The sequence below is a fragment of the Rhopalosiphum padi genome, chromosome 3, assembly GCF_020882245.1.
Source record: "Rhopalosiphum padi isolate XX-2018 chromosome 3, ASM2088224v1, whole genome shotgun sequence".
Taxonomy (NCBI): domain Eukaryota; kingdom Metazoa; phylum Arthropoda; class Insecta; order Hemiptera; family Aphididae; genus Rhopalosiphum; species Rhopalosiphum padi.
Genome location: NC_083599.1, coordinates 70,573,498 through 70,717,676, shown reverse-complemented (window position 1 = coordinate 70,717,676; position 144,179 = coordinate 70,573,498). Strand labels below are relative to the sequence as shown.

At 30.0% G+C, this 144,179-nt stretch overlaps 4 protein-coding genes, 2 long non-coding RNA genes and 1 pseudogene across 10 annotated transcripts; 4 read left to right on the top strand and 3 right to left on the bottom strand.

Annotated features, from left to right (window-relative positions):
• Positions 1–4,451: 4,451 nt before the first annotated feature.
• LOC132924274 (uncharacterized) lies at positions 4,452–37,136 on the top strand. The gene is made up of 5 exons (XM_060988478.1): positions 4,452–5,184; positions 14,126–15,319; positions 16,276–19,394; positions 30,320–30,770; positions 30,850–37,136. The coding sequence occupies exons 1-5, from the start codon at positions 5,113–5,115 to the stop codon at positions 32,230–32,232; spliced, it is 6,219 nt and encodes a 2,072-aa protein (XP_060844461.1). The 5' UTR covers positions 4,452–5,112; the 3' UTR covers positions 32,233–37,136.
• Positions 8,226–10,588, top strand: LOC132923880 (putative nuclease HARBI1; annotated as a pseudogene).
• Positions 37,137–43,525: 6,389 nt separating the features above from the next.
• LOC132924447 (uncharacterized) lies at positions 43,526–62,462 on the bottom strand. 2 transcript variants are annotated; one of them, XM_060988774.1, is made up of 7 exons: positions 61,804–62,462; positions 46,515–48,747; positions 46,108–46,223; positions 45,819–45,968; positions 44,869–45,193; positions 44,255–44,683; positions 43,526–43,945 (listed from the first exon to the last, which is right to left on the bottom strand). In XM_060988774.1, the coding sequence occupies exons 1-7, from the start codon at positions 62,065–62,067 to the stop codon at positions 43,848–43,850; spliced, it is 3,615 nt and encodes a 1,204-aa protein (XP_060844757.1). In that variant the 5' UTR covers positions 62,068–62,462; the 3' UTR covers positions 43,526–43,847. The 2 variants fall into 2 exon arrangements, with proteins under 2 accessions (XP_060844757.1, XP_060844756.1); XM_060988773.1 differs by having other exon boundaries at positions 46,515–48,750; positions 61,804–62,461.
• A 23,907-nt stretch (positions 62,463–86,369) lies between these two features.
• On the top strand, positions 86,370–113,416 carry LOC132926419 (uncharacterized). Its single transcript, XM_060990776.1, has 7 exons — positions 86,370–86,977; positions 98,100–98,300; positions 99,347–99,580; positions 103,060–103,644; positions 109,104–109,757; positions 110,428–110,783; positions 112,797–113,416. Exons 2-6 carry the CDS (start codon positions 98,232–98,234, stop codon positions 110,746–110,748), a joined length of 1,863 nt encoding a protein of 620 aa, XP_060846759.1. The 5' UTR covers positions 86,370–86,977; positions 98,100–98,231; the 3' UTR covers positions 110,749–110,783; positions 112,797–113,416.
• Positions 113,417–115,014: 1,598 nt separating this feature from the next.
• Positions 115,015–116,985, top strand: LOC132926421 (uncharacterized). Its single transcript, XR_009661438.1, has 3 exons — positions 115,015–115,630; positions 115,714–115,948; positions 116,858–116,985. It is a non-coding gene; the product is annotated as an uncharacterized LOC132926421 (long non-coding RNA).
• LOC132926420 (uncharacterized) lies at positions 115,655–119,219 on the bottom strand. 2 transcript variants are annotated; one of them, XR_009661437.1, is made up of 3 exons: positions 117,793–119,219; positions 116,125–116,932; positions 115,655–116,035 (listed from the first exon to the last, which is right to left on the bottom strand). It is a non-coding gene; the product is annotated as an uncharacterized LOC132926420 (long non-coding RNA). The 2 variants fall into 2 exon arrangements; XR_009661436.1 differs by having other exon boundaries at positions 115,655–116,932.
• A 2,233-nt stretch (positions 119,220–121,452) lies between these two features.
• Positions 121,453–141,286, bottom strand: LOC132926589 (uncharacterized). 3 transcript variants are annotated; one of them, XM_060990959.1, is made up of 12 exons: positions 140,799–141,286; positions 136,965–137,522; positions 136,222–136,445; positions 135,042–135,344; positions 134,828–134,932; positions 132,978–133,241; positions 131,310–131,688; positions 125,995–126,377; positions 124,451–125,318; positions 124,104–124,361; positions 122,986–123,990; positions 121,453–122,919 (listed from the first exon to the last, which is right to left on the bottom strand). In XM_060990959.1, the coding sequence occupies exons 2-11, from the start codon at positions 137,206–137,208 to the stop codon at positions 123,902–123,904; spliced, it is 3,117 nt and encodes a 1,038-aa protein (XP_060846942.1). In that variant the 5' UTR covers positions 137,209–137,522; positions 140,799–141,286; the 3' UTR covers positions 121,453–122,919; positions 122,986–123,901. The 3 variants fall into 3 exon arrangements, with proteins under 3 accessions (XP_060846942.1, XP_060846940.1, XP_060846941.1); XM_060990957.1 differs by having other exon boundaries at positions 121,454–122,919; positions 136,222–136,451; XM_060990958.1 differs by lacking the exon at positions 140,799–141,286 and adding an exon at positions 138,799–138,922 and having other exon boundaries at positions 121,454–122,919; positions 136,222–136,451.
• Positions 141,287–144,179: the final 2,893 nt, after the last annotated feature.

Here is a 144,179-nt window from a genome sequence, read left to right as displayed (position 1 = left end):
TAGTACTTAAACTTTAGACTACTAACTATTTTAAACACAATCAACACAATCTCAATATAATTGTATTTCTTATCTATTAGAAAATAATAAAGTAACTTTCTTAAAATATTCAAATTCTATTAAATCACATTCCTTTCAGATGCGGCAATTCATCGACTAAAAGCAGTCGTATGGTGATATTTTTATAATTTATATTACATTTTGAGTTTGTATACGTTTTGTATAAATGTTTTATTGAATATTATTTTCTTGCACTAATTAGTTTTTAATTCAATAAATACGTAACTGTAGAGTATATTAGTAATGATTAGATCCGATCTTCAAACAATGGTGCTAAATAATCATTTTAGAGCATTATCATTGTTAAAAATAAAGTAGTTAAGGTATTACATATATATAGGTATATATTATTATTAAAAATAATATTATAATTATCTTGTTAAAAATCTATGTTTAGAATAGTTGTATATTTTTACTTTAGTTTTAATTAAAAGACGCAACACGAACAATTAATATAAATTGAATAGTGCTGTATTTATTTACTATGTAATTCAATTATAATTTATAATACAGTAAATATCATATTGGTTGAGTACTAAATTATATTGTAGATTCTATCATAATATTTTTATAATATATTTATATATTATATTCATGTCGTAGGTACCTATTACATTTTATGATGTTTCAATATTTGTATATTCTATTTTCTATAATATTATATTGGTACATATATATTTAAGTTAGTAGTTAAAATTAAATTAATTGTTATATTTTGGGCGTGGTAACGGTAAGTTTGATGGATCATTAAATAATAATCATTAATTAATAAATGTTCCCGGTTGATTACTAAGTTGATTTCCACAAATCACAAAATGTGCGGAACTGCGGAAATAATCCATCACCGACACAACGCTATCTCTGAGGCTTCACACGTCCTCTGAAAAGAAATCAAACAATTTTTTTTAATTTTTGCATTAATTTCTTCACTTTTACAATAAATTTAATAAACCACGTTGAGTAATAAAAAAAATAGATCACCATCACCCATAATCTTCAATGAAATATAAGCCATCATCACTTACAAATAAAAAAAAAAACAGGTTTCTTTATATATTAATTTCTATATTCTATAAAACGTTGAACATTTTTACACACTAATTATTTTTGAAAGCAATCTAAGTTTTTGAATAATTAAAAAAATATATTAGTTATACAATTAAATAATCTGATGCAGTCAAAATATTTTATAAGGAAGGTTCATTTATCTTTCATAGGTATTTAAAATTACCATTATAAACGTATTCATATAAATAATATATAGATGTATAATAATGGTTTGTCGAAATTGTGCACTTGTAGAGTTGTAGCTGTAACTACTAAATTACATAGTTTATTGGTTGGATCAATACAATATTTAATTTATAATTTTTTAATTAATATTGATATATACATAATATATATACACATATTATATACGTATATTTTATTGATATTGTCAGTGTTTGAGAAGTAAATAAAACATCACATATAATACATATATATCCCAATATCACATTATACGAGTTGAGCCTTGTGCGCTAGTGCGCTACTGTGTTAATAATACATATTTTATTTATTCTTTTCTCAAAATACATGTTCACCATTAAAAACGTTTAAAAAAAAAAAATAAGAAATCCAAATAATATCTGTTGTGCCGTGTGCAGATGAAGTATTCGTTCCCGGGTGGTTAGGTTATCGTTCTAGAACATTCTTTAAAAGCATTGTACGGTGGATTTGTGTGACAACAGAGGGCTTACTATATACATACATATTATATATATAAGTATATAGCTATGCTATATATATATATATATATATATAACTATATAAGTATATAGCTATGTATATAAATTGACGGAATTCAGCTGTTTGTTGCCCTGTAGAATAACCTTTTAAATTATATTCGAGGGTGCGAGTTCACGAACAAATATTCATCGAGCGGCCGTCTATCGTAGACAATTCTTTACAAACATTGTACCGTAATGAGTGTGAAGACAGTGGGGGATATTATGTATTATACATCGATATTTCGAATGGAATTTGGTGTTCACCTGGTTCACAGTATTTTTGTTCAATATTCGTTCTAGAATATTCTTTACGTTGTACAGCGAGTGATTGGCTACGGCTACTGTCCACCGAATATTAAACATAATAATCGAAACAACACATCAGACAATTCTTTTAGAATCTAATACGTTATCAAGTTATTAACTGGTTCAATTAATTATTTAAAGAAAATTGATAATGCTATGTAATGAGTAGTGTCTAATGAATCATTATAGTAATGGTATTGTAATATAATTTTATATGTGATTAGTGATTACTAATTAAATTAAATATTCTGATATTTTCTTGTTTACTACAAAACATTGTTTTACATTTGTCCGCATAATGTTAATAATCATATGAAAATGTTAAATCTAAACGTATAAGCAGTAAGCACTGAATATAATACGTAATCAAAAATATGTATATTATATATTTCGGTAATTTATTAAAGTATTAACAACTGTATAATATCCTCATCGTCGTATACGAGCTTTTGATTTTAACAGGTCAAAGATATGTACTGTACATTGTACGATGTATATGTAGCTTATTTTTGCTGTAAAATTATTAGCAGTTATTTTCATTGATATCTTTTGAATATAAAGATTCTATTAAATGATGTTTACTTTTTGATCTAACGATTAAGGATAAAGAAAAAACTCTATTTTTTTTAAATTAAGATTATATAGTTTATAAATTATTTTTTGTATGACATAATAATATGAATGATGAAATAAATCTTTACAATTTTTTAATATAATAAATACTATAGTTGTAGCTTATCGCGACTTTGAATTAATTTTGGTATCTATTATGTCTGTAAATAGTAGTTTCATTATTTCTTGAATTACTAATAGAATAATAATATAATTGATTTCTCCGTAGCAACAGTTTACAAAATAATGAAAAAACCGTCTACGTGATAGCGAACGGAATTAATTTAAGATCAACCAAAGTGCGGAATGTCGTATTTTGTGAAAACGACTATAGATAAGGTTTTTACATTTTCAGTGAATTATGTTTACGTGATACCTTATTTTGATTTAGTAAACTTTTATAAGTTAAGATTTAATTCAGTTTTTGTTAATATTTTTGAATTTTATGATGATATTTTATATTATAATTATATTTTTATACTGGAAAAGTTAGTATGATAGGTACCAGTAGTGTGGAATTGTTGGTATAATACCAGTATTGATTTAATTAATCAACATAATATAATCTTTTGATGCAATAATGTTGCGTAATCGACTAGATCCATTTTTTTTGTGATACGCCACATGAATAGGAACAACGTTCGTTCCATTCAGCGTCATTCGATATTATTATGAGAACGCTAACTCGCATCTCGCATGTGTTATCTCGTTATACTTATACACACTTAAACCATAGTAAATCTACGATCTCACCTTTATTAAATTTAAAGATAAAATTATTTTTTTTAGGATTTTATTATATTTATGTTTTAAAAGGAGTTAATTATATGTATAAACAATATTACAATTAAAAAAAAACGGTTTCCCGGGCGATTGTAAACTCTCCCGGGTCTACTCAAATACTGCTAATTTCATTTAAAAAACGTTGTTGTGGGCTATAATTATACAAATAAAATAAATCAAATATACATTTAAATTTAATTTTAAAAAAGCCAATCATATAATTACATAAAATATAGCCTTTAGCTATAATATAGCAATATCATTTAAAATAACCTGGGAGAGTTTACTGTTTACCACCGCCCATAATATTAATAACTAATATTATGTTTTGTTAATCAACCGTTCGTTCTAGAATATTCTTCGATAATATTGTTAGATAATGTATATTGATGGTAGAGGTATGGTATATCGACATAAACGTTTATTATGGTTTCATGGATTGTATTCAATACTTCTTTTGTGGCAGTTGCGATTGCTTTAGAATATTTTACGACAATTTTGTAGGTAGGCTTTACGGTTGGCCTTCTAAGCACAGATCGCATCAATAATATTACAACGATGAGGCGCCATGTTTGTTTGTTCGTTTGGTATAGTGACAGGTCACGTATAGTATATATTATATATACAGGGCGATCCATTTAACGTAAGACATTCGTTGTTTTAAAAACTCAACGTTTTTGAAAATATATTTTTCATATAATCTCTCGTGGTAAAATAATTTATAATTTTTAAATACCTATTGTTTTGTAATGGATTAAAATTATGTACTAGAAATATTTTCAAAAACGTTAATGTTGTTTTTCAAAATAATGAGTGATTTACGTAAAATTTATCACTCCGTATAAAACGAAAATAAAACACCAATTCTAAAAAATTCTACTGAAACCTTTACCAGGAATGGGCGAGTGTGGCGGAGCGGCGGTGTGGGTACTTATAAAAATAATAACGTATCGATTTTGAACTATAGTTCTGCGCACGGGAGAATCAAAATAATGGATGGTCCCGCGCAGCCATCGCTACATCGATCGCCGTTCCAACAGGTACCTAGTACCTTGTGGTGTGCCGGTGTGCGTGTATCGGCGGTGTACCCGAACGACGACTGTGGCTACTGTTGGTACTGTTGGTAGTAGTGCGCGTGAAGGTGATGGTAAAAACTAAAAAGCGCGCGTGGTTTGTGCGTTTGAGTAAAATAGTGTCGGAGGACGGCGAGCGGGTCGGTGGCAAGAGGGAACGCCGTTGGCCGGGCGGCCGTGCAAACGCGTATTGCTGGGGCGTTGGCGACAACGTCGGCTCAGCGTTATCTCGTCCGTATTTTAATCCAACCGTTGCCCACACTGTCGATCGATGGACACGAGCCGAGCGACGCGCTTGCGTTGCCGGTGCCATTTTTTACCGAACCCGTCCCGGGGCCCCGGGCACACATTCGTCGCATTCGTCTTATTGTACGTACAGGTGGCGCACGTGCGCACTGTCGTCCGCGACTGGTCGTTGTAGCTGTTGATCACTAGCCGCCATTATCCGCCGTACACCATCATAGTATTATACACTCTACGCGACTAAATCCGCAAACACGGGTATCCAAATGTCAGCGTCCGATGTGACGTCCGAGGACGAGGACCCGGACGGCTATCGTCGTTCTCTTCCCAAATATTCGGTGAGCAAAAAATACCGTAAAAATTATCACATAATGTTATAAAATTATATTGCTGATTATTACTTGAGTTTGTCATTATTTTCGGATCGCATCCAATTGGTTGAGTTTACCGCTTAATAACAGCTTCCGTACACAATATAGTACTTTAATATTTTATATTATAGACCTCGTTATAATAATGTCCGGTTATCTATTGTCATTAAAATTCATTCGGAGCGGTGAAACATAATTGCGTTTTTAGGATTTTAGGGGATATTATGAAAAATGTGGTAAAATCGATTTCAAGTAGACTTGACGTAAAATTCAAATCTGTTTTCAGAATTATTATCGCTGTATTATATCAATCGGTACTTTGGAAATAGGACACATCTATAATATTATGTTGCACGAGTGTTAGACTAAAACAGAAGATTGCCGCTTTTAATTCCCTTGGCGATTAGTTTTTAAGGTTTATCAATGATAACCTTTGGTACGCTAAACAATCATTCAAATTTAGTTTGATTATACTTTTAACTAAACAATTATACTTAATAATCTATTCAATAAATAGATAGGTTTAGCCAAAGTTCACATTGGTATTGTTATATAATAAGTTCTTTAAACATTATGTAACACTATTTTCTACTATATTTTATGTATCCTGATGTTGATCTAATGTATTATTTTGAAACTAATAGATAAGAATTAAAGAAATAATTATTTACCATTTTTTTTCTTGTAACTTTTAACTGACTACCTACATACTAGTGTTTCTTTTAATTATAATTAAACAATTAATACCTAAACATATTTAAAATTTTTAAAAGGATTCATCTATTTTTGAAATACTAACTCACTGTACACATTATCATTGCTGGTATATTACCAAGAGATCATATTTGAACTGCAAAGTTACAAAAAAGTTTGTTACGTTACATTTTTTAGATGTCCATGGCAATGCTAACACCTGGTTGTGCGATGTTACAACTGCGAGGTTATAATGTAGTTTCAATAGGTTATCGCGTACTATCTTCAATAGGAACATGATACGAGCAAACATAACTTTGTATTAAAATAGACTTATTTTTTTAAACATCTGAATATTCACAGCTAATATTTTTCATGGAAGTTTATTTTAAGTTTAAGTTTAACTTATATTAATAATGGTATAGGTATATTATATAAACAATGAATTCTCTAAATACCGGACATTCTTTGTACCTGATATTTTGTCCGCTATTCAAAGGGTTAAGTTTGTAGAAAGTTTGGAGTTTGTTCACAAAAAAAACATTCACTGTTTGGAGGTGTTTGTTAAGGGAGGTTTCAATATATATATTTATTAAAAGAAAAAAACAAATTATAAATTATATTCTAAAATAAATCTTTTTAAGTAATAAAAAATAATAATAATAACAACAGTTTATTAGAATAATAATATAATAGTTTAAAATTATCAACATTTTAAATAGCAGAATAAAATAATACTTCTGAGCAAAATTTAATCTTAATCTCACATAAATAAATAATCAAATCAACTTAACATACCTAATATTAATAATAATAATAATAATAAAATGATTTACATAGATACAAAACTGTGACACCAAATAATATAAATTAGTAAATAAAAAATAAAAGCTACCTACAGTAGGTAATTTATTCATATAAATGTACAGTTTGATTCATATTATCAAAACTATACAAATTTATGTAATACTAACAATTTTTTAGGATACAATACTAGTATTTGTTTATAGCAAAATAAAAAATAGATACAACTTTACTGTGAAAAATTGAATCCTACATTATTAAAATTAATCAAATCAAATAAACTTATAATAATCATCAAAATTGTAGTGATGATAAAAATAATAACAGCATTATAGTATTAATAATATGTAAATATTAGTAATTAAATAAATAATAGTTATGTATATGTTAGTACATATAATAATATATTAATAGTGTTCAAATAAATGCTCGGACAAATGTAAATAGATCATAGACATAATTATTGTTTTATTTTATAAAAAGCTACTATATAAATAATATTGTTTGGAATAAATTGAATTAAAACACTATAAACCAATAGCTACTGTTAATTTAAAAATATATATATTTTATTAATTATATTATTACAAGTTAATATAACATTAATCCCTAAGCATTCAAGTTTCTTGGCATAATTTATAATTTATAATAAATAAATTAATAATTTTTATTACATTAATTACTGAATTGTTTACTTTTTATTTATATTATTGGCCACCGTATCGCTCATTGACTTCAAAGTTCGAACTATTAATATTCAATAGACAATAATCTGTGTACAGGATGATTCTTTTATCATTAAAACTCATTATTTAAAAAAGTTTTGTTTTTTTCAATTTTTTTGTTTCATGCTTTTCTAAAACTATATAACATTTTTATTTTTTTCACCCTTATATTTAATAGTGAAATCACTATCAACTTTTGATTTTCAAATGGCAACCTATGTATAAAATGTTATAAAAAAGTTATTTTTTTTTTTATGAATTTTAACGTTAAAATTATTACTTTTATTTAACCGTTAGTGAGTTATAGCTGCATAGATTATCACAGCTGTGAGGCTTTGGTAACTACTAGTACAAAGTTCATCAGTGTGACGATAGTCGATAACGAGTTTAATACATATGAAAATAATATGTACCCCTTATAATTATCTATTACCCATGTAACTACTAGTCTTCAGAAACAAGAAGTCTTATAAAACCCGGAATCCACCTAAAAAGCTATCTTGCTAAAAAATTAACGAAAAATTATAATTTGTACGTTAAAATTCATAAAAAAAATAGCTGTACTAATTTAGTACATTTAAAATATATTAAGTTGCCATTTGAAAATCAAAAGTTGATATTGGTTTCGCTATTAAATAAAAAAGTGAAAAAAATAAAAATCTCATACAGTTTGAAAACAGCATGAAACAAAATATTTTGAAAAATAAAATGAAAAAAAGTCAATCCTTGACGAAACAATGAGTGTTTAATGATAAAAGAATCACCCTGTAAATATATATACAAGCAATGATGTGATATATTAGTACATGGCAGTGACTCTTTAACACCTATATGATTACAGGCAGCGGCGATAAGATTAAAAATTGCCTAAATATTCCTCTTAAAATAATAGTTAATAAGAGCTGCGTTAATTTTAAATGGTATAACTTGTGGAAAATATGATACTTTACAATTTTAAGAAAATATTGTTCTTAATAGAATATATCAATAGATTAGTTTAACTATTAAAAGAATAGTTAAATAGTTTTTAATTATCTATGGCTCATAAAACTTGAATGATAAAATATTTTTCTCGCTATTCATAGATTTTAAACTTTATACCTAAGTGAATTAGAATAAAAATAGTTATTTAATTATAATAATAAAAGCTGAATATTCAGTCGCTATTTGTATTTAACTTTATTAAAACCTAACCAAAACCAGTTAATCAGTTAATGCATTCAAAAATTATAATATTGCAGGCTACCTTTTTTTTATTTTTTTTATATCTTACACTGTAAATAAAATAATATTTTATGTATTTATATTGTATATAGTTTTTTTTTATTAAATAATATATATATATAAAGCGAGAGAGAGAGAGAGAGAGATATTTATTATTTTTTTATAATATAATATATTCATATTATTTATATGTATGAAGCAGGTTTTAATTAAATTATAAAAAAGATTTAATTTTTTGATTATAATACAATATAATATTGTTGTATTAGTGTTTATGATATAAATTATGTTTGTTTCAAAAGGATTATTAAGCTGTAAAAACTTGGCTAATAAATTTTTTGAAAATATTATACAAGGAAAGTTGAAAACTCGATAGAGGAATTATTAACCCTAATGTTATAATTTGCTTTTTGATTGGTATAAATGTTGGTAAAGGAAACATAATCAACAAATAATTTAACAAAAATTTTATTTAAGCATTTTTAATAAGAAATATTTTAAATACTCATATCTTGCTTAAATATTAAAGTATCAAGAAAAAAAGCTTACAACTAGGCCTTTAACTTTTATAATAGATAAATTTGTAGTAAATATTTAATTCAGTATCACTAATTATCAATATTATTCACTGATACATTATATATTATTTATTAATGTCATTATATTAAATTTCAATTACAAGAGTAATTTTTCAGTAGTTCATTCTACTACAAGATAATGATCAAAGAAATGAAATGATGTTCCATATAATAGACTACAAACAAAAAAAGATGCTATTGTAGATCCATTCATGATTTATGACAACTTATTTATAAACAATTTCAGATTACCTAAAAATGTTACCAGGTTTTTAATTGATATGTTGGCACCGTATATAAAAATTCAAAGTCGTTCATCTGCAGTTAGTTTGGATAATAAGGTATAATAATGTGATACAAGCATTTCTATGTTATTATGTCACTCATAACTTTGTCTATACATTTATAAAAGTCTCAATTTTTCCTTTTTTATAATATAGGTCTTATTAGCTCTTAATTTTTTTTGGTACGGGATCATATCAATCTCCATTTGGTAATGATCGTTTTACTTCAGTATCCCAGCCCACTGTATCAAAATTGTGTTTACACTTAATCATTCTGAAATTTTTAATAAGTGGATTTAATTCCCATCCAGCATACAAGAATTAACTGAAGATTTTTTATTTATTTATTAATTTTAAATTAAAAAATATTATTTAAATAAACAACTATTTTCAGTTTTTATAGAAAAACTAAGTACCCCAGAAATATAGGCTGCATTGATTGTACACATGTAGTCATCGTATCACTTCCTGCAAATTTTAACCTGAATGAAAATCAATATACAAAACACATATATGTCAATCGTAAAGGCTATCACTACATTAATGTTTAAATTGTAAATAATTGAATGCATTTACATTATTAAAAATATATAATATTATTTAATTATGTATACCAAATTTGGATTTGTGATTATTGGATTATTTGCTACGAGTACATAATATGACACACATGATACATATTTGGAATAATATTAATGTATTACCATTTCTTAAAGAATTACTTGCACGCAATTACAATGATTTTTATTTATAGGTAGTAGGTATCCAATAATATTATCACTCATTTAATTAATAATACAAACAAAAGATTTTTTTAATTTTTATCAATTTAGGAGATTCAGGTACCCTTTGCGCCAGTGGTTGCTAACTCCAATAACTAATCCTAATAATGACGCTGAAGAATACTGTAACACTGCACAAAATGGCATGTATATTGTAGAAGTATAATAGAATGTTGTGATGGGGTTTTAAAACAACGTTTTAGGTTTGTTAGCTCATTTAATTTGTAGTTTATTTACTATGCAAAAATAATTATTTTCATTAGGTGTTAAATAAAAGATAAAACGTTGCACTACAAGCCAGAAAAAAGTACTGTAATAATAAATGCATCTGTAGTACTTCATAATATATGTGTGTCATTTAAAGTTCCTGAAATTAATGAAGAAATCGGTGATTTTAATATAGGCATGTGATTTACCATGTAGTATCAGATTTTTATCATCAAAATAGAGATCTAATATTAGGAAGGCACCAAAGAGACAAAATTGTTAGATTCTTTCAAAATCATTATTAAATTAATATAATAGTATATAATATAGATTGTTAAATCAATTTGAAAAGATTAAAGTAAGTATTTTACAATAGTTTGTAATTATAAAACAAGAAAACTCAAAATTAAATTAAACATTTAACACAGTAATATAATATCATGTAAATAAACACTTATTTCACTCAATATCACACTTTTTGTTTCTTTTTAACTTTAAATCGATTGATATAACATTCAGTCTATTAGTTACTTATAAGTTAATAACATATTATAGATAATAAACATAATTATAAGGAGTAATATAACAGTACCTGTATATATAAATTATGAAGTAAATAAAAATAGCTATAAAATTATTTAAAAAAAAGTATATTAGTATTAAGTATATAGAGGTACATCTTAAAAACATTTAACATTTAGATTTAAATTGTAAAAACATTAATTTTAACTTTAAATTGATTAATATTACATTTAGTCTATTAGTTACATATAAATTAATAACATATTGTGTTATATAAGTATTTAACATTATACAGTTTTAAATAAGTAGCAATAGCTATAAGATAATGAAAAAAAAAACTCAATAAATAACCTAATCCTAACCCAATCATTTAATTATCATTCATTTCATATTTATTTCATTTAATATCATATTATTTTGTTCCATTATTTTTAATTTTTACTATAATAGTCAGACTTAAGTTTTATTTTTGTAACAGCCACATCTTTTTTATCAACTAATATAAGATTTTTTTGATCCATCATTTTTAATTTCTTATTATAATAATCAGTTTTACGTTCTATTTTTCTATTGGCTCCATCTGCTAGGTATTGAACTGCTGTATTATTATTCATTATTATTAATCTACATGGTTACATATTATACTTATATAATATGATAATTTTATGTGAAGTTATTGAAATATCAGATAAATAAACAGTGAACTATAAATTATATAAGTGCCAATTTTTGTAGTTGTTAAAATCTAACTTTTGATATTTATCTTATTTTTGTTCAACTTCTACAGTAATCACATGCTGATAAGGTTCTACATCAAATTGTTGTTCAATAGTATTAACTTCTGTTATTACAAAATACAAATATTATTTCAAATTGATTTTGGTTATTTATATGTGCAGAATATTTTATCTAATAGTTACTTACATCTCACATCATTGTCAACATAATCACAATGTAATTGTTCATTGTCATCTGCAAATCCAAATTCGAAAAGTAAAATAAGTAAAAGTATTTAAAGTCTTTGGGTAAACAATCTAGAAAACAATTATTTTGAGTAGTTAGGTAATAAAATTATATTTTTATTTAATACTATGTTAATGTATGTTTACAATAGAACTGTTAATTATAATTGATACAAACTATATTAGTTTAATACTATTATTTTATTAGCATAAAATGTATTATTATAATTCAGTATTTTGTGAAAAGAGATTAATATCTGATAATTAATTAAATTAATAATACAATAACTAACCTCCAGTTTCATTACATATTATCATGTTATTTTCCTTGGCAACAACACCATCAAATGAAAATGTTACTTCTGATTCTGAACTAAGACAATGACCATTCGTAAAATCTTTTATGAAAACTTAAGAATATTGTAGACCTACAATATTTTGAGATACATATAAGACTCTATTATAAGATTTATATTCTAACTGTGAGCGAACCAATGAGTAATATAATAATTTAAAAGAAGTCTCATACAAAGTCTACATGTCCGTTTTAATAAACCTATAGTTTCAGAAAAGTTATTTTTCTTGTGAAGTCAATATGGTTAGTAAATAATAATTTTCAGTCAAAATAAATAAATAAATATTTAAATCATCCACCCAGGCCATAGCCACGAGGGAGGGAGGGGGCATATTGCCGCCCCCCCCTACAACTCTATTTATTAATAGGTAATTTAAATCATAGTTAACTATAATATGTGATTTTTTTTACAAAAAAATTAAATATTTAAATATTTATTTAAATTTAAGGATAAATTATTTTTAATACACAAATCTTGGTTATTATTTAAATCGATTTTTAAATTGTCTGTGTCTTTTAAATTCTTCTTGAATTTTTCTCTTAAAAATGTTTGCATCGTTAGCGAATAACAAAATATTAGAATTAGTAATGATGACTTTAGGTAGATCATTTATTAAAATGGAAAAAAGAAGCTTCTTGTGGAACTCCTGAAATTCAGATATTTTTATATTAAACGATTAGTTTACGGTTTAATAAAAATGAACTAAATTAAGTCAACAGAAGATAATATTAAATCCATAATGTTATACAATTAATAAGTCGTGATCAATTTTATTAAAAGATTTTTCCATATCCGTATATACCTATTTATTATATATATATTATGTATAACTATTTAACTTAATAGTATTCATATAGTTATCCCTAATATTTAATACTGTTAATATGATAAAAACTTATTAACACCATTCCACGAAAGTTATTTATATGAAATGTTCTGTTTATTTAAATAAAATCTAATTAAATAATAAATGTTATGAAGTTTTATCGTAATTTACAACACAAGTTGATATGTCATAAACTCATAAGCATTATTACAATTATAATACGTTATATTAGGAATTACTTATATAATATTATGATCAAGTGTTTCGGGATCTTGTATTCAATTTTAAAAATTTTGACCCAGCGAATAATTGTTTTATCGACATTTATAGAAAAAAAAACTAAAAACCAATGTTCATCTTAAATTAACAAAACGATAAAACAAAAAACTACATAATTTGTATTTAAACATTTTATAATGTTCTTAAGAATAATAACACAATTATGAATTAATTAAAAATATATTTTAGTATACAACATTTTTTATTTAAATATTTTTAAGTTTATTTTAAAATATAGCAAACTAAATTAAATTGTGTATAATATGTATTATTAATATTGGTAAAATATCAAACAATTATAAAAATGATATTTACTATTAAGTATTGTACTACATTATACACGCATAGATGATAATTTATCTTTTAACCGTTTTATATTTGACCAGTAACATTTATTTTATTGAGTTTAATTAAATGAATAAAATCTTGGCAAATTCGTTCTAAATTATATTTTTAATAGATCTAATCCGATAAATATATAAATTACTGATGGTTATTATTACTGATGGTTGTGCAACCATTTTAACAATAATTACTATTTAGGCAACTAGGCTGCTCGTTCACTCGTACTCTCTATTTTGTATTGAGAAATATAACTAACATCTTAATGATATTTGTTTTTAATAAATTGGTTTTTTTTTTTTAATTTTTTTTATAATAAAATAGAAATACGACGTCGTAGACTACGACGACTACGACGACGACGACGACGACGACGACGACGACGACGACGACGACGACGAGGACGACAAGGACGACGAGGAAGACGAGGACGACGACAAGGACGACGAGGAAGACGAGGACGAGGACGACGACGACGAGGACGACAAGGACGACGAGGAAGACGAGGACGACGACGACGACGACGACGACGACGACGACGACGACAAGGACGACGAGGAAGACGAGGACGACACCAACAACTTGGCATCTCTTCGACGTCGAAAAATTAGGCAGCCTTCTAGAAATCGCGTTGTAAGAATGTCAACTGTAGAATCTGGAACGTCACCACCACACGAATCATCACCGTTACGTAAACCAAAAAATCAAACCCCACCACTATCACACAAACAGAAACATCAATCACCACAGTCATTGCATGAATCTTCATTTTTGAATGCCGCGATGGCTGACTCAGGAACCGTTGACGTAGAAGCTGAAAAAAACAAAAAACTTTTGGAATGGGAGCTATCAGCGTTGGAAGCGGACGACTTGCGGTCGCATGCCTGGTACCATGGCCAACAGGTAGATCGCACCGAGGCTGAGAGGCTCTTACGCCAGTGCGTTGCTGAAGAGTACAGTTTTGCTACTACTACTACAATCACAGGGAATACTAATAATAATGATACGATTATTTCTCCAAACCATGCTACTGCCACTATCTCTAAAATATCTTCAACTTTACGACATGATGTTGAAAAAGGTACCAGTGACTCGGATGGGATGGAAGATATCAGCAGTGAGAGCAGCGACACGGATTTTGTCTTCGATGACTTCATTGACGATCTGGTAGACGAACAAGGCGTGGTACCTAATTCGTCGATGGCTACGTCCACCGCGATGGCTGCAGAATTACTATTGCAACAGCGTCGCCGCATTGATGGTGCGTTACGGAAGTTAATACCCAAGCGACCGAACCGACCTCGGCGGCACTTCTACTGTTTCTTAGTTCGAGACAGTCTAAATGTTCGGCCACCGGGCCGATACGTTGTGTCATGTTTGCGGGTTGATAAGTTTGAAGACTTCGAGACTAGGGATAAATACAAAACCGATGAGCAACGTCGTAAGTTTTGCAGACAACTACAACGACGGCAGCGAAGACAGAATCGACATCCGGTATTGCATTTTGTTGTGAATGAGGTGAGTAGCACATGTTAAATTTAACATATTATTTAGTAATTTCTTTCTTATTATTGTTTTGAATCTGATTTAAAATTCGGAAGACCGTAGAATGGTTTGAAAATTACCACATTTTAAAAACGAGCTAATAGTTTTATTTAATCTACATTTTTTTCCATAAAGATAATTCAACAGTAATTGATTTCCCTGTTTTAATTGATTGAAATTATAATAAAAAATATATTGATATCTTTTAATTCAAGTAATAAAATAAAAACAATCGTGTAATAGGATGTGTACTCTTGTCATTAGATTTTTGAATTATTTCACACAATTGGACTAATTATATCATCGAATTTAAATAAATAAATTATGTACCCAATAAAAAATTTTAGCTAATAGAAATAGAATAACTAGATTTTATTAAGAATATTAGACATGACACAAAATTAAAAGTAAACCAAAATAATACATTTTCAGTATAATAAAAATAGATCTGTCTTGGGAACTTTTGTTATGCAGTTTAATAATCGCATTCTACTCAAAAATAAAATTTAAAAACTACTAACATTTTTATTGATACTTGAAATTAAATTGTTAATTAAACTTTAGGTACAAGACAATTTAATCAATAGGTACGAAATGTACGAGATTTAATAAGCAAGTTTTTTAAAAAAGAAAATAATATAATTTTATAAAAAAAAGATTTCGTTGTAAAAGTTTGATGTTAAAGATTTTGTTTGATCTTAAAAATTGATTAAAAAAATTATATTTAATGTTATTCATTTTCTTAACTAACTGAAATATTGAGAATGTGGAATTCAATTAATCCAATTTGAAATGTTTTTATTTGTGTCGACCATATTAATAAATTATAATATAATATACCGAGTAAAATATTTCAAGCTTAATAAGTATTAATATACATATTTTACTGTTGTATATGAATAGTTTTGTTGTTTATTCTAAAATTATAGATAATCATGCAACCCGGAACAGTATATGAACGATCGCAGTTTACTTTTGGGGAAACTTTACCTTCATTGTCTTCCGCTATTTCTACTGCAGGAGTAAACAGTAACGTTGGGCTTAACGAACAACAGCAATATCAGCCGGGATTTGATAGTGTACCCGATCTGATCAGGTACTATGTTGGTGGTGCTGATGACAATGCCGTATTGTCATACGGCGGTGGAAACGATGGAACTGGTAGTGGTAGTATGACGCTTGCTCGGACCCCACAAACTGAAGTACGAATTAGGTATCCATGTAACCGGCGTCGTCCTTTGATGGACAACTTGATGGTTGAAGTTTCAACTCGAAATATTCTACCGGGAACGATGGAAAATTCTCGATTGGTGGTGCGACAACGTTGCAGTGCTTCAACTGCGACTCATGCCCATACTGAAGGATTACGGGTATTATCTTCTTCTCCTGGTGGGTCAACAGAAGCATTAACGTCATCTCAAAATATAAACCATCGACGCAATACACCGTCTCCACCGCCTCATACTTCAAAATGGATGCGAGTACAGTCTTCGTCTAGGTCATCAGTTCGAAAAACTCCTTCAGCGACCGTAACTTCCGCAATGGTTACGTCATCGGAGCCTACTCCAGCAGCAAGACCAGTTAATCAATCTCAGTCACAATCATTACCTTCTTGCTCACGATCGTCAACCCCACCAGTTACATCGGGTCCCTCGGTATCAACTCTACCCCGTCTGTCAAAATCACCGCAAGATCCTATAAAAACTTTCCCGAGTCGTTTTAAATCTGGAAACGCATCAACATCAATTAAAACTCTACCACGTCAATCAAAATCATCTTTTCCACTTCCATCAACCTCCAGATCATCATCGCTAACATCTAAACGCACTTCATCTTCCGAATCAAAATCAATATCGGACCAATTACGACGCACCCCATCATCTTCAAGTACGTCATCGAGAAATACCCAAAATTTGACGATCTCTGATTTATTATCTTCGCCATCATCTTCCACTAACTCGCCAAGACGTACGCGGAGGTCAGTTGCTGATTACTTAAACAGTAGATTAATGGGGCCACCGTTCAGCATTTTTAGTATTACTGCGATGGGCACGAATGACGGTGTACCTTCGCCGGCCGTTAATATAGATGCCCCTGGAACATCATCGGCTGATAGAGATAGGTTCAATGAGCATGCTGTTGATTTGTTTTCACTACCCTTCGAAAGAGCTGTGATGTCGTCATTTGTACGCATACGAGTACGCAATGGATATCGCAGTATGTTAAATAGGGCAACACGGCCTTCATATTCAAGTCAACACAGGAGACCTCCGAATACGAATAGTCCAGATAGCCATCAACGTGGGTCGTCAGCAAGCCATCGGAATCGACCTGGAAGACGCCAAGCTCCTAGTCATAACTCAAGTATACAGAGTTCTTCAGAAAACGATGATGACGACGAAGAACAAGAGCAACTGAAATCCTCGTCATCATCTGATGCGTCTTCTGTTTCAACATCTACGTTAAAGAATGAAGAGATTGAACGAAATAGAGGTAAACGCAAGCAGTTTGTAGATGGCAAAATAACAAAGAATGAAACTTCTGATGAGGAGGGTCGAGAGGTTGAGAATCAGACGGATTGTGTGGAGGGAGATACAGAGACAGATCAAATGTCAAGCGATGAACAGACAACTCCACATCCAGATTGTAACATAAATAACTCATCATCAGAAACATCTGAAAATGAAAATTTTCAGAAATGCCGCACTCGTTGGACTAACACAATGCGTCAAGGGTTAGTTGATATGCAGGAACATTCGCATTCAGATCATCATAATCAACAACTGACTCAAATTACGGGGACACGGAATCGTGATCCCCGACAACGAGGTTCGCGGCAAATACATCAGACGCCAACTGAAGACCAAGAGGTCGATAATGTGGGTACAAGAATAGATTCCAGATTATCGACGAGCACAGACCGGTCAGCTACTTTAGACCCAGCTGTTCTACATCAAAATCGTGCCATTCGTAGCTCCATTAGATCATCAAATAATAATCTATCCGAAAACATGATTAGGCAATGGGTAGGTTTACAAAGAGTTTCAAACCAAAGTAATAACCCCAATGTATCAGTAGTTTATAATGGAGGCCAAATACCTTTGGTCGCAATTTTGCCACGTATTCGGCGACAACGGTGGGAACGGCGGCAAAGCAATAGAAATGTGGTCGCGTCGGGGGACTTTCACTTGCCGGTGGGAGATCAACTTTCACCGGCGAGAGAGTTCCTCAGAGGACACGTGTCTCCATTGGGAGAAACTCAACTGCTAGTGCAGAAGAATATGAATTATCCTCAAATGAATCCGGAGATAGCTGGTCACAACATCGTCAACCAAGAGGGTGGCGTCGCTCCCGTAGCCAGAGCCGGCCAATTGAACACTACTACGACATCCGAGAACATTACCGCCGAGTGCAGTATCGACATATCTGGTCTAGAAATAGGTACTTGTTCTGTTGGTGTCGGTAGTATTGGAAGCAAGCTGCCTTGCGATTACGTAAACATCGATCCTCGCATCGACGACCATAACAACTTAGTTAATAAAAATGACACCCAGCATCAGAACATCAATTTTCTTGAAAAGATCCATCACAGAAAAAAACACCAAGTCATCAAACAACAGAGCAATAATAACTACAATAGTCTTGTTGATAATAACACCGAAACAGCCGTCGATTATGAAAATATAATTTCTCACAACACTGACAATACTACTGATTTCAATTACGAAAATATAGGTCAAAGCGGTGATGAAAATCAGCAAAAACTAATTAATGATTTTAACGGGGATAGTACTGCAGTTGCCAATGCGTTGCGGGCCGTTCACCTGGCGATAATTGGTGATCCCGATGACACCAGTAGAACAACAGTAGGTACCGGCAAACTAGCAGCCGCCTTGTGTCATGCTGATGGTCAGGCTACTGTACTACCATATCGAATGAATTTTACTGAGAGTGAACAAGCTGGACCACTTTTGAGTACATGTCCGCTCCAACTTTTGGGTCAACCTGGACCAGCCGGACGTCGAGCTCGTCTAGATGTCATAGAAAGGTATGATATTTTTAAGATCATATGTATTTAAAGTAGTTATATTCTATAGTTTTTAAGGTAGGAGGGTATTTTATTAATTAATCATACTTAATACGTGTAAAGTAAATTTAGAGTAATGGGTGTGCATACATACTTCTTTTACGACCCGTAAAAGTACTCACAAGCGTATGCGCATGTTAAAACAATGACAATATGACTGAAAATCTAATTTTTTCAGAACAAAATAGTACTTAGACTAGATACTTTTTAAGTAGGGTGGCCCTGTTTCTTCAAAACCTTAGGGTTGATTCAGATCACTTGGATATTGATTTGCTGGGTATTTTTCAAAATATGAATTTCTATTTTCTAGTTACATTGATAATATTTAAGTGAAAAATTTATATTTTAAAAACCACCTAATAAATTGTTGATAAGATTTTACTGAATTAAAATTCCTTATTTGCAATTTATTTATAAGCTGCTATGAGAGCCCTCTGTGCAAAAACCAATCACATAGACTTCCGCATAGTTATTACCTTGTAACACGAGAAGTTATAAACTAGATCCTCACGCTTTCTCAGAGATATCTCTCGGATGCCAAACGCCAGGTTGAGTGATGTTATAAATGGGATGTTAAAATGGGATGTCTATAGGACTTCGCAAAAATCTTCATATTCAACTTCTTTTGGATGTATATTTACATCTTTTAATAATTAATAAACAAAACTTAAACTTCTATGTATCATCAAAAATATATAATTATAAACTCTCTTATGTGTTTAATTAACCGGCTATATTTACTTCACATAGACTTCTCTGAGAAAGTACAGACTTTTATTATTATTTTTAAAATATTAACACTGCAACTACTTTAAGTAGTTTGCAAATTGCAATTGATGTTGATTAGTAGTTAGCATAAGTGCAACTAGGGGGGATATGGGGCTTAGCCCCCCAAACTTACTTCTATTCCCACCTAAAATAATATATTACCTTTGATATAATGCTAAGGTGGGGCCATAGATAAGAATATACTCTCCTAAGATCTAGTGGTAGTGTTACTATTGGTAGCAAAAAAACAGCTTTAAGATCAATCCTAATAATTCTATAATACTTTTATAGAAATTGTTTATATATAAATATAATTTGTTTATATTGCTGGTAATAGTATTTACAATTAGGGAAATTATAATTATTTTTGAATGTATACCTAGATATTGTGGAAAGGAAGCCATAGTGCAATAGAGTGGTGAAAATAACATGTAAAAAAAATTTCAAATTTTCTTTTTTAGTTGTTGAGGAACCACAATGTTTGAACAATAATATTCTAATATTTATCCTTTATATTAGTAATTGTTATTTTATCATTATGTAGGAAATAAGAAATGTAATTAAAAATTGTTAAAACAATAAACTTTTATTTGTTATAACAAAAATAAATATTTATACTTGATAACATAATATACACATAAATAATTAAAAAAAAATAAATATTAATGTCAATGAGGCAACTTCCTTTGCATAAAAACACAAAAATGTATTTGTATTCAATTTATATTAAAAGTACATATTAATCATTTATAATAATAATAATAATAATGATAATGATAATAATATAATAATAATAATGAGGTTACCTATGTGTGTAATACTAATGAGGCAACTGCCTTTGTATCAGATAAAGATATAAAAATGCATTGTAATGTTTTAAATTTATTAAATTTATAAAAAAAAAATTTGATACAGATATAAGGTCGACATAAAATGAGTCTACAACACTAGATAAAATTGGTGTCTCAAACATTATATTTAAATTGTTGTATTTTATAACTTTTAGAAAAATGGAGCCATCTTGGCGTTTACCAATTTTTTGAATTTGTACAATTTCGTTGTTAATTAAATAAAATATTCACTACGAATATTATTTCTACTGACAACAAATTTATCAAGTATAACTTGCTCATATAAAGTTACTGTAGGATCTCTGTGGTATAGTGGGTCATAGTCTATTTCATTTTTCAGTATAGGATAATTTGGGGCAGTTTTAATTTGAACGTTTTGAAATTCAATTACTCTATTGTATACATCTTGTAGGATACCTGGCATTTTTAACAGTTTTTTTGACTATTTGTAAACAGTTTTCATATTTAAATGCACTAAACTTGTCAAGAGGACCATGTTGAAGTGCAAAGTCAGACAAATTAATTAATCCATGTACATTATATGTAACATATTCATAACCGTATAAGGTAGGATATTGAGAGACAAATGAAATAAGTAAATTTTTGGCTATAGTATAATGTGTGATATACAAATCATTACTTATTAAAATTTTTATGGCACAATGAAATAACATAAAATGTTGAAAAAATGGTTTTGCTAATCTTCCTTTTAATACAATTAAAGATGTATACAAAAGAAAAGTCCTGAATTCTGTAGCTTTAAAAAATTCTAATTCATCCAAACTTCGAGGTAATCTATTAAACTCTGAAGGAAAGAATGGTTTCATGTCAATCAGTTGTGAAGAAATATCAGACACTATTTCAGCACTTTTAAACCTTATAGGTTTTTTTCCTTTTACCCAAAAAGTAAGTAAACGTTTCATGACCCCAAGACAGACACAATGCATATAGTCTAGAACAACAGTTGATACTATATTTAACATGAATGCCTTTGCTGGAACATCACAAATTATTTGTCTTATAACAAAATTGTAAATTTTACCATTTAAACATAAGCCATTAGAAATAATACTTTTCATTTCAGTAATAAAAGAGTCTAAATATTCAAAAATTGATTCTGGTTTTTTAAATCTAGCATAATATATTCCAACCGGCATAACATATTTTGATAATATTGGAATATTTACTATTGAAATTAAAATTGGCCATAAATTTGATTTAGAGCTTCTGGAAATTGGCTATCTATCAATATTTACTCTCAATTGTATGTCTGTAGTATCTTTAAGTTGTTTGACATGTGCAAGTAAAATAGGTGTAATCATAAACTCTATACCAATATGAATATATGTACCTGGAGGAGCATTTATTATTGAGTGACTTTTTGGGGTTTGAAATAGGGATCTTACATCTTTTGACAAATTAAGTCCTTCAGATCTAAGAATTTCCAAAAGTTTATTTACACAGTTATGTGAAATATGATAGTCACAAATTAATTGCCGCAATTTATCCTTAAGAGTAATATATTCAGAACTAATAGGTTAAATTGGAGAATTGGTTAAGCATACTGCAGTTAATTCATGGGAATGATTCAAATTGTCTAGTAAACTGGGATACATTGTAGTTTGAGTAGTTTGAGCAGTTAATGGGTTACACACATTTGTAGAATACTGATCTTGTGACACATTAAAATACTCACAGTTAGTAGTTTGGTTCAGAAGACTTGATTTATTATTAAAATTTAAGTTAACTGTTTTCTTATCAGCTTCAAGACATCGCTTGAAATTTTTTTTTGACATAGCATGAAAAGGTTTTCTTTTTTTCAACTATAACAGAAAATTTAATCTATAAATTTAAATATTACTCAAACAAAAGATAAATTTTACAATCGCTCAAAAAAAGTTATAGCAGGTCAATATTATATTTTAAGTAGGTAGGTCCTATATATAATTTTTTACTGAATATTATCTTAAAAATATTTTAGTTGTATAAAAACTGTATACATATACTAAACTATACAAATTAATATTAATTAAATAATTATAAGTTTACAGTATTATATACTTTTAACGATAAGACTTACTCGTATTGGAAAAATTATAATTTATTTTGATTTTGTTGATCTCTAACAAATCGCTGTGAGCCATGACGAAACCAGTCTTTAACATGCAACTCAAAATCAATATCTGATGAATTAAATTTTTCCCTTGATAAGTCTAGAACATAAATAAACAAATAAAAATAGGAACTTGACACAAGTTATCAAAAGCAATATTTAGAATATGTACCTTTCATGATACTCATAAACAAAATATTTTCAAGTCTGAAGTTATTACGAAACCCTGTACACGAACATTTAGAAGACAGCTCGTTACTAAATATTCTTTGCAACACACGTTTAATAAAATTCTTGACATCAGTACCTCCTATTCTAGTAATAAAAGTTGTCTGAAAAATTGTAATTTCCATGTCTTTAATAGGACTTTACTTAAAATAATGTATGCGTTAGTAAATAATAAAGTAGGTAAACAAAACAATTTTTTTTACTTTTAACATATTGACCAACATAAATGAGATGCAAATTGATAAAACAAAATTAAAAATATTTAATATTATTACCACATTGAGTTTAAAATCTGGTTCATTTGTTATACGAATGTCTAAATCTTTCAAAGAGTCAATGTCTTTCAAAGGGAATATAGATAAAAATGCATTATCTATAGTATAATTATTATTATTCTGGGTACCAGACATATTTTTTATTGTTTGTTCTAGACGGTCCATTCTTCCATCCGGTCGCTTAAAATATGCATTTGTTTCAATACCTTGTTCGTAAATAAGTTTTAATATGTTTGTCTGATCAGTATCTGTAATAAAAATATAATTTATTTTTAAATACTTATACTATTTACTAAATGTAATGATAAAAGTAAAATTAGTACATGTATTTTTTAAATTTAAATATAACAGTTAATACAGGGCATAAATACATAGAAAAAAAAACCACCTTAAAATTAAAACATAACCACAACTTACCAATATTAACAGAAAAATTGTTAGCATCATTTCTAAGTATAGCTGAGGTAGTTAATATTGGACGAGGTGTTGAAAATTGTGAAATTGGTACTGTGTTTGTGTTTTCAGAATAGTTAGGAAATCCAGACTGATAATCATTTACATTTTGTTCGTTCATATTTAGTAATGTGTTCATTGCTGCTAAACAATGTTTTAAAACAAGTTTATTTGTAGTTGCACAATAGATAAATGTGTTAATTAATTATAGTGATATAAATAATTTTTAATGATAATACTTACATAACATATAAGCGCCACTGCTAGGCATTTGTTCTGAGGTTGCAGGAGAAATGTTGAACTCTGATCAATGTCATACAAAATATTTTGATTGATATTTGATGAAGTAGAAGCTAAAGTTTTGGTTTCACATGGTTTTGAATATTTATTATTATTTTTGACTAAAAATAAAAAATTAAACTGATTTAAGTAATAACAATATCACGCACGACCCTTCTATATGATTGTATATTTAATAATACCCTCTATAAACTATAATGTTCTGTATTAGCACAGAATAATATAATACAATACAGGGGTAATTTTAAATATAAAAATACAGTTAAAAATTGTTTGGCATGTTGGATATTTAATTTTAAAACAATTTATCATTAATTTATACAAATGGGTAATTAAAAATAGATAGATATATAGTTACTAGCAGAAGACATGGATCCCAATGATATATTTGAATTTGATTCAATGCTGAAATTTTAAGACACTTCTGGAATATCAATAATTGAGCTAGTTGTTACACTTTTTGTTTTGTCATGTTTTTTCATAACTTTTATTGGTACATCATCATTACTGCTATCTACAAATATGTTGGATGAATAAGAAATAAATTACAAGAAATATTATTAATGTTATTGTTCAACTTTTAATTTTTAATACCAAACTAATTGTTGTTGAATTATTATATTTATTACAGTAATCTTATAACTTAGAATAGTAAATAGTTCTTATATAATTGTAACAAAAATAAGGAGTTATTAATTAATAATTTAAAAACTTGATTTTTATTTATTCTAAGCTGAGCTATGAATATATTTATTTTCAAATATACATTTAATATAGCTTTAGTATTTACACTACTAATAAATGAATATACATAGAATATAGATTAGATTCTACACATTTTTATTTATTTGTTTATTTTAAATTTGTTATTATTTTTTTTTTTTGGCAACAAAGCATTGTTACATATTGGCAAATTTTTTATATGACATGTGTTTACTTATCTCTATAAGGCAATGCTTGTAGTGTACCTAGGTGATGAGTACTTAAGAAGTAATATATTTACAATTAAAAACTTAATATGTAAATAATGTGTACACTAGTTCATTATATTAAATTGAACAATTAAAAAATTATATATTTTAATAAAAATAACCTATTAATAATTGGGTTCAGTATTACCCTATATTTATTTATTAACAAATATGTAAATAACAAAATATAAATTTAATAATATTTCATATTTTCTTTTAAGTTATAACTTATAACTAATAAATAATATTTTAATTAAATACATTAATAACTAATTAAATAAATAAGATTCTTACCACTATCAACAATATTATTGTCACTATTACTGAAAAGTTGTTTTCTTGATGAAAAGTTAGGTTTGTAACTTTTACAACCACGGTTCGATTCATAAGCCGACAGGAATATTTCTCTTTCTTTTTTTACAGCATTATCATAATTATCTATGTAAAATCAAAATGTATTATTGTATTAATTATGTTTGTTTACATATAATATGTAGCATAATATTATAATAGGTATATTTTTCTATTTTTTAACTATCTATGCTACAGATATGTAGTAGCAACAAATATCTACAGTTATCTACACATATTTTTTTTAAACAAACACATTTTGTGTTTATGCTAAGATTTTGGAAATAAAAATATTGAATATAATATTAAAAATTATAAATATTATATGCTAAGTATTATAGAAACTAACATCACATAAGTACGTACTGAAAAACATTTTTAAATACATTAAAAGAGCCATTTTATTCATTAAAAATTTTCTATTTTATTAAAAAAAAAAACCTTGTGTTACTTCACAGTATGTACAAAAATAGAAGATAAAAACAGTAATTTGTATATTGAGGTAAACAAATATATAATTTTTATAATTTTATATCAAGTACATTTCATGAAAAGAACATTTTCACATTTTTACCAATTGGAGGCATTATATTAGTATACATACCTATACATTTTGTTACAATTGTACATACCTACCAATTTCTAAATAAATTAAATATTACCTTAATTTAAAATAAATTAGTTCTTTGGTGCATTTTATCAAGGGAGAATATTAACAAATACCAATCACTTCACTATACATAGAAACTAAGGGCTAAGATATTATTTATATTATATTTAAGCTTAATTTTTATACATACCAAAACATAATCCTTCCACTAAATTTACTGGATACAATGACCAGTTACTGGATGGCTCTATAGCGTTAGATAACATAGCGGTTGTGACTGCTTTCTAGGCCATTTACAGTACACTATATTATTGTCTTGACGACTAATCCAATTATTAGGAATGACTGAATAGGTATTTTCTTCTTCAAAATAACCCACAAACCACTGGAAATAATAATTACAAACGAGACCAAATAATGGTATAGAAATTACAATGAATAAGTACCAACATTATTATTAATAATTCTAATTTGTATATATTATAATATGTAATTGTAATATAATAAAAGATTGGTAAAGTGGTTAACACTCTCAACTGGTGTATATTTCAAGTTTCTACGACTAGGAATTTTTAATTAGGTATAACAAAATTCTAAAATTATTTGTTTGTAAATAATCGATACCTATTTTACACGTGAATATTTTTACGTGATTTTGTAAAAATTTAAACTTTAGAGTTAAGATAAATTTTTTTTTTAATTTGCCAACGCTCAACTTTTTTTTATAATTATTGTAAGCCAAACTAATTGAAAATCTTGTATTCAATTTTCAATTCTAAGCTACTTAAATAAAATTGTTTATACATTTTTAACTACAAAATATTTAAATATTCATGATTTTGACGAATTTTTGTCAATATTTGAACTTCGTACGCTTATAAAAAAAAATTTTAACCAACCATTTTTGACTTTTTTTAACCACAATAAGAAAAACTTATAAGAAACCTTGTATTAAATTTTCAAGTTAGTTTGGGCACCCAAAATTTTTTTTGTCGACATTTCAAAAAATAAATACTTAAAAAAATTGAAAATTTCAGTTGTTTACAAAAAAAGCTCAAAAAAGCCAGTATATTTTGCAAATTTAACCGTATAACTCTAGTATAAACATTTGGTGAAAATTTAAAGTTTTTATGGTGATTCGTTTTTTAGTTACAATAATATGAAAAGAAATCGATTTTGTCAAAAACTGGTTTTGCGTGAAAATTCCCGTTTGTCGTCATTTTTTTGAGTGTTTTAAATATTTTTTTTTATAATATAAAATACCAAACATAACTATGTTTATTGGCTATTACAATATTACAAACTATAGGTGTATAAATCCTATGTTGTATTCTATATTTTCTTATTTTGAACATTAAAAATGTAGGTATAAACATTAAATACATATATTGAAATTATAATGAAACAAATTGTAACTATTTATCTTAATAAATAAAACATAATATTGACCTTTACTTAAAAATGAGCCAGACCAATTCTGCAGTAAAATATATTATAATAATATTATTTGCTTAGTATACTTACTGTTCTTTGTGAAGAGTCCATAGTAATAATAGGTAATAATACTATATAAGCAGTAGCTCGGGCTACTGACACAATGACACCATCTCAGGATTTCAAGCCTCAGCTATCGAGTTGATTTAAAATTAATTTAAATGAACAAAGTATATGCGAATAAATATTAAATACAGTCAGCAATATTACGATTTACGGCATGGATTACAGCTCACAAAGTAAAAATAATGTCAAATCACTGCAGATTAAAACAAAATATCACAACACACGGGACGCGGTCGTCGATCATGAATGACAAATCCTAATTCCGAATTTTAATAATCACATAATCACCAATATTCAACTATTTTATAAAAATAGCATTATACGTAGTGTAATAATAAATCAATAAACTTCACATAGTACTATAGTAGTCTATTTAACGTCCAAATGTGATGTTTAGTATAAATATGTACAACTAATAGACGTATATGTGATATTAATCAGTAGATGTTCTGTTTATATACGCTACATAATATTTTTTAAGTAATATAAATAAATATTAAAATATGTAACAATAAAACTTCCCGTTGATGTTACAATTTGATATCCGTAAGACATTATATTTTTGTAACGTCAAGATAATATTGTATTAAATAACTATAGGAAGTAACAAATAAACAACAATTAGATATGCATTTTTTGCAGTCACGTGGATGTTTGTAAAAGGAATTTTCATTTCTGCTATGTCACATAGATATTCCTATTTTAGTTGACTTATTACAATGCATGAAAGTTAAAATCTTGGAATTGCACAGAGGGAGGGGCTGGTTTGAAGTTACTTCAGCACTCTACAAGTGAAATAATCGGTTTTTTACAAATTTTTTTTCACCAATATTCGTACAATATTAGCATAAATTTAAACGACTCTTTTTGGAATTTGCACAACCATTACTTTCGAATTATTTATAAAAAAAAAATCATGAGGGGTAAATAAATATTTGATGTTACTTGATAATTATTATTCATCTTTTTATTTACTCCTGCAAAACAAAAATGATATTTTATTATAGAAGTTGTAACGAATTGGTGTTAAACAAAGAAAAAAAACGTTAATTTAAATTTTAATTAGGTATGTTTAATTGGTACGGGTAATAATTAAATATTATTTATTGTATAATATGTCGTACTTCTATTTTTATTATTTATTATGTTTTTACTGATCAGATAAATTTGATGCCAAACGAAATGATTGTTGACACGTGTGAACATTAGGCATATACAATGATACTAATAATTAATACCTAAAAATAAAAATGTATATAATTAAAGTTTAAACAAATTTTTTCAATGTTAAAAATCATCTCAAGAACATTTTTTCAGTGCATTTTTTAAAAAAAATTCTGTTATGAGTGTATTAAATCGTTTTTTTAAAGAATTTTTCTGGTTTTTTAGAGCATTAAAATCTCTTTCCTAATAATTATATTATATCAAATAAATAAATAAAAAAAATATAGAAAGAATAGTTTAAATTTTTAAGTTTTGTGAACTATGAGGTATGCAATTATTATTGGAACACGTGCTTTATACATAAAATCATATGGATTAAAATGTACACATAATAGGTACATTAATATTATATTAGTATCATATTATTTAAATCTTTATGTTAGTTGAATTACTTTTATGATGATGTAAGTAGTTTACTTTAGTTAAAAATATAATAAAAATCTTCACACCATCGTTATATCCTTAACTGGTACAGAGTTTGTATTGAGATCATCATACAATTCCTGGTTGTTTGTATCATATTTTGCTTAAGATTTTAATGGCCAATATAATGTCCATGGATGTAACTAGGATTTATTAGTTACAGGGGCTAGAGTCTTAGAAAACCAAAGTTCAAAATAATTTGAGGCTAAAAAGTAAAACCTTATAGGTGAGCTAAATACAAATACAGGGGGGCTAAGCCCCACTATATCCCCCTAGTTACGCTGATGGTTATGTCTAAGTTTTGATTTTCCCTGGTGAAATGATATAACGCCAAGAACTTCAAAGACTATTGTTACACAGATGAAAATTAGAGGCATGTCACATATATTACTAGGAAATTTACTTGCAATTTTACTACTACACTGATCATTTTCTAATATTTGGTTAAAAAGCTCTTTCGTGATTTTTTTATAAATAGTTTGCAAATAAGGGTCGTGAAAATTCCAAAAGTAGTCATACAATATTCATACTAATTAGGTAGTGAAAGTTTTTTTAGTTAAATTGGGGAAGGAGGGAGTGTAATGTACGTGTAAGTGGTTCACCACCAATACTTGCTACAATATTCAAATATCATTTAGCTCCTTAATTGTACAGTAGTTAATATTTAGTTAATATTACTTAATGTATTATGTATTAACTGGGGAAAATAATATGGCGGCTGCCTGCAAACTTAATGTTGTATGTGGCGTCGTCATTTAGGTTTGCTTGTCTCCAGTACCTGGTTGCAATGACAGTAATAGTGACGCCATGTCTGCTATTAATTGGCAGCGATATCAATGACAAAGAAAATCCAGCAGATGTGAATCTTGAGTGGAGTTTGGAAGATGAATACGAATACCGGCGTCGGCGGTTCTATTACCGATGTGCTGGTTTCAGTAGTTGGCTTGTCTCCGATAACGATTCCACATCGGACGATGACGACGACAGTTATAAATTAACAGCAAACTCAGATTTTGATTCTGGTTATTCATTACCACCAAGGGAAGAATGGGCTGTTGAAAAGCGTCACTGGTTGGATCTACTGACTAGGCATAGAGCAGCTGCCCTGGATAAGTGGATTCGTACGGCAGCTGATGCCAAACAGGCAGTGGGTGATGTGTATGGTTATCGGGCTCTGATGTCTGCGCTATGTTCTGACAGGGTAATCGATGTAATTTAAATATAAAATATTTTGATTAGATATATATAATATTATAAGTTTCCACTAATTATTTTTATATACATTTAAGATCCAGGCACTACAAGATGCATGGGCAACTCTTCGTCGTGTACATACTGCCACAGCCGTGGCATTTGAATCCCGGCTTCGACCCGAGTTTCTGGGACGCGGTGAAAAGAATTTAATGACAATGTTGGGCAAACCAGGCATTAACAACGTCGATGACAATGATGTGAATGAGCTACTACAACTTCCACCAAACGCAACAATACCTGATGCAACATCATTGGCCGTTCTTTACGAACATTTGTATACGGACAATATTTCAGATGCTGGTAGTGTGAACTCTACTGCCGTCAGCTCAAACGATATTGGCAGTAAGAAGGAAAAAGACCCTAGACTATCGTCGTTTTTTACTTCACCATTGTTATTGTCACCGTCACCATGGCTATCTCTTAAAAGTGGTATAAGTGGGGGACTAGGATCATCGATGGGGTCTGACTACGGTCTAAGTGCACTTAATTTTCTATGTATCCAATACTCTGATTGGGTGCAGCAAAGTTACGGTGATGATGATTCTATATTACCGTTAATAAAATCACCAGTATTACAGCTAGACCGGTTCCGCAGTAATTTCCGTGCACTATTACGTCAATATAGCGGAGGTGGCTTTGGTGATTATGACGACGGCGATGTAAGGTTTAACTATGTATCCAGTTACAAAGATGTAGACCTCCAAAGAGAAGAAAATACTTCCTACCACGAGGAATTCAATTACAATCGAAACGATGAATTTGCATACGAACGACAATATGAAGACAATGTGGAAGAGTATGGCACAGGTGGTGATGATAATGATGACTGCGGCGATGACGATGACGATGACGATGATGCTACAGTTATCTGCTGCAATAATGGAAGTTCTATTTCGGTGATGAAAAACAATGCAGTTGATACTAGTTATGGAGACACACTCGTTGCAGCTAAGACAGAAAATCAACGACAAACAACAACAAAAAATGAGAAATTCTTTAATCATAAAAAAGATCAAGAAGAAGACAATCTATATGATCGCTGGATCGAGGATGCGAGTGTTTATGGTCGAGGCCCTGCGCCGTTGAATATCGTGTTCTGTACCGAGCTTCATGTCCGTCTCTTTTGGCCCCCCACGCTTTTCCTTCAAGACATTAATGACAATGAAGATGTCATTGATCATAAATCGGCAATACCCGCCTATGCGTTAGGTACAACCTACGTGGCTACCGTAACAGCCGCTTTCGATGATAAAGACAAATTTACCAACCATGTGCCACCGCCATTGACCCTTAATCATGAAATAACGGCACAACTAGATCAAGCTGCCCAGGACATGCGTCTCAGGTACAAAGCCATGGATGATTTTTTAGATAGAGCGTGTGCCTATTCAACGTCTGCCACTAAAATAGCCTACTAAGATAATAACGACGGTGGGAAAACAACAACAGCATTATCCGCTATCACAGTGTACTTAAATGAATATGTAGACCAGAAAATATCTAACATTGGAAAGGTAAAGTTGTGCTGAACTTTGTTGGAGTAACAAATTATATATCAAAATTATTTTTTATGTATATAAAATCTAGGTATGTTTTATAGAAATGTAAGTTCGTTGTACAATTACCTACTTCATTTATAGTATTGTATCATTGGCGAGTACCTGCTATAATATTTATGGATTTGATTAGTTAGTTAAGTTTATAATTAGGTATAATGTTATACGTGAGTCGTGAGTGTACTCATTATTGTGGAATATTCTAATTAAACTGCCCAGTGGCTGGGGGTAGTAAGAATTCCAGCCACGGTGATGAGCACGACCGGTCGTAAGAGGCGACTACATGAGCTCCTGCGCGTGTCAAATATCATCCTGGTAGTGGCGATTACATGCTAAGAAGTTCACAGCTACTAGGTATGAGACACGTGTAGCTAGGTTATATAAGGCAGTTGACAGTATATTTTGTTCCATTTGTTGTTCACAGTATGATTAATTTATACATTTTCATTTTTTTTTTTTTTTGAAAGACCGCTCCTAATATTCCGATTGTTATGCAAGTGTATATGTATTCAGAGTAATTTTTTTTTATACAAGTTTCAATTATTTACTTTTTTCTAATCAATATAGTTCATGCAAAGCACAAGATGATCACAGAAATTTGATTGATTTTCTTATGAATTTTATTACTAAAACTAAATAATTTCAACCATTGTGTAATTAGTGTCAAATAACGTTTTAATGACTCAGAAAAAATACATTAACTTTCGATACACGATATTTATTAATAATCAAGCTTAAGTTTCAAATTATTGATTAATAACATAATTTACTAAAAATAGTCATTCGTAATAAATATTCAATTAACCATGTGCAGGACTTAGTGCGGTTAAATAAGTATGTTTAAGTTAAAATTAGACATGTTTATGTTACAATTAATACATTTATCATCAAATCGTTTTCCCGACACCTACTAAAAAACCAGATACTCATAAACAGCCATTATAAGTTATGTTAACTAAGATTTAATATAAATATCTATTATAAATACTTGCATAGCATTTATTTATTTATTTTTATTTTAATAAGAGACAACGGACTGCTATTGTAAATAATTTAAGATTTTAATGATATAGAACTTTTAGATGATTATTATTCTTCATTGTTTTGCTTGCTCGTTCGATGTAGGTTAAAATTTATCAAGTTTCTAATTTTTAAATTTATATATACTTTTTTAATTGATAAGTTATATACTACGATTTAATACTTTAATTACAAAGAAAGATAAGCCGCAGTTTTTACCCGAAAATGTACTTGCCAACTCACACGTTTTACTAAGTAATTTTAATTTTTTTTTTTTATTATTATTATAAATTGTTCAGGGCTTAAGAGTTGTTAGTTTGTCTATCATACATTGTAGAATAATTGTTTGTGCATTTTATACCAGGTTAAATTGGTAGCTATTTTAAAATTAAAATTTAAACTATGTATATTTATAAGCTTACACAATTTTAAGAATATTTATTTTCTAACTGCACGTGCACATAAAAATAGATAATTTATATTATTTTAATTAAATTAAGATATAAGTTTAAATTTCAGTTTAACTACATAGGCAACATTTATTACAATATTTTAATTTAGAAAAAAAATTACAATTTGACAAATATTGATTAAGTATGAATTTTCAAAAAACTTTAATTAAATGTTTAAATTATGTTATGCATCACTAGAGAGGTTAATAAATATGTATGTGTATATTAAACATTTTCGTTCAAGTAAGACAACATTAGCTACATAAAAAAATGCCAAGCATAGTGAACTATCTTTATAGCTTCAGGTTTTTCGGTGTATATACCTCACTCGATAGTTTAAAGATAAATTTAATTATATTAATAATAGTATATAGTATATATTAGTATAAAATACAACGAGTTGTTGTAAAATGCGTGATTGAATAAATGACTTACTTAATTTAGTTTGCTCGAGTCGAGGTTTTTGTTTTTTCATTTTTATTTTTCAGTGTACATACATTTGGTCGTTAGTTACTTGTTTACTACTACATTTGTATTTGTACACGCCCGCTCGATAGTTTAAATATATGATTAAGTATAATTATAATTGTATATACTTTATAGTAATTGAATATACAACGATTCTTCGGAAAAGTTAAAAAAAATAAACAATGAATTATTATTCTACGCTCGAGTTGAGGTTTTTGTTTTTTCATTTTTATTTTTCAGTGTACATGCATTTGGTCGTTGGTTACTTCAACCGTTGCGTGTATACGCCCGCTCGATAGTTTAAAGATAGGTATAAGTATAATTATAATTTTATATAATATATAGGTAGTATACAATGGTTTGTTGGAAAAACCATGGGGAAAATATTTGAATTAATTTAGTTCTCGAGTTGAGGTTTTCTTTTTTCATTTTTATTTTTCAGTGTGCATGCACTTGGTTGTTGGTAACTTCAACCGTTGCATGTATACGCCCACTCGATAGTTTAAAGATAGATGTAAGTATAATTATAATTTTATATAGTATAAAGTATACAATGGTTTGTTGGAAAAACCATGGGGAAAATGTTTAAATTAATTTAGTTCTCGAGTTGAGGTTTTGTTTTTTCATTTTTATTTTTCAGTGTATATGTACTTGGTTGTTGGTAACTTCAACCGTTGCATGTATACGCCCACTCGATAGTTTAAAGATAGATGTAAGTATAATTATAATTTTATATAATATATAGGTAGTATACAATGGTTTGTTGGAAAAACCATGGGGAAAATGTTTAAATTAATTTAGTTCTCGAGTTGAGGTTTTGTTTTTTCATTTTTATTTTTCAGTTTACATGCACTTGGTCGTTGGTTACTTCAACCGTTAAGTAGCGTGGTAGGTTCTTTAATTTAGTTTTTATTTTAATTTAAATTTAATACACATGAACTAAAGTTAAATTGTTGATATTATTGCTAATATTTTTTTCATAGTCGTCACCAATATTACAATTTATTACATCAGTCCGCTTATGCATTATTTCTCTTATAAAATTTAATTTAACACTATTGTAGGATTAGAATAATAATAATAATAAAAGCTATTGTACCATTCACCGTTGAATAATTAATATTATAATATTATAATGAATAATTGTCGAGCGCTAAGTATTTTTAAGTTATTATAATATTATGTATATCATATTTTTACTCTTAAGTTTTAGTCCTTTAGTTTAATCTTAATTTTAATTTAATTTATATTATACTTTATAATAATTAACTATGATTAAATTGTTAATAATGCCAATACCATTATTATTCAATTTTAGCGGTATCGCCAATGTTACAATTGATCCATCAGCCTATTATATTTATCTTGTAAAATTGCATTTAATACTACTATTATATTGTATTATTCATCATTGAATTAATGATATCATATTATTATTTGTCGTACATTTAAAAAAATAATTGTTACATCTATTTTTAAGTTACTATGTTTATCATATTTTTTTGTCTACAGTTTAAAAATGTAGCCAAGTTTTTCGTTACAGCTTAAATTGAATGTCCCGGGTAGATAGAATACATATGTACCTGAATACAATTTTTTTCATATATTTATTTTACATTTCCTCCGTACAACGCATATGTTTAAATCTATAAATCCTTGCTTAGATTGATTTCAATTTTAATTTTATTCATATTAAATTTATTAATAAGTAACTATATATAGTTAAATTATTGATAAAGCTATTTTTCTTATTATTTGATTGTATTTGTAATTATATTATTATATGGACCAATTAAATCTTCGCTCATTCATTGTGTTCACCCTATTACTGACACTTATAAGTATAACATTCATATAATTACCTAATTAATTAATTTCAAACAACCTTCCATGAATACGTTGTAAGTTCTGGTAATTCGATATCGATCCTTATCTCGTTTTATAGCCATATTAATTTTTTGTTTTGTTTTAGTACACAAAACGACTATTTCGTGTCCTTGGTATTTATAAAGGCTCGAAGATAGAAGATATCATTTTTATTTTATCAATAATAAAATACTAATATTAGTTACCTATATGATAATAATAATAATATTTTTTTTTAAATTATTTATTCAAGAGTCATTACATTGAATTATGTTTCATTCACAAAATATTATTAAGTTATTTCAATTGGTACTGATACTATCTATGCTGGCTAATTTATTTTATGAGTTCCTAAAATTACATTGGTGAAAATTTTCATTCTAGATTTGACAATTAAACATTAAAAATAATTATTTTCAATTAAATTACCAGGTCAAAAAAGTATATAACCTTGTAAAAGTAACAAATAAAAGTACAAATTATATAATAGACACCCGAGTTATGTATGGTATATTAACAAACTGCCTATTTATTAAATGTACTGGTATTTTTTTTTCTATATTTTATTATATTATAATATTTTACTTTTACTTTTTTTATTATTATTATAGCTTAAGTTGTGTAAAAGCGTGCAGCTCAAATATTTGTGTTTAAATGTCTAAAAACATAACATATAAAATTGTTATTGTAAAAATTGTATTATGTATTACTTGTAACGCATCAGTTGAATCAATGAGTTAATTAACCATACTTTATAACATTTACCTTGCAGTAATTGATTATTTTATTTTTTTCAAAACAAATAATTATTATCCGTGAGTCTTGTGTATTATCCATTATAAATGATTTCAATGTATTTTTCATATACTTTGTGATTCTTGATGATTTTTTATTTTATTTTAATTATTTCTGCACTTGTAATTTTATTCGAATTAATAAATAATAAAATAATACATTAAAGTTTAGCTGTAATTCTATTTCTTACTCGTCATTATTCCTTTAATATTTACCTATTACAACTACCCTTTATAACAAAATTAGTTCACGTCCAGTACTTGAATTGAAAAGGAGTAGTACCTACATCGTTTTAAATAAACTTTTGGTACACATTTCTAATTTCAAAAAAAGAACATTATTGATAGGTATCTCATTTTGTATGGTTAAGCAACTTGAATGGCTATTTGGTTAGAACTTTTATAATGATGAGTGACTTATCAAATAAAAAATAATCAAGGTACTTAATTTTTAATTACTTTAAAATTATAGAAAATAGTCGATAGGAATAACTATTACAAGTGAATAAGTGATTGACAAAAAAATGTGTGATTAAAGTAGTCTTTACTCTTTATCACTATGATTAAGTACTAATATCAAAGAGACTGTTTACAGTACCATTACTCAGGCTGAAACACCGTCTTTGTTCATAATCGTTTTTCGTATATTATATCATTGAAATCAAATTAAAATTATTAAAATTAAAAGTAATTGTAAAACTGCAAAAATTTAATTTTTTTTTGTTAAAATTCTTTTTGAGTAGCAATTTATTTTATTTTTAGTTGTGACTGTTTTAACGTCCGCATCAAACAGCCAATAATAGTATCAAAGTCAACAAACATCACCACTGCTTTTCCTTTCATAATACATCATAATATATACTATATATAGTCATTCGGTAGTTCGATTCACCGTATAGTCACCCATACACTGTAAAATACATTTAATTAACCTGTAGTAATTTAACACCAAATTAGTGTAATACCTCTAACATAATCGTGAAATTTAATCTAGCCCAAGAATTATATTATTTGTGATAAAAAATACACATCTAGGCAACCTGATTCAAATTTGATTAAAATTGGTATTATATTTTAGAGCAATTAGAAGTAAAAAATGTTTCTAGTACTTTTCAAATTTCTCGACTAATTATACAAAAAAAAAAAAATTAAATTAAAATAAATAAATAAATTTAAATTAAATTAAAAAAAGGTGGGCAAGTGGATATCACACTGCTGTATAGTAGAGATGGAGATGAGTAAGTTACTATATATAATGGATGAGTTAAATTTGAATGTAATGACAGGTATCATTGTATATGAAAAACGATTCTGAACGGAGATGATTTGTCAGTCTAGAATAATTAGTAGGATATATTATATTATTACCTATATTTAAATTGTAATACGTACGTATATCGTTAATTTATTCGATTTCGTAAAAAAAAAAGAAATTTCATACGCACATAAATTTTTTTCTATATTGACGCTGGAGTTTTTTTTTACTGCTATTTGAAGAAAAAATTACGGAGAATTTTGTGTTGAGTTTTTAACCTTAGATAAAAATCACAAAAATTTTATGAATTTTCAACTTCAAAATTCCTTGCAAATTTTCGCGATTTTGACATATTTTGTAAACATTTGAACTTTTAATGTTTGTAAACAAAAATTGTGACTAACGATTTTTGATTTTTTTTTATACAACAAGAACAACTTATAATAAACCTTGTATTAAATTTTAAAGAATTTTTTGGAAAGCCAAATTTTTTTTATCGGCATTTCAAGAAAAAAAATTTAGAAAAATCAAAAATTTCAATAACCTATAAATAGTATAAAAAAATTCTAAATATTTATAATCGTAAATAGATAACGCTAATATAAACATTTGGTAAAAATGTCAAGTATTTATAATGATTCGTTTTTGAATTACAGCAAAATCAAAAAATCGATTTTGTCGAAAAGTGGTTATTGGTAAAAGTTCCTGTTTTTCCGTTACTTTTTCAGAGTTTTTCCTGACGCTTTTGAAAACTACTGGAAATTTTTTTCCCTTTGACCCCACAAAATATCAACTAGATTCAATTTTCTTTTCAAAGAGGGACTGAAGTCAAAAATCAAAGCATTATTATTTATTACTATTCCAAAAGTGATGACACACAAAAATAAAAATAAAAACACACATCATTGTAAAATCAATACATTCATCACTCTGTTCAGAATTTAAAATATAAAAAAATATTATATTTAACGATTGAAATCGTTGTGTTAATCTAGACACTTTTTCACGTAAAACATACACCGTTGTTCCGACTTCGGCTCTATGACGTCACACATATTTTCAAAATATTTTCTCATTGAATAATAATTAGTTTAAGTGTGAGACCCACATCATATTTCTCAGATAATAACATACTTTAAATCTAAGTAAATTTGCTTTTAGCGTTGTGAGCTGTGACGTCCTTTAATTTAATTCAAGGAGTTTTTATTTATCTACTATGGTTTACTTGTCCACCTGTCATTTTATGTGATTAATTAAATTTTTATGCCATCGATTAAAATATCTATGTTTCTTTATATCAATTAAATGAATAACAGATTTTTATTTTTTCGATTCAAAATCAAAAGTAAATAATATTAAATTTTTTCTTCATTTCGTGTCAACGTAATTAGTGAGGAGAATGTGAGGACTAATTTCAGCGGCACAACGAATAATATGGAATATGAACTTACCGTAAATAAAAAGTGGAAATATCGTTTGTAGAACGAATAAAATTAAACTTGAATCAGGTTTCCTAGGTGTGTGTTTGTTATAACAAATAATAGATATAATTCTTGGGGCCCAAATTGGGCTAGATTAAATTGCACGATTATGTTAGAGGTATTACGCTGATTCGGTGTTAAATTTCTACAGGTTAATTAAATGTACTATACAGTATATATAGGTGACCTAAGGAATAACGCCATGTTAAAATAACTTAAAATATAATATGTACAAAAAATAATAATTAATTGCTAATGCGCAATGCGCGACTACACGGTTAATCGAACCATCGAATGACTTTATAGTATATACTACATAGTACATAATATAATATAATAATGAATTTGTACGATAACAGAGAAAATGATTGTGACGAAAACCAGGCAAGGTGATGATTTACATTTACAGTCGTTTCAACCCGGTGGTCGATTCGTACAATATTACTTTTTACTATTATATTATAATAACACAAATATAAAAATATTTACAATACAATTATTGTACATCGGTATTCAACATAATATCATTGATTATTATTATGAATCTAATCGTTCGAGAAAAATTATGATTTGCATATTGTAGTATATACAGTATACACGTTGTTCAACTATACTCAGGTCTTTTACTGGTATACAAGTTATACGTATAACTGTATAAGCAACATTGATATTATAAAAATACTTAGATTGCTAACAGTGAAGCGATGTTCTGCCATTTTATCCAAGGCTAGAAGTATTATACTATTATCTGAATATCTGAATTATTAGTTATTACAGTATTATTTTACGAGTCATGTGTGTCAAACACGATGTAGATCTAGATCTGTAGAGAAGATAAGATAATACTGCTTCCGAATCTTTCAATGGTACGATATTGACACAAAAAATTACGGCAGTTTGGTAGTTCAGAGTTTATCAGTTGAGTACGCGACCAAATGCACGAAGGCCGACTTTTATATGAGTCGTAAAGGAGGTATATTAATTATTATCCTTCAAATGTAAACAAATGTTGGCATGCAACAATTTGCATGCCAACATAATAAATTTTATGTATACCTATATATTATTAAAACAAACCGATGTTTTGGAAATTTTGAATCTTGTACCAATTATTATGTATAAAGTGTAATAATATTAGGTACATGGGCAAGTAGCCATATTGTACAAATTTATTTATTTAAATAAAATGTGTATTTATTGTATGATATTTATACGTTCAAAAAAAGTTACTGTACGCTATTAAATAAAAACAACTAAATTGATTTTATACACAATATTTACAAAGCAACAATACTCGATGCTGTAGTCAAAATAACTGCATCGACAACCTTTAAGTTTCGTTATTTTATATTAAAACTGATGATGAATTCTTTGACAAAATTAAATATTAAAAATGTATTAACTATAACAAAAAAAAGTTTAAAATATAATTTTAAAAATTAATCACTATTTATTAAATCATAAAAAATTATTATAATAATGTATATAATGTCATTGATTGTAATTACAACAATAATCACTACACTGCAATTTGTAGTATGATCGCGACAATCATAGTCAGTTATAACCAAAAATAAAACAAAATATTATTACGAATAATCTCGATGGTAAAATTTTTAGGTATACGTTATTACTCTATTAGTATCGTTACTTATCGGCAGTCAATTTTGCGCAACATGTTTTCTATATAAGAGTGCGCAATCTATAATCTATAATAATACGTATTATTTGTAGCTTAAGTATTTATTTTAAATTATAAAATATAATAATATAATGTATAGTTAATATGACAATTTAATATAATATATAATACAAAATTATATTTATTAAACCAAGGTGAGCTTTTTTAATACACTGCAGGGGTTAGCACTTTCGAATAACCAAGTTGGCAACCGTAGACGAAGAACTTTTAGTTTTTTCATATTTATCTAGAAAGGATGTAGAACAAAATGCTAGTAATCTATCACTATTCACTATGTTTCATAAATTAAGAACTAAGAAGCTATGTTTAGATAAATACGAGTAAATATACATTTTCAGTGAAGTAATCAGTATAAAAATAATAATTTCATTTTTACGAGATTGTGTCTGCGGGCTTATAATATAACAAAACCGCTAATTATATGGCATTGAGTCACAAAGGTCAAACTGTACCCGTGTAGGAACATATGAACTTAGTCCGTCAACATTTATCGCTAAGTATTTTCTTTACTTGTATATTACGATTTACGATTTACGATGTCGATGACAATGAAAAATTATTTTTTCTGATTGTTATTCAATTATTTATTTCAAAATATTCCATTATTATTATGAACAATTTTGAAATTTTGCCTTACCAACTAAAATCCCTAGCTACGCTACTGTCTCTCATTAAAAAAAAAATGAATTTCGTGAAAATGTAAAAAAAATTTTACGTCTAAAGAACGATAAGTATAAATGCATTAAGAGATGGAACAGTTTTAACTGAAAGCACATAATATATTAACTATTGTAACAGTGTTTATAACGCCTGTTTAGAATAATAGAATATAGAATAAAATAATGGTCAAATTCCGCTTTAAGTAAATTTAAGATTTAACGTGGATTACACTTAAAAACATTGAGCATGATTTTAATTGAGTTAATATTTAAGCTACTATTAAATTTATCAAAAATATTATTCAAAATAACAATTATTTAACTAATGGAGTTTATTTGATTGATGAATTTACAATGTTTAAAGAATGTGTAAGACATAATGAAAATATTCAATCCTTTAAAAATATCAGGAATGTGAATTTTTATTTTTAAATCAGTGTTGACGATGGCTTTTTTTCAAATTTCAAAATAACAGTAGAGTTTTTAATGAAAGAATTTTCTCAAATATGAATAACTAATGAATTGATAAAAAGAATAAAATTGAAATAATAACATTAAAAGTAACGTTGATAGTGACATTTTTTAAGGAAACCTGTACAGAATTCAATGACTTCTTAATAGAAAATCAAATATCAATCACCACCAAAAGAGATTCATTCTTCTAATAAATATTATAATACATTATAAATATTATCAACCCATTAGTTTTGTAAGTTTAAATTATGTAAGGAATGCATATTTTATAAAGTTGAATGTGATATTTATTATTTTATTAAGTGTTTCTTTCTTATTGGCTAGGTATTGCCCCCCCCCCCAAAAAAAAAAAAAAAGACAATTATAAACAAAATTATTGTTTATTTTATTTTATTAAAACAGTTTAAAAATGTTATGTTTATACTTTAATAAGTACTTATGCCTATACTGTTGGAATATTTTTCAAATATATGTTAAAATATTGATGTATAGAAATACCTGAATGAAAAATTATTATCATTTAAAAAAAATCAGTTATTTATTGTGGAAGGGGGATGTAAGAGATATAAAAAGGTAAATTCAGAAACATTTTGTTAAAATTAACTCACCCTTCATCCAAATAAAGGTTGTCTTATAGTTTAATTCAAGATACATAAAGAAATGTCTAGCGTTATCGATATGACATCATTCGGAATAGACATTCTTTTTAGTCCCGTATTTTGAATTTTGAAATCTAACAACCCTAATTGAAACCTCTCCAATCTTTGAGTATACTAGAATTTTGTTGTTTTACTCCATACATTATAATTTATAATGAATGTAGGTAGTTAGTAAAAATATATAATATTAATAATATTATGACGTATACATAATAGTATATCAGCGTTTTGTAAGCACGCGTGGAGCTAGTAAGGCAGTAGTACATACGTTCGATAAATATAAAATTCTACACTCAGAAGTAAATAATGATATTATGGACACTAGTCATGAGGCGAATTCGTGTATATTACGTTAATATCAAATATTATTTAAACGTTTATAATACGAAATACGCTGGGAAAACATTACAATAATAGTGTGTAGGAAACCTACTACAATAGTGTATACAAAATAAATGAAAATGTAAAAAAAAAGAGTATACAATATAATATAAGTAATAGGTATAACATAAATTATAAAAAATAATAATAATTAATAAATAAAAACGGTCACTCGACAATGCCGTTATTGTGTGCAGGCGTCCTGTACAGGTGTTGTCTTCGATGAATCATCATGTCCACCATCCTATCTTTTGAGATGTCATCCATCAGACTAGTGGTGCATCCAATCCGTGTAGTACACCGTTGGTAGCCGGGACGTTGCGAACCAACACCTGAGCGGCACCACCGTTCAGCCGTATCCTGCCTAAAATTGATATAATAATAATGAATGTGGATAATAAATTAAATGTTATTTTTTAAAATATATCAAGTTTATTTTAGATTTGAAAATGTATGGTACATTTTTTGGAAATTATGATAAAACTTATCAGATAATTATAAAATTATAGATTCTATATTATTATGTTTATATTGTTTATAAAACTATAAATTATTTAAGTAATCGAATTAAACATTAAATTCTTTACTCGGTACAATATTCGAAGTGGCATTCAAAATTGTATCTAATTGACATGTTTTAACATTTAAACTTTTAAAATAAAATTAAACTCACCTGAGTCTTTGTACACTGTCAACTGATAGAAACGAGATTTTTCACCATCATTAGGTGAAAATGTTAAATTTCCATCATCTCCGCCACCGTTGAATTCTTCAGCTGCACCTTCGTCGTCGTCCTCTGTTGCTGTTGTAGAATCGCCGCCTTCTGGAAGCCGATAGGCAGTGTCCCTGACCTGGTAAAATCTCAATCCGGCCGTGTACATGGGAGGGTCACCTGGTCCTGCCAACACCACGTGGCTGAGCACAAACCGATCAGCTAACCGCCGACGATTTCGTTTTTTGAACCTACTGCTGGTGTCATCGTTAAGCATCCAATCGATTATTGAACCACTACTGCTGCTGCTGCTGCTGCTATAATTTCCAGAACCACGGCGTATGCGGAACGCTTCATCTACAGGCGCAAACACTGTCACAGTTCTTGAACCTGTATTGCATATTGTAGTCAAAACTTAGAAAAAAATATAATAGGTTGGTATATTATAATATCGGTAGAGGTACTGTTAAAATGTACTTTCCAGAGATGTAGGTACTGCATTATAAATGTGTTCTCGTCAATAATCTGTATGTACCAAAATACATTTTACAGCAGTCATATTAAAAATACATTACCAGTTAGTAGCGATCGGACGTTAGGCGAACAGTGCTCATCCACGGCTCGCAAGAAGACGTTGTACCGCCGCTGCCGGTCGGCTCTCATGGTGGCGAGTACGTCGCCAACCGGCAATGGGAACAATACGCGGTCAACTGCATGTCCTATAGCCATGATCTGTTGTTGATTGCCTCCTCCTGTGCCTCCATTTGACGACAATATCATGTCCCTACGCTGTTGAGTGGGCCCACTGCTCCCGTCATCGGAAGTAGAACCATCGTTAGCCGCTGCAGTCGCCGTCGGATTAACGTCGTCTAACACTCGGGCACCATTGATGGTAAGCACCTGAAAGACAATAGTTAAAATATAACGGTTAGGATACTAACTCTAATAAATATATTGCAGTTATATCGAATTAAAATAAAGTTTTAGGGTCCCATTTTATGAAAAGTATCTATAATATAATGGAATAATAAAATTGTTACTAATATAATTGTTCAATTAAGGCAGCTCTTTCACTCTTTGTGTCGATTAATTTACATCAGAAATTCAGAAATATACCTACCTATTTTTGTCTACTGTAACAAGAAATTATAATATTGTCTGATAACAATTTTAAAAATAGATTTAAATCTAAATGTAAAGTTATTTTACAAATAAGTAATAATAGTAGTTATTTTAAGTTATTTTATAAGTTTTATTTTTTTTTAAGTTCTATCTACTTTTTTCTTAATTATTTAAATTATAATTCGTTGATCAACCTTCATGGGATATAAAAAAAAATTACATACTTTTATCTAAAACAATATGTTCTCATACTGATCTTGGCACTTTATTCCATGTACCTACGTGCGAAAGTTATGGCTCGTATACGTGTACCCTTCATATTATCTATATTGAGCTTCTTTGAAATTGACAATTTGAAACCCCCTGTATTAATATTATTTATACATTTATAATGTATAATTACTTCGATATCATTCCATCGGTTGTCGTATAGTTGTCGGGCGTACAAATTTGCACGGAGCTGTGTGCCTGCCAAACTAACGCCGGTCATTTCGTCTCCTGCCATCAAGTCAGACACTTTGAATGCTCCGGGCACAACATGGTGCAATAAAAGCTTTTGAGAAAAAAAAATTAAATTATTTATATAATATTAATAATTATATTGTTACATTACTAATACAGTGTGATGGATGAGTGATAACAAAGTTACCTATAATAGTTATTAATAAGACAAGTATAATAAATATAATTACCCCTATCAGCAAACGTGGGTTTTCGCGGAACTTGTCTTCGGCACGATCTGGACCACCCAACTGCACTAATAGTGCTCTGAACGCCTTGTCCGTTGGTACAAACACAGTAAACGGACCTATTTGGTAAAAAAAAAATTATAATAGTTTGTTACGACTATAGTAGATTGTAGATGTGAGAATAACAGGTGAGGGGTAATTATATAACTATACATTCAAGTAAGTATTGAGCTTGGCGTAAAGAAACTTTTTTTAGATGTACTGGTAACTATGAAAATTAAAAATATTCAGGTGTCAAATACCTGAAATATTGTAAAGGAGTAAAAAAATAATGTATTTTTTTCTTAGGTACATGAGTACAAAGTAAGTTTGAGAACTTATATGGAGTAGGTTAAATATATTATATTAACCTGTCTCTTCGAGCACAGCATCCACACCGGCTTGTCGCATGTATTTGGCCATAGCGTAATATCCACGGCGACGGAGAGCACCACTGAACATGCCTTCTTTCCCGGCCTTGTTGTTGTTTTTGTTGAAGTATGGCAAAGTCGAATTTACCGGCGGTGACGTGTAAGACGTCGACGTGGTAACTGTCGGCGGTGTGTAAAACTGTTGCTGTTGCTGTTGTTGTCGTTGTTGTTGTTGTTGTTGTTGTTGATGGTGGTGTTGGTGGTACTTGTTATGTTGCTTCTGCTGTTGCTGTCCGACGGTCGTTTCGACGGCTACAGATTCGGTCGGTACGGCGGTGGGAAGGAAAAAGTTTTGGTATTGGTGCTGATGTAGTGCGGTAGTAGTTGTTTGGGGAGCAACCGTGGGAAAATACGAAGGCGGCGGCGGTTCGCGGCGCTTATTATTGGCGCTGATGCCGTTACCGCCGGTCGGCTGCAACGTCGACTGTGGCAGTACGGTGGACGGGAACGAGGGGACGTATGCTGGGAGCGGGGTCGAGGCCGTGGTGCTGGCCACCGCCGCGCTGTCCGGTGCGCTAGTCTTGGACGACGACGAAGATGGCGGGCCGACCGACGGCAGCCGGAGTTCGCCCCGGTTCAGCCTGTCCACCAGCTGCTGGAGCTGTTCATCGTCGGCTGCCGCAGATGTACCGACCACGTCAGCCGGTGCGTCGCTGCCGTCGGACGGGACGCCGCTTACATGTTGCTTTTTTTCGATGCCGCGCACGCGTACGGTGCCGTCCGGCCGCTCCTCCAGGATGACGAACGTCACCGGTTTCTTTTTGCCGCCGGTCGGCAGGGCCTGTTGCGCTATGCCACCGGCCGGGAACGCCGCGCCGTTATCGACCGTCGCCGCGGCCGTCGCGTCACCACCACCCTTGGCGGCCAAACCGCCGTCGACGCCACCGGCGCGTATAATCTCGTACTGTGCGACGCCGGGCGGCAACACTTGCCGGGCCAGCTGTTCGAGTTGCTGCTGTTCGCTAACCGTCCAGGGCTGCATTGGAGCCGCGCCCATAACGGAGACGGCCGGCGGTGCGACGGTCTGTGGAGCGGCCGTGGGCTGCGGTTTTTGTCGGACGACGACGGTTTTGACGATCGTGTTCCTGCCACCTCCGGCCGCGTTGACGGCACCGCCGACGTTCGGCGACGCGGCGCCCGCGAAAATCGTACTCGTCTCTATCTGTTGCTGTAACCGATTTCGAGACTGAGACGATCCGGAACCGCCGCCGATCTTCACGTACTGCAAGTGGTCGTTGGACGCAGATCCGGCGACGTGCTGTGTCAACCGATGATGGTCAGCACCTCCACCGGGAGAAGTGAGTATCGTGTAATTTCCACCGTTACCGGCACCCACGACGGCCGTCAACTGCTGGCGGATCTGCTGTTCGATGTCTGCGTCCAACCCACCGCCACCTCTGTGGTCGTCGTTTTCGCCGTCCCCGTTATTGACAGCCGCGGATACCAGAGCCGGTTGTTGCGGTTGCGGGTAATACTGCGGTTGCGGTTGCTGCGGCTTAGTGCTCAGCGGTATGTACTGCTGGCTGACGTGCCGCTGCGGAATATTGGACGTCGTAGAAACTTGCACTGCCGGCGGAGGCGTCGTGACGAATATTTGCTGCTGCTGTGGATGATGGTGATTGTGGTGTTGGTGGTGTTGTTGTACTGTGGGGCCGGCCGACGTTGTAGAATAGTATTGCTGGTGTTGTTGGTGGTTCTGGTTGTACTGATGGCCGTGCGGAATGGTCGTCACTGGTGCGGGCGGAGGCGATAAGGACGGTTGCTGCTGTCTGTTGTGGTTGTTGTACGGCTGCGGTGGCCAACTCGCGCCGCCCCCACCACCGATGGACCTCTGTTTGCTGTGACGGTCGTCGTCCAGATTGTCCGCGACTGCGTTGTGGTCATCGGCCACACCGTTGATCTGCAACAGTTGCTGCAGTTGGTCGACAGTAGAGTCCTGATGCTGTTCGGTACTGTCATCGCTGCCGTCCGCCGGTATGATGGTCGGTGTGGATGACGGTGCTGTCGATGATGCACCCGATGCGGTCCACCACTGCTGTGGCTGGTTGTGCCGACGGATATCGTCCAGTATGTGAGTCTGCTGGACGGCCGAAAGCTTGTGCGGCGGCTGCTGTACGTAGTAGTCGTCGTCATCGACTTGCACAGACGACGGCCCGTTGGCGATTTCACGTTGCTGCTTTAAAAACAAAATAGACAAATTAAACAAAAATAATAATAAACACAATAATATTCGTATTAACGTTTAACACCGCAGTGACGGTAATTATTTTACTAATACCACGATAAAGGTGTAGTCAATTCGCATCAATTTTTATCCTAAATATTTACACCATGTGTGTAATTTGCACCAAAATTAAAATCGATTATTATAAGATAGATAATATAGACATACTATAGAAAGAATAATTGTACACGTTTCGATAGTTGAGTATAATATATTGAGATATAAGAAGCTCAAAACACATAATGACAAAGTATTCCGTTTATAGATTCTGAGTGATTATTTCACTTACCTATAATATTAAGTATTTACACTGTTATACGGTACGTCAATTGACTTAAAAAGTATACTAGAAAGAAAACGGAAAGATTGAAGGTTAGGTTAGTAATTTGATCGACACAATAAATTGATATACATAAATACATAATATAATATATAATACATTATATTTTATACGCAAATATAATAATACTGTGTTATAACGCGATGTAACTCAATTACGACAGATAATTGGATGTTAAATTTCGATATGATTACCACATAAGTGGCGGGTAGTTAAGCATTCCGAGAAACTATTTTTGACTTTCAAGTCGGTCGAGTCTAATTATCAAGTTATTAGCTATATAAATTTCCTTTACAAGATGATATTGTTTATATTCGAATAGTTCAAATAGTTTATAACTTCAACTAGGTATCGATTAATATTCAATAATGCTCATCAGTAATATATACTTATTTTGGTACAAATAAGTAATAACTAATTCCCGTGTACAATGAGAATACGAAGATTGGCTTTTATTTGTTTCAGATGGCGAACTATAGAACACATACGCCACATACTTATAATAAGAATAAAGAATTTAAAAAAAACTTTTCACGATTAATTTATTATGAAAAAATAATTAAATATTTTATAAACTATTGGTTTATAATTTATATTACATTACATTTAGCGGTAATCTCTTTGTTATTATATATATATTTATACATAATGCATTGACTTAATAGACTAAGAATAAAATCACTACACACGTCACACACATTACATTTATAGCATTGATAATCAGATAATATTTAACCGATATTACACACGAGTACAACCATACGTAACACTAAGTACTGTCTAGTCTCTGGTGTCTACTACTATAATATAAACATATACTAAAGATTTCAAGTATAATATTTTCTCAACATTTACGATAAGATTAATTCATATTTTTATAATACATTATTATTATGTAGTTAATGTTTATTTTTATTTTTTAAATAAAAAGACCACACGTTTAATGTTTAATCATTATCTCTTAATAACAATAATTTATTTGTGTTTAGAATATTATTCATGATTGCTGTATTGATGCATCCTGTAACTTCTAAATTACTATTCAATATCGCTGCCTAATATATTATTTTATATTGTTACAAAATGTAATGTGATAAATATGTATCTTGATAAAAAAAATGTATATAAATCAATAAAATAAATCGTATTTATAGAAAAAGTAGACTTCATCAAAATAAGGCAATCTTCTACATACAAATAATGTAAGCTCCTACGATAATTAGTGTTGATGGTTAATTTTGACACTAGATAATGTTAGTTCATACTTCATACACACAATAATATTATGATTGTATTAAATAAAAGAAAATTATGTAAAAAATAATTTCTATAAGAATAAGACCAACATATTAATTTTTTTTTTTTAAATATCAATTGTAACTATGTTACATTATTAAAAACAACAGCTCAAATTACTATGATTATCAAAAAAATTTGTATATTTATTGTTATCATGACTAAAAATAAATAGTTTCAAAAGAAAAATAATTTTAAAAATATCAAAACAACAAAAATAATTATAATGTTCAATTAAAACTTTTAATTTTCATCTTATTGATTTGTTGCTTACTTTAAAATATTTAGATGTCTTTAATATTATGTTTAATAAAGTAAGCAAATGTCGAGTATTATACACAAAATAAAAATTTGAATTATATTAAATTATTTAGTCTAAATAACGTAACTCACTGTAATATATTCAAAAATGTATTTCTAAAGTCAAATTTGATAAATTGATATCTAAATTGTTTTAAAAGTCATTAATAGGATCTAATAAAAAGAAGACTAATACATAATCTAAAACTATTTTTAAATCAATACGTGTTATTTGATCGATCAACCAGTACGATTAGTATAATAGTATCGATTAGTACGTGAAAATGAAATAGGTCTTTTTATCATGACAACAGGCTGGTTCGAAACTTTTTTATCAAGTACTTTTTATAGTTAGTAATAGATTAATAATATTTCAGAAATGTTAATTATTACACTAACTGCGCTAGTACCTATATATATATAGAATATTACCATACGGCGTAGAGTGAAAATGTGTTAGAACAAATTGTTTGATTATACTAGTATGTAGCAATCAAAACTAGCAAATATTAAATAGAAATAGATCGCATAACTGTAATGAACCATTATTTTATTCGTATTATATAATAAAGCATCAAAATGTAATGCCTATATAAAACCCCTTAAAAATGTTTATTGTTACACACTGTTGACTTCTACACAATGTAAAATTCATTCATGCCAGTCCATCTACTTATTTGAAAGCGTATAAATTGCTATATAAACAAAAATACATTATATAATAATATTTATTGATCAATTGATAGATCATCGCATTCAGGAAATATTTCTGAGCTCAATTTACTTTATTCATTTTTTTTAAAATAAATGTTTTGATTTAAATGTCATTCTATGACATATTAGATATAAGTATATAAAAAGAATGTATTATACATAAACATACGTATGAATATAAATTTATATATTTGGTCTTGTGAGTTGTGTTCACGTGAAAAATGTGTAGATCATTGCTAAAGATTACAATTGTATAACGTTAAGTTTTAACACATTGTTAAAATTCTAAATTCTTCAAAAAATCTGAGAATCTGCACTGTGGTACTTATAGCAGATTACGAATTTCATGTATTCCTTCAAGTAGGTACTACAGTGTATTACAAGACGTGTTAAATTTGAACTCAAAGATTAATTGTTGTGTATGAAAAACGATTCTGAGGTGGTCTGTCAGCCTATAATTTTAAGGATATTTAATACATATTTAATATTAAACTATTCGTCATATGCGATGAGTTAAAGTAAATTTTACTTAAAAGTTACCACTTAAAATTAATCTAAATATTTTGAAAATATAATTGTTTATAATTAGTTATAAAATAACTATACGTAATAGTAAAAACTAAAAAGTTACAAGTCCCAATAATATACAAATAATACGTTAATTAAATGGTTATTTTTAAAAATATCCCTTTTCGTAAATAATCAAAATTAAAATGTAAACGAAAATTGTTTAGGTACCTATTATCAATATTATTTAATAACGGAAAAAAAATTTTTGAGGAGTTATGTATTCGATTTCTAGCTTTTTAACAGAGCATTAATATTATAATATGCGTTTATAGAAAAAAAAAAAACGTAAATAGTTGAGAGTTTCAAACGTTTATAAATAATTTAATAAGATTTAAAATATTATAATTATTTTTAGTAATTTTAGGTGTATACGGTTTTTAATTTTTGAATAATAGTCGCAAAATAACAAAATCAATTTATATTTTATTATTTTAATTGTGTAACATAAAAATTCTCGTTTTTCCTTAATTTGTTTTTGTTTTTCTCGTTTATTAAAAAAACCACACAGATATTTTTACTTTTGACTTACTAAAATACCAATTTTCTATTTAAAAGTCAAAGGTGATGTCAGGCACAAATATAAATTATATCAGTTTAAGTGCACTATCTGTAGAATTTAAAATATTGTATTGAAATAAAAATGTTCACCAAAGTGTCAATTTAAATAAGATTTTAATACGAACAAACTAACCCTATTTTTATGAATATATTATCCGGAATAAGTATAACATCACAACCAATTTAAAATTTAAATTGTTTTACAAAATAATAAATCATACTAAATTCCATATTTTAATAAAAATAATGCTGAAATGGTCTTAGAATAGACTATGATAGGTTAACTCAATACAAAATAAAACTTACAAGAGGTCCTATCTCGTTATTGCCTTCGTTTGTAAGATATGGCCGATCTTACATTTTCATTACAGACGGTATCTCAGTATCTCACTTAAAATACCATATTATTGACTATTTCTTAATAGTATTATGTATTATGATAGGATCGTAAAGAAAAGCAGTTGCAAGCGGAAAATATAAAATAAGGCTATAGCCTTGGTTGAAAAATCCATAGACCTTTATACATAGTATAAGGTTTTAGAAAAATCAAATTGTCATCTGTTGGATACACTTCGCTCAATCAACTTATTACTTATATTTCTTTCCACTGCGTATCCGTTTGTACCGCAAGCATTGGCAACACTGCGCGCTGCAGTGTCTGTATCAAACAGATGCCGCCATGCCGGTAAACAAAAAAGTTCTTTCAAAGCTTTCTTAGAAAAATAAAAAACATTGAAAAATAATGTCATCGTCCAGCCACCGTTGTGCCCGTTAGTCGTTACATTAAAACAAAACACTTTTTTTTTTTCATTACGTATTGCGTTTACGCATTTTACAATAAAATTATTAATTTCATATTTTATGAAAATTGTCGCGTCCGCGAGTGTGCGTGTTTTCGTAGTCCAGCCGCCGTGTGCCAAAATCTTATTTTTCACATATTACTTTTAGGCATTTGCTATTATTAATTTCATTATACCTTACACAGTTTGTTGTATTCGCGAGATTTCTTTACGCATTTTACTATTATTAATTTCATTGTATCATTAAATTTGTCGCATCCGCGAATGCGCGTCGCGAATGTGCGTGATATCCGACGTCCAACCGACGTTGTGCCCGCGTGACATAAAAAAACCGATTTTGTTATATATTGCTTTTACGCACATTATTGTTATTATTTCCATTATCTCATTAAAATGTGTTGAATTCGCGAGTTGCGTGTGACTTGCGTCGTCCAGTCGCCGTCGTCGCATTCTGGGAGTGCACATTGTTCCTGTGTCCAGGTCAGACATATTATTATTTATTATGAAGTTCTAATTACTTGGATTTAAAAATTACTATTGTCTATTACTTATATTGTTGTATTAGTATTAATTTATATGGTTTATCTCCCCCCTTGTTTTATAATATTTACAGTTAATTAATTAATAATTTAATATGTAATATACATTATACGTATTGATATAATGTAATTTGATATTATTTTATTTATTATTTGATGTATGTTGATATTATATAGTACAATTTTATTATTATATATGCCTTACATCTTATATTCTGAAAGCTCTCCGTAAAATATCATCAACTACTGCGTTTATATGCAGCAGTTAATGCGAATTAACTCAATGCGCATTAAATTAATTCCGAATTCGCATTAGAAAACGGGTTTATATGCACCTAAAATGTCAAGATTAGATGTTGAATAAAATTATAAGTTAATGCGAATGTTTTTTAGTCCATGCTTTATACTTTGGATTCCATGACCAAAATAATTATAATTTGACATTTTTAAATTCCCGCTAAAATATTAATTCGCATTGAAGTGTTTACATGCATTTCTTAATCCCGGAATAAAAGTTAATTCGATTTGACGAATCGAATTAAATAATAAATGTGCATCAGCTTAATGCGAATTAAAAATGCGTTTATATGCACCTAACTCTCGGACTAACACAATGCACATTAACTGCTGCATATAAACGTAGTAAGTGGAGCTCTCGATCAACATCATCATAAAAAAAAATTTTTGTGTGCAATATTATTTTAATTATTCCGAAAATTTGTTAGTGATATCAATAAAATATGTATTAAAACCCGATGAATGGTTTTCTCCTGCAATACACAATATTTTACTAACACCATAATAGACGTGCCGCATCTTGTTAATATCTATGCTTATTAATAATTTATTAATTTTTCGTTTGATTGTTAGGAACAAATTATAAGTATAATTATTAAACAAACAATAACTATTATATTATATACTACAAGTGCTTATTGTTGTCTAACATCTATTCTAAACGTATCTTTAAATTTAATAGTTCATAGATTTTCTAATATTTTTAGTTAATTGTTTAGAAGTTTTTAACTTCTATGCAGGTAAGTATATAGGTATATAGATAGGTATTCGATACTCGTAAACATCACACACGTGGAAGTAATTTTGTTGTGCTACGCCGTGTGCCGTGTGCGTCGTAAACATTATACGTCTCGAATAAATTATATTCTTACAAAAGTGGGATGCGTGCGTGCAGTCGTTTTGGAAAAGAGTATCATCACTTTTTCTTTTTTACACACCCACGCGAATTACACGCACGTATTATTATAAGATTTTTTTCATTTGCCTATAAAAAAACTAAGTACATATATAAATATATATATTTATACATTAAATTAAAAATGTGTGTGAAAGGGAAATTTCTCGTGCGACGACCGTGGGACCATCGTCTTAATAAATAATAATACAGCGTTATATACGACGACGAACCGACACAACGGTGCGATCTTTATCCGCCGCCGGATGACAATTATTACTACTCCTAATACTGTTACTCTTATAATACTACTACTGAAGTAAACACGACCACTCCTACTACACCGTGATGATAATACGGCACGACAATGAAGAGAGAGTAGCTTTTTCTCACCGACGGAGGTCCTCTTTTTTTTTTCTTTTTTTTTTGGTTTCCGTCGAATTTATCTCACGCCAGACTGTATTACGTATAGGTCCAACGAATGCACACACCTATATCACGTATCCGATATACCTAGACGTAATTTTTTTCGGTTTTTCAACTAAACATCATGTGCTATAGACTACAGTACATTATGATGACACGTTCACCATCACCACCACCACCACTGCCACCCCGTTTAATGATCGTTTCCTTGACATCTTACACGCGCAAGCAGCAGTTGTAAGTAAATATCGTATGTATACTTCACAGAAAAAAATTCCCGTCGTCACCGTTACGACCGATTTCGTATCGACAATATTAAAGACTGTCAACTAAAAATCATCTGTAAAATATTTTTGATATGTGTGTGTTTTATTATTACGCCACTGCATTTTACTTTTCATACCTGGGTACCTAATAATGAGTTCGATCCGTCGCATACGTATATAATATATATATATATTAATTTTTTGTATGTACATAAATTGTACACGCATGCTATTTATGTTTATATATATTTATAAAATAACAATAGTTTAAAATACAATTGACATTCCGCGTACACACACACACACACACACACTCACACACACACACACATACACACAAATATAATGTACCATTACTGCGCAGTTATACGTGTGCCACATCGTCCGTCGTATATAGACTATCCATCTACATCGCAAACGTGCAATAATGATACAAGTGTAGTAAACGGGTAAGGGGGTGGAGAGAGGTTATCATCTACCACTTGTTGGTATAGGTACCTTTATAAAATATTATAATACAAGACATATCAAAATGAGAATGAATACGTCTCATTGTAATGGTCTGTACTCTCTAAATACATACCTATAATATTATTATGTACAATATATAATATGTATAATAACCAATTTGTAGATATATTATTATACATCAATTAATAAGTTATATCTGCAGCAGCATCCAACACCATATAATAACATTATCTATTTTCGATTAATGTGTGTTTTGTATGTATTTTCTCACATGAATAATAAAAACACACGGAAATTATATTTTATTATTATTCCTATGAATTAATAATATTCGGTTTTAAAACAGTATAATAAATTGTAAGTGCGATCGTTATTAACAAAATAAATATTTGTGTTGCTTCAGTAAGTAGGGATAATGATTACCTATTTTCTATGAAAATCGTTGAACATAATGAAAATTGGGGAATTTTTCACGAAATCAGTCTGACTCGCCAAAAACTTAAGTAAAAGATCCATTGTAGATTTGTAGCCTAATGAATAGTCACTCTAACAAACGGCGTGTCCAAACTTCAAGTAAAATGACAAAAACGTCTGATGCGACGTCCGGATAATGGTTAGAGTCGAATATAATATTATGATACAATATATCATATTATTGTTGTACATTTGTACGTCATATTTATACAATAACAATATCGCTAATACCGAAGACGTCTTCCGATTACAAAAAAAAAACTTCAATTAAACTCGTCATAATAACGTCTGCAGTAAGAACTATTGGAAATCGTTTGTTGAGTATTTTCTTTGTGTAATGTCCGTTTAATATAAGATATATAATTACGGTAACGTTTAAACGGTTTTAAATCTTAAGGATGTACTCGCTTTCTTATACCGATAGGTAGTTTGAGTTAGAAAGCCTTGATATATCTTACATATATATATATCTATATCTTGATGCTCTCTAGTTTGAGTACCTACCTATTTTATTCATCGCAATAAAAAAAAAACGATAATTATCCCGCGGCTTAAAAACCGTCTTAACTTCACCGTAATGTAAACGTAATATGATATTGTCATAATATTATTGTTTGTTGTCGTAGTTATGGCTCGTGGCGGGCGCGTGCCCACGCTCACGTCCGATTTTAATTACGGCGCGGCCGTGCGCCAGTGATTATTAATCATTTCGGGCAAATTATCGCCGCCGTCGACGACGACGACAGACAAGACAGCCGTCATATTTTTAACACGGCGTGCGATCGCTAATTACTCGGATGTCATCGTTATCGCCGTCGTCATCGTAAACCGTCGACCGCGGTCGTGTACACTATACACTATCATATCGCTATTATAAGTAAATTACCGGTCCATTCGATACGATGACGGCTAATCATCGTTACAAAGAGATGAGGGCGTTTCGTCCGAGCGCATATTGTTTTTAATCACATCATCTGGGCCAACGTTAAGACCGAGACCACCGCCCATGAATTATAATATTATACTAATAACAATAGTAGGATATTATTTAGTGTGTCGGTTAAGGATCGCAGAACACCATAAGCGCAACGTTGACTAAAAATGTGGGCGCATCAACTACGTGCGAATTAGGGAAAGTGATACGACACTATTGCGCCCCACAAAATATAGGCGTCGGTCCTTTTTATAATTTGCCTTCTTATTTTTAAAGTTTCAGGACTACAAAAGTAAATTATTCGATTTGTTGAATATATTACAGCGGACCCCGCTTATTGCTTAAACTGTATTATACACATATACACATACTTTATATTAATTACCCGGTTATTATATTATAGCTTATAGGTTAAAGGTTTTGAAAATGTAATGTCTTTGTATTATACATATTGGAAGAATACAAATGTTTATTTTGTCATATAACAATATTTTGAAGTAGTGTATTAGAACATTTTTAAAAGGACAACATCCATATATATATTTCATGGAACACAATCGTGTATAAAGTCTTAAATTAAAGTCGTGTTGATGCACACAGCCTCATATAGGTACATTATTGTACTATTGTTTTAACTGTTGTTGGAACTTTTTAATTAGTTATTAGTTTTAATCACGCTTTAATGATTCTATTTAAAAAATAAACCAGCGAATACTGAATAATTACCATAGTGAGCCGTATCTGGTTATAATAATAATTGTGTAATAATAAATTAAAATGTAGTATAATATTATATTCTAATACAATATATATTATAATTATATATTTGCTTTATATATATTTAAGCGGTTACGAGCCATCTGTTTCGATTTTTAAAACAGAGAAGTCCATAAAGTGTGTTGAATCCGTCCCTACACCGAATTCTAGTGGTTTTTCGTAATGATTCGACTGTCACAAATTTTCGGAGAAAAAAAATAATATACGCGGCGATTGGAAGTTGGACAAACGACATCGAAATCATTTAATAACACCATATTAAAACTGTTCGCCAATTTTATATATCTGTTGACCCAAAACAATGATAATTTTTCATTACTACCAATACTATTACTACCCACCTGACGGTCATCGGAAATAGGTTGATTCGTGATGGCGACTAAAACGCCGCAGTACCTATAGTTGTTGCCTGTCAAATTGCTGTTATTACAAATTGTAAAATGTCTATTAAAATGCACTTCCGAGTGTGACTGCGGAATGATGGAATGAAATTATATTGCCGATCGTATGACGACGAACAATTGTTTTTGAAGAACAGTGTTTAATTATAGATTTCTCGACCGTACGAAAATATTGTTTACACCTAAATATATATTATTATAAACACATAGGTTTTTTTTTATCTGCGATTTTTCGCCGTAAGTGTGCATCGGAAAAAAAACATAATTCATAAATTAAAATTTTCCTTTTTACTTTTCACGCGGGTCGGCCGAACTGAAAATAAAAAAATAAAACTACAGTGTCCGCGTGCATCGCAATCGCGAAACGACGCCGCCGCCGCGTGAAGAACGGGAGAAAGACACTGTCGCTATATACGTCATTATGTTTCCGCATTATAGCGTGCACATATAGGCGTTTAGTGAGAGTAGAGCGCGTATACGTGTAAGTGTAATAACAATGATCATAACACGCGGCGAGTGAGAGCGATTATTGACATCAGCGCATCAGCCGCAAGCGACCATGCGAGCAGAGCGATGCGCAACGCGGCAATAATATCATAATATTATAATGGTATACCGCGCGATATCTGCGGGTAAATTATTATAATATATCGACGACCATTATATTACACGGTACGAATCGTGGTCGCGGTTGGAGCTCGATACCGGAAATCGTCGATAGCCCGTGATCACCACCGGGCCGCGCATCCGGAAAATTTACCAAAATCATATAATATCGGCGGTGGCGGAGGCCGCAGTCAGTCGATACGCGTCGCGATATCGCATTCATCGCTCTGCACGCTCGCACGCGCACACATGACGGTGTCATTATAACTCTCACCCGCGACGTTTCGCCTGCCCCCGCCCTACCGTGGACCGCCATCCCGTCCGACTATGTCAGCCGTACGTCGTCGTCGTCGCTACTTGTATGATCAATATGGAACTGTTTGAAATTCAAATGGAAAATTTGCTTTCTCACTGATAATATATTATAATTTGAGTTATTTTACTTACCGATAACAAAATAATATGCAAGTTTAGATAGCTAGCAGACTTACACAAATATATTTTTAAGATAGGTAATTCACACGAAACCATCACACCATATGATTTTATATTAATATTCCACGCGTTTTATGACATGAGATGTATATATTATTATACTAACTCGCTTAGTTCGTCTCGCCTTTTCTTTAGAAAAAAAAATATAAACACAATATATTACGTGAAATTATTAAAATATTACACTGAAAAACTGGTAGATTGAAATAATCTATTCGAAGTCTGAAAATAGGATAAATGCATAGCTGAAACAGTAACTGGAAAGTTTTGGAAACTTTGCGAACAAAACCGTAGAAAATTCGATATAGTAACGTCGAAAACGTGGATTTCTTTAAAAAGTTTTTTTTTGTTATTATATATATAATTATTATATACACCAATAAATAACATATAATGTATGGAATACAAAACTTCGTTATCATAATAACTATCTACACTACGTTTAAAATTTAAACATTGCTTTGTTGGTATATGGCGGTCAGTTTTACTATACTTATGGTTTTATAGCATGATATTTTACGAAGTAGGTTTTTATTAATATCTGTGAAACGTGCGAATCTCTAACCGCGGGGGCCTGTGGAAATCGGAAAAAGTTGACGAAAAATATCGAAAAGTATCTTTCACTATTCGAATGCACACATTATAGTGGACATACTGCTAAAAAATAAATGTTTGTTTTAATGACAACACATAATATTACGTCTTTCACCCGAAACGAGTTATAGTTGTGATCTTTCTCTTCTTTCGCTGACGAAACTACGAAAGGCCACTGCCAAGGTCTCTCTGATGATTGTTGTGCAATTATTATTGTTAAAGTTATTATTTATTATTAATACCATCTACCCTTCCTTAAATGCATTTGACGTTTTCACAACGATCAACGACGGCTGACGATTTTCCGATGACACGTATATTGTTGATAATGGAAATAAGACTCCTAACGTTCGTGAATATTCACGTTCTCATCAAATAAATACTATTCATCACCAATGTAGTCGTCATACGCAATTTTTCTCATACTTGTCATCATCATCAGCCGTGGTGTGCGTGCTGTTGCTGTCGCGTTTGCATTTAAGAGCGTTACCCATTGCGAATATTTCGTGACGTTGCAAATGTCGACGATGTAATTGTGTTGGATCACACGATCCGCAACGACATCGCAACAAAGAAAATTCGACAAATTCGAATAATAACACGGTTCGTCCTACATATTTTATTATACTTATTATAAATACGCACAGATATAGTAGTATACGAGGGAAGAAAGGAAGTTCAGTGATCCAATGCTATATGTACAGTATTAATTGATACAACGCAGTCGTAAGTACGTCGTACGTGTTTTAATTTTATGACCTGTATATTATTATAATATGCGACTACGAATGGACGGAATACGTCGTGTAGGTAGTAGACGTGTGACTTTTAAAGCGTTTTGCCTATGATTTATTTATCAAAAATAACATCATTGAATTCGAATTTTTTCTGCCGGTGCACGCACATATGACAATAAATCATATTATACCAATACCATATACGATTGAAAGGGTTTATCTACTTATATTGTAGTTGCGATATCAACGATCAGAATGATTTGTAATTTCGAAAAAATTAATATGACGCAGACTTTTTTTTTTTTACAATCTATTTTTGATTTGCACACTAAATTATTGTTAACGATTTCTGAAATCTGGGCGGCCAACAAATCGAAAAATTCACAAAACATTTCCGTTTGAATGTACGAATGCGATTCTTGCTCGTATTCGCCGCCGTCGGCGCAGACTCGTATAAATACGCGTATAATATGTAGTACTATTTACAAAATTGTGAGCGACGCGTTATCACTTACCCAATAGCGCGCGGCAAATGACGGCTGGTGCGGTTGTTGGCGGTCTCCCGACTTCGCGGCGGTCTTGTCGTCCACAGTCGGCGATATCTGCAAAGTGGTCTTGATGATGGCCGTCGGAGACGGTTTCGTCGTTATGGCCGACGCGCCTGTAACGGCGGCGCAGACGACGGCCGCCAGCGCGACGACGGTCGCCATCGCCCGCGTCGTCCTGTTCGTCATCCGCGGCCGCCGGCACCGCGGTCCTGCGGCTGCGGCGATGGCCATCGCGGGACTGCGCGCGTTTATTGATCTTGTTCTCGTCAGGTTAGAGCTGATGCGACACGTACGTCGTGTTGCGGCGACGAGAACGATAAACGATAAACGTCGGCTCGCAGAAAAATATGATAATGTGGAGAGGATCGGCAGTGACGTCGGGTGGTCTGCAGAGCGACTGCGAAAATATAGTGACGACCGCTGTGCGGGCGACTTGTGACAAGACCGACCGATGTGACGCGCGTATGTTATTGGACCGTGAAAAATCGAGAGGCGGCGGCGCCGGTCATCGCGCGATAATATGTACTAAGTGTGTGTGTGTGTGTGTCTTCGGTGCTGCTGGTGCGGCCGGTTACTCCGCGTTACGGTCGTATACTACCGAATGTCGGCGGTGTCGGGACGAAGAAAGCGACCGCGGCGGCGATCGAGATTCCTCCTCCGCGGTGTGGTGGCGGCGGCGGCGGTGGTTATCGCGCGTATATACCTACCTAATGTTATACGAGAGAAATGTGTAGTAATATTATTATTATCGCCGTCATCGTCATCATCCGCGCCACACGACAACGGATGTACGCGCGAAAACGGATATCATAATATAATGTTATTATTATATATATATTATCTTATGATATTGTGACCACCGCCGTCGAAATTCCCACCATCTATAGTCGGCGGCGGTCGTCGCGATCTTTCTCTCACTCGCGGTATTTTTTTTTCCCGGAAATTTCTCTGTCCGCTAATAATATCGCGTTAATGGCTGCTGCTGCACGCGGCTGTCACGTGTGGTTATTATATATATATACATATAGGTAGGACTGCAGGTAAGTAAAAACCGATATTCGATAAATAAAAAAGACTTTATCCGTTAATAAAAATCCATATTTCCATCGAAAACGAAGACGCTGCGCAGATGCACTTGCAGTTTACTCATATATAGTATAGGTACGCAGCGGTATATTATGAAGATACTCTATATTATTATCTATATAGACACTAGAAAACTCACTACATATACAGACGTATTATGATTATTATAACTTTATGTTTAAAATTCTATTAAAATTTGAACTATTTTTGCGATTTTATGAACGATAATTTTTCACGATTTCTATTTATAAAATATTCAATTTTAGCCTAACATTCGTAGAAACCGAATACGAGGTTAATTACATTATATGTTGTTCTAATTATGAATAAATAAATAATCGGGTGTAATATAGCAGAAATTGATGGGTGTTGGACACTCGTCTCGCTTCGGCGGTTTAAGCATTTAGCGCGTGATAGATGTAGGCGTGCTGCATAAATGCATAATAATTAATAATTATTATAAAATAGATACAAGTCTAAAACTACTAAATTATTTGTAAAAGTTTCGTATTTTTCTATAATATGCTCTCTCGCTTCATATAGCACACAAAACTTGAAATTCATTTTACAACCTGACTTACTAGTTTAATAATTACAATTTTAGAAAAAAGTGTATATTTCTTAATTGGTATGCATATTATTATTTAAATTATTAAATATTTTCAAAAAATAAAATGTACTCGCTTCTCTTATTAACTGTATATTTTATTCACAAATATTTAACGTAGGTTGTTTTTATTATAAAAATTTGGTCAAATTATTAAACTACTAAGTTTTTTTAATAAACAGGTATTACAAAATGTTTTGAAAACCCTATATGAATTTATTATAGCCAGACGCCCAGACAGCAAGCAGCATACCTACGTCACGAAAAGTCACGACTCACGACGACCGGACGACGTATTATTATTTTTATAAAATCAATTTTCCACCGTATAATTTTTAGTATAATAGATATTATAACAAACATTTTAACGTTATATACGAATATAGATTTTGTTATTCCATTTATACGTATAACTGACGATTAATAGGTTATTATTTATTCTAGTTTTGTTTTCATATTTGTTATGCGCATATTTTATTGATGTTTGCTTCTATATAACTTAAGAGCTCAGGACTAGTTAGGTAGGTAATGAAAGTACATTTTTAAGCAATAAAACGTAAATCATTGTGTTATAAAAATGTTTCAGAACGTCGCAAGGTTTACTATAATGTGTACTTATTAATAGGTTAGATTTAAAAATTAGACAAAAAAATTATTGAAACGAAAAACACGTTTAAAAGAATGTATAATATTTATAAACTATGAGGTTAACCTGTATTTTTTATTTATTTACCTATGTCAATTGCTTATGCTGAAACTTTCAAGTTTCGTTAAAAAAATCTAAAGACAATAATAAAATCACCCCGAATTTAAATTGTAAGTATTAGCATTTATACAAGTCTTACCATTTAAGACATAAAATTATAGATTTCTTCAAAATGAAAGTTATAGATGTGTTACATCATATTTACAGTTAATATGATATTAAAACCTTAATTATTTCCAAGATAAGTTTTTTGTATAACTTTCAATAATCATTCTAAGTTCTAACATTTATTTTATTATAATTAGGTAACTATTATCCTTTATATTAATGATTCGTTACAACTAAAGTTTACAATACTCTACTCTAACTCTATCTCGTAGATTTTCGAGGAAGGAACAAACATTCTTAAAATATTTTAAAATTAAATCAAATAGTTATATGAATCACCATAGTATCCAAGTTTTATACCTGTAAATTGAGAGAAAGCTATGATAAAATATTGTTTGCATAAAAAAAATAATTTTGTCAAAAACTATATATATATAGCTTTGCGTAAATTAAATATTTTTGTGTTCTCTCTGTTTTTCATTAGTTTGACGATAAAAAAGTACTTATCGGGAATTCACAACTTATTTGGTACTAAAAACTAAATACCATTGCAAAACCAAGGTATTACTCCCTCCACTCAGAATCTCAAAATAAAAACCACTGAATGTGCCAAATTTTTAAATATTTCTATGAGTTTCAATACACCAATCGTCACAGTGAGATATTTATTTTGTAATGTACATTATTAATTATTTATTTATTATTTATAAGTGTATAAGGAAAACTGCAGTGGTAGAAATGATTTAATTAAGCGTGCAAGTTATTAGATATGGATTATTAACTGTAGGCGCCACGCGTAGAATCGTTCTAATGATCTATGATCATAGTGTGATTTCTTTATTTATTCTAAATGAAACAAGACGAACGTAAATATAATAGGTAACTAGTCATAGTTCCGGATAAACTAATGCAAAATAAATGAAAAATTACTATTCATACTGCAGGATTTAACTTTTATTATTGCTTTCAAATTTATTTCATAAAAACATAATATACCACTATTCTGAGTCGAGACACACAGCTAGAGTTGTCTTTATTCTGATAGCTGATGGTTCTTTAATAGTATCGTTTTAGTCCGTGTTTTTTTAGTTAGCAGCTTTCAATAAACATAATGACCAATGAAGACATCTCATGTATTATTCTGGTTTTCACTCGTTTCAAATAGATGTTTCTCCATCTACGTATCCTAATAATATCCTATTATAGGTATACAAAATGCCCGTGAGTGAAGAAACTATATTTTAAAATTTGGAAAAAACGATTCGACTACTAGTTAACGTACCGAGTACTCGAATATAATAACTACGATCGTGGTGTCGTTATTATTTTATACCGCGTGCGTGTACTGGAGTTCAGCTGTTGATTGATTCTTTAAAACCGCGATCGACCTCCTATTAGAGGTCAGGTTTGAAATCCTATTTTCTCATAATTTGTTTTTAATAAAAAATTCTGTCACGAACATAAAATGTGCCATCCGACATCTATTGACCCCCCCTCCACCCTCACACCCTATCAACGAGGCAGTGGCCGGGGAACCGTAAAATATAATACCTGTATAGTAATATTATTATAACATTTATAACAGTGTCTAACGAAATAATAACAGCAGCTATTAATTATATATAGTGTTAATCAAATTATACTATCTATACCTACCTATATCTACCTACCTACAAAACCATCATATTATTGCTATTATTATACATTATTATTACCATTAATCGTTGTGCGTGCACGTGTTGCCCATGTACTCGATATTATTATGATTTATAGATTTATAAATCACTGAAGCAGTTATTGCGTCTCGCGTTTGCGCGCTGTCGTGCGCGTATCGGGAAATCGGAAGGGAACTTCAACGCTAACACCGCCGCCGGCGCTGTAGCAGACAATGCACAATAATATTATTATTCTATTAAATAGGTGGCACGACCGAGACTGTGTATACGCTTCGAGTCGCACATAAGATAATTTGTTTATTATTAGGTACCGTGTGCTCGCCGCACAAAACGATATTATTATCGTTGTGCCGCGGGTAGGTACTAATCTACGACGACGGTGGCGTCGCATTCGAACGCCGCAATTACCGGTCGGTAGACACCTGCACAGTAATAATAATATTGTAATGATTATTATGATTATTATTATTATTATACTGTAACGACCGACGACATTCGCGATCGTTCGACGCCGCCCGACCACCGCAGTCTGTCGGATGTCCGAGCTGTTGCTGCTGCTGCGGCGGCGGCGGCGATTCGCGATTTCACTTTTCTGCGCTATAGGTCGTATCCGTTCCATGCTAAGAATTATTTTTTCTCACGCGCGCGCATTTCCGCCGGGCCTTCGCTTCCTCGCCGCTGTTACATTTTACACTATACCCGTGTTTATTATAATGTAAAATATTTGAAAAAAAAATACCACGTCCATCATCGCCGTCGTATTTCCACCGGGTGAGCGCGATTCTATGCAATTTATTCACGCGCGTATGTGGTGTATCCGTGAGAATGCCGAGAATCCGCGTAAACAATATACCATACATAATATACCTAATATATTATAATAATACACCTATCCAATGTAGGATGAACCGTGTGTATTCAACCGGTGGTGGCCGTTTTCACTTTTTTGTTTTTACCAACAATAATAGATAATAATACGTAACGATGTGTATATTTATATCATGACTGTAATCGTTTGACTCGTTTACACTATATACTCACGCATAAAATTTAGCACCTAAAAGTGAGCACATTTAGTTGCGGGAACGCGATACCTACAAGACGTTGGTATATATTATACAAAGTTACCAAATGATAATACGTCAATAACGAGTAACGGAGTAAGTAATAAAATTAGTACATCGAACAGAAAATTAGGACTGACGTTTGTTAATAATATAAATTGTGTGAAATTGTGTATACGGATTTATACATATGACATTATAGTAATATACTAATATAATATAGTATATAATAAGGGCTCAGTTGTATATCATTTATTATTACAATATTACGACAAATCACGCTTGACTTAAGACATTCTTTATATTAATTGATATACTTTACTATGGGTAAAGTATAATAATAATATTGTTATTATTATTATTATATTTTGTTACCGAATTTATAAATAAATTAATTTGCGTTAATATCTACTATTATTAAGTTAAGTTGAAACTTGTACTCGCATTATTTTGTTACCTTGCTAAAATGTTTTATAAAACCCGTTTATTTCTATAAATAAACATTTCAAAAGTTCGTTTCACTTTTATATCTATTTATCATTATTATTATAGTTTTTTTTTTTTTATCGATTTTTTTATGAATAAATTTAGTATCGTTGACTGGGTCATTTGCTTTACATATATATGATATTTAAAAAATATATTTATATAATATAGTATATATTTAGGATATTAACCTTGTTAATATATTATATATCATTATTTATTAATATTATTATTCGTGGAAAAATATTTTTCTTATTTCGCCAAAAATGTTTAAATTTAATAACCGGATAATAATTTAATACTTCGATAATGTTTTACAGTTTTACTGAATCTTATTGGGGACAAGACGTATAGGATCTGTTAATAATCTACCTAATCAAGTTTACTGCTTTCAAATGTCAACATTTTATGTAATATATAGAGCCGTTAAAAATGATAAAACAAAAACATTTATTTAATATATTTGGGGAAAGTATCTTCGGTTTCTTTGCATGTTACACTAGTAAGACTTAAATTACGTGTTGAGCCGATAGTGTTGTTAGAAACTGTTTTTTTCGATTTACCTAATATCTTTTTCATATACCTAGTCACGACATGTCGTTCCACTTTTTGGGATGATCACATGATGGATCTAAATTCATGTAATTATCATGCCAAAGCATTATAAAACCTATATATATCTAATAGTGATTAAGTAGAATATTATATAAATCATTTTTTAAGTACTAAATCTATATTATACATAATATACGGTATACATGTGGCGCATGTGCCAAGTTAATTAACTTTTATTTTTATTTTTTTATTTAATATTAAAGCATACGCAATCTGTACCATCAATCGATATGAGCATATATGTGATGATTTAATACAAATGTAATGCATAATTGGAATAAGAGCTACCCATTAGTGACATTTGATCGAGAGTTGTTTAGTTAACTATCTAAATTCATATATTATAATTTATAATACATATAATTCATATTATATGTATATATATTATATATACTGTTATAAAGTATATATACTCTTTTCCTTAGTTAGTTTCTTAACAAGTCATGGCAGCAGTTCCTTTTTAGACGATGCCTGGGGTTTCTAAGTAAGGTTTGGGTTGATAGGTTTTTATGAGTAGATTTTAATTAATAAAAAATAAAACTAGACACGACATGTTTTAGAATGTTAGAAATACCAAAAATATAATATAGAAGAGTTTAAACATTTAGATTCAGCCATCATATATCCAAAGACATGCCCGTTTAATGTCTAACCCCCAAATTATAAAAATAAACAGAAAGTATCTAATAAATAAGATTCAAAACTACTAAAGTGAAAGTTAAATAGAAGTAGAAGAAGAAACTTACCCGAGATATAATATACGTACTTTTTGATTTCTATGATAGTATTTAGTGTATTACACTATTTTACTCATAGAGTTATAGTAGTTAGTTACTACCAGACATTACTTGTCTAAATTAGTATACTTTAACTTTCAATTAATTTATTGTAATATAAGAAACATTTTAAATACATTTTTAACAACATATTAAAACAGAATAACTTTCTGAATCAATAACATTCGTTATTAATTTTAAAAAAAACCGAACAAAACGTTTTGCAACACGTGTAATATTTTTCATTGAACTTCGTGGGTAAATGTTACGATTTCTCACATTATTATATAAGATTAATAGGATATTACAACCACCTGCGTTGTTTTCTTTTTACAAACAGACCACAAATCAAAATCGCGTTCATCAGTTTTAATTTAATGTTGTCAGCTTTAATTTTAATTAATATTAACACCGGAGCAATACCCGTAAATAATTAAATAAGTAAATAAATATATTTTTCTAAAAATTCCAAATTTGATTGATTGATGATTGCTTGTAGATAGAGAGTAATAAACTTAAACTTAACTTTAATTTCAATTTTAATTATTATTTTACATGTATACATGTATACATTTAAAAGGACTTCTGAAGGTTTTATAAAGCGCATTTCAATTTTAATTTTTAAATCAAATACTCATAACGAAAAAAGTAACATATAGGTACGCACTGGGCGAGACTGCAAAAAGACATCCGTAGTCAACATGTTAAAACCCTGATGATGCGTGTATATTTTAATACAATAGAACAATTATAATATTCACCAAGTATGTAAGTAGATAGAAAATATAAATTTAAAATATAGACTTATACTTTTAAGCAATAAAATAATAACTAGGCACTTAAAAAAATATTTAAGAATAGAATAAAATTGTTACCAAACAATGAATCAAGTAAATAAAATATTGACAATAATCAAAACTATTTATGTACCTCTTACAATCATTTTCGAATATATCTGTGGTAGAAATGTATTGTAACGACGGAACTATAACAGTTATGCGTTAGGTCTTAGGTAACATGAACAATCGATAGTTAACCGAAATCTTGTGGTCCGGAAGAAAGTCATAAAATTATGTGTAGAAAATACGATTTAAACAATATATTGGTTAGCGTGACTAAAATTATGTATTTTATGTAGGTATATCTTATACGATCTAAATATATAGGTATATGAATATTTGAATAATGATAGGCAATTTTCAAACCGGAAGGGTAAAGTCCGTATTATAAAACACATCATAGTTATATATTGAATAGATTTTTTTTTAAATTGTTATAATTTACAAAACATAAACGTAAAACGTTGTCGTTACAAATTAAGTAGTATTGTTTTACTATAAGTACATTTAATATATTTATTTTATATGTCATCTACGTTTTACTCCTCCTTTATAATTAATAGTTATAAATGGTTTATGAAATTAAATATATATTTATATAAATTATAATGTATTAAAGTCAAAATGAAAATAATAGATAGGTATAAAATATATTTTATATAGATAGTCATATAGTTTAATATAAATGATTAGTGCTATTTATGTTTGAGCTCTAATATAATTAGTTAGGAATATTATGTAATAGTTTTAACGCTATATAATTTATTGTTTTCTGTGCATAAAACATAAATGTGTATAAATTATATGATATACATTTTCAATTTTAAATAGCAGATGAGTATAAATCTATTTTTTTACTATAATTGATTATAAACTAAAATACGTTATCATATTATACAGAATAACTCATAAAATCCTATAGAATTGAATAGTATTTTAAATATACGTTACGCGATTACTTAGATTGTAGTAAGTTGTTCATTAAACTATTATATCATGTTTTTACATATTTATACTATGATACCATGTTTTATTAATCAAAAACAATTTTTAAATGTGGGCTAGCGCTAGACAAATTTTATTTTTTGGGATTACGGAAAAAACTGGATGGTAGCAAATTTGTAGCAATATTTTTGTTGCCGACATATTACAAAAACAAGTAAGTAACATCATCTGAAAATGGCGTTGTAAATTTAGCAAATAGGAAGTAAAACTTTTATATTTATTTCAAAGTAAAATAGTATTTGTAGTTTTTTTAAAAGTCGGTACAAGTAAATTATCTTCCGTGATTCTGAGAAAAATGAACGGAATAGAGAATTCTAATAATAGCATAGCTAAATTAAGCATATCTGTAGAATATTGATGTATAAATGTTATAGGTTCTTGCATAATAAGTGTCATCGTGGCCAGGTGCCCCCTTGTCAGTTATACGGTTTGTCAATTGTCACTATTAATACATTTGAAAATATCTAATAATTAATTATGAAAAGAATAAATTAGCCTTAGTATGCAATTGTTTAAGATTCAAAAAACTATAATAAATAAAAATAAAAAACTAATATTTATAAGTTTAGTATATAGGTCATCTTCAATTGTTAAAATTTCATTGCGTATATTACGTATATTTTCCTATTACAGGTGCGGTATACCAAAACAATAATATTAAATTTTCTTATAGCATTTTCAACCATATTAAAAAAAAATAACTTTTTTAATTTGTAATTGTTCTCATATTTATAATGTAAGTACATAATATTTATTATGCGTATTGTAATTTATATACCCTACTATTTGCATGCTGATACATAAACCTATAACGTACAAGTGTATTATTAAAAATGTTATTAGTAGATTAAAAAAAAAAACTCATGTAATATACCTACATTTCTAAACCAGTATAAATTTTAATTCATTTGAGAATTAACATTTAAAAATTTCATTCACCATAATATAGGCTAGTCAGAATACTAGCTAGAATTCTCCAATTTATTAGTGACTGTTATTAAAATGTTATTTATATTTCTTTTAATGGATATTTTATAATTATTTAAATTTACACTAAAGTCTTTTAAATAAACAGAAAAACATGTTTAGATACTTTAAGGGGCCTCGCTACTGCCGTCAATTTGAGCTCAAAAGACGTTAAGTTTTGTCAAAATTAAAGTTAGTTTAGGATGTCCGATTTTGTTTCTGAAAAAAAATCTGAACTCAGCAGAAAATTGTCTGTAGATCGTATGGCAGACCTTGTAAAAATTAAATCTTATATTCTAATAAAGTGGTAATAAAAACATGAAAATATGCATTTTTTGATTTTTCAAATCATAATATTAAATTTAAAACCGGAAAGTTTCGTACGATTTACAGACATTTTTTTGCTGAATTTAAATATTTTTTAAGGGGCCTCACTACGGTTATTATTTAAGGGACAACATTTAGGAAATTCATAATCTCGTCTTAGCCACCCAAGATCTATATGTGTTGGTTGTAAATGATTATTAGTGTAAGTCAATGCGAATACAAGCTGGAGTCACCGACGGTTTTTACTCTCGTACGCGCATGCAAATGTCAATAACTCATAGATAGCAATTCACTATACGAATTTTACGACAATTTACTTATTGATTTGAGAACATTAAAGATAATTAACGTTATCTGATCTTAATTCTGAAAACAGATAAATGTAGATCCAGGGGCGAATTGGTGAATTTTTAGTTTCTCAATTATATAACTAAATTAATAATAATTACATTTTTAAAACATAAAGATATTTTAATTCAAATTAATCATTTTTAAGTAAGAAAATACACCTTAATAACTAACTATAAGTTCTCTAAAAAGCAATTTATTCTTGTTTTTCAATAGTTCAATTACTTGGTTAGAATCTAAATACTCTAAATATCTTTGTTCGAAGCCATAAACATTATAAAAGCTTCTAATTTATCTTTGTTCATAATATTTCTCAAGCGAGATTTGATTCTTTTAAAATTGAAAACGAGCGTTCGCAAGCCATACCTACCCAGGTAACAATTTTTTAATTATAGAGGATGATAAATATGTTATAATTTTGATTTAACAGTCGATATTTAATTTTAAATGGATGGCTTCTTATTCAACACTTCACGTCCTTGTTGTTTATCTTACCATAACATAAACTTAGCTGTATAGTGTTTATTTCTAATTAAAAAAAATATATATATTTCCATGGCAATAATTAAATATTTAAAAATTAATATTTTGTAGTTCACTATTTAATAAATAATTATTATTATAAATTTATTTAATACGTATTAGTTAAGTGATAACTATTAAATATATTAGCTCATAGTTTTGATTATAATAATCAATTTATTTTATCTTATCACAATATTAAAAATACCTGGTAATCAATAAATGAGGCCACTTTTTCAACCAAAATATTGTTAGTAATTCAACAAATTCTCTTTAAACTGATAAAACTAACATTTTTAATTAATTTAATTAATTTTAATTAACTAATTTGATTTTTTTTTAAAACAGCCAATTATATCTCTTTTTAAATTTCCATTATTTTTAATAAATCATTTATTTTAGGTAAATATCTATCTAGCTATAAAATTTTAGCACAGTTTAAATCTGTTGACCGCAAAAAATGTGGTATTTACTCTGTGGAAGTTGCTCTTACTTTAACTGTTTCTAAATTATTAGAGAAATGCATTAAAACAAAATTTTGTTTCATGGTCCTTTAATATCTTTTCTAAATAAACATAATTTTTTTTTCACCAAAACAATTTGGTTTTAGCGTTAAAATGTCTACTACAAATCCCTTAATTAAATCTATTAATTTTATTCATAGCAATTTGGATAAAACAATTTAAAGTTCTTTGACATTTTCTAGATTTAAAAATAGCTTTTGACTCTGTTGACAACGAGTATTTTACAAGCCATAATCCTGCACCAAGTACCGTTTTCTGGACAACTCACCCCCACCACCACCCAACATGCATCCCACTTAGTTGAGATCCTAACGAAGCCAGGAATATGATTATCTAAGTCGTAGTGCAACATTTTGATTTTTAATTAATTATAAAACGATTCGTCTCTACCGCGGTAGTGCATACAAGACGTACCCGTGACGTATCGTACGTAAAAAAAAATAACTAGTCGGGGGGACTGCCGGTAGAAGTGAAAACTTCTTTAGGCACGTTGGGCACCCCGTAAGAAAGCATTTGCGGGTGAGGAAAAAAGTATGAAATCGCGACACCGCCACCGCCACCGAGAGTACATGTATATATATACTGTGGTATATACTGTTATACTTAAGTGTGAGCGTGTATGTGTATATATACTAGAACAATCTCACTTCGTTTTTAAAAATTTTGTAATTCTTAGGAAATAATGTACCACGAATTGTTTTATTTATCAATATAAAATACTATACATAATTATTTCAGTTATTTTACATAAAAGGAAAAAAAATTACATGTCAAAATTATTACAAATATGCTTTACAAAAATGAGTTAAAGTACACTCAGAAAAATCAATTTCCATCCATTATTTCACCAACTCTTGCACCATCATCACTGCCAGCATCATCGCCAATTTCTAAAACTGATACAATCGGTTTATGGTAGCTAAAGTATGATACAAACAATTTTGATTCGAATTTATTCAAATATCTTGTAAAGACCGCATCAATAGTAGTTATGTATCTTGTTGTGCTAAGATTGCGATCATTTGACATGTTCAAACCAAATTCATTTTTGAAAAATTCCAATAATGGTAGATTTTTATCGTCTGCAAAGTTTATATTGAAATCCCCACTCAAAATCATTGGCAAACCATCGAAACTTTTTCCAATTTTTGGTGAAGCAATGCAGATGCGCCATGAGAATAAATAAATAAATTTTCATAAAAGAAGTCTCGTATAGCACGCAATGAATTATTAGGAGAAATGTAAACGGCAACCATAATGATGAATTGATTATCGCCGCAGTGGCAACGACTTAATTACACATAAGCTGCGCGCGCAGCTTTGATACACTAATGTATATACCACAGTACATATATATACTGGCGGTGGCGGTGGCGGTGTCGCGAGATCATACTTTTTTCCTCGCTCCGTTGTTTCTTATTAGTCGACTTCGTTAATATTCATAGTCTCTTAAATATTGCGATCGTCTTCGTGATCATTGAGGTCTTTGTTGGTCGATTGTTGTATGTTGCGATGAACAGTCAGTTTCATTGTACAATATATATATATATATTTTATACTTATTAAAAAATGAAATTTTCAACAATTTTGTCTAATCATAGATAAATGCCAAAATGCATTCCCTACTTATCAGAGTACCTAACTAAGCGAGGCATATGATTATCTAAGTCGTAGTATAAAGTTTTGATTTTTAATGAATTTTAAACCGATTTGTATCTACCGGCATAGTGCATATTACGTCCACCCGTGACGTATGTTATTAAAATATAAAATGAATAAATTAATTTAAAATCAAATAATTGTGTACCATTAGATTACACACATCCCCAGCTACCATCCCTGCTAGTTTCATTCATAAAAAATTAAAAATCTCGTAGTCCATTAGCGGAGGGTGGAGTATGACAGAGTGCCGGATAATTACGTGGTATTTTATACAAATTTAAAGCTCAATTTCAATATTATTGGTCGAAAAGCATAAGACATTAAATTGATCCCCGTAGCGAACTACGTAAGTTGTATAATTTTGATTTGTCGAAAACGTATTATTTAGGTTTTTTAAAAACATCGTATACGTCAAATGGTTTTTAAAAAGTAAAAGATTTAAATCATAACTTTTTGGAAAAATGACAATCTGATTATAGTGTAGAATCCATCGTAGAATAAATCGACGTATATTATACCCGATAGAAAATTTAGTTGGGTTTCCGTGGGTACCACAAAAGTACCTTATTTCTTTTTTTCACGTACGTATAATATACACGAAAAAAATCCCCGTCTCTCTATCGGTATATATTATTTTTAATAATCAGTTTCTCAAGTTGCCTATAGCAAACCCCTTAAACTACGTCTCCTTTGCCTAGGTAATTTGTATTTTTTTAAGTACAGTCGTCACTCGTCACTATATAGACGGGGCGACATACACTGCGGCATACACTATATAAAATTCAATACACTATATAAACTATAAAGTAAATGTATATTAGAGTACTTACTACTTACGTACAGCACTTTCAAAGCCACCGCCATTACAAGGATGTATCAAACGATGATTTATTCTCCGTAAAAAACACACGACCACCGTAATTAACTATTCGGAAGATTACGCGCGGGATTCATTTTCCATAATAAATACGTGGCAATACGGCACTTATTTATAAAAAAGACTGTCCAAATAATCGTTCTCATAAACTACGTAGGTATACATACCTATTTTTTATTAGTTTACTCCAATTAATGCCCTGGGCATTCTGGTCCAACATTCCAGGAATTCGCAGACCGCCTTGTACTTGGGCAAATCTTGAAACAAAATTAAAAATATATTAAATTATTTAAAATTTATCTTGGTTACCACACACAAAACGCTAGATAGGTACAACAAAAAGAATTGAGTTTTGCAACAAAACATAATGATTAATTTCATACAAATTGATTTTAAATGAAAAAAAAATTGAGAACAACGCTTGACTAATAAGGCACAATGATGTAATACATTAATACATTATATTATTATAATATGATACGTATATAAAGTCTATATATAACGTTACATACGAGTTCCAATAGAAAAATCTATTTTGGCAACATTGAATTTCGGTTTGATTTGATGATTGACTTATTTTTTAAATGTTACCCAAATGTTTCCAAAGCTAAATGGAAAAAAAAATACATAATATAGAAGAACATAAGTTATTAACGTATAATATTTTATTACTACCAAAAAAAAAAAATATATATATATAATAATATAAACTATAGGCTGCTCTATAATATATTATATTATAATGGTTATAGATTATACGTGTGCCAGTCTTTCAAAAAATGTCATATCCAGGGCGATTTTAAGTTCCACCTGATGTAAACAGGTAAAAATAAGATCTCTGGTAAATTCTACCAGGGAAAATATCCAAGTAAAAATGGATTTGCAAATTTCGCCCAGAAAAAATAAATATTTTTATTAATTTTACATGACATGTGGTAATTATTTAATTAATGTGTGAAATATATATTTATTTAAATATACTTATAATGATTATACTATGTTAGATTCATATTATTATTAATATAAATAATATGATACGTTCACACATTAAAATATAATCGGTCCTGGAGGCCGACGAAATTCATATAAGCTTGCTCCTGTTGCTAGTTGAGGCATATACCGGACGGTAATGCCAATCCTACAGCAACCATTGCAAACATCGAACGCTGACGATCAATATCTGTACTCACTAAGGGTTTGCTCCTAGTAAATACACAATACAGTGGATACACAGGTTCGCTTCCCATATACTCATAACATTGATGAGTGGTTGTACTTACAAGTCTAGAGCTTGCTCCTAGTTGAAGAACAATACGACCACTGCACACTGCACAGGTTATCAAGTAAAACCACAGTTATCAACATTCGGAGAAGAACTACGACTATCCTGAAGAAACCACCGTCAGAACAGAATCAGCAAAACACGTGGGGCCAGAAAAATACTATAAGATTCACCATACCAAAAATACAACCAACATCACGCTATCCCTATCAACTGCGGAAATCCAGTGAACAACGTCTTAATACGTTAACGTCAACCATTATACAAATTCCGTAAGTCATTTATTATAACCATCTATGAGTTCTCCACCTAAAATATTGTGATCCCACAAAAAATTACTTGTAAAATTCGAAAGAATTATTTTAAAAGAGATACGATAGTATGATCAAAAAGAATAAATGTAACCGATAAATTGTTATTATTATAATATATATAATTATTTTTACCATAATAAAAGCAGCTAATATTTTATCAATCAAATGGAATTTTGTTACAATACTAAATATTTTATACATAATATATTAATTTAAATTGTTTAAATAAAATGGAGAATTCGCACTGCTGTATTGTACAGGTTTTAAATGTACCTATAGGTATAGGATATACATTGTCATTGAATAGGTCACTGTAATTATATAATAGATATAAATAATATTATCGTATTAAATTTAACTAAAATTAGAAATTTAGAAATATTGCATGCAATGCGAAGATGATGTTTTCTTCTATTACTATACTATATATTATACTATGTATAGGTATATAGATATATTGAACTATTTTTTAGCTAAAACGTGTATATTATTAATTAATATACCTAATTTTAGACAAGTATATTAAAATGTATTATAATATTATTTTAAATGTAATTTTTCGTGATATAAAATTGAGAACAATTTTTTTTTATAATTATTAATTACCTACTATACCCACTAAAATATATATATTTTTAACTATTTTAAACGCATTCAAAAAACTATATATTTGTGCAAACGGATCACCCTCATGAGGCGATACCACAAGGAAAAAAAAATATTTACAGGTATTCGTTCAAAAGATTGATTTTTAATATTCATAAAAATATTTAGGTTTGGAATATGAAACTAAAAATGTATGCTGTCTTTGAGAAAAGTAAGAAACTTAAAAGATAATTAAGAATATAATATATAATTGTTTTTAGAAATGTTATTTTGTCATGACAGTAGTAAAAGTTATGTTAAAAGAACATTTGTAAAAATAAAAAAAAAAAAATAATCACTCTGTACGTCTGAACAGAACATTGTAAATAACGCGTTATAATAATAATGTTAAAAACAAATAACCTAAACAAAATTAACAATAATATATATGTATAGTGTATAGGTAATTCTGATTAATAATATAATAAATCGATAAAATACGAGTATATGTAGTGTAAGTGTGTACCTAATGGCTGTTCAGACGTGGGCTGGTGAAAAAAGGCACGGGATACTAAATAATTTAAAGGGAAAATTTTGGGCAAATTTAAAATATTTTATTTTGTTATAAAAACATAAAAATCGTAAACAGTACTAACAAATATTCAATCATAATAGTACAACATTACATAAAAAATTTTCCTAAAATTCTAGTTGAATCAAAAAAAAGGTAAAAATAAATTGATGGTCTGTGATTACACATTCGGATATTATATTTAATTTATTTAATTACCTTAAAAATATCATAAATGATAAATCTGATTTTAACAATTGCCATATTGTAGATACATGACTAAATAAAAATAGAAAGATATAAGTCCAATACTCATATTGCAGTTAATAGTTATACATTTTTATGTTAACCTCCCGTACAATAATTATAATAATATTAATAAAAATAATGCAAGCATTAGTTTAGTAGTACTATACAATATATTATTTCCTTAGTAAAAGTACAATATGAAATCCATTTTCTTTCAACAATGTCATTATTTTATTTAAATAAATGTTTCTTGGATCAAACCTAACTTTGGAATTATTTGCAATAATTGATTGAATAGGATGATGCTCTAAAGATTTTAATTTAGCTACTGTGTTATAATTTTTATTTGGAAGTGCAATATTACAAAAGCATCAAAATGTGCTTCAAAATCAACTTTAATATTTTTATGTTCTTCCAATTTGTACACATATTGAATATTGATTCAGAATAAGGACCACCTATTGTATTAATCAATGTGTTTGAAGTTGACAATAAGGGAAAGAGTGTAACAGATTCTAAAGATTGTAAACAATTCCTCATCACCTCTTTCTTTTCCAACTTCAGTGACTTGTTCATTATCTTCATTCATTCCTTCAGATGTGCATAGTATTTAATGAAATAATGCAATAGGTTCTAAATTTGTAACAAATGTCTTATACATTTTTTTCCTTCCCGTTGATTTTAATAATTTATAAGAACTTATCATGATTAACATTTTTATAATTAGATAAGCATTGTACCTATTACAAAATGCAATGCCAACTGGTGATATATATGAATCAAACACTATTTTTTTATTTTTTTTTTGTCATTTGCAACTAATTGTAATAACTTGTTTTCTTTAATTTTTCTATTTTGGCTACCAATATCTATTCAATTTATTTTTAATCTTCCTCATATTTTAGCAATAAATTGTGTGAAATAATCTAATTTTAAAATCAATGCATTGAAAATAAAGTACCAAATTTACAGGAACACACACACGTAGAATACATATAGAATGTACTAGTGTGCTATGTGTTCAATGTTGTACGTAAAAACTAAAAGAATCAATTAAATTTTGTTTTAATATTAAACATAATATGGTTTATTGAATTACTAGTTTGTTACACCTAATAAATTGATCTATTATGTTTTTTTTAAGAAAAGAATAAAAAAAATAAATAAAAACGAATATACATTTACTTGAGAATAAAAAGTAAATTGTGCAACCGGCGATCATACTTATTCTGTGCGTTTTGTTTAAGAAATAAAAGGTCAAAACTTAAAAGTAGCATACTGCGTCTGCGAAGACACATAGACGCCCACGCCATGGACTATAAGTAAAGTAACCCGTCGACTGTCTACGGGTCGTTCCTTATCTATGTTTTTTACAATACAAGGCACGCGGCGATGTTCGACGACGGAGGATATAAATAATAATTATTATTATAATGACAGGTAGAATGTTTATTATACGGGCTAATGAAATATAGACTAAAAACAAATATAATAATCGCTAATCGTTATTGTCGTCAATGACGTGACCAAAAGCAGAACTAATTACCACAAACTTAAATATTTTTATTTTTCTTATTTAAAAAAATCTCCCCATCATTTATTATTATATTATTATAATGATTTGTAGATTAGTATTAAGGAAGTTTTTTTTTACTGATAATTACATAACATAATTTACCTATTACTACAATAATTTTATTACGCTAACAACGTTACAGTTGATTTAAAAAAAATTAGTTTTTGTTTTAGCATGTAAGAAGTACCTTTAATGGTTTTAATACCTAACATAATAATAATTGTTTAATTATTCAATTACACAAATAAATGATTTTAAAACTTTATTTTGGTACATTATTAAACAGCTTATAAACTTGTGCGGGTTTACATTACATTAATTATTGTATTAAATAATAAATTAATAAAGTAAATACTTAAGGGGCCTCGCTACTGCCGTCAATTTGAGCTCAAAGGATGTTAAGTTTTGACAAAATTAAAGTTAGTTTAAGATGTCCGATTTTGATACTGATAAAAATTTGAACTCGACAGAAAATTGTCTATAGATCGTATGGAATACTCTGTAAAAATTAAAACTTATATTCTAATGAAGTGGTAATAAAAACTTGAAAATAGAAATTTTTTTATATCATAATATTAAATTTAAAATAAAAATAAAAATCGTAATGTTTTGTACAATCTACAGACATTTTCTGCTGAGTTTAAATATTTTTTCAGAATTAAGATCAGACAACGTTAACTAACTTTAAACTTTTTAAGTGGTCGAATTTAGGCAATATTCGATTAAAAAACTACCCCTTTTAACATCTACTCTATCTGGTTATTAACCTATTTCTTTATTGGCTATTTTAAAATAAATATTATTTATGATTTTTATACTTATTTTATAAATAATTGAGCTACCTACAACTATATCAAAGAATTGTAACTTTCGCCTTTAATATGTATATTAATGTTAGTTAAAGTAATTTAGGCATCACATATTTTATATTGATAGGAAAATATATATTTTAGGGTAAAGGATCCTGTTGCATCCCAGCCAGTCCGTTATTAATATATTATAGATTATAGTCATTACTCATTATTATAGCCCCCGTCTGATAGATCGATCGGTACCGTTGAGAACAAACATTTAAATTCGTTGAATAAGCTGAATTCAATGTAAAATATTATGAATTTAAATTTTATACATAGGTAGTAGGTTCATACAAGACTATAATTATTACTGTCACTTTGAAAACATATTATTTTAATTGTTAAATTGACATAATATTTACTTTCAATTTTTATGTTGGTTACCAAGATACGTACTTAATTTTGATATTTTATAAATGACTACCCAGTATTGTTTATTCCATTCAATGTTCACGACAGGTTTATTTATAATTTATTTGTTGCTGTAGTACTTCATAGTTGTTTGTTTGAAATGTAACAATTTTGTAATTTATATTCCAGAGTAGTAATACAATTTTATTTTCACAAAAAAAAATAGTTTGACCTGATCCGTTGATACGGTATAGAACTTCTTTTTTGAACATCCTCAACATCTACCATCCACCAGGTCGGCCCACCGCGGATCGAGGCCAGATCGAAACCACTGTTAACGTATCAATTGGCTCCCGCAGAGGAATCATCACCTTGCAACATTGTAAAGATAAAATGAGCGTACAGGAAAACGCCGGAAAATGGCAACAGGTGGTGGACTTGATTGTCCAACTCGGGCTGGTGACAAGGGACGCCGACGCCCCGGGAACGACCGCACAAGTGGCGAGGATGTCCACTACCCAAATCCTCCAGGACCCGGTGAGAGCAGCCATCTACCACCGGGGATGGGAGGACAGGACGGCAGACATCCAGTGGACTTTGAGGAGTCAACTAGCAATCGGTCCACTGCAGCCACCCACGCCGAGGTCGGTCAATTACCCAACGCCGCAGACGCCACAACAACACGCCGCGGCCAGAACGGCGAGGGTATACGACTTCGTGAGGCCCAGGGAGTCGACAAGGGTACCCAGAACGTCACGGAGAGCCCCCACGCCGGAGGTGAGGTTGAAGACGGAGGCAGAGCTGGCAATATTTAAACGTAAGTTCCAGCAGTCGACAGAAAAGAGGAAGGCCGCCCTGCTCGCCGCAAGCCAGCAATCGCCGACCTCGGACCTGGAGGCTGCCAGCGGACGTTCGTCTCGACCAACACCACTTGCGGCAATGGAGGTGGACCAATCCACCAATCAGGAGCCAGGACGCGACCTCGGAAGACCCTTCTCAGGACGCCTGGCTAGCCGCTCCCGGTTTGTTGCTGTAAGGGCTGCCGGATTAGGTTAGTATATACGACAATCCATTTTTCACTTCGGCCACATCATCCAGCCGGCCATAATGGGCACCGATAATATATAATTGTATATATTATTTATAAATTAATAAATATATTATGTAAACCAAGATAAGAGAAAAAAATTGATAAACACAATTTATTATTATTATTATTTATAATTAATGATATTTTACTTATCAATTTATTACCAGATTGTATATTTATATATTATAATATGATATTTAAAATAGGTGTATCTGTAAAAACAATAATAGTTGAACATAAAATGTTTTTTATTATTAGTTTCTGAAGTGATGAACATAATAATTTCGAATATTTGTTTGCTTATATACTATAAAATCCAAGTATTATTATTATGAAAATATAAATATTGTATACCATGATTTTTAAGGGGTTTAAACTAGGCAATTAAATTGAAAAAGGAGAGAAATAAAAATTTAAAATCATAAATAAATGTGTTACATGTGGCATCTTTTTATAAATATACTTAAATATTAAATTTTAGCTTATTATAATGCAATAAGTGTAAAAGTGTAAACATTTAATAATATAATATTAATGTAAAAAAATAAATAAATAAACAATACCAAAATCCAAAAGTTAAATATTTAAAAAACAACTATTTTTCTCTCAATGTAATAAAATTGTTAATAAACACTTTATCCATTTTTTATAATTTTAAAAAGGATAATTTTTGTATCAAATAAAATCGTAATATTTTAATTTAGCTTAAGACTATAGTGCCATATTTAAATATATGCTCATATTTTTAAAATTATAAATAATCATAGTGTTCTAATATATTATACTATAGCAAGTTAAATATTATTACAGATAAACTATCTTATTTTATACATTTCAAACTACAGTAATAGTCCTTACCAGCGGTCTTAAACTTTTGCAAAACACGGATCCCTAACGGAAAATTAAGAAATCGCGGATCCCTTGCCAATTTTTCTTTTAAAAACTTTCTTTTTTTTTTACAAAATATCTCATATTATCATAGAGAATATTTTAATACTTATTTTATATTATAAATATAATATTATTATTTTTTCTAATCTCTACAAAAATGTATGCAAATTGCAAGTACAAGAATTTTCGAAACACCATTAAAGAAAAGGGAATATTAGGTAACTGCTCTGCTGTACAGTAGGTGTTGATTGTTTTTTGACCTCGTCATTGATTGAATTATTACAATGTATGTGTTATAATTTAAGTCAATGATAAATTATTGCATACGAACAATTATTCTGAGTCAAGTTTGCCTAAAACACTAAGCATTTTTTATAATATTTTTTTATAGCTATTAAAGTTATTTATTTTACAATTCATAATTTTTATTATTGATTTTTGTCGAAAACATTACATTCAGAAATGTCATCGTGTGTATAAAATATAATAACGTACACTAAATGTTTCAAATAACCACGAATAATATTTTTAAATTATAAAAAAATAACTACAATTGTGATTCTTTATTAAATAACTAATTTCGTCTATATTTGATCTTTAAATGCTTATAAAAATAGATCGCATGTGAATCTTTAATATTTTTAAATGACTATAACAACTTGAGGAACCTTGTATAAAGTGTTCAAGGTTTTTAACCGTTCGAAAATTTTTATTTGTTATGGTGTAAATTAAATTCATACCAAATTTAATTATAATAAAATAATTTTAATATTATTCAAAATATAAATGTAATAATAAAACAATCTACAACGTGGGTTTGTTTCTACTTGGAACGGTTGTTATTAAATTTAAAATCAAAATATAAAAACAAAAAAATAAATCTGAAAGAAACTATTTGTACCTATATAATACATATATTGTGTGTGTGTGTGTATTGCAGACCTTCAGGATTTTAAGTTAATATAATAATATATTATCGGTATCAACATGAAGTTTAATGTTTTTTTCTATCGTTTATGCCCACTTTATTACCCCATTAAGCATTGAGATATGTATCAGAAAGTGTAAACTACTTTTATAATTTATAAGTCAGGTATTATTTACATATTATAATGTATTTATATATTATACAGGTACGTTTAAAATGGGTGGAATTTATTACCTATATTTACTGTGACATTACAGGTACTACGGCTTACTGTTAGTTAATAGACAATACTCATTATAGCCATTACTCATTTATAAGCATAATAAATAAAGTACATTCATCGCGCCGATCACAATCTAAATAATATGGGAAATATGATATCCTCGTCATCTCGCGCCGATGTGCCACCGTCAGAAACGTAAGAACGCCACTGCGGAGTCACACTGCGTACCTAGCTATTATCTCTATAACTATTTTTGGTTGATCGACGACATTTTATAACAATAATCCTTTGGCGACTCGCTATTATACATATTTCTCACGACGTATTCACCGGGTTATCGAAAAAATAAAATTTAATAATATTATATTATTACATAAAAATATCGTACTTCGACGTAGGCGTGTAAAATAACATCGTTGTCGGTAAAACTAATAAGTGTCTCGTTATATTAAGAGGATGCCAGCGTAGTATTTGTTATCTCTCTCTAACCCACGCGCAACTTTGCAAATTTTACGTTCACAAACATAACAATAACCATATTAATTTCTCAAATTAGAGTGAAATGACCTATTATAGAATTTAAAGTCAAAAACATTATCTAGGGCATCTCCTAAGCGTTTTGCTATATTTTAATTTTATAGCGAGTTATGAGTTTTTTAAGATGTATATTTACAATTTTAAAATACTCATAACTCGCTTGGTCGAAATTAATATGGTTATAGTCTTTTTTGTGAACGTAAAATTAGCTATGTTGCGCGTGGGTTAGAGTGAGATAACAAATACTACGCTGGCATCCTCTAAGACATAATACAAATCCTCTCGTGTTCATCGCCGTCGTTTGCAGGCGCTAATCTAGTGCGCGGTCACCGCACCTCGCGTAATAACATTAATATTATTATCGTCCGCGCGAGACGCGTCGAATCCTGCAGGAAAGGAAAATCGTTTACATCCGCCCCGCCCACCACCACCCGTCTCGCAGACGGTCGTGACAACAATAAGATCAACAAAATCATAAATAATAAATTTTAACAAATACACCTTGACAATGTTTTTAAATTAATGAGATGTTTTTTATTCTTCCTGAAAAGTAGTCATTTTGGAGTTACGATAATTGCGAATTAAGCCGACGATATAATATTATAGTAGTTATAAGGTATAGTAACGCGCGCGCACCAAGTATAATAATAATAATAATAATAATAATACAAAATATCATATAATATACCTACCTAGGCAAACGGTTTTTACCGCGTGCAGCACCCGCGCGTTCGCTCGATGCCCATTTATGGCCGGTCATCGAGCGAGCGCGCCCGATGACCGCCAGCGCGCGGCTGGCCGGCGGATGAGTCACCGTTCCAGGACGCCGACTACCGAGAGCGCGTGTGCCGCCGCCGCCGGGCCGTTCGTCCGGTCGCCACACTCGGCAAAACGACACGCCGCGCGACGACAGCGAGAGTCGCGCAACGGCCACGCGCCGCGATAACGCACGCACGCAGAACCGAACACCTGACAAAGGACGACGGCGGTGGCGTCGTTGGCGGTGCGGTGGGGCGTCGGTGAAGAGGGAGAGCCGCGTCGTCGCCGACCTTGCCGTCGTTTTGTACTCCCTATTAGGTCGTCGCCGCCGGTTATCAACGCCGTTATTTTAACGAACGACGTTAACAAATATTATATCGTCGTCGTCGTTGTCCACCGCCGCGGCCCACGTGCCCACGACTTGGCCACCCGACCGCCTCTTTTGCGCGTCCGCGGCGACGAGTCAGTGTTCGAACCGCACTCGACGGTGCAGCAAGTTGTACACGCGATATCGTTATCCATCACTATATAATATACAGCTGTGGCGATTGGCGCGCACACGTGTTGCCGGCGGCGGGTGCGGTAACAACGACGGTAACAATAATAATATAACACAGTTATCACCGTCGTCACGTTTCGCGCGGACTTTGAATAGGCGATTCGGCCTGCCGCCGCCGTCAAGTCTTCCTGTGCGACCTCACCGTTTTTGGCGCGATCATACCGCGCCGACTCCGAAGGTACCTACCATTTACGTATAATATGCACCTATATATATATATATTATTGTATGTACGAACGTTATAAATTCGTCGGTGGACAGGTCAATGGAAATAATTGGACTCGAGTTATGTAAAGTCAAATATTGTACAGAAACTTCTTTGATTTTACAGTACTCCCTCGTTAACGCATGAACTCGACGGGACTGCAAAATTACTAGTTAAAAAAAAAAAAATCGTGTAATCTGATACAAATTCGCGTTATTAGAGTAGGTTAATTCGAATATTACGCTTATTAAAATACACGAGCAATTACATATACACAACAAGTTATATTATGCATATAATAAACATGTATGCATATAGAGGTTGTTTTACATTATTACATTAATATAATATGTAAATAAATTCTAAATAAAACTACTTAGCTAAAATAAAGATTAAGTGATATACATTATACATATAAGATATAACTATACAAGTAATAAAACGAAAAAAGAAAATAATATTTTTCAGTTCGTGTTAATCAACAAAACAACAACATGATTCCTAATATTTGTTCAAGTTCCGTGTAAACCGAGGAAATAAAAAACCTATACCTTACTGCCTTACTTGGGATCGGAAAACCGGTTCGCGTTATCCAATAATTAGTGTTGATCGAGTTCGTGTAAACGAGGGAGTACTGTGACTTGATGGATTATTGTTTTAATTTACCCCAAAAATAGCAGTCATTTTTTAATTCTTGAGGTTATTACAAAATTAAGTAGATACCAAGTTTATGCCCTGCACCTTTGGACTTTGGTTATAAATTTATAATAATATAACGGATGTCTTATTGACTATGACGTCTTCGTTCGTCGTTCGTGTCGGTGTTGTGTCCATAACTGCTACTAAGAGTGAAAATATTATCTGTGTGCGTGATTTTTTACGATACTTTAATTTTTAAGCGGCTTATGAGCGTGTAAAATATTATAATCTAAAAATTCTCGACATACCGACACAGAAATGACCTTACCTCCAAGTTTTGACAAATGGTCAATGACTTTGATGCGTATTAAAGTTATTTATACAAAATGTATTCCGCTGAACGCAAATTATCCTTGGGTGAGACGGGACAACACACACAAGTTCGACGTCTTCTTATCTTAGGTATAACACCGCAATGCCGAATTCGTATGTGTAATATTAAGTAGTATTATACATAATATAAGATAATATAGCACCTAATTATTTTACATTTTTCAAGACTATGATGATATTATTATCGTTTATATCCGTGGTATTTGGTCCTCGGCGATCGGTAGAAATACAAGTATAATATAATATTTAAATACCGATAATTTCAATCGGGGTTTTAATATTTTCTCGGTTTAATGATATTATACTGTACATAATATTATTATACACCATTTGGAAGAAATAAAAAATATATATATACGCTGATACTCATCACAGTTTTTGGTAAAACATCCATGTTTTACGTACCATGTTTTAGAAAGTAATGCAACTGATATATTAGATATTACATTACATTATTATTATTTATTATTCGGCGTACTTTCCCAAAATGATTAATGATCTTTTCCATAGAACTTTCTTCAATGATATGTTTAGTTTCTGACAATGATTGCTTATCAATGCATTTTATCTTCATAAAAAACTAAGAGCAGAACACTATCATATACCTACATTAAATGAATAAAAATTTAAAATTGAATTAAATTAACTTATTTTTCATATTTAATCCATTACTTAAATTCAGTATTTATAGAAATACTATATTGATCTTTGAGTTATTCGATAACTTATCATCGAACATTTAAGATAATAAGTTCATAACTATATTCTATAAATGTTTTAATTGTAATAGGTGTAATCCAGTAGTCACAATGTTATACATTTTAGTGATTAGGAATATATATTTTATGAGTGAATAATTGATAAATAAAATTAATTATAAATTATAATAATCATTTAATTGTTTTAAATACATTATGCATTATAGTAACTCGAAGGCTTTAACAACTAACTACAAAATACAAACATTTCAGCAAATATAGTAATATAGCAATATATTTTATTAAAATATTATCGATGCGATTCGAAACGGACGCTTTTTCCTGGTAAAAATATCTATTTTCATCCCAACGTATTAATCGATCTTATTAGTTATTACTTTATTAGTTTATTACATTATAACGATGTATAGATTTTAAAAATTTTAAAAAAGTTTTAGATTCCTTGTATATAATATTAAGTTTTTCAAGTGCCTTAAACGACTTTTAGGCTTATTTGGAAATAATTTTATTTACTGGTTAAATAAATGGAAACAATTGTTAATGGATATAAAAGTAAACATATTAAAAAATTCAAATTCAAAAATTATATATATTGAAAATATTTTGGCTAATTGGTAAAAATTAATTTAATCTAACCTAATGTACATAAAAATTCGTACTACGACTATTTAAACTTTAATGTTATCATAAGATTAATATATCATACAATATACATATAAAACATAAAGAATTTTGTTTGAAAATTTTAAATAATAGTTATTATAATTATAATTAATAGAGATAATTATTATATTACGTCAAATAATAAAGTTTATAAGTATATTCAAAAAACATAAATTTTAAAATTAAATATGTATTTATGAACACAATTATTACAATGATTACATTTTTGATTTGCTTTCTTAAAGTACATAAAGACGAAAACCAATTTTAACGATATTGGATTCACATTACATATAAATAAGTATTCGTTGAATCTGTCCAGTTTTTGTGTTTATATCAAAAATTCAAAAATATAATAACCAGAATTAAAAATTGGGTAATCATAAAATTAATCATTTTAATTGTGTTTGTGATTTTGTATAGTATATTTTAACTAAAAACTATAAATCAATAAATTCATTTTAATCTAAGTAAAGTCGAGTAAAATAGTTAGTTATTATACATTTTAATAATATTAAATGTGAAAAAAAGTTGTTTATATAATTATATTAATAGAATAAACGTATTAATTAATGTTCTCAATCTGGACTTGGCTGGCATCTTATAATAACTATACATCTCCACTAACTATAGCTAGGTTACTGTACCTGTAACTATACTTAATTATTACAAGCGGTGCGTTTCTAATACTCTCAACAGCCCTAGATATTGTAATGTATGGTCACTTTTTTATAAGACTTTCGAGATCAATATAAACAAGGAGTTTTTATTGAATGATTGTAATTTTTAAAATCAGCAAAATTGTCAAATTACTATAGGTATATTAATCTAATTTATTTCATCTACCTATTACGTTACATTCACAGATAAACTTTAAGGTACTATTGTATAAAACAATAATTTTAATAATTTATATATTTGATTACCTATTCAATTTTGACCTTAACAATAACATAAGTCATACTAATTTTCAATATTCAATTATAATATGAATAATTTAGAATTTTATAGTAGGTAATACGTATATAAACAAGAACTATTAATTTTTTGTAAGAAAGGATCATGTCCTCATACACTTTTTCTATAACTATGTGCATTCCACAACCAATAAGGAGATATTACGTACCTAATATGGTACATATTGATATTATGTGGTTACTTGATTAATTGAATTATGTCCTCTATTTATTGTCATCGTTGTATCCACGTGAAATATATCGCCAGAAGTAATGCAAGCATTCTTTACTCAGACTTTACGCTCGATACGCTTACATTATATTATACTGAATAAATAACACATTCATATTACATTTTTTATACATAGAGCATAGATGACATAATTAATAATAATAATAATAAAAAAAAAACTAACCTATTTAAGTACTACTTAATAGCTTGTTATTTACCATTCAACTATTGTTTCACCATGATAAATAGTAAATTAATATTTATTTTGGATCTGACTGTTCTGAGTATTTATAAAAATAATATAATTAATATTGAGAATGTAAAATATTGTTTTAAGTTCTAAGTATAGATTTTTACTCGTATAAAACGTTTCAAGTGGTTTAGTAATATTCAATAGATAACTAAAATTATAGTACACGATAAAAACGATTATATAAGCTTTAGTGTAAGAAATAATGTAATTGAATAGTTTAAATCAGTGTTCTTCTCAAGTCTTTCCGAGGTTTTTTAAGTTTCAAAAATGTCTTTCATTAGTTGTTATTTACTGTAATACTGTACTCACGAACAGTTTATCGCTAGTTTATGGAAACGTTTTAAAGTACTTACTTAAATGGGAAAATTTAATTTCCAAATTTATTGAATTTAAATGTCTACGTTGTTTATAGATTTTTTATAAGCATTTAAAAAATATTTGATGGTTGTTCATTAATAATTTTTTTTGTTGTATTTTTATGATTACCATAATATCAAATGGTATATCAAATTGTTTTTTTCAGGATTTATTGTTTGTTTTAATGTTGTAGAGTGAGTTGACCTAATACACAATATACACTGGATGAATACAAATTTTTAATTCCATACGTATGTAAGACAGAGACGTATAATATGCATGGGTAACGTCCTCTTTGAGTATTATATTTGTGTATAATAGGTACATACAAAATACCTATATATACCTATATATGCATTACAAATAATAATATGTATTAATAATGTGATTATAAACATAGACGTAGGAACACCTTGATAATATCGTATATATTACTGTATAAAACGCACATAAATATAATAAAATATATAGGTACAACTTTTTGGGGTACACGCACATCAACCCACCCGTTCGCCTGAACACAAACACGATGCCACCGCTACTGTCGACCGGTCGATGCCGCCTTTAATAATAATTTATTAATCCAGTTTTGGTCGTCGCTATTATTGTTATTTCAACGCCGTGTGCTACATCGTAATCAGTAATAATAACAATACAGCTAGTATATTATGATTATTCCTTATAGCCATATATAGGCGTGCCCAGATACTCAGACCATATTTTTTCCGTGAAGTTTTAAAATCACAGATTCCACATTATCTTACTGAAAATGACGATATGTATATTTTATTTTGACATTCAAAATATTAAGTATTATAGTATATAAGTTTTAAATATTTGACATAATTTTGAGAATTAAACAGAGATGTAATTGATGTATAAATATATTTTGAAAGTGGGGAAGAGGTGCTAAATTCCATAGGTAGAACTAGAATACTTTTTAGAAGGAGTACAGAAATTTACCAAGTAAGTAACCATTTAGGTTTGGTTACTAAATACCAAGCTACATTTTTTAATATCAAATTTTCATTAGGGAAAAATAAATAATAAATACAAATGCAAAACTATAATATTCATTACTTAAATTAACTAAATAGTATTACCCATTTTTATTAGAACGTAATTTTTTTTTAAATAATTTTTAATGTTGTTACCTAGTGTTTTTATCTTAATAATTCGACTTACGTATTTAAATACAAGTATATATTTAATTAAGATTTATTGTAACGTTAAAAAAATTTAGAATTTGCAGACTGCAGTATTCGGAAACCAATATATGAACATATTATCAAATTATTTGAAAACAATAATGATTACGGATTAAGTATAGCTTAAACTGTGATAATGACAGAACTGAATAAAAATAACTAATAAGTTATAACTTATAATATTTTTATCATAATAGAACCTGTATGATGGTACAGATGGTGCTGACGAGTACACATAGAATCAGAGGACATGATAATAATATTATTTTCCAATTTTGATTTTCTTTATGATAATTAAGTTTGGACCAAAAGCAATTCAATGGAATCCAATAAGAAAAAATACATCTATTGCACCTGTTATATTAAAAAACTATAAAAATTTCAGATTCTCAAGTATAAGATACGATAATGTGCAGTAATAATACGCATCATACAGGTCTATATATATATGTGTGTTATGTATGTCTAAAATAATAATATAAAAAAAAAACCTTGACAATATGCGTATAACAGGCTGTGGATATGCATATTATACAATACTAAGTATCTGTTAATGTCGCATGTACCTATATAGGTAATATGTTATGTACTTATATCGTATAGGTACCCCGTGAAAATCAAGGCACACTCCGGCAAGCGCGATCGATGACTCGGCCGTCGGGGGGTGATGGTCACAAGATACATAAGGTCGTTTTGGCGAGGGGTTGGAAACATGATCGATTCTCGTGAGTGTGTCATTATTCAATTTATTATGAAATATGCACACATATGATTGTTTGTATTATTGTGTGTGTGTGTGTGTGTGTGTCGTTACTATAACGCCACCGTCGGCCGTCACAACTTACGCGCGAGTGAAGTGACTATAAGTGAGTGTGTTGTTGTGCTTGTGCGCGAGTGGCAATGACTCGGCTGCGGCGGCGGCGGCGGGCGGGCGGGCGGTGGAGAGGCGACGGCGTGGGCGAAGTCGTCCTCGGCTATAGGTTAGAGCGCTATCGCCGCCGCCTCCGCGAAAAATCAGCAAAAAAATGTATATACGGCGAACGCGTACAAGAACAATCATCGCAGCACGTGCATAGATGTGTACGCCTACCTCCGACACGGTCGTGTACGATAATAATAATATATTTTAATAATGTAATACAGTTGTGCGTGGGAGGCGCGGCGTAGGGGACGAAACACGAAAACCGTTCGCGCGCCAAGGCATGGTATTTACGATATTATATTCGATCGATGGAGGTGAGTTCAGTCAAACGGATAATAATACACATATTATATTGTAATATATACGTAGGTACGTATAATAATATTATAATAAGAGATCCGTCGGGCGACGGCACAGGCTGCGAAGCATCTGCAGCGTACCGCCTGCAATAGGAATAAAGCGTAGGTAGATTATAATATTATTATGTACCGAGTCCGAGCGCAATAAATATGATATAAATTATCGATATTGCGATGTATATATTATTGCAGGTAGTTACTGTATACGTGTGTCGTGTGATTGGTTTATCGCGCACAACTATCGTCGAGGTATAAATTAATTATTTTTTAATTTGCGAACGATTTCCAATATTTCCATATTGGTGTATTATATTTCGAACGTATTTACCATTACCATACAGATAGTTTTTAACTAAACTATTAATTCCATCAGTATATAATATTACATCGACTCCGTCACAAATCGTTTAGTATAAGAGGCTTATTATCTCTCAACGACCAATCGATTTTACGCCGTCGTTTGACTGAAATATTATTTGCCAATACTCTGTCACCCATATTTTATATTTGTATGCATTATTAACGGAAATCACAAATTTCCAGTATATAGAGCAGTTTAACTGGTGACTTACTTTTGTTTTTATATACCTAATATACTAGCGAGGTATCAAATGAATTCTGATGGTTGCTTAAATCTTAACAATTTCTGTCAAATTATTGTTAATAGCTTCTCTTTGCCTTGGTCCATTTCCTATACTCGTTATACATTATAGTTTTTTTTTTGTGGCTTCACATTGTTTCAAAATGAATTTTCATCATTTAGACAGTTATTCTGAGTATTCACCATAGTTCTGGTGACTAAAATATTTATGAAGTGGAGTTTGAAAAAAATAATTTATTTTGAGTAAAAGAAAATCAAAATATAACAATAGGTACTTAAGTTAAGAAAATGCGATCATAAAATAATAGTATTACGCAATTCACGTGACAGGGCAATATACAGAATAATAGTTATTATTTGTCTGTCATCGTTTGCATAACCTTCGTACGAATCGTACGATGAATGAGTTATAAATACGTTGTATGAAACTGCCACGTATGAAAATATAATAACAACATAATATATTATATAAAATTTATATTGATTAGTAGTTGGGCGTTTTGGTTCAGAATTGTTGATAAAATATCAGACGCCGTAACCGACGGATTTTCTTAATTATGCCGTTTTTAAAAACAAGGCATTGAAAAATCGATGAAATAAATAAAGTATAATTTATTGATTTCAATTTAAATTGTAAATCATAGCAACCCAATTAGAAATCGCTTTCAGCCAGTGGGGCTATTATAGTATATTATACATAATATTATATTATGTGCACCGTCGACACTATATTAATGTTATAGAAACCGCCATAAACGATTATGCAGAACCTATAATACTGTACATTTTATTATTTTCAATCCTATTCATACCATATAGTTTATTGTGTTGTAGTCTAATTAAAATATTATATTACACAGTCATCCGATCAAACTAACCATGGCAGTATTGATATGGTATTTGCACGCCCTTTTTATTTTACATAATATTATTTATCATTATCGTATTGTTTTCTTCGACAATGTTCATAATAATATGATGACGTACTACGACAACGATGCGTGACGTTTCGTTAAAATCACGCAAGTGCTACGCACCGTGGAATCCTGCTACTATATTATTGTATACGCACACTCGACAAATAATTCGTGCACAGTATTCGTCAAAACTCACTGCTCTTCGTGATGAAGAGTCTCATCGTGTCACCAATATAACAATTATTGGGCCATTGTAATATTATTCTCGCACAGAATTGTACCTACGGTAAACTGATACAATTGAAATATTTTATATTTTTGTTTAAACAAATCGTCCAATTAATAATAATATTTTAAAAATCTGCACATTATTTATTAATAATAATAAATTGTTTGCATTCTAGAATATTTCCTATATAAATATTTTTTATTTTGAGTTTCGAGATTAGAATACAATAATAATAAAAATATTTAATATTGCTTGTGTAATAAATATGTTTTGTTTGTTCGTTATGCCAACTGCATGATTATTCAGATTATTAATTATCAAATTTAACCTAAGCTGCAGTATACTATAGTACACATAATACATAAGTAATATAATGGTTCGGAAATTATGGGATTCGCATATTTGTATACATGCACTTGTCATTACTGACCATAAGTTATAACAAGTTTCTATTAGAAACCCATTTTATACAATTATGATACTAAATACTAGAATTTAAAATGCATAATTTTACATTTTTCGACAATTTAAAAAAGTTGCATATTGTTTTATCTTAATTTATAAAAAATATTTAAATATTTCTACAGTTTCAAAATTTTCTACTATATAGGTTTTGGTAATGCCTGATCTAACCTAGGTATGGCAAATCTTTTTGATAATAACATGGTTTTATTATGACCTAGTATACTCCACGATGACGTATTATTATTTTTGTATGACCTGTTTTTTATTCCATTTCAATTATAACTAGGTACCTAGTTTATTTTGATAAAAAAGAAATAAGAATAATAGTTATAATATTATACTTTTATATTATAACTATTATAAGCATTAAGCAGATAATTAATAAGTTATAATTTATTTAAAAAAATTTTATTATATTAACGATTTTAATTTCTATAATTTCCGAGCCTTAGTAATATAATATATATTGTTATGAAAGTATTATTTTAACGAAACTATATTTACAACATTAAATTTTATTTAAAAAAATATATATTATTAGTCTTACACTTCTTTTTAAGAGTTTGGTGTGTAAATTTCAGTAAGTTATTTCGTGGCTTTTTTTTTCCGGTCTTGTTTTTACTTTTTATGAATATTTTACATACCTACTGTAAAAGTATGAAAATATTATTTTTTAAATATTCTATTCTGTTGGAAACGGCCGCCAACGTAGCATACGGACCGGTATATATTATATATAATAATCTAACCCTATACATTATAAATTATAATAATACTACGTTGGTGGTAAATAGTAAAAGGAATTGCATGATGTTTATTCCATTCGCCACGATAGTAATCGTTATCATGAAAATATATGAAAATTGTATATTTATTACTCAACTAATTAACTGTATAGTATGACTGAACACCATTATCAGTACCACCATCACATAAACACGACGTATCTCTATTATTATAGTTATTATTATTTCATGATATAAATCGTTTTAGATACCTAGTATTTATACTTATTTAACTGAAAAACATTGAAGTGGGAGATAGTAGTCAGATGATAATGCGATGTGTATCCGATAACCCTAAAACCTACGGTTATTGATAGGACGCATCACTATTTTATTTCCAATTATTATTATTAGTATTATTATTGATGACCATCAGTGTTCAGTAATTATTATAACTATTATTCTAACATTATATAACATCTTTTCTGAAGGTTGGATACAGGAGGATAGAATTTAACTTATACATTTTAGTGTAACGCAATTGCAAAGATTTCAATTTTACGTAATTAGAAGTAACGAAGATCTTACAATTTTTTTTCACTGAGAAATCATAAAAAGTTCAGTAAGACAATTTTTTTTTTTTTTTATGACTAAACTGATGGCTATAATATGAAATTATATATTATTTTAATTTGTTCATCATTATAATTATTATTACTATAGTATAATAATATAATATACTAAATAATGTGTATTATTAGTGTATATTTTTGTTATTTTTAAAGTAGTAAATTATATTTTTTCAAAATAATGATTAAGAAGTTATTATTTTTTGTTTATATAAATAAAGAAAATGGTAATGAATGTCGAAGTTCAAAAATCAAAAGTATGCAGAGAGTGATGATTATTTTTACTTGACTGTTTGAAATAAACTTTATGAATCGTAGTGGATAAATACGAGTATGTCATAACTCATAAAATTATGATTCTTTAAATTATGTCAACTGCTTTCAGCACTTACTATACTGCATGTATTCAACTTTAAAAAGTCATCATAACTGCAGTAACTGTGTCAGACATAATTGTATAACACATTAGGTATACACTATACATAATATTATATATTAAAAATTATAATTTTAAAACCTATAGTAGATTACTGATCAGTACAATATACTCATCTATTTATATAGCTTATAAGCAAAATTTGTATTGTCTTATCTATATGAGTTGGAAAGTAATATGTAAACATTTTACAAAACTAGTTTTAGTATAGGTTAATACTCGTATATTATATAACATTTTAAGGTCACAGTGTTGTATGGTTAGGTAGGTTATAGTGTTTTAGTCTTTAGGCACATTTTATTGATATTTTTATTTAAATTAAGTTCGAGTTACGGATTAGTGGTAGCAAGTATTTAGTGTTTTATTATATCTGTGTGTTACAATTTTTTTAGAATACGAAAATCGGCGACAGCTGCATTTGCAACGATTCACACATCTTTTGTTGTACAAACACCTGTGCAAAACGGTAGTAGCGAGGACGACGAAACGCGCGACAACTGCAGGCAAAGTAGATCACCGTGATCATGGCGTCGTCGCCTTTGCGGGCTCCGGCGGCGGCTGGTCAACCGCAATCGAGATTGATGGACATGCAAGTGAGTGACGGCAAAAACGGACTAGTTGTCAATATTATTTATATTGTGAATTTTCTTCAGTATAATGCAGATTGCACGGCCTTAGAAAATAAATTTTGATAATTATAAATAAATTATATGAACCGGGACTGTTTCTGTTTTTATGTGAATTCGTCTTTTAGATAGAACATTTTTAATTTTACCTTCAGGTATGGTCGTCTGATAATCTCAAATTGTTTGTGTAAAAACACGTTTACATATACGTAGGACAGTGATTATAGTCGTTCGGTAGGTTTTATAAGAAATATTTGAGAAATTTAATTTAAAGTTATCATAGGTTAATGAAGTAGGTATCATTTTTAAAAACAGTATAGGTATATACAAACGTAAAAGTTATTTATATTTTTTTTTAATTATATTTTCACATTAAATTTTATAATAAATATCAGTTATTAATATATTAAAAAACGAATAATTAACTATTCACTCCAATATATTATTCACTTCTAATTTAAAAGAGTGATGGACTCTAGCTCAAAAACCGTACTAGTAGTAATAACAGTTGTATCATAACATGTTTTTTAATATACCTTTTTATAATCATCCAACAACTATCAGAGACAAGTAAAATAATTTTCTCGAAGAAAAAATTCGGTCTTAATTCAATTGTAATTACTTAAAAAGTAAATGTCAAAAGAGATAGTTTATAACATTGAGCTCATAAATACGTACAATCTCATGAGTAATTTATATTGGTATGTATATTGTATATATAATAAACGTTAAATTATTATACTCGAATATACGATATATATATATATATGTTATCTATCGGTATTATAATTTATACCTATGTCCTATACTGAACGTTTGAATGGTCAGTTTCAGTTACATACTAACATATAAGCATCTATGTGGCTGATAGACAATAATAAACAATTAATAAAAACTCCTCTGTTTTTAAGCGGGTCACGGGTGAATACAATATACGACTAACCCAACTTAAAGTACCATGGATAACGATATAATATTATGTTTTACTAAAACCATGTTACGCCATTGTGCAGAAAAAGTTCCAGGAGAAGCATTTGGCCACTTTGGCAGCCATCAAAGGCAACGTCGCCGGGTCAACAACGTCGTCAACTACTTCTTCGACCAAAACCACCGGAAGCGGTGATTTGCCGGTGCCACCTGTTCGGCGAATCGTCGGCGCCGTTCCCGCTGTGCAACCGCAGCAACGCAGGCCGGCTGGATCCGGAAGCGGTAGCGATTCTGTCGTACAGGTCGACGTAAAGGGAAAGGTACGTTACAAGTGTAATATTTTTATTAACTACCTATTATAATATAATGTGTTCCTCGAACGCGCGTCGATTGTCGAGGAAAAAATAGCGAACGCAACTCGTTATGCACAGACTGTATAGCACAGTCGATATGACGATATTACCTGCGTGGGGTTTTATTTTCATTCGGTTTAAACAAAATTGTATTAGCCCGTTGTCTATAGATCACATATAATATCATCACCGTCATATAGATAGGTGACTGTTTATAGTAAGCATCTGCTGTAAATAGGTAATCTTGTAATAACATCGCCTGCAACATGCACTGCAGTAATCTTCACGTGCTCGTATTATTGAAAAAAAATATAATTTATTAGTTGAAATATCGAAATAATTTATTCGAGATCTTTTATAATATATGTCTATATAATAATTGAATTTTGGGAAGCTCAGTTCTGAAAATTGCCATAAATTAATGATAATTCAATCATTTATTTAGTTTTATATTAAATATATATTATTTAAAAAGACAATCATATAGTAAACGACACTATTTTATACAGTGATTAAAATTTGACCATATATTATGGAGAAAAGTGAGTATAAAGAAGTAAATTAGGTATAAATAAATTACAGGCTAATTTTTGGAAAGAGAGGACGGCAATTTTACAATATGCAGACCTTTTTTACATGGATTATTTGTCATAGAATCATAGTTTATTATAACTCCTTCTATAGTCAATATTGACAACCTCAATAACGTTTAAAGTATATATTTCATATATCGGGCATTTGTAACAAACAACTGTTTATTATAATATTGGTTTTTGAAGGTGGTGTCACAAGTACCCGTAAAAAATAAGTTAATTTATTCAAATAAAGTTTTCAGTTGCTATACTCCATCATAGTCCTTGTTAAATTAGCGAGTCGGTAACAGTACTTAAGACGTATGGTCTTGAGAACTATATAAGTATTCCGTATAAAGTTCAATTTTACATATTATTTTACAAAAAATTATAAACATAATAACTTTATAAGTTAAAATTTCTTATTACCGACAAATTCATTAGCTACTGATTCTTAATAAGGTTCATTGCTGTTAGTTAATCCTAAGTTTTGAATTAACAATGGAAGTTTCTCGGCATTTGTTTTATATCGCATGATACGATTTATAAATTATTTTTGATTAGTGTAGTACGATAATGCACAAACCTATGTATAGTGTAATAGGCTTATATCAAAAATATATTTTATGTTCACACGCTATCATCGAACGAAATGGATTGCTGTTGTGTTGCGCGGGCAATGCGTAATACGATTATTATTGCACAACAATTATTATGTTTATTACGATTTCTATTTTCTACCACTGACGACGATATCGGCGATATCCATCTGAACTATACACATGGCAAGTTATTTCATTGATTCTCTGCGTATAAAATATACCACAACATTGATAAAATATATTATATGGTTAAAAATATTACATTATTATAATAATATTATTGTATATGCAGTTAGGAACCATTCAGGCACCCGTTCTCCCACACATTGAATTACCTGTCTTGTGAAAGGGTCATAGGCCATATTGTAGTATAATATAGCTGATCAATGATCATAGACCAGTGGTTCTTAACGGGGGCGGTACCACCCCCTTGGGGGCATTTCGGTCTCTCTGGGAGGCTATAGTTTTGAAGGGGGCGTTGAGGGGGCGGTGAGCTTTTTCAAACGAAACAAAGAAATCGGTTGGACATTTGCAACAAAGGTGATCTACGTTTAGCTTTGATCAATATCGAACCAGACATCGCCACATTAGCAGCTACTCATCAGGCTCAGGGCAGTCATTGATAGGTATAATTTTTATACTTTGATTTTTTTTTCACAATTAAGTAAATCTTATTGTATAGTAAAGTAAAATTGTTTTGTTAAGTGGTGTAAAAAAAAGAGTTTTTACTTTAATTAATAATGTTATAATATACTGATGAATAAATTAATAAATATATATATGTATATAAGAAGAAAATTTGATTTTGCATAAGAGGGGAGGGGGGTGGGGTTAGTAGTTACTAGTTAGTTATTACGATAAAGGGGGCGCTGAACTAAAAAAGGTTAAGAACCGCTGTCATAGACCAACGTCAAAATTGGCTTATACACCCGTACAAACTCTCACTATATCTATCATATTCATATTCATCTATGTATATACGCATTTAGTACCAAGAAACCGTTGTTCCATCCACGTATTCGACGAACGTATGTTTATGTTAAGTCTTAAGTGCACTACGATAGTCGTTGCATAGTATCATCAGCGTTTTATTAATAAAATATTAAATTATATTATTATTATTTTTTACATAATTTAATAATTTATTATTTTTTTTATTATTTTTTCGATGTCGCCGTACCGAATATTAACCGTAACATAATATGTCTAGCACGGAATAACGGCGACGACGTATCAAATAAGTAATAACGTTTCGATTGTTCACTCGAAATCGTTTACTTATTTTGTTATTGCTCGATTGTCAAATGATATTTTCTATACTTACGTTACACGTTTTACCATAATAATTAACAATACAATAGTATAATAATGAATAGTATATTAGTATACAACTATTATATCACGGGTGTTTACTCCGACGCAGTGTCGTAAAGAATTTATCTAAAACACATATCTCATATTGTCTCTAATAGCAGCAGTAATAAAACATTTTTTTTCATAGTTTTTTTTATAAATTATTCGACGACAATATTGTATTACTTTAAACACATGGCTCATAGCTTCAACAACCGATTAATGAGCATCCACGAAGCTGTGTGTGGTGTGTAAAACTCGCTTTTTGTGTCTCCGCGCGTGCCGTTTCTGTTCGGGCGCACTTGCAGTGTACTATATATAGTACGGGCTAAGATTGAACGATACGGCGGTTGGGTTAACGGGGAGCACAGCTGCTTATTTCATAGGTACACATAATATCTTCTAAATCTAAATCATCGAATCAGTACACGGCGAACACGGAACGCTGTGTCATGTTGACAAATCTGCAGTTTATTTTTAAACAGGTATACCGCGCTAGATATTTACGGCGTACCTGCTGAAATCGTCGCGCCCAACACCTCGCTACCCACTCCACCACTCGTTAACGACATGCTCATTTCCGGTCATTTTAAATGTTACGAGACCAATTTCGACAATAGAAACAACACGTAGTACGCGTACAATACTTATCGAATTTAAAGTCGTACAATAACACGCGAAGTTTCGGTTCATTTCGACGTATATACTACGTACGATAGATTTCATGCGCTTATAATCATTGTACCACGACGGGCAAATACGGTGATAGGTATATATATTAATGCGCGTTACGATAATCGTTTGTGCAATCGCACGATATCAAACCGATTCGTATGCGAAAATCTGTCGCGTACGATTAATCGTATCGCATATAGTATCGCACAATCTGATTAACTTGATCACCTGACCCGGCGCGAAGGTACGGCAGCTGTTTGCCGAGCGGAGTCAACAGGCGCAGGGGCCGGGCTACCAGCACCACCAGCAACTTCGGCGGCAGCGGCGGCGGAGCCTGACGGGCCGCGACCGGTCTCGGCCGCTGAGACCGCTGTCCGGCGCGGAAGACGCGGACGACCCGCTCTGCAAGACCGTCTGCTTTACCGCCCCGTCGATGGCGGGCGGCGCCGGCCTGGTGGGCATCAACGGCGCGGAGGGCGGCGACGTGCGCGGCGAACTTCTCGCGCTGTTCGGCCGGTTGCCCAACCTGGGCGGACAGCTGCTGTCGGAATCGTTCCGCGGCGGAGCCGGAAAAATGAAAACCGCCCAGTCGGCGCCCGAGCTCAAGTGGTTGCTCGACGGCGGCACCGGTACCGGCAGGGCGGGCGGCGGGCCGGGGCCGGCGCCGGCACCTCAGCCGCCCGGGGCTGCTGGACCCGCCAAGGGCGGTGGAGTAAAGAGACTGGCGGCACCGGCGGCGGCTACAGGTGGTGACCACGGCGATTACGGCGACGGCGACGGCGGCGACAACGACGACGACGGCGACTTCGACGACCAACAGAGCCAACAGGTCATTATCGTCGCAGTATAACGACACGGGCACGTTGCATGCGCATGCGCAAAGTATATAATGTTTAATAGGATACGTCGTGACGTTAGCGCGTCATAACACGAAGTCCAACACGTAATTAATTATTATTTGTAATATTAGTGGTGTGATATAGCGTGTGCTGTGCTGTGTTGTTGTAGAGTGTCGTGGCAGTCGTGGCACGGTAAAAGTAGTAACGCCTACGACGCGTTTAGTCGGTGGCGTCACAAATTTGTCGACACCCATGATGATATGGTATACAAGTAAAAGAATATACACCTGTGCCGGGTTGCATCAAACGTTGCAGCGTTTAACGTTTAACGATGATCTGTTAGCGCCCTAACGAATGATTAAAATTGTATTCATTCGTTAAACAATCTTTAAACGTATTCAATAGTTTTATTTGGCCGTTAAAATATAGGTTACCATAGCTCATTAAACTAATGGGCCGATTTCGGCTCTTTAAGTTTTAATCATTCGATAATCCAAGTAATCCAACAGTTATCATGTGTACGTATCAGTAGCAGGTACATAGCGATATCGCATTGAGTAATAAGAATATTACTCTATGCCTTCTTTTCTGTAAAAAACTTAAATTTCTACACAAATCTTGGTATCATGTTTATTATCAATGCATTTGTATTTTACGATTTGTGCAACCCAAACACGTAAATATTTAACGGTTCGATAAAACTATTCATCAAATAAATTTAAAGTTCGCGGTTTCATGCAACCCGGCATTAATATAATTGATTACGTAGTACGTACAGTCATTCGCGCCGAATACAGAGTTTTGGGTAGCAGATCATATTTTGTGGGGGTTGTACCTAACATATAAATACATAGGCAGATATCGGTGGTCATAGTCGGCCGCCCCCACAACGCCGCCTGCAAAAGTCACCAGAGCCCCTATTTACGAATAAAAAATAATCGTAAATTTTGCTATTATTTTGTATTTTTGTTGTATTAAGGAAAAAATACCACATTATTGTTTTAAATTTCGAAATGGTCGAGTTAACGATAAAATTAACTTGTGTCAGGTGAATTACGTCGACGTCAGATTATAGCCTACGATTACCATTGACCTATAATAAGTTAGTCAATGTTGTTAACATACAATAATGATATATTATTATATTTTATTTTAAAACGTTTACACTTTGCCTAAATACAACCCCTTAAAAATGGTTCGCTTTCAGCAGTATCTTTATCAAATACATCCGATTTTTAAATTTCGTTGAAAATATATTATAAATATACATTTTTATATTATGTACTTCGGGCAACGAGAAAAAGACACGAAAAAATGCGTGCAACATTCACAACATAACACAACATTTATACAGTCCATCAGCACATTTGTGTGTCGTAGCTACCAGGGTCCCATGCAAACGAGCGCGGTAGTTAGCAACCGACAACGCATTGTGTAGTTGTAGTATGTAATATATTATTAAGGCTGTTGAAAGCGAACCATTTTTAAGGGGTCGAATTTAGGCAATATTCGATTTCCTCCGTGAGTTATGTGTAACTGTGTGTGTTGAGACTGATCATTAGTGTGCGTGAGTACCTCGTACGATTTATGTAATTAAAGATAAACTACGGCTAAGAATTATGGAAATCAGAAACGTACATACGCGCAGTCACGCGTCACTAATATTTGCGATAAAAAAGTTTTTACATGAAAATCCCAAAAAGGGAATGAAAACTCATCACCTAGTACTAAAAGTCCGATTTTTAATTTTAAAAATAAATTTGAATTTTTTATTCTTTTTTCTAGGTTATGTAGGAAATGGATTTTCAATTGTTGGTATTGTTTAATAATTACTATAATAACAAATTAATTATATTTATATTTAATTTTTTTTTTAAATTCACCTTACAAATTTACAGATCTTACCTTTTCAAAATTAATATCGGACTTTTGTTGCTGGGTACATTTTTTTCCGTTTATTGCCGTTATTTGTCTAAATGCACGACAAAACGGCCAGTTTTCAACAGCCTTAAAGGTGGTGGTGTAGCATGTTCTAAGGAGTAATATTTAGATGACAATATTTCGTATGATATGTTGTTTATTTGGGCCATGTCAATTTTTATATGAGTAGTAAATGAACATTTGTGTGTGTAATCCATTATCACTTTTGGTAGAATGTAACTTTCGCACGTACACGCACATGTCAAAATGTCGTAAAAAATAAAATAACTACCTACGTATATTTTTGTTTGCATAAGTATAAAATCTTCTAAAAGCAGTAACATTTCCTAAAGATTGTAATTTTGAAAAAAAAAAAAATAAATTCATATGATTTTGGACTAGAATATTTAGGAATCATTCTATTTTAAATCGGATGTCCCTAGAGATTACTAAGTAGGTATACAAATGTAATGTAATTATTTCACGATTTTCACGGAATTTTCAAATCAATATCATAATATTATTATAAGTTTTTAAAAGTTAAAATCAACTTCCTAAATAACCTAGATACTTTGTTAAAAAATGCATACATATACTAAAATTTAAAATTGAACAGTATAAAACGTATACAAAAATACGTTCACATGATGGTGCCAACTTTCAATTTTTTATTTATTATCATAATATATTAAAAATGCACTCTATTATTTCTACGTATTGAATGCTATAGATACAAGCTATAGTAGGCTTAGGTAATTATTAAATCAAGTGATATGTATTAATTTATTTTTTCATTTTAATTTGAAATCAGATCCTTCCCCTCCAAAAAACAAACGATAAACCGGCGTTTCGTAGTTATTGCTGCATTATATTCACTGTTGTTCGTTTACTATTTTTCTAGTAGTTATTGTTTACGTTATTTCAAGTATTTTGGTTAACGACTTTGTACATATTATACGTATATTTTGATGCGGATTTTACGAATGTAATACATATAAATCAAGGCAATTTGATTGAAACTTTTTTTTCTATCTGTATAACATATTATATACGTTTTAAAGAATAATATATTTGTGACGCCACTTGTATGTAGTTATTTTTCGGATGTATGTGAACTTAATGAACAAGTTTTTTTTTTAATTCGATGATTAGGTTAACTAATAAATCGACACGGAGCTTAGAACACTTGAATACCAATGAAATTGCACCTTACACCATCGACAATAAAATCTATAACAGGTATAATATTGCCTTCGATATATAATTTTATCGTTTAAAAATATTGTTTTCAGTTATTTGGCAGTAAAGTTTGTATTATACACTTAATTTGGTTACTAATATTTTTTGTTCAATATTATAGCTATAAGTTTTGTGAAGCTTGCAGCAATTCAAAATTTTAATTTATTGTAAAATATAATATATTACAATATTAAATGTTTGATTTTTGTTCAAGTTTTGATACAATTTAATATTATTTGCAAATTATTATGTACAGTATTTATTTAATTTTTGTTGTTTAATGTTTTGTACACTTTATATTTGAGAGTATTTTGTATTAATTTATTACCGATATAAGCATTAGAAACTGGTGAAGTGTAATTACATTTTTTTTTTGTATATGTTTATTGTTTGTGTATAGATATATGTATTAATACTTCGTATATTATGTTTTTATAAAACAGTATTTTTAATTCTTTAAAAATGTATTGTGTAAGCATATTATACATGTACCATAGCTTTATATTGTATAGAGAATTTTGAATATTTTTCTACGATAACTGCTTTGTTATAATTATTATTGTCAACTATGTTGTCTATGACGTCCTTCTATTGATAGAAATATCAATACTATTCATGTTGTTATGCGTGACTGACTTAACCTGAAGTATAAGGTATTATAAACGTGAACTGTAGATGTGTAATTATATTTGAATTAAAGTATAAAATAATTTGGTACCTATTGAATTTATAATATATTTGTGATTTGTCGGAGTTGTCATTATGTATAGTTAGTATTTAGTTTGTAGTGGACGTAAAATATGAATTTAAAATGTCAAATGTTGCGTTGTGTGTGTACTCACTAATTTTCGTAAAAAAATTAAATAGGTACTGACCAAATAGCATGTCATGAAACAGTTAATAATTGTGTCGTAGTTTGCATTTAATTTTCTTTATCGGGCTTTATAGTTGTATATATTTTATTATTTAGTACTTACCGTTATACATATAATAATATAGTAATAGAGTAGGTAGTAAAATTGTAATTATTATTTATTATAATATAATTATGAGACGTATAGTAGTATTAAAAATAGCACAGTATATAATGCATGTACGTGTGTCATATTATTGTGTGAGTTTATAAAAAAAAAAAAAATCAAAACAGCACTAGTAAAAACTGATAATATAATAATATGCATAAAATATTATATGAATAATAATAATAATAATAGGTGCTTTTATCCACTAAGCTAGATAAGAATATACTTCGTACATTCTGAAATAAATGTAGATTCTTATCTACATTAAAAGGTCCTTCCAAATTGTTTTATTCTTTTAGTTTTTAATTTTAGATATCGTAAATTGGCATATTCATTTATTTTTAATAAGAAATAATAGTAAAGATCTCTCACAAATGATATAAATGATATAATTAATCAATTTTTGATAGTTAGTTTCTCTCTTGATCAAAACAAATAGAGATAGTTTAGTCTTTAGTATAAACTTTAACAGGTAGGTATACAATTTAACAAGTATTATATTTTTTAAACGTTCATAATAATAATAATATTATAATTGAATAGAAATAAAAAAACATTGACACTGACCATTTGTTTTCAAATAATGATTTACTATTAAATAATTATTGTACAGTTTTAAAAGTATTCAAGTACAGATATGGAGACGTATTTTGAAAATATTTAAATACTCGGTAAAAAGGTATTTATAGGTACTTAATAAGATATTATAAAATGTTAAAATTGTGTTTTGTTTATCTTGTAAATCAACTAAACCGATATAAATATAATTGTATTACTCCTCGACTCATATCCCCATCTTTGTTTGGATCTAATTTACTAAATTATTGTTATAAAGGTACGATTTTTATCTATTTTAAAATTTTTAATATTTATTTTTCTTTTACGCGAATAAAATATTAACATTAAAAAGATTAAAGTAATTTTAAATTTATTTCAATTTTAATTACAGATACTTTGAGAAAGTATTTAAAATAATAGTTATATATTTGAGAGCTTAAAAAGTATTTGAATAATTTTACTTGACTACTTTATAAGACTGTATTTCGGTGATAGATTATTAGCTATTATATCATTAGACTTGTACATGTAAATCATCGATCACATGATTGTGTATAAATTACACTAAAAATGTAAATAAGAATAAAAATAGTTTTCAAAGTTATGACTATTTAAGTTTAAAAGTTTAAAATTATATTTATAACCATACTGTTTCTATGACTCGAACGATGTGTATAAATGTATAATGATTAGTGTTTTTTTGTCCACAGCAACAGTTGCAGCGGCCGGCAGGGCGAATAAACAGCAAAACAGCGACGGTCGTGAAGAAACCATTGGCCACGGTCAACGGTAACGTCGGCGGAGGCGGTGGTGGCGGTGGCGCCGGAGTCGGTGGCGTGGGCCGTGTTGCTAAAAAGCCGGTGGCCGCGTCCAACGACTCCAACAGGTTGCTATTGCCGCCCGTCGTGCAGCCGACAGTGATAAACGCGCTGGCGGCGGGTGCCGGTGCGGCCGCGGCGTTGGCTAGCGTTAGTGCGGCCACAGCGGCCGGAGCTCAGAAACCGTTGGTCAGGGCGGCGAAACTGCCTCAAAAGCCGGCCGCTCCACGACGCGTGGCGCCACTGCCGGCCAAGACCTCCCCCCGACCACCGGTCGTCAAGCGTACTACGCCCGCCGCGGTGTCGCCCCGACCGCAACCCGTGAAGCAGCAACTGTCCGCGGACAGAGGCCCGCCCGCCAAAGGCATGGCCCGTTGCCCACTGTGCGCCAGGGACTTTGCGACCGACCGGCTGCCCAAGCACGAGCAGGTGTGCCGGCGCACGCGTGACCGGGACCGCAAGCGCAAGGTGTTCGACACGAGCAAAAAGCGGTTGGAAGCCGTGGCCGCCGAAGCCGGTGTGGACGTTTCGTCGTTCAAGAAAAAGGTCGGTAACTTATGTGGTACATAACAACCAGTTAGTCTATACGGTCATAGTATCGTCGGTAGACTAAAGAAATCAAATTTTCCCGGTATAGACAACATTTACCGTGTCATAAAGCGCTATTAAGATTATAATCGAATGTTGTATGGAGTTCTTCTTATATGACGACCGACAGACTAAAAAAATCGTGTATGCAAAAAAGAGTCATAAGAGCGGAGGTCAATGGAAAAAAAAAACTTGAGTTAGATAATTTAAATGTGTATAGTATAAATAGTATAATTATTATATCTGTAAGTCGAGTTTTTATACATTGGCTCCGACACCTTTGCGAGATTAATTAAATTAAGAAATATAATTTTTAACCAGTAAACGTCCTATAAAAATGCGAAAGAGAGAGACATTCGTGGTGAACACTTTTCTGTCACATCTGACGCTACCACGAAATGAAAATGAATTACTTTTAACCTTTCGTAGATGATGATTTGATCGCAATAAAATATGAATTACGCGTTTTGCGTTTTCACTTCCCCATTCCACCCCGATGCTCGCCCCGATACTCAGTTCTACCTGCGCGGTGTGCGCCACTCGAATGGAGTGCGCCCCGTACTGCCATAACCATTCTTCCGTAACCCATAAAAGCGGACCTAACGTGTGCAATTTGTCTTACGTGCAGAGCCAAAAGGAGGACCAGCGAGTCGCTGAGAAACTCCAGAAGAAGAAGGATGCGTGGCGCCGAAAGCACGACCAACTTGTGCGCAACGTGCGGGCCGCGCGGGCTGTGCAGCGGCACCTGGCCGCGGGCGGCACGGTGAAGGACTTGCCGCCGGAGCTGGAGAACGCGGCGGCGGACCAGGACGACGAGGTTGACTCGGACTTGGTAAAGTGCCCGCACTGCGGACGGACGTTCAACGAGGCTTCCGCCGAGAGGCACATACCTTTGTGTGCTGACCGGCAACGGAACGCGGCCGCTCGGATGCAGAACAAGAAACGGTGAATTTCACCGTTTTCACCGTCGCCGCCACCACAACAGTATTATTATTATTATTATTATTATTATTATTTATTAATTACTATTAAGAGGCCTCGCTACTGCCGTCAATTTGAGCTCAAAATTAAAGTTAGTTTAAAATTTCCGATTTTGATTCTGAAAAAAAATATAATCAGAAAATTATCTATAGACTGTACGGAATGTTTTGTAAAAATTAAATCTTATATTCTAATAAAGTCTTAATAAAAACTTAAAAATATGAATTTTTCAAATCATAATATTAAATTTAAAATTAAAATTAAAATTGGAAAGTTTCGTACGATCTACAGACAGCGTTCTGCTTGAATAAAAATTTTTTTTCAGAATTAAGATCAGACAACGTTAACTAATTTTAATTTTGTCAAATCAATAATAAGTAAATTATCGTAATAGATTCGTATAGTGAATTGTTATTCTTATCGAGTTATTGACATGTGCATGCGCGTTTCAAAAGCGTTAGGAAAACCCTAAAAAATAGTAAGGGAAAAAAGGAAAGTTTTAGTAATTTTTACGTATAATCTGTTTTTGACAAAACTTTTATATTTTGCTGTAACTCAAAAACGATAAAAAAATACATATGTATATACTTTATGTATATAATAGTACAAAGTGTAAGCGTTTCGCATTTTTTATGCTTGACCGTACAAAGTGATCTAAAACCTCATGGAACACTTATTACAACTTATTGTTCAATTCCAAAATTATTTTTCTGTGGACGATCTGGAAAAAAGGAAATGAGAATCGCGCTTTACAAATTTACACCATGATTTCATAATATTATGCAACAAAAACAAACACAGCCATCCCCACTATAAATATTAAAATTATTATTGTTTAAAAATGTTTCTTCTTATTAATAATTACATGTTTATTTCATCGTTATTAAATAAAGTGATGTAAATTTAATTATTTTAAATGTTCGTATGGGAGCGTATATTTTATTTCAAAATCAAAATGATCCGTGGACCCAAAAAGGTTGAAAACCACTAACATATTTTACCCAAAGTGCATCATTAATAATTTAATATGTGAATGATGATTATTGATCACCAGTTTGTTGATTTTCTGTTAAATTCATTTTATAAATACTGACGATAAAAAGTAAAATATAAATATGAATATTTAAAAATATTAAAATTACACGAAATTTTAGAACGTTTCGGATGTCTATAGATGTTGTTATTGTTTCTCAGTTGTTTGCATTTTGATAAATTATTTAAACAATATTAAATATTATAAATAATTTTAAAAATCGTTTATAATACTACACCTTCTTTTTAAACAAAATTGCTGGGTATTATATAAGACAATATATTTGTAAGTTTCCAATTTGGCGTTGCGCGCTGTTTCGTGTCATCGTCTCTTTTTTAATTCATTTTCAATATTTTTAATTAAATTTCGTCAATTAACATCTTTGAAAACATTTTTAAAAAAAATGTTCAAGTAAATAGTATTATTAAAAATTCAATTAACTTCAAAATTAAAATTAAATCAACTTTTTATAATTTTTTTTTATTAAATAAATAAATGTTTATGCATATATAATATACTAATATCAATAAAAATATAAACATTAAATTAAATACCGTTTTAAGTGCATTTTTCGCATTTTAAGACTTTAAGTGCATAATAATTCAATGATCCAAATACAATATAGATTTCTGTAATACCTAACGCGTATTTATAATAAAATTCATTTCTAGCTTGACTCATAATATAATATAGAAAATCGAGCATTGTAATTCATTATAAATTATAATTGCTTATACCGTCGTTCGTCACGTTATTTTTTGTGCAGAAATTATATAGTAGAGCTATTATATATCTTGTGTTTTTTTTTTCATATTTGTATCTCTATTGCGTTCGTATATTTATAGCGCGATATAGTATACTACTCATAACTCATAGTATTTATTATTATTGTTGTTAAATCTATGAAAACGAACTTATTTAAGATTGTATCTATTATACCGTTCTAATAAAATATTTAATAATTGTATTTTTATAATTTTCAGACATCCATTTAACAACACTATTAATGACAAGAATGGCAGTGATGAACTCAATCGCTGTAGTGCTGTACCTATTATCGCCACTGTGATCATTTATGTCCAACTTGAATCTACCTATATAGTCTGTAGACTCAATAGCATTGAGTCAATATATTAATGCGTATCATATTTTATTATTATACAGTTTACAGTCTTAAAAGTAAAAGTCGAATTTATTATACGTTAAAGTGTTAAACGTACAAACAGTTAGTACAAAATGTTTCCACATTTTTCAATCAGTCGATGTACAATGACTGTAAGTTAAAATAATATTATTATGCAGATTCCAATAATTGTATCGTGAACTATGAAGATTATAATGACATCATATTAAAATGTATAATGTTATCTCAATGGTAAACCGCCTTCTTCATAGAACATGACGTATATTGTATTATATTGCCTACCATAGTAGTATTTATGTACTAGGTATTTACTTTTTTTTTTTATTATTATTTTATGATTAATGTTATTTCTAATTTTATTGATCCATCGTAACTGTAATTGATGTATTTTTGAGGTTGTTTTAGCCATTTATCGATTAATCAATTAATTTATAATAAAATATATTATTTTTTAAATAATGATGATTAATGTGTTACCTTATCCTGTTATAAATTTTTAAAAATCGGTTCTGATGATGTACCACTTGTAAATACCTATTATTAATTAAAACTTATTAATATTTCAAATTTTTTTTTTTTTTTTTATAATATCAAGAAAAATGCTAAACTTTACAAATGTTGTACAATTTTACTACATCTATATCCTTAAAATTAATATTCTACTACTTTTGCATTCAATTGTGCTTAAAGTCAACGATATTGTTATTATTCGAGCACGAAAAAAATGTTTGGTTAATCTAAATTCAATTTTAGATACATTATCTGTAAATTATAGTTCCCTATGTATGGCATTGCTGTATTATTAGTTCCGGATACTATTATTTTATAGTTACCACCACAACTAAATATTGATTAGTTGCATTCCAACTATTTCATATACGTAGTTACTAGTTAGGACGACTAATGTTCTAATGCATTCTAACTGAATTATATAGGTAAAATAACTAAAATTGTCTGTCAATTAATATATTAATATAATTTTTATACAATCAAGTTGAAAAAAGTACAAATTTGTTAGCAGTGTCTACTTTTTCTGACAGTAACATTAATTTATTTTTGAAATTGGCTTCTCATTTTAGGGGAGCAGTGAATTCAAAAATGTTACGTTTGCTTATTAGATTATTTTTTAATCTTATACAGGTTTACTGGTATGCATTACGTGGAAATGATTTAAATTTGTTATTCCAATTATACTTAAGGGGCATCGCTATACTGCCGTCAATTTGAGCTAAAAAGACCTTATACTATGTATTACAATATTTTATATTACAATAAAGTGTAAATAAAAACTTGAAAATTTGAATTTTTTCAAATCATAATTAGAATTAAAACCGGTATGTGTTTCGTATGATGTACAGAAATTTCACTGTTAAATTTAAATATTTTTTCAAAATCAAGATCTAATTTTAATTTTATCAAATCAATAAGTAAGTTGTAGTAAAATTCGTAAAGTGAATTTGTATTGTTATCGAGTTATTGGCATGTGCATGCGCGTATGAGAGTAGCATCCGTCTACGGCTCTAGCCGATAACCACATTGAATTTTATTAACAATAATAATCATTTATAACTAACGCATAGAACTTGAGTGACTAAGACAAGATTATAAATTTCCTAAATATTGCCTCTTAAGTAATAACCGTAGAAAGGTTCCTTAAATAACAGGACTTGATCGTAAAATTAGATTATTTTATGTAGACATATTTCCCTGACTTGGAAGAAAAATTAATTTTATGTTTATCATGATTTTAAAAACAATACTTAGACAATTTAAAAAATAAATATATAATCATTTTATTAAGTGAATAGTGATGAACATATTTTTTATAGGCTATATGTATATATTTGTCTTTGAATGTATTTAACTGCAATAACTTATGATTTTATTTTTATACAATACAAATATAAAAAAAGTTATTGAAGTTTGAAACTTTATTTACTTATTTTTGATTAATTATATCGTGGAGTAAAAATATATTTTTAATTTATACAATTATACTTTAACTAAAAAAAAATTAATTAAGTTCGAAAAACATAAAAGTAATAGATTTCAATACAATATTATATGTAATTTTCATTTAATAAATTGTTAATGTATTTTGTTCCGTGTTATGTTAGTTGTTCTCTTTGAGGTATAGATGTAAATTTAAAATCATAGTTTTGGAGAATTTTGTATTACTTTGAAGTTAAAATCCGTTACACTCATTAATTCATTCTTAAATACTATAATAATTATTGTTGTTTATTCAATGCGTATAGTGTCAATAGTGTCATACTATATTCTTATAAATGAACAATTATAGTATAATATATATATGACTTATATACTACAAAAGTGTAATAATTACACTAATTATTACTCGTCTTCCAGGTTTATTCATCTGTTCTTCTAGTTCCGGGAGTTGAACAAAATTTGTCTTCAACCACTGGATGTTTTTGTATGGACGACAAGTGAATGATGACTTAAAGTCATTACCGGTGTGAAAATATGATTTTAGGCGCCTTTTTAAGTAATCGTTACATTTATTTACGAGGGTGATCAGTGTATGGAGGAGTGACTAAATAATATTGTTTTGTGTTTGTCATCAGGTACAGCTGATATTCTGCTGTTTCGGTTTTAATCAAAGAGGTACTGGGTCATTTCTGTATTCTCATTGTTACTAATTTCAGATTGGTAAATTTATTTTTTGTTCCAATGTAAAAATGACCAGTTTAATAGCTTCACAATACAGATTATGTTCTTATAATGATTTACAGCATTTGAGCGCTATTTAAAAAAAAACCCGTACGATATGATCTATAAAATTAACTGTCAATGTCAAATGTCAATAAGCTGTAAGCACACTTTACATGGCCGCCAGTATGGACAGCTGGTAATGCAACGCTCAGTACAGTTGTTTGTGGAAGTTGTAGATTCAATTTACGTTGGAGACCGATGAGTCGTTTTGTTTCCATGATGTTGTCGGTGGTCTATCATGATTCATGATTAAAGGTGACCATGACATTTAATCAAAATAGTTAAAACCAATTTAGTGATATAGTGTACTTACTACACAATACTGCGTTATTGCTATTTAATCTGTGAACATGACAGTAATGTTTTGAATTTATGAAATGTATCATTTAAAATAATTATTGTATAGATTACTGTAGTAGCTTTTAACTTACAATTTTTAAGTGATTGTTTATATCTTATATTATTAGATAAATCCTGGTTATCTATTAAATTATGAGTTATTTTCCATATATAACTGATGTATAAAAGTACAGTAAGCACACTTTTCATTAGCATCGAGATTGACAACATTGGTACTTGGTAGATTCTCGTTTTCCATCAATCGAAGAGAATGAATACCACTATTCAAATTTGATAATTGTTGTCATTTGTGAACAAATTAAGTATGGCAATGATTACTGTTGTTTATCCAAATAGCATTGTGTCGAAAGAATGATTAAACTAAGAGTTTTCTCACATTCCTGCCCTGATTGTTGTTGTTAAACACGGTACAATGATATAAAAATTTATAATACTTCAAATATTAACACTCATAATTATCAAATATTATAACTTGTAATTATTAGTTATTAGTTATTATAATTTATAACTTATAACCACTCATAGTATTTTTAGTTTTCAGATTATAGCACACCCAGTTCAATATACAATATAAATATATAGGTCTATAAGTAACTGTTAAGGAATACAAAATTTTAGATATAAAATAAATATTCGTGTATTGATAGCTATTTAAAAACCAAATGATTAAAAATATTACATATTTATCATGAATAATGATATAATATTTAAAAATCAATATCGTTTTTTAAACAAATCTAATAAAGTGCTATATAATGTACTGGAAATCGTAAAAATACTTACTTATATGTTATTATTTTATAGGTTTTATATTTGGAGAACAAAATACAGCAAGGCACGTAAAATCCAACAAATGCAGTTATATTCTGCAGATGTAAACTATAACAAAAAAATAAATATTTATATGTATTAAATTTGTTTTAATAAATGTAAAATTCGATACCTATGTAAAAATGTATTATATTACATATTATATTATTTTATATTACCTATTTTATTATATTGGTATGATATTATTTAAAATAATTTAAGAATAAAGAACAGTTGTTTATTTTGATATTTAAATTTTAAGGGGCCTCGCTACTGTTATTATTTAAGGGGCAACATTTGGGTAATTTATAATCTCATCGTAGCCGCCCGGGATCTATGTGTTAGTTATGAATAATTATTAGTGTGAGTAAAATTTAATGCCGGTTGGAGCCGCAGACGGATGCAACTCTCGTACCCACAAGTATATTTCAATAACTCGATAACAATATAAATTCACTTTAGAAATTTTACGACAACTTACTTATTGATTTGAAAAAATTAAAGTTAGTTTACTTTGTCTGATATTGATTAATAAGTAAAATGTCTCTAAATCGTACAAAACACTTACCGTTTTTAATTCTAATTATGATTTGAAAAAATTTATTAGAATATAAGGTTTAATTTTTACAAAGTATTTCGTACGAATCGTACGATCTATAGACAATTTTTTGCAGAGTTCAAATTTTTTTTCACAACCAAAATCGGAAATCTTAAATTCATTTTAATTTTATTATAACAAAATGTCTTCAGAGCTAAAACTGACGGCAGTAGCGAGGCGCCTTAATTAAAATATTTTAGGTGTGTTTAGAAAAAAAATATAGTAAATTGGCCAACAATATTGAATATGTCCAACAGAAATATCCAAGAAAAGAGATTGCATGATGTATATGATGCAAGTTTAAAAAAAAATAAGAAAAAAAATTACTTACTTCAAAAGAAATCATGTTGAAAATCCTATTGGGATTAGAACAAATACTTCTTGCTTTCAGGATTCATAATAATTAAAATGACCGCCAACTATTCAAGAAGTTCATGTTGTTCTAAAATCTGACGAATTCAACGGTAGAATACACGCGATTTATTTTTAGAATCGATGAAATTTAAATTCTAACTTTTTGTATTTCGCCTATTGAAAAAAGGGATATCCAATTTCCAATACATAGCAAAAATACATTTATTCTCATGGGATTTATTTACGAAATGCATATGAAAAGTGATTGTTTTTATTTGCGGTTTTGAGTATGATTGTTTTTTTTTTAACTATTCCGCCTCATTACCAGGGAAACCGATACGAATGTGTCGCAAAGTGGTGAGAAGACGATATCCATCTTCTCTGAAGAAGGGGGGAAGTTCTCATCTCAATAATTTCTTACCACTGACTACTACTCAGCGCCATTGAACGCTATTATTTATAATTTTTATGTTTAAGCAATGCATTGTCGTGGCAGTTGGTCGAAGTTCGCGGCTCTCTAGGCAATTGGTCCATCATTGTCGTCACTCCGCCAATATATTGTTGGTTTCGTTTCAACTACAATGGTTTTACAACAACCTATTTAATTGACGTCCGACGCCGTAAGCGTGTTATCAAAGGCTTCAGGCGGATGAAATTCATCTTCACCCTAGACCTTTGAAACACTAGTCCACCGTCATTTTTAATCAGCGAAACGCTTATCAAGGCGACGGTGGTTTTACAACCGCCATTGGACGTCTAGATTGCCGCCAACTGCTCTAAAGGTACGCAGTTCTCTACCACAATTATTACGCAAGTCCTACAATACCCGCCATAGGGCTGATATCGTTTGCGTTCCTACGACATCCACGGTACGTGGTTTGCATGCTTTATAAAGATAAGGCGGCCGAAATTCGGCTTCAACCTTTTTAGCCCACAATTCCACTCTTCCTCAACTAGTACCCGGACGAGCCAAGGAGGTGGTTTGCTTATATGGCCAGAATTACGGACGCCAGTTGACGCGCCACGGCAAAAGCGCTAAAGTGACTAAATAAATCGTCATTGGCTTTAGACGCGTCATCTATAGTACTCCGTTCAAGCAACAACGGTGTTCAGCTCGTCTGTGATGTCAAACGATACGAATCGCTAATCACAGATCCTTCACGCCATCGGAACCTCCGTTGCCACCATCATAACGACTAAGCTATCCTCGATATCACTTCACTAATGCTATTGCTGTGTTCACTCGTCGGTGAGTGTTAAATTCTGGTCTTTAAAATTTGACTTTATCTGTAAATCAATAAATAAAGATAAATTGTTAGTACTTATTGAAAATTGCCATTAAGTACGGTTATGTACACATCAATTAAATACAATATATATATTTTTAATAAGAATAGCCCTTTTTTTAGTCCTACAACTTGTTAATAATAGCTACAATACACGTTTATAATACAACAAGGTAAACATATCAGTAAAATATTTTAAATGAAATTAAATTACACACATGTGTTTCGTAACTATGTACCTATATAAATATATTGTATATGAAGTTTATAAATATCGATGTTAAATATCTGAAAAATACACAACAGGTATATAATAATAATAATAATAATAATAATAATATAAATATTATACATTTATCAATACACTTGTATTTAATACCATTGTCCATCGATGCAGTTGTTATAGAGTACGATGAGATACAAACGTTGTTAAACGCTTACCCCACTTAAGCACTGTAGTGGCATACTCGCTAACAAAATCTTACACTGAGAATAGATGGCAATTTGTCTCCAATAATTAATTGTCTCATTGAAATTGTCTCTGTCATTTAACGATAAGTCAAAAAAATTATTTTACTAAATACAATCAAAAAATATCATTTCCAAGTTTAGTCTTTACTTTTTACGTCCGAATTCTTTTTTTTCTGATTTATTAAAATGTGCTTTGATTAATGCATCACAAGAAGCTAAGGTGTCAATCACTAATCTGAAATATTCCAAGCATAAATTATTAAAGTTTTCACTAATAGTAGTATTTAACAATATCGTTACCACTGATGTCAATTTTATGATAACTATATGGTGGTTGGCATAACTTTGGTTGAATATTGTCGAAATGATCACTCATTGTCATTTCTATACTTCTACAATGCATGGTTACCTCACAGCGGCAATGGCGTGTACAATAAAATACATAAACAAATAATAAATCGATTATGTAGTTTTATAGTGCATCTTGTATTTAATACTGAATAATGTTGTATACAATTACCTTGCCTTATTTAATAGCTTTATACTTATATGCATATTCCACTTTATGAAAAAACATTTTGATGTATGATTTATGACAACAATGGATTGAGAACTGTATTTAGAAATAGTTTCAGCATCATTAATTGATTGGTTTGTCTTAATATACCAAATATATGTATAATTAAAAACGAATGTGCACATTTTAGTACCTATAAATTGTAATATTAAAATTAGAATTGGAAAAATATTAACAAGTAATAGATAAACGTACTATCGACACATAATTGTAATCGACCACAGTCACTATCATTAAGTACCTTTATAATTATATCACATGCGTCGCCTTTAGTCAAAAATCCTTTACAAGTCTTTCGTATCTTTTTGATTGTTCGCAAGTTACTCGATTGCAATGTTTTTTCAGTGAGCTCTGAGATCATGTGAGTCCGAGTAACCAAAAATAATAACAAGAAATAATGAATATTAATAACTTACAAGTAATAGCCAAATCAATGCCGGTTAAATACGTACCTTTAGTTTAGTGTACGATTCTTGAGTTATCTTTCCAATATAATTTTTCTTCATAAATTGTAATTACATAATTCGAAAAACTGTAAAATATACATATATTATCTTTAACTCGTCTTTTTACTAAAAACATTTAATATAGGTATAATTAATTTTAATACAAGAAAACAATTTCAAGAAAATGCCATAAATAAAATTGGTCGATTGTAAATTCCACCGATTTATGGTTAGTCGATTTTTGAGTTGAATTTAAAACATATAAATTCCACTGGTACGTTTTTTTACCTGAAAAAAAATGTAAATTCCACCGATGGTAAAATGCACAGACTAAAAATATTTTTAATATAACTACGAACCTTATAATCTCAGAAATTCTACATCATAACCATGCCAAAAACATTTAAATACCATAATTTCGTTATTCAAGAAAAAAAATATCAGTATTATGCAATTCGTTAAAGCTGCATCTAAACATTATCAATCTATATTTTAAGTTGTATTTAATTAATTATTTTTTTACTATTAAATATAACTGTTCATTATTATTTATTGATTATTAATAACTATATATATATATATATATATAAATATTACTAATTTTATTTTAATTTTTTTCAACTACTAACTAGTAATCATTATTAATTATTATAAATATACATCCGTGGAATTTACATGTGCCTGTAAAATTGGACATTTTTTGAAATGTTAATATCATTAAAAGTAAACATATTTCCTAGAAATATTTTTATTTTTCATAGGATTTAAGAATTAAGAATAAATTGTATTTATTAAATTTTCTTTGTTAGAATACGGTTATAATTTATTTCATTAGACTGTTTTATTGTTTTAATTCACACACTATTGTTATACTTACATTACATTGCCATATTATTGTTTAGTACTTTGGTAATTTTTACACAATATATACCATGTACCTTTTACTATTTTTCGAAATTTAATATCTTTAAGAGGATTACATTCTTATAAATAACAAAAACTCATGTTATGTATACGTTAAAATACAAACAAATTATATTGTAATGAATAATAATATTAAAACAGTACATCTTTTAACAACATATCAATGTGTAAGATAGAACTTACGGAAACACTTATTAAACTAATACTGAATAAAAATACAAAACCATCAACACAAGTAGAAACAATTTTTTAAATATTATTAGTTAATCATATTATAAAACTTAGTCGAATATAACAATTCATAATTTATAAAAAAAAAGTTAAATTTTAATTAATAATTAAATATACAGAGTTGGTCCTTTTATTTTAAGTTTTTAAGGTCAGAGTACATAATTTACAAAATAACGAAGTTAGTATGATTATTAAGAAATAACATTTAATCATTTTTGTTGTTTCAGTGATTTAAACAAATAGATAGGTAATACTTAGAAAATAAACTTCAGGATTTTCTCAAGGATAATAAACAGTACCAACTCCAATACCAACACCAACACCATTAATCAGTAGTGAAATTAAATGTGCAGATTCTTTTTTAAAAAAGAAACGTATTTTCACTCAAGTGTAAATAAACACACATGTGATGGGTAAGATTTTAATTGAAGGAGATGTGTAAGAAATCTATGCTTATTTTTGAAAATATAGTTAAAATTATACAACTAACAAAGATGACATGCTGAATTGGCAAGACAATATTATAATAGAAAAAAAGGTTTATATGAGTTGCTCTCGTTGCTAACAAAGTAACAAATTTAATGGTACACGCATAAGCTACATTATAAGATGAACAATAAATTATAAAATAACTGTAAGTTTGTTAAGCAAGTATATTATGTGTTCCATAGAAAATTTTAAGCCAATTTAAATTTGTGGCGTACTTAAAATATTTAAAATTTAAATGTAGTCTTGATCAATTGTGTTGTACTTATATGCAATAATTAAAATTCTACATAAATAAGCTACTTGTCTACGATGTACATTTTGCTACCATTAGAATCTCAGTCAAATTATTAGTACTCGACACAGTTTTGCATTTACATAACTAACGTATGAACAAAGTTTTAGATGCAAGGTTTTATTGAGTGAATGATTTTTTGTAATAAATAAGTGCTCTGAAGAAAATATAATGATTAATTTGAGTGTTTATGGGGTGGTGAAGTAATTGGATGCTGTATGTGTGGTGTGGTGACTGGTGATGTAATTAATGTGGAATGGAAAGACATGCGTAAAAACTAGTTAGGTTTATGTGTAAATTATGTGCCTGTTGATTCCAGAATTTGAGCAGTAAAAACTTAATTACATTCGTAGATAATGGATTTTGTAACTGTTACAGCACCCGCCAACTGAAAAATCAAAAATCAATATTAAATGTATCATTATATACATAGAATAAATAACACTATTCATACCTAATATAAACTTGCCAAATAATCCTGACAACCGCGATTAACGTTTCTTATATCCATCATTGACAATGATTGTTCAAGTGATTGCAACATCAGTGTTCTTTAGACGGGAATACAGTTTGTGCCTTGTGGTCGTCAGGTATCAAATATTGTTCTCAGTTACAAAGAAATAATTCATTGTTAGGACCACTGGGATGTTGACTTGGCATTCATTTTTAAGCCATGGCAGATGTATGGTCACAGTTACTAATCAGTAAATGCACTTGATTGATATCACGAACAAGAAATAAGACGATATTTTTTCCAACAAAGACTGAATCAATGAATATTTGTACATAAGAAATGCATGTTTAGTTTGAACTTTTTGTCATCGCTAATTTAATTCATACTTTAAACTAATTGCTGCTCTTATATAATCGGTATACCCGAAAATTATTCACCGTATAATTGTAATTAATACAATATAATTCCAACTGTTCATGTTTATTTATCTTGATTTTCATTTCAACACAATAATTTATTCATAAATTCTTATAGTAGTTATTTTTAATTAATTAATGGACATGAGGTGTCTTATAATATTCTTCTAGCACATAATATATATACTATACAAGTATGTTCAAAACAGTCGAAACACTATGATTATCAACCTTGCATTTGTCTCTTAGAGCTCTAGAAGTGAAACAAAACTTAAACTATACTAATTATTCTCCGCTGACGTTTATTTTTCTGTTTGTTTTACTTCGAAAACTGGGATGAAGTATTTTGTTTTCCATCATGCAATAATGTTTTATATATTTTATACTCTATGAGTAATTAGTGAGTTTAACGCCATCACTAAGGCATACACAGTAATTTTTAATGTGTTCACAAAATTAAAACGTTGTTTATTCATTATTTTTCTTAGCGACGTTTATATTTAATCAAACGTGAGGAGCGGTAATCTCGTGATTTTTTTATTTGATGATAATTGCTCTCCTGAAGTTTTGGCATTCACATGCAACACATCTACCAAACAAACAAACGAGTAATTGTTAAAAACATAAAATCAATTTATCTTTTATTATTCAATGTCTGTACAAAAATGTAATAAGTGTAATAAGCAATTTAAGTTAGCTCACCTTCTAGGACTGTCCACCACGGACAGGCTACGGCAGTAAATGCAACGCTAAGCGCAGGTGGTGGTGGTGGTTCGAGTGGTTGAGGTCGGAATTGTGGCACCAATAGCTGCCGTTGGGATTGTTGTGAGTGACCAACAGATTGCTGTTTTGGTTGATGATGAACATGACGGTTTGTAAAAACAGGTGTTGGTGTCTGTTCATCACAAAAATTTAAGGAATTGTCACGTTCCATCCTAGACGACATAGCTATTGTTGAACCTGTAACAAATGAACGCACGCGTATTTTTCATTAATTATAATATTTAACCTGATTTTTGTAATTTATACTGTGATACTTTTATACTTACAGTTTGGAGGTTGTTTACGCCTTATATCAGTGGCCATAATCTCCGTTGTCCATTCAACCATATTATCGTCATTAGGTTCGGCTGATGAGTCACTCTCACAGTCATACCGATCCCAATCAGCTACTGGATCACCAGCGCTTCCCCGTTGCAACCATTCTCGATCAGGGTCCTGGCCAAATGATGCGGCAGCAGCGAGCGCCCCAATAAATTCGCCATCACTTTCTTGTTCATCAGAGTTTGATTGGCTATGGTCTGAGTTTGATCCCGAATCTGAGCCATAACTATTCTCGTCATCGGTAACGGTGTAACCATTCGGACCAGCACTGGAACTTCGACGTCGATCTATAACGGTTGTATTAGTCTTACCACTCTGCTTTCGCTTCGTACTTTTATGACGTCTTCTACGCCGCTTATTCTTAGTGCGTATCCACCAGCCACCCGGACTTTTGTGCACGTATTGCGCAAAACCCGATTCGGCTGCTTCAGCAGCACAATAATAAGGTACAGGGGGTGGAAGTAACAGTTGAGGCTTTTGCTGATTTTGAATTTGTTGAACGAAGCCACCGCCATACTGATCCAACCCATCACTCTCAGACCAGGCCCGATGTGGATGTTGCATTTTTCCAGATTTTCCTGGTGTCGATGCGACCGACGATAATCCTCTTACACTTCCATAACTATTCAGTTGCTGCTGTAATCGATGCTGGTAGTTATACTGTTGTTTTCGCCTACTTTTTTTTCCACACATGCTATTATAATTATTGATTTCATACTGTTGTTGGTAGGGCTGGCGATGTTGCTCTGTACCGTGGTCATTGTTATCCAGCTGATCGAAAATAGATGTCGAGCATGGGTCACTGAGTCGCCTCTATTGTAAGTGAGATTAAAACAAAAAAACATCAATGAATGCAAGTAACAATGCAGACAAAATCATTGATATTTGTCGGTTAAATATTTTATATCTATATCAATAATATTATGTAATGCTAGTATGGCCCACATAAGTTTAATATAATATACCTGAATACGCAAACTAAAAATAAAACTGCATAGAATTATTAAAATATATCAGTACTTGGCTATTTTCTAAATCTAATGGCATAGCTACCTAATATTTTTTAAGTTAAGTATAAAATTTCAGACCCGTGCTTAATTAAAGATAAATTTATATAATTACATCATTTTTATAACGTCATGGCCCATTTTTTTTATAGATAATTTGTACTTGATTATGAACTGTCTTAAAAATACATCTCATCTCAGTATATAAGCTTTTTTTTGGTGGTTTTTGTGTTAAAATGAATATATTATTATTATTATTATTTTCATTATAATGAAACTCGTTTAAAATAACTATAATTTATAATGTAAAGATGTGCAAATAGATTGATATTGACTTAGTTCTGCAATAAATCTGGCATACAAACTTTACCATTTTCAAATCCAACAACTAATGGACACTTGTGAAAAAAAGCCATCTTTCCATCTTTATAGATTCAATCTAATAAGTTGCATGTATTATTAAACAATAAAATATATCTTACCGGCTTGCGACCCCTGCGTCGTTGACGCTCAAGTTGTTGCTGTTGTTGTTGTTGATAATAATAGGAAGGCGTTTGGGGTGTTTGCTGTTCGCTACTGGCCGCAGTTTCATAGTCCCATCCGTAATCATAGTAATCACCCGGTTCAGAAGCTGTTCCCGGTGTCGTGAAGGACTCGAGTTGCTGTTGCTGGTAACCAATCACTGTGGTGTAATCATCGTTATCCTGGTCATAATATGCGCTAGTAGTAAAATCAGGGTTCTGATCGTATCTGGTTTCGCCGCAATCGTCTTCTCTACCACCACACTCCTGTTGGTGATAGTGGTGGTTGTTGTGGACATTACCATCAAAACCTGAGGTTACCGTTTCAACCGGCTGTATTGGTGCTGTTAAATAATTAATGTCATAAAATCCACGCATATAGCTAACATTTGTGTTATTACTATCATCCGTAACAATAGTTGATTGTAATTATTATTATTATCATATTCATTATTGTAATAATAAGTTTTTAACGGAACTATTACCTTATGTAACCCAAAACACTTTCTATCGGGTTATTCAACACAATTTAATGATGGGGCTGAAGTAGAATATAATGTATAAATAAATAAAATACAATTTCTAATACATTTTAATGTAACTATCTAACAATAAATTATTAAAATGTATACAATTATAAATCGTTTAGTGATATTAAAAACGAATATTTCTGGACTTAGTTATCCATCCTCTATCGAAAATAATCCCTGAGGGTGCATTTATCTTACAGCCTTTAATAATGTATATTAATAATCATAACTTTTGTCTATAATAATTAGTTACATAATATCAATATTAATAATTTTAAAGACTAAACAAAATAAATAGTATGTCCTGAAATATGTTCAAACTAATTTGTAATTATATTACAATACACGTAAATAATCAAATGAAGCAAGAACTGCTAAAAACCGTGCTCACTACCAAAATAAAAATAAAATTATTAATCTACCTATCATCTGTAGTCGATTCTCGATAATTTTATGAAATTATAATACTATATGAGACTAACTTTTTGGGTTAGAAACATGCCGAGGAAAATGTTTAGAGTGCACATTGTATATTTGTGTATATGGAAGTTAATTTATAGAGTACTATTTTTTATGAAAACAATCAGTAAGACAGTAACAATGATAATCTAAACAACTGAAACTAAATCGTGTGACACTTTTATATTAAAGTCTCTACTATCAGATATTATACTACGGCGCTTTTACCTACACATTGGCGAAACACTAAGTCTACAACTAAAAAATACATTGCACAAATATACTTACTATATCATAAATATTTGGATTTTGGGCTATTGGGTTATGGATCCGCTGATCGTCTTAGCGCCAGTGTCAGATCACAAAACATATAGTGTCTTCTTCTAAACGGGCGCAGATTTTGACTCGCGTGAACATTACTTCCATAAATTTTGATATATTGGTAGTGGCTGCTTCTAGTATAACTACTCGTACTTGAAACCCTACTATATAGGTACTCCGATGATAAATATTAATACGGAGCACATTACTATAAAATATACACGTGGGACTTTGAGCAATTGCGTAAAAAAACACAAAAAAATAACACCAATACATATACGCACATACATTCGCATAATCCTAAATTCCTAACATATATATGTTATTATAAATAATAAGCTTGATATATTTATAAAAGATTTGAATTTTTCAAGGGCAATAATATTATCTTTGGAAATAATGAGCTATACTTGATATTATTATTAAAAATGTTAAATATTATAAATTTTTTTCCAATAATTTTGAAATATATGCCTCAAAATATCTTTTTTACAACAAGATATTACTTTTTCAACAACGATTGTATAATATTTTTGTTCAAACATAACGAAGTGCAAAATATAACCAACAGGAAAAAAAAAGTAATTAAGTCGGTACTTTTATTATAAGTACACTGTGGTTGTGCTAGGGTATAATGGTACAAATTAGTTCCATGTTTATGTCCCAGATATGTATGAGATGCGTGCAACAACATTTTCTAAAACAAAATTTATCATGTTATGTTCTAAATGCTATTGGTTTTCATTGAAACGTAATTATTGTGTTACGTAAATCAGAAGACAGCATATAAAACTATTACAATTTGTAATAATAATAGATATTGGAGATACTAAGTACCGAGGGACGTGGATATCAAGTGGTTGGTAATAAGTATGCAAATAGTGGTAAATGATATTATACTGCATAAATAATAAATTTGACATATCAAAAGGTATATCAGATAATTTCATACGTATATATTTACTTGTATAATGTATATATTATTATAAGTTTATAATTATAAATAAATAGTAGGTACGTCGTATGTGTGTTATATGTAGTTAAAGTAAATCATGTGCTAAGATTTATATCTATAATTTGGTGTTTTTTCAGTCCTTTTACACACAAATGTAGTTAGTAATGTACTAATATCCACAAATGGCCGTATGTAATGATACAAATAATCAATTTTTTTATTTTGAAAATTTTACTATTATAAACATGAAAATGGCATATTTTGTATTTTTGCGCTATTTATGTTACACTGTAAATTTCAAATTCATAAAGTCAGTGTTTTTAAAAATCGATTAAAATTCCATGAATTTACGTATTTGAAAATAATACTAACAAAACTTATGTAATTTTTAAGAAAAAACTTCAGTTTTCTAATTCAATAAATTTTAAATGTTAGAAAATACTTTACTTTAATTTATTATATATTATAGTGTTTTGGAAATTATTTGTTAGTTCATTGCATATTTATCTTATTTTTTATGAAACATAAATTCTAGCTCTACACAAATATATATATTAAATTAATTTAAGTAATATATCTATATTCGTATTGTGATTAGTTAATAGTGAATCTATATGATTTATTATTGTGTACCTAGATAGTTTATCGACGATTTCTACGTTAATAACAAGTAATTTAATTCTGGTACTTCTTCTATATGCCTATGTCCTATAGGTACTCAGTCAAATAATAATAAAGTATATCGAAACGGATAAATTTAAACACACACCTACATACTTTAACTTTTATTATAAAATAAAATAAAATTCACTAGATATTGACATATTGTCATATTGAACGCATGCAATGATGTACTACGGGTATTATATTGTCACACGTCCATTTTTATTCTATCAATACCCAATAATTTATAAAAGTTTAATTATTATTAGCAAAAATCATCCTATATTTGTTAAAAAATATAATAAATTATATATGTACATGTTGACCTTAAGCAGTTACCTAAACAAATATGCTATATTTATTTAAAATAGAGTTTGTCAGAAATAATTTTTTATTATTATATGTATAGTGTATTGTAATTATATAAGTATTATTTTTTTTTATTCAAGTTTTGTTACACAATTTTCCTAGTCTATACATATATTATGGGTATATTATATATTTTATCATATGTATTATAAATGTATACTGTTACATCACTATGTATGTATTAATGTTATTGTAAAGCGAATACAGTATGTATTTAATCAGTATTTACTATTTATTATTATTATTATTCAATTGCATGTACTTAGTTAAAAATACTAAATTAATGAATATACATTAATAAAATACAATAAAATGTATTTCCCACGTGTATATTTAAATAATAATATAAAAACTATAAAGTATTGGTGCCGAAAAATATCAATCGTGCGTGTACCATAAATTATATTGTGCTGTATTTTGAATGAGAGTGTTTATGTAAATAGAAAAGTTTTTCTTTTTAGTGAAATGTGCGCGCAAATTATAACAAATATACGTCAAGGAATAATAACATTCCACTTAAAAAATATAGTGTTACATTAAAGTACCTAAAATATATTAAAAACTGGAAAAACGTCATGCATAAAAAGAGCCAAACACTAAAGGCCTAGAAAAATCATGTGGAAAAATTACTTATGAAACTGACATGCAAATAAAAATGTAACTGAAATACTTCAAATGCAAAACAACTCCTTAAAAATGATATAAAGATTTTTAAGTGGGGTACAAAAATTAGTATAACATTAAATTGGAAATTATTGAATTCTCTAGGTTTGACTATACGTAATACGTATCTACCTCAAACCATATTTTAGTGTAAATCGGTGATATATATAATTGGTACCATCAATTATCTGTAGTCTATAATATAGACAAAAAGTGTCCCATTTCGATGCATTTGTATTATATAGTAAAAAAGACGTGATAACTTCTTCCATTGGAAACCAATCATTTTTGATGTGTGCAATGAATGATAATTGTGTGAGTGGTTTTAAGTTAAGATGATTTGATTAGAAGAAAGGGAGATATCTACACGCATGCACGTAGCACTTAACAAGAACGCACCATTAGGCGTCGCGTGTCAAACTTAGTTGTATCAAACTATTTTGTCAATTGTATTGGAACTATAATATCTAATATGATAATATGATTATTTGATACAATACATAAAATCGAAATTAAATTTATCATGGATGATTTTCTTTATTTTTTTAATTTAATTTAATTAATTTTTGAGTGTTTATATTCAAAGTTTAAAAATAAAATATTGAAGAGTTCAAATTTAAAAAAGTAATTTTTTTTTAAAATAAACTTTATGACAATTTTAAAATATGCAGATGGTGTAGTATTTGATAATCAGTACGGTTGGCCAAAGATAAGTGACTGAGGTAGGAAATATTTTTTAGCATTAAAAACCTGTTATCTGATTTGAATTTACCCTAAATAATGAGTATTTAATATAATATGATTAAACGTTTATACTTTATTGTACATAAGAGAGAGAACAAATTTAGTATAATATGACGTTTTTCGTTAGAAATTTAGAATTGTTGATTATCCGTATAATGTACCTGTACGAAAATAATATCAAGTAAATACAATGTCTAGTATTTAAACGGTACTTATACGCATATCATTGGTTTCATGGTTATGAGTTTTTTTTTTTATATATAATATATAATCGGAGTATCTATGCATAATATCCCATTCGGAATTCGGAAAGAAAACAACATTAATTTAGATTAGGTAGTATTAGTTGGTTATCTTCAATTACTGGTCATTCCTTACAAATCTAGGATAGTTCTGAGTTAGAACCGTGACTGACAAACGTTCGTTTTTAGATTTTTGGTGGTCGTGTGGTAAAAATAATCACGATAATAATGAATAATGATAACAATGATAATAATAATCACAAACACGGACGTAACACGCTGTATGGGTTTTTGTAAGAAAAAATAAATAAAAAAAGCGTTTGTACTTACCGAGCGTGACGGCCATCTGAGCCAAGCCCTTCGTACAACTGTCGTCCGCATCAAAGTCCGAGTCGTCGCCGTCGCGATTTTCGTCATCCGATGACAATTCGCCGCCGCTGTCGTCATCACAACTCGGCCGGCAACCGCGCACCGTCACGTATTCCACGCGATCCGCGTCGGCGACGGCCGTAGAAGAGCTAGCACCGTAATAGCAATCATATTCTCCGCAGTCTGATGACGGAGCAGAGTCTTTGCTGCCGCCCACGAACAGCGCCGTCAACGATGCGGACAGGGCAGCGCCCAGCGACGATTTCTTGCCTCCACGTTTCCGTTGCTGTTGCCGCCACCGTTTCCTGCGTTGGCGTTCCGCATTGCGGTACAAGCTCATCTGTAAACGATTGCTATAAGTGCCAAACACCAGTGTCATATCACACGACAATAACATACTAAACTCAACTGTGATTCGAGAACGATATCAACATCAAAAATAATAGCTAGGTTAACGAAACAAAAAATAAAATAAATAAATACTAGAAACATATTTTTGTAGGTACTAAAAAGGCAGATTGTGAGTTTTTTTATATTGAGACGAGTAATGGCTTAATTTGAATTGATCTATAAACGATATCAAACCAGTGTAGAATTTACAGCGAGTCTTTGACATTTTTATCATTTATTTCGGATGATATATTGAAAAACTGAAAAAGTATAACGGAAAAACAGGAATTTTTACGCATAACCACTTGTCTACAAAATCGATTTTTTGTAACTCAAAAATGAATCATTGTAAATAATTAAAATTTTTACCAAATGTTTATATTAGCGTTATCTATTTACGATTAAATTTTCAAAATATTTAGAATTTTTTTAAACTATTTATTTAACTAATTTTTTTTCATAAAATGCCGATAAAAAAAATTTGGCTTTCCAAAAAATCTTTAAAATGTAATACAAGGTTTATTCTTTATAGTTGTTCTTGTTGTATTAAAAAAAAAATCAAAAATCGTTACTCAAAATTTTTGTTTATAAGCGTTAAAAGTTCAAATGTTTACAAAATATGTCAAAATCGCGAAAATTCGCAAGGAATTTGAAAATTGAAAATTCATAAAATGTTTGTGATTTATATCTAAGGTTAAAAAACCCAACTCAAGGCTCTCCATAACTTTTTCTTCAAATAACAGTGAAAAAAACTCTAGCGTCAATATAGAAAAAATTGTATGAACGTATGAAATTTATTTTTTTACGAAATCGAATAAAATAACGATATATTATAGTTTAACTATAGGTAATAATATTATATCTTATAATTATCCTAGATTTACTAATCATCTCCGTTTAGAATCGTTTTTCGTATACAATGATACCTGTCATTGCATTCAAATTTAACACATCCATTATAGTGACCTACTCATCTCCATGTCTACTATGTAGCAAAGCGATATCCACTTGCCCACCTTTTTTTATGTTAACTACGCAAGTTTAACATTTAAGAGACGTTATTGTGGAGTTTTATATAGATACTGGGTAATTGTAACGACATTATTTTATAAAACGAATAATGATCTCTCTGAGATTGTTTTTAAGTTGTGTATTTTATATTTTTCTTTTAAAAGCTCTGTCCTATGTAGAGATATTATTACACTAACATTTTTTCTTAAAAATGCATGATCTAATCACCTTGCACTCGTATGCGGCGCGCACCGCAGCGTAAGGGACGGCACCGGTGAACAGAACCGCTCTGTTTTGATTTTGTTTTAGTTTGACTGGCGTGGATTTGTGACGACTGAACTGGTTGCAATTGCCGTCATCCAAATCTTTGTCGTTGCCGTCATCATTGTCGTTATTGTGGTATTCCTCGACCACGGTTGCCGGACCAGGCCAAGTTGCAACCAGCTCGGCGCATACCGTTTGTCCAGGGCGTACAATCACTGTGCGGAATGCCTGCGTTACGGACGATGTGACATTATTAAATATAATCAGTAAAAAAGTAAAAATCGTATACAGCTATAGTAATAATACAAATTATAAAAATATTAACATTTTAGTTAGAACTCGACAAAAAAAAAAAGCAAATAGAATCTGAATCACTTTTATTGACATTTGACGTTCAAGTAAAAATTATTTTAAATATATTCATATTGTATTGATTCTAAATAATATATACAATGCTATTTTTAAAAATGTATTGTAATCAAATTGTGAAGGCTGTTATGCAGATAATCATATTCATAAACAAGTTTAAAAAGGTTAGACGAAATAAATTTAACATACAATAATTCAATTCACTATAATATAATAAGTAAAATGAGCGCAATGATACACGCTTCACAGAGCTTTTTTTTTCAAAATCAATATTAAAAAGAAACTTGTGTAGAGATCTGCTTAATGAATAACAGAAAAAAAAATGTATAATAATAATTAAAAAAAATAATATTTAGTTACAAAAATTTTTAAGCAAAAGGAAGTGCGATCACTGGATGGTTTCTTCCCTCACCCTATTCATGTTTTTTAATATAATGTAGCACATATTCTCATTATGCCTATATGGATATAGATTGTATATTCTCTAATAAAAAAAAATATATATATCAATATTGACCAATGTCAATTATAAAAATGTCAAATGGCACAAAATAGTTGGAAAACATATTAAATATATCCCATCAGTATATGATCTATATAGACAGATATATTGACGTATTGCAGTTTTGTCGAATGAAAACTAATTTATATCATTTACCAACAGTATTCATATAGAATTATTTAATAATACTATAATTATTGTAAGTTATCCTAGTAATAAATGTATACACAAAACAAATACATTAGCTTATAATTTTCATCGTTTATGTATGACTTATAATATTAATCATTTATAAGAAACAACGAGAATATTATACAATTAATAAGTATTGTATTCTATAAATTTACCTATCCACAACATTTTACTCTTGATTAATATTGGCAATGCTGATTTCTCAAAATTAAATTTAAATACAAATATCATTATTTGTTCTATTTCAATTTTTTATTTTAACAATTCAATTTACTATGATACATTAGTTTATTTATCATTTAACTAAATCATTATTTTTATTAAAAATATATAAACATTAATAATGTACACGAATTATAATTTTAAATTCTTTAAAAAGTTGATACACATTTTGGTTTTTAAACTGGTAAATTAAGCAAATAATACTCGACTTGTATTGGTTCCATGTTTTATTTATCTAGTTTTCTGAGTGCTTATCTAATACATCGATATTGTAATTATTAAATTCAAAAATCAATTTCACAACCATACTATGTGTAAAAGGATTCTAAAACCCTAAAACGAGATCATATTTCTAGCACGTTTGGGATATTTATTAGTTTATTACCATAACGTAATTAAATTAAATGTATAAATGTAAATCAATATTATTTTAATACTAAATATCATAATAAAGTGATCTCAAATATTTAAACGCAACATTTTAAATATAATTTAACATATACATAATAATACATAATATAGCACCTACTTCGGCAAAATCGTCGACGGCCCAACACAAGGCGGGGTACACAGGCCGCTCTCTAGGTCCCTTAGCTGCGTCCATACGCCTGCCACTAGTCGATGCATACACTGTCTGCTTATTATTTCATCATACCCCGTTAAGTCAACAGCGACAAAAATTAATTAGAAATTGTCGTGAAAACCACGCAGAAAGTCCGCGAGATAATATAATATCTACTCACGTGCACGTATCGCGACAGCAGCTGAAGGTCGTATTCACAGTCTCCTTGCCCGTCGTCGGCCGATTCGAATTCTCGCGAACTGTCGCAGTGACCAAAACAGGTGGCGGCTTTTCTGGGCACACGCACGCACACGGCCACCGTGAGTGTGTACCGCAGCCGATGAACGATGGCGTTCAGGCACACCGTTTGCCGCCACAGGATTGCTGGGTCGCCGATCGGTAACAAGGTCGGTTTTTGCTGCTGTTGTTGCTGCTGCTGTTGGTTGTGCTGTTGTTTTCGATAAGCCCGGGTGTCGTAAGTTACCTATGTATAGACGCCGAGGCGATTGTGAGCAAAGAAAAATTAAAAATATTACCCACAACACACACACACATATATATATGTATAACTGTATAAGTATATAACTGCAGTAATAAACCGCCGTTATGAAAATGAGAAATTTTAAAGACGTTTTTTGATGAAAATTCTGTATACTTTATGATATACAAAGCGACTACTTTGAGCTAAACTTATAATTGTATTTTTACAGAATATCATATACATCGCAATGGTCGGCAACCGGCGGCACGCGCCGCTATTGTATACGGCTCACTTTAAATTTTAGAACGAGAATAATTTTTTTATAAGTTTCTTTATTTTAATGTTTTAACCAGTATTTTTTTTTTTTCATAGTTAATAATTTTAGAATATAAAGTTTTTATTTTTATATTGCCCACAAATTCTTTTTAATTCTTGAATGTGGCCCGAGAGTCCAAAAAGGTTGCCGATCACTGGTATATTGTATTTATTTACTGTCCTCTATACAAGTGGTAATAATTATAATACCTCAAAACAAACAGTTTATACATCGATATAAAGTATGTACAAGATTAGAATATGATTATATTTATGAACGATCGAATATTGATAGAAAAAACCAAAGTGAGTTTACGACTGAATTATAATATATGAAGCGGCGTGAAACGCAACACGAGAAATAATATATTTTGTAAAAACAAAAAAGATTTAGAAAAAGATTAGTATACACTATACGTCTAATGCGGTAAGATGAAATAAAACATAGGTCGGTATCAGGACGAGAAGTTGAACGTATATGGATTAGGGTATTAGCGTATTAGCAATGCGATGAAGAGGGTGTTTCATAGAGATATATATGTGTATGCATATTATTTGTCCTTACCTTTCGCCGACGTTGTGATGAGGACGATCGGCTCTTACTGCACTTGCGCCGGTTTCGCCGGCGCCGCACGAAAAACAACAAGTCGTCCGAGTCGGCCGTGGCGGTAGTCTTCGTGCAGTCCTCGTCGAACACAAAATATCGGAGGAACACGTCGGTCCACCAGTACGCCGAGGCCGCCTCGTCATCGAGTTCAGATCCGGTGGTTGTTACGCAATTTGTAGTCGCTGCTCCTTATTAAAAAAAATATATAAATATGCATCGTAAGATGTATTCATAAACGAGACGACAACGTCATAATGAACTTAAAAAACGCGTGAACTCAGAACTGAATGGGCCTGTAAATTGTAATTTAATGCATTTTTACGCGTCGGAAAATGGCCTATTGTTGTACAATTTGTATTATTAATTAATTAATTTTTTTTTATTATTATTATTCTACACGATTCTCAGGTCACATCGACCTTAAAATGTTTATTATTTTTTTTTTTTGATCATTCACAGTTCCCTATACATTTCATTGCAATGAGTTAACATACAATAAAAATTGAAGTCAGAGTAGAATCGCCCACCTTAGCGTCCCCTAAAGTAAAACGACCACTAAAAATTAAAAAATCCCACAAGAGGGCGATACCGCACACGCGTTAGGAATCGCTTACTTAAACTAAATTAACCTAACTTTTTTATTTTTTCAATATTATTACGATATTCTCCAAAACGTTCGACGAGAAAATACCATCATTTACCTGTGGCCGAGGTAGAAGCCGAACGTCGCGAACTGTCGTAGCGGTGTCGTCGGCTCTGCCGACTCTGCCGGCCGTTCACGGCCACGCGCTGTCGTTCCTTTTGCCGCTGGTACGCGATGTCCGCCAGCAAACGGTCTACGGACGAAAAAGCGGCTGCCGTAGTAGTGCGCTGACCGCCGGCGCCGTCCACGCGCAAGGCGGACGGGCGCCGCGGCGCGAACGCGGGCGACGTGGACGCTTGCATACCGAAGTCCACGTGGCCGTGTTGTAGTATTGTCGTGTCGATTTGATGGTGGTTTTGGTGGTGATAGTAATGATATTTTGGTAGGTGGTTGTAGTGGTGATGGTTGTGATGGCGGTTTTGTTTTATTGATATTTATTATTATTATTATTATTATTATTATTTACAGATGTTGACGAAGTTGTAATGTATCGTCCTCGACAGTAAAGTGGCGGCGTCTGGCTGCGCTTGCTTGAGGGTGGTGGTGATGAGTTGTTGTTGTTGTTGTACCACTGCTGATGCTACTGCCGCCGCCGCCGTTCCGCTGTCGTAAATATCTACACGCAGATAAAAACGTTACGGTTATTTTATATTTTTATAAGTCGACACTCCGATCAAGCCAAAGTACATGCAAACCATGCAGACATAAGATATAAATTATTACTAACCAAGTCAAAATCAGTAAAAGATTCGTTTATTTGCCTATTAGTCATAAGTATTGGCAATATTGCGATCAATAATGATAAATAAAAAAATTATAATAATACATAAACGTGGTAAACCACGGTCGTCGACCCGGTGCAGATAGACGGCATTTAAAAAAAAAAAAAAAATATTTTGTTTAGGGCTAGGATTTATATGCATTCAGTTTTGGTATGCCGTTTATTTTTAAGTGTTTTTTTTTTAGAAAACTGATTAGTAGTGTCCAAAGATCGCCGCGTAAATTGCGATACAAACGATTTATTTTTTACTTTGAATATTATAATTGCATTGAACTAACGATATATTATGACGTGTAACTATACGAATGTGCATATTTTATAAAACAGATATATTGTTTAAACGAAAGTAATAAATAATAATGTAAAAACTATGTTGATTCATATTACTCTGATAATTATTTCGATTACATAAAATCAGTTTATTTGTCTTTGAGAAAAACAATTTAAAAATCTGTTATGTTATTAATTGTGAATTTAATTTAAAGTATTACCTATAAGTACTGACAACAATTTTTTAGCTAGCATAAAAATAAGTTAGGTTTTCTCATTCAGTCAATTTTAAAATTAAAAAAAATTATTTATTTTTATGATTATTTGAAAACTATTGGTCATCGTTAGTTTATTGTGTATTTTAGTATTTTATATTGTGTATATAAACAATATACATCCTAGCCCAAATATTAATTGTTACAAAATAATATGTCTACTCAACAATGAGCCCTTGACCGGTTGAGACTAAAACAATGTGTGACATAAAATAATAATACATAATAGCACTCCAAGCATAAAAAAACAAGTATTATATTGCTATATAATACTTGTTTGTGTACTTAATTAATAATAATGAGTTTTGGGTGTGCAGAAAAACGTGATGGATATGTGCGTAAAATAGCGAAAACGGTTCGTTTATAAATGATTATGATGACGTCTTGTGTAGGTATCAATAATTAAAATGTAACGATTTTGATGATTTAAGTATATCTGTACTTAATGATGTTATATTTTTAATTTATTAATTATTTATAGCACAATAATCTATAATAATAACACTATAATATATTAACGTGCATATAATAACACCATAGCTTATTGATAATATGTCATTACTCACTGATAATAATATTATGATAATACGATTGTGATGTAAATTATATTTATTGCTTTATGTGAAGATGAATTCAATAGTACAGTGTAGGTGAACAATTTTTTTCGATTTAAAATAATTTCAAAAAAGATTTATTTTTAAATTTACAATCGACGTTGTAAATTTTTTATGCTACGAAATGTAAAACGTTTTATTTTTATAGAAAAAAAAATATTCAGCTATAAATTGTTTTATTTGATTTACAATTATGACATTTTTATTGATAAATCAATGCTAGAACAGCATAAAAACACTAAAAACTATGTAGGAATTGTATAAGATTTGTTAAATAGGTAAACAAATTAACAAAGATGGAAGAGGTTTATGAATACTAACAATATAATTAATTATAGGAAGGTAAGAAGGTAACCACATATTGTAATAACTAATAACCTAATAAAATTTGGACTAAAATTATAAGTATAATAATTATTATACTGTATTCCTAACAGTGTTCCTTACTTAGACTTATAGTATTAAATATTAATCCAGTTCAAAATAAAGGACAGATTTTAATTCCAAAAAATAGGTTATTTAATAGAATGAGATTTTACCAATCGTTTAATAAATATATGATTTATTTTATTACACTAATAAAGTGACAAAATGAGATTTATATTAAAATATAAGGTAATAATTAAAGCTATTGCAATGTTTTATTTTTTATAAATACATTATATATATATCTAGTAATAATAATTATTACTATACTGAGTATACTGAATCTTACACGCATTAGAAAACAATTTAGAAATAATTTTAAAAGTAAATATTTTTCGGTAATATAAACTCGACAACATATTATAGGTACGACTTAATTTGTAATGAATTTATTTTAGCGTTTATAAAATTTATACTGATTTAATAAAATTGAAACTTTAAAGTATATGTTAACATCAAACACTAAATATATTTTAAATGTTGACCTAAGTAATGAATGTATAAAATGATACTCTTTGTTTGGTAAATGTTCACCTTTAGCAGCAGTAAACATAATTTAATCTTTAACTTTGATGTGTTTTCTGGTATTAAATTAAATCTGATTGGAACATTCTTAGTGTACTAAAAATGTTTTAGGAAAAAATGAAAAAAATTAATTACAACATAAATTAAATTTAGAAAATTTGTAGGAATTTCAAATATATGAAAAATTGTAGTTGTAATTTTTTGATTTGATAAAAAATGTTATGCTTGGCCAATAAACTTGTAAATTTAAAATAAGATTTCTTATAAATTTTTCTTATAGACATTTAAAAATATCAAAAATATTCATACATAATAATTTTATAAACGTTTAAATTTCAAATCTTGGCAATTAAAAACTGTTTATCAATTTAGGTTCTAAGGTTCAAAAATCTATAAAGTAAATAAAAAAATGAAAATCTAAATGTAAGATTTAAGCAAATACAACATCTTTTGTTATACACCAAATATTAATAATTTCAACGAGTATACAACGGGCGCAAGTCATTAAATATGTAAATAGTATGCTCTATATATACGAAAAAAATCTTTAAATATGCAAATATTGTACGTATACTTGACGTTCAAATACGAAAAACAAAGTGGGTTTGATTTAAACTCGTATATATAGGAATATGATCAGAATAACATATATAATTATTGCCAATTTGTTAACCTATTATAATACACGATATTAGTGCAACGATATAATACTCTAACTCGATAATGGACTTCTACACAAGCCTAACACGTCATAATATAAAATTTATCATTTCGTCCGTTATGTTGAACAGATATCGGACGATGAGACCGCGAATAACACAATATTTTTACGTCTTTGCAAAATAAATCGTTCGAACGACCAAAGAAATAGTATACATACAGACGCGGTAGAAATCGTTACAAATGATAAAACGTACGCGAATAATATTATTGTTATGAACAATAACGTAAGTAAGCCGAGTGTCGGTGTTTACTTCCGATTTCCGCAAAACCGCACTCACCTATTTACGATCGTATTCCCGCGGGCGCGTCACCGCCGTCTTCCTGTCGCACACACACACACACACACACAAACGCACCTTCCGATCGATATAATAATATTATTGTATGGCGAAGACGACAAATTATTGTAAGACAAAACGGTGGCGATGGCGATTACGATAATATGATAAAATATGCGATCACAGTTCACACAACATCACACGTTTTGCGTGCCTATATATTATCATCTACTGTGCACTAGCGTGTAGGTGTCGGTGAAATCACACGATTACAATATTATTGCGGTTCGTAAACAATATTATTACGTTATCAATATAGGTATTTTCCGGCACACACAAACGTCAGTCACCCGTGTAGTACTATACTGTAATAACGTAATAGTTTAAATATTTACGTAAATCGCGTGTTTTTTGCACGCACAACGCCGAACGAGCAACACCCGACAACGATCGTCGACACACACGTCGTCTACTGCCGCCGCCGAGCAGTCGCCGATAGACATATTATTATTATTATTATTATTATTATGATAACAGAAGCGACGACCGTCGGCGGCGGCAAAATATCGATCGAGCGCCGCCGCCGCCGCCGCCGCCGTCGCGACGCCGTGCGAGGGTGGTGCTTAAATTACGCGACTTTCGTAATAATAATAATATTATTAAAGTGTTCCACAGATGGCGCGAACGTAATGGGAATCGTATTATATCATGGTAGTCATAATATTATATTATTCTACCAAAATGACTAGATATTAGCACGTAAACATAATATAAACATTAAAATAATTAATTTACCCTAGACCTGGACGATTTTTAAAACCCGACCGACGTTGTGATTACGTACACATATTATGTATATAGTATATATTATTATAACCTAAGAATCTCAAAAATATAATATACCAATGTAGGTACTTACATAATTACATTTTATTAGATAAAAGTTTTTAAATTATAAACATTTTGTTTTTACGTTTTTGAATATTTATACGTTATGTAAGTGTTAACGTTTAACGTTAAATGTTGTTTATTATTTGATTTGAAACAATGAAAATCAACATAAACACGTGAAAAAAATGTTCTGATAACTTTTTCAGTGAAACGTATGTAATTTAAAAAACGTCAATAAAGTAGGTATTTCAGAAAATATTAACTATTGTTAACAGAAGTATTAGTCATACCTACAAGATTAAAAAAATGAATTATCATTGGACCGATGACGTATATAAGTAGGTTCCCTAACGGTTAGGGCCTAACCTAACCTTCAGCGTAAAAAAAACACAACAATTTTTATTAACGTTATTTTGTAATTATTTTCTTAATTTACATTATATACGTATATTGTTTACTATTAATTTTAAATTATGTTTATTGATATACCTATTTCATTTAATACATTGTAGTATTTAAATTTTTTCGTTTAATTTTTTTAATAATTATCTGTTATATAAAGTACTATAAATTAAAATTAAAATCTTGTTTTTAATATATATTTAAAATATAAATGTCAACAAAATGTTATATTTAAACAAAAAATAATGATTTTATTAATTTTGTTATAATGAGTTTAGTTCATAAAATATTATCTGTGGGCCTTTAAAACTTTTTTCACCACTATACCTATACACACATATATATTATATAATATTATTTAATGTAGACAATGAGTTTTTTTAAATGTATTATACATTATTTTTATGCTATTTACATTACAGACCTATTCACATTGTTCAATGGTACATTGATAAAATTATTGACTAGATATAATGTGTTAATAACTATAACTACAGTAATATTATTAATAATAAATATCATGTAGTACATTTGATTTAATTTAGCAATAAGTTTAATCTACCAGCATGCATTACTGAAAGAAAAATAAATAAATTATATCAATATATACTTTTACCCTTAAAACTATCATTATAGACTGTATTGGCGCAGATTAGTTTTTTCTTATATCTACAATAGTTCATTATTATTTCAAATCGAACACACATAATATTAATGTTATTTACTCAATTATGATATACAGTACCTATACACAATACACTCATCTACGTATTACGCAACACAGCAACATCACAGGTTTTTTTAAATTTTCAATACATTTTATACATAATTTATTGTGTAATTTCATGGTTTTTTAAATACATATTTTTATAGTGCTATATTTGCGTATATAATATTTTGATTCCTATTTATATTCAACTTTTGGAGCAAACTTTTTTTTTAGTCGATTTATTTATTTTTTTGTATATATTACGAAAATCAGTAATAGGTACTAATATCTGCTATAGAAATGTGTAAGCCCCAATATAATGATGATAATAGTTATAGTTTTAAAAATAAGGTTACTTCCACACTAAATAGAGATGTAAATAGTATTTACATAAACTGAGTAATATAGATATAAGATATTATTTATCAGTGATTATAGAATAGTTAGAAAACGAATGATATATAATTTATGTATATTATAATTTATGATTTAAATTGTATTATTTATTAAATTATGATAATAATATTTTATCATAAGCGCAATCCATCATGTTTACCAAAATCGCAAAACAAAATAATTTAAAATTATGAAAATATTTTTAAGTAATCAAAAATAAATATATATGTATATATTATATATGTATGTAAGAGGATATATGCTAGCTGTTTTGTTTCAAAGTGTGGTAATTAATTAATTAACCAACTTAATCAAAATATTAAAACAGACGTAGATTAATTTATGAATTAAATGTAATTAACTTTTGTTTTAAATATTTTACTTGACTCTCAATATATAAATATTAAATTGTAAATCATTAACATTTTATGATTATTATTATTATATAAATTGGTAGCTTAACATAAAAAAGTGAAGAATTAGTGACCAATATAGTGTAGAGGCTGAAAACGGACATACCAGAATGGTCAAAAAGGGAAAGATTCATTTTGACCAAAAAAAATTTTGAACCTAAATCTTAAAATAATTTATTACCTATTCAAGAATACATATCTCATAAATACAATCTTTTATAATATTTAAGTTGAGACCATTGCAGTATTCTAGCTATATTTAAGAGGACGCTACACTCGCATGTGTATTTTTCGTCTTAGTATAACTAATATTAGTTATTATTCGTATAACTAATATCAAAAACATAAAAATTATACTTCACAGACAATGTTCTCAACTATATTGTATATAAATTATACTATATTATTATTAAATTGTATATTAATTAGTCTTAACTATCATTACAACTTAAGTGGTTCTATCCCGCGAAAAACAGTTTTTGCCATGCCTTACATTTGTAAGACAGAGACAACACATCATGTGGGTGTAGTGTCCTTTAATATTAATGATTATCAGAGCTATTATTATTA

Coding starts and splice junctions, on each gene's coding strand:
- LOC132924447 (XM_060988773.1), bottom strand. CDS start 62,067: ATGGCCATCGCCGCAGCCGCAGGACCGCGGTGCCGGCGGCCGCGGATG. Junction 45,194..45,818: donor ACCGATGGAATGATATCGAA/GTAATTATACAT, acceptor ATTGTCTTTCAG/GTGCTTACCATCAATGGTGC. Junction 43,946..44,254: donor GACAGTGTACAAAGACTCAG/GTGAGTTTAATT, acceptor TATCAATTTTAG/GCAGGATACGGCTGAACGGT.
- LOC132926589 (XM_060990957.1), bottom strand. CDS start 137,208: ATGCAAGCGTCCACGTCGCCCGCGTTCGCGCCGCGGCGCCCGTCCGCC. Junction 131,689..132,977: donor GCGCCGCATACGAGTGCAAG/GTGATTAGATCA, acceptor AATCGTTTACAG/ATGAGCTTGTACCGCAATGC. Junction 123,991..124,103: donor GTGGTGGACAGTCCTAGAAG/GTGAGCTAACTT, acceptor TTTGTTTGGTAG/ATGTGTTGCATGTGAATGCC.
- LOC132926419 (XM_060990776.1), top strand. CDS start 98,232: ATGGCGTCGTCGCCTTTGCGGGCTCCGGCGGCGGCTGGTCAACCGCAA. Junction 98,301..99,346: donor CGAGATTGATGGACATGCAA/GTGAGTGACGGC, acceptor GCCATTGTGCAG/AAAAAGTTCCAGGAGAAGCA. Junction 109,758..110,427: donor TTTCGTCGTTCAAGAAAAAG/GTCGGTAACTTA, acceptor TCTTACGTGCAG/AGCCAAAAGGAGGACCAGCG.
- LOC132924274 (XM_060988478.1), top strand. CDS start 5,113: ATGTCAGCGTCCGATGTGACGTCCGAGGACGAGGACCCGGACGGCTAT. Junction 19,395..30,319: donor CGTCTAGATGTCATAGAAAG/GTATGATATTTT, acceptor GTCGTCATTTAG/GTTTGCTTGTCTCCAGTACC. Junction 30,771..30,849: donor GTTCTGACAGGGTAATCGAT/GTAATTTAAATA, acceptor TATACATTTAAG/ATCCAGGCACTACAAGATGC.